The sequence below is a fragment of the Amblyomma americanum genome, chromosome 11 (assembly GCF_052857255.1).
Source record: "Amblyomma americanum isolate KBUSLIRL-KWMA chromosome 11, ASM5285725v1, whole genome shotgun sequence".
Lineage (NCBI taxonomy): Eukaryota > Metazoa > Arthropoda > Arachnida > Ixodida > Ixodidae > Amblyomma > Amblyomma americanum.
This window is the reverse complement of record NC_135507.1, coordinates 87,139,149-87,271,651: the sequence shown is the minus strand read 5'-3', so window position 1 is coordinate 87,271,651 and position 132,503 is coordinate 87,139,149. Positions and strand designations below refer to the sequence as shown.

The 132,503-nt window shown below is 46.6% G+C and overlaps 1 protein-coding gene and 1 pseudogene across 2 annotated transcripts; one reads left to right on the top strand and one right to left on the bottom strand.

The window, feature by feature from the left end:
• Positions 1-40,915: 40,915 nt before the first annotated feature.
• Positions 40,916-130,207, top strand: LOC144110445 (uncharacterized). Of its 2 annotated transcripts, none has more exons than XM_077643341.1 (12): positions 40,916-41,323; positions 52,080-52,197; positions 57,696-57,930; positions 62,370-62,516; positions 78,243-78,476; positions 79,298-79,465; positions 88,211-88,366; positions 94,416-94,571; positions 100,987-101,238; positions 111,922-112,132; positions 122,693-122,859; positions 129,307-130,207. In XM_077643341.1, the coding sequence occupies exons 1-12, from the start codon at positions 41,008-41,010 to the stop codon at positions 129,916-129,918; spliced, it is 2,772 nt and encodes a 923-aa protein (XP_077499467.1). In that variant the 5' UTR covers positions 40,916-41,007; the 3' UTR covers positions 129,919-130,207. The 2 variants fall into 2 exon arrangements, with proteins under 2 accessions (XP_077499467.1, XP_077499468.1); XM_077643342.1 differs by lacking the exon at positions 40,916-41,323 and adding an exon at positions 42,643-42,696.
• Positions 127,390-129,277, bottom strand: LOC144110832 (uncharacterized; annotated as a pseudogene).
• Positions 130,208-132,503: the final 2,296 nt, after the last annotated feature.

Here is a 132,503-nt window from a genome sequence, read left to right as displayed (position 1 = left end):
CTTCTGCCGCCCCCTGCTACGCTTACTTTCTCTTGGAACCCACTCCGTTACCCTTAAAGACCAGCGGTTATCTTGCCTTCGCATTACATGCCCTGCCCAAGCCCATTTCTTTCTCTTGATTTCGACTAGGATGTCATTAACCCGGGTTTGTTCCCTCACCCACTCTGCCCGCTTCCGATCTCTTAACGTTACACCTATCATTTTTCTTTCCATGGCTCGCTGCGTTGTCCTTAATTTAAGCTGAACTCTTTTCGTTAGCCTCCACGTTTCTGCCCCGTAGGTGAGTACCGGCAAGATTATGCTGTTGTACACTTTCCTCTTGAGGGAAATTGGTAAACTGCCACTCATGATCTGCGAGAATTTGCCATATGTGCTCCACCCCATTCTTATCCTTCTAGTTATCTCCCTCTCATGATCCGGATCAGCTGTCACTACCTGCCCTAAGTAGACGTATTCCGGCACAATTTCTAGGCTCTCGCTGCCAATTGTGAACTGTTGTTCCCTTGCTAGGCTGTTGAACATTACCTTGGTTTTCTGCATGTTAATTTTTAGACCCATCGATCTGCTCTGCCTGTCTAACTCATTGATCATGATTTGCAGTTCACCTCCTGAGTGACTCAGCAAGGCAATGTCATCAGCAAATCGCAGATTATTTAGGTATTCTCCATTTATTCTTATTCCCAACTGTTTCCAATTCAGGCCTCGAAATACCTCCTGCAAACATGCGGTGAACAGCATTGGCGAGATCGTGTCTCCTTGCCTGACGCCCTTCCTTATTGGAATTTTATTGCTGACTTTATGGAGGACTATAGTAGCTGTACAGTTGCTTCCAGTATTTTGACATGAGGCTCTTCTACCCCCTGATTATGCAATGCCTGTATGACTGCTGAGGTTTCCACTGAGTCGAATGCTTTCTCGTGCGCAGTAGAAGTAGGCGGTAGGACAGTTTGAAAAGATACCGGGAAGCTATCTCAGGTGACGAAAGATCTGATTAAGAAGCGCCAAAACATGAAGGCATCTAACACTACCGATAGAATAGAACTAACGGAGCTATCACCATACCAACTTCTGACAATGTTTTCTTGGCTTCCATTCAACCGATTTGGACCATGTTTGTGTTGTTTGGAAGCTGACTGTTTGCTGCTTGCAATAAAACCATCAAACGTAAGCTTAGGTAGCTGTGAAGTTTTGGAAAACAGTTAGAATATAGCATTGTTTTCTCAGCTTTCTGTATATGAACTTCAAAGAGCTGTAACTTTCGTTCTAGAAGAGATAAAACAGTAAAACTACTCTTATTGCAAACCTCTATGAGAGTAGAATCTACTGGAATAAGGTTTGGTCAGATGGATGCAGCCAATTTTTTCAAAATGTCAGAAAACTTTGATATATTTTAATTACAAAATAATGGCAGTATTTACAAAAAATGGAGACCATATTTAAAATCAGGACACTGAAATGCATCAGCCCTGAAGTTTTCGTTTGGCTAATATTAATAATAAAAATTATTTTTCTAAGACCATTTTTCCCCTTAAGGGGGGACACGGCTCTTTCGGGCCGAAAATTCGCGAAAAAATTGGGTTTTTCAATTTTGTCATATTTGGATTCACGAGGTCATTTTGCACCTGACATCGAATTTTTAGAAAGAAATAGCCAATATTTGCTTAGTATTAGCCATTTAAATTTCTGAAGGCGCACGATTTGCCTTTTAAATTGAGGTCAAATCATGCCTCGCCGTCACTCGGTACCTACACGCTCCTCCGATGCCGTTTTGATCTCGTTCGAAAGCTCGCGCCTCCAGCTTATTTTTAAAATCGGTAAGCAGCGCTGGGATTTTTCCATTCGCGGACAGAATGACAGCAAAAAACAACGTGCGCGCCACGTTGTCATTGGTTAGAAAAGCCATGTGATCAAAATGGCGCTCTGTGATTGGGTAGGCGTCAATTTAGGCTTGTCTGCTCCAGAAGCGCAGCGCCATTTTGAGAGAGTCTGCCGCGCGGCGCGTGTGGATGAAGTATCACTCGTTTCATCGGTTCGGCGCCCGGAAACGGTGAAAACGCAAAAGGCACAAGGAGCCTGGACTATCGCAGCCTCCGCAGAGCGAGGGTCAAAGTGCGGATGGCGCGCTGCCAACCGCACCGTGAACGACCGTGAAGCGCGTTGCAGACCCGCGCCGTCAACGACGCATCGCTAGTGCTGTTACCGGCTCCGCTCCCGAGCAAAAACGAAGAAAACGCTGTTTGAATTGACACAGCCTCAGCAGGGCGAAGGTGGAAGTGTTGTTGGAGCGCTGCCAAGCGCATCGTGAATGGCCATGAAAGCACGTCACGGACACGCGCCGTCAACAACGATGCATCACCAGTGCCGTCGCTGGCTCCGCTCCCAAGCAAAAACGAAGAAAACGCAATTCGAGTCGACGCTGCAGTTGACCCGCCTCAGCAGGGCGAAGGTCGAAGTGTGGTTGGCACGTTGCCATCTGCGTCGTGAACAACCGCGAAGCGCATCGCGGATCCGCGCCGTGGACGACGGCACACCTCCAGTGCCGTCGCCGGCTCTGCTCCCGGGCAAAAACAATGTGCAGCTCGAGTTACGCCAGCCGTGTATGCATCGATGGTGGAATTATGAAATTATGACCGATAGCGATGTGGTCGAAACTAGTGCCCGTGAACGGTGATACTTCGTTTTGAATTGACGCTAGCGACAACATGAAAGCGAGCATTTCATCGCGTCTGTTTCTGAGGCTCCACCAAGAAGCAAAAGTTATCCATGGGCATCATTATGATGGCAAAAAGGAGGCAGAGAGATGAAATGCATCCTGATTATGCCCCTGGTACATTCCTATGAGTTTGAAGTTGTTCCTGTCGCATGAAGATGGTTGGAAACGTTTTTTGTCGTTTTCTCAAAACAGCAATTTTGACACATTTGCAATAGTGCAGGGATGATATCTCTGGCACAAGGGCAACATTGCTGTTTGCTATCACGACTCATGGCTGTCTAGAGGTCATTTCTCCCACATAGGCATCGGAGCTGCCATGGAGCTTTTTACGGTCTATGTGCTTGATTATGTTGTATTGTCAAAGTACTGTTTGGGCTGTAAAACTGGCCCAAAGCCTGACAGTGCGGGTTATGCTGAATGGAAAAAAAGCCATCAGTGCCTGAAAAACACTGAAAGTAAAGCCGGGCAGATGGAGGTTGAAGCTGGTCTAATTCTTTTTGAGAGGTTGCTTAAAAGCACTACATGCACTACACAACGATGCTGTGTGATGGAGACAGCAGGACATTCAATGCTATACAGGATGTAAAAGTGTATGGCTTTATTGAAGTCGTGAAAGAGGACTGCGTTAACCAAATTCAGAAAAGAATGGGGACTGCGCTCCGCAACTTGCTACAAAAGCACAAAGCAGACGGCAAACGAAGCCTTGGAGGAAAAGGCAAGTTAACTGCAGAACTCATCACCAGACTCAGCATAGGCTCGGCATATATTTAGACGCTATGCAGTGGGCAGTTATGGCGACTTACTACCATATCACCTCAACTGATGGCTGCCCAAACCACAGCCTCTGCCCGACTGGTGAGGGTTCTTGGTGCCGCCAAAATGCTGCCAAGGCAAAGGTGAACCTCTGCCCAAGCATCAATACAACCTACCAAGGCATGTTGCAGAAGCTCATTTGCCTGTTACAAAAGCCTGGCTGAGAAGAGCCTACTTGAGAGGTGCCAACGGTACAAGACACAAAATTCAAATGAGAGCTTGAACACTGTTATTTGGAGCCTGATTTCTAAGGAAAAACATTCATCACTGTTCACAGTGCAAACAGCCATTGCTGAAGCAGTACTCTGCTCCAGCACTGGCAGTGAATATACCACAACTGCAATCTTGAACGAGCTGGACATGAACGCCAGCAGCACTGCCTCCAGGAGAGCAAAAGAGAAAGACTTGCGCTGCAGCTCCAGCTCCACTAAGAAGCAAGAGTCAGCTATGGGCATCAGGAAGATGGCAAAAAGGCGACACAGAGATGCCATGCATCCAGATTATGCCCCTGGTGCATTTGTTTGAATTTTAACTTATTACTTTTACATAAACATAGTTGGAAACGCTTTTTCTTATTTTCTCAAAACTACAATTTTGACACATTTCCAATAGTGCAGGGGTGATATCTCTGGTTCTAGGTGGACTAGCTTCATAATTCTTTTTTTGTTGGAAAAATGAACTCACCGAGAGTGAAATAAGACTAAAACAAGACCAAATACCAATTAGTATAATTTTAAAACAATACAATTTGTCTGAGCCTCATATCAAATTTTCCCTGGTATGAAGTTTAATATGCCATATCTTTTGTTCAGATGGGTCTAAAAACGTTCATATTACCTTATTTCACACAGTGGACATTCTAGAGCATGCCTGTATGCTCAACTTCACTGTGGCCTTTACTGTTACATAATTAAATTACCTGCAAGTTTCAAACAAAGATTACGTAATATTTTGAGAACAACTTGTTTCACAGGAAAACTGAGTGCATATTTGAAATCAGCATACTGAAATGCATAAATCAGGTAAGTTTATGAATATCCATCAAGAAATAAGGAAAATAGTCTTAAGAGGGGTGTCCCCCCTTAACCTTCCGAGATATCCTTCAGTGCCCTCACATTGTTCGAAGAACTACACTAAAGTGTCCAGGCAAGCGTCAGCTGCATCACAGGTCACCAATAGAGATTCAGGCGCAACATCCATGCTGTTGTCAGCAGCAGTTTCTGATGATAGGTCGAGAACCTTTTCAATTAAAGCTTCCAGTGTGTCAGCCCTGCACGTTTGCCCACCTTCATCAATGCTGCCATACGTACTCATGTCATCGGAGACACCTTTACTCCTCAGTGTAGAAACAATGCTTCTCTCCTCTAAGTTCGCAGTGGAGTCCTCACTCATAGTTTCATTCTGCGCTGAGCAGTCACTAGGCGCCACAATCCCCGCATGGCGGAAGGCATTGGCAATGGTCGCTTAATTAACCTGCTTCCAGGCACTTGTCAGTAAGTGGACAGCACTTAGCAGGTTCACTGTGTACTCTTCACTGGTCTCCATGCAAATTAGCATCCTTTGCAACCGAGAGCGCCAATAGTGCCTCTTCAACCTGCTTATCACTCCCTGGTCCATGGGCTGCAGCTTCGCCGTTGTATTTGCTGGTAGAAATTCCAGACGGATGGCAGAAAGCCCAGTGACGTGACCATGTCCGGGACAGTTATCAACAGCAAACAGAACTTTCCTTTTCCGTCTCTGGAAGTGGTGATCCATCTCCTGAAGCCACTGCTCGAAAAGCGCTTGCGTCATCCATGCCTTCGAATTAGCCATGTACGTGACTGTCAGCATTTTTATGTTTTTAAAGCAGCGCGGTGCTTTAGACTTCCCAATCACCAGCAACCTTAGCTTGTCAGTCCCAGACATATTCGCGCCCACGAGGACCATTACCCGAAGCTCGCTGTGCTTTCCCGCCACGCAGTTATCACCAGCAAATGCGAGCGTTTTGTTTGGAAGCAGGTGGTAGAATAGTGCAGTTTCGTCTACACTGCATTTATTTTGAGAGTCATATTCTTCCATGGAGGTCATTCAGCTTGTTCTGCCTCCAATCGCTGTAGGTCATTTCGTCCACTGCACTGGCCTCACCGACAACACAACGAAAGGCCAGTGCATGCCTTCTCCGAAAACGGTCGAGCCAGCCATCGTTGCACGCAAACTCCACATTCAGCCACAGCGTTATTTCTTCTGCTTTTGCTTTCAATATCACTCCATTCACTGGCGAATTCGCACCGCACGCTCTTTTCACCCAAGCAAGCAAAACGTCTTCTAGGTCTTTGTGCATAGCTGTGCGCATTCTCTTCCGCTTTGGTGCAAACTCACCGTCTTGCAAAGCATTAGTAATCTGCTCCTTGTCTTTCACAATACCGCTCACGGTACTTTTCGCGATGCCGAACTTGCGCGCTATTTCGGTCTTTGAAAGCCGGCCAGCGCGAACTTCAGTTAAAACTTCAAATCTTCTCACGAAGCTCAAGCGGCTTTTTCCGAGGTTTTGGCTTACTAGTCATACTAGCAACACGATGAACAGGGCGCGCACTAAAACAAACAGTGGACACCACAATGTGGCGGCATACAGACAGGCGGGAGATTGCGGAACATGGCAAGGTCACAGCGCACACGCATGCCATGAACAATCGATATGCCTACTGCACAGTTTGCACGGCAGCCAGCAAACACGTGAGACACTGCCACATGGCATCGGTAGCACTGGCATGACGACACTGTCATGTGATCATCATTGGGAAACAGCATTGGCTGCTTTTTGTTCTCTCTTTTTTCTCTTTGCCTTTTTTTATTCTCGAGTTTTGCTGGCTTTCCTGGCTTGGCTGCCCGCATGTTCTTTCTCTCTCTCTCTCTCTCTGTGCCGCTTTTCCTCCCTGCCCGAGATTGTAGGAGGAGTCTGCAAGTTGCAAGAACTCTGCCGACACGACGCGAATCTACTGGCGCAATAAAGACAGATTATTGTTGGGAGTTTGCTGCAGGGGGTGGAAGGGGGGGGTGGGGGGGTGCAAGGAGTAGGGAGGGGAGGAGCAGCGGCAGTTCTGCTTTCGCAGAATCGCCTTTTCAACGAAGACGTGGTTAGGTCTCTGCCTCCCCGCATCGCACGGAGGGTTGGCGGCGCAAAAAAGCTTTCATCTTTTTTCACTTTTTCATTCTTTCTTTCCGCTGAAATACTGCTTGAATGGTCGAGTAACGCTGCATGGCTTGGGCGCGGTTGGTTGTGAAAGTTCATCTTAACCGAATAGCGCGTGCGCAGTGTACACCGTAAGCAGATTTTTTTTGCATTGGCTCTATGGGAAACCAAACAAACGACCTCCACTGTTCATCTTAACCGAGGGTTCATCTTAAGCGAGTTCGTCTTAACGGGAGTCTACTGTTTATAGGTTAAACTGATAGAGAGCTGTGCAAAGTAAACTTTATGCTGACTGCCCCGTGCTTAATATTAATTGAACTGAGGCTGCTGGGGTTAATGATTCACTTGGCTGCATAACCATCTGCTAAAGTCAGCAGGTGAGGTTATTACTTCTGGAAGAATTTTCTGAGCCACCGTGACTCCCTTGGTTTCTTATTTTTCTTTATTAAGAGCTTCATGGTAGCATTTTTTTTCTGCTGTGCGTGCTCTGTCGCAAGCCTATGCTAGCACTTTAAAAGTGGTGGTATTGCCATCAGTGGAAGCACTGCACAGTAAAAAACCCCAGGGAGTGTAAACTAATCCGGTGCCCTCCACTGTGGCGTCTCTCATGTGCAGCTGTGAGAGATTCAGCCTCATTAACCGTGCCTTACTCTCTTTTGTGATACCAGCAACGAAGCTGGTTCTCAGAATCAGTCTTTAGGCGATCCAGTTTACAGCAGTTGGTGGTACAGTCAAGCCCGCTTATAACGAACATGAGCATCACGCGGCGCCCGTTCGTTATATCCCAAAGTTTGTAGTCAGTGGACCACAGCTTTAAAGACAGTTGCTTGTCAAAACACAAAATTTCAAAAATTTTTTCTTTGCAAAAAAGTTCGTGATGGACGTCTGTTTTTGCAGCGCAGATCCGATGAGTGAGGTCTCCAGTTTATTTAAAGCAGAAGCGTGCTCTTTGCCGAGGCCCTTGGCACAGTCAAGGTGTCTGAGGCTCTCTGTGTAGCCCATTGCTGCAGGCACGCTTATGGCAGCTGGCCCCAAAGTTTCGTCGTCATCCGATTCCTCCGCGTCACTCTTGTCCCGCACTTCAGAAATGATTCCCACGTCCGTGCTCAGTTCCGCGGTGTCGGCATTGTCGTCAACAGAAATAGAATCATTCCAACCAATGTCGACCCCCCATGCCGGAGTCGACGACGTGCTGCCTCAAATCGCTGCCGGGCTGGTCATCTTCCGAAGCATCGGGCTCAGCATCAGCAGACACTGTGTCAACGAAGCTGGTCTTGTGGAAGCAGTTCCGCACGCAAGTGGCCGCCACCTTCGCCCAGGCCGGTTTCATCATCTCTACCGCTGAATACAATGGAAATGGGCACGGTGTTCCCATCCGCCGTCCCGAATTACAACCAGGGAACGAGATTTGAACGAAGCCAACGAAACGTCCGCACCACAATAAGAGTGACAAAAGCGCGCAGCAGGGTAGACTAGCAACGTGGACAAGCGGCAATCAACCTAAAGATATACAGATGCACAGTGCCAGCGAAGAGACCAATGAGGGGCGTCCGTGAGCGTCAGTGCAGCCACCTCTTGGCTACCACGGCAGGCTTACTTCATGGAGTGTGGCCTCCAAGATTAGCCCAGGCAGCGCGGCTGATTGCGGAGGCCGCGCACGGATTTGCAAGAGAGAGAGGAGAGGGGAGCAGAGTTGCGAGGAGGGGCAGGAGGGCGATCTTGGAAGGCGCGTCGCCGAGGAAAAGGTAGCTCGCTTGAGAGCGGCATGAAACAGGGCCAGCGGGGAGGGCAGTTCGCCTCCGATGAGGCTCTGGAAAACAAGCCATGCGCTGGGCGCAAAACGGGATCGGAGGCAGGTTATCTCGCATCTCGGCACCGGGCTTATGCCATCCGTTTGCTGTAACCGATCAGCAGGGCTTAAGGGCACAGGGTAAGGTAAAATTAGAAAAAAAATCGTTTTTTTTTCTTTTGGAATTTTAGAACTTCAATTCTTTCTACACATGTTCCATGATCGCACTTTCCTCAGAAAGCCATATTTACGGCTGAAAAACTCTTTTTCCGAAACCAAGTAGTGAGCGGCCACGCCCCCTTTCAGGATTAACGTCAATTTTTTCAACCAAAAAGTCCACCACCTGATTTCAAAACTTGTCTAAAATCAGCTACATATAAAAAATTGTCTGGCAACTATTGTACAGCTCCTCTTTTTTAGCCAAGACAATCCTGAGACGCTTTGCACGTTTTTTCCACGTTTCTGCAACCTTCATGCAGCTGCGTCCGAGTGCTATCTCTTTCGATCAGTATTGTAAATTGTGCCGGTGTTGGTTGCTGCTGATAAGTTGAGATGCCTAGGGCAAAGAAGGCCTTCGTCAGGCGTGAATTTCACGGCAACCGCTACGCTCATCGTGAAAAAGCAAAAGGATGTCCACGACCGAATGAGATCCCGAACGCCGAACGCGCCAGCTCCTCGACATCGAAGCTTTCAAGATTTTCTCTGTGCTTCCAGGAAGAGGATGTGCTACAGAGCAGCAGCCAATATGCCTTAATGGACATGGACGGCATTTGTGCCGCAATTACACAGATTTGTGTGTGCAGAGAGTGCGGTGGAAGTGTTGAGCTCATCGAAATTGTGACAAAACGGGTAGGTGTTGCAAGCGTTTACAGTTTGAACTGTGAAGTGTGTAGTGCCGCACAACGATTTGAGACGTCGAAGAAAACTACTTCTGGCCTCTATGAAGCCAACCTCAGGTTAGTGTATGCATTGAGGTCCATTGGTAAGGGAATGGCTGCAGGAAATATACTCTGTGCTATGCTAAACCTTCCTAAGCCGCCGACAAAGTTTGCGAAATACAATCAAGAGCTTCTAGGTCACATCGAAGCTGCTGCTCAGGAGTCGATGAAAAGGGCAGCTGACGAAGCTGTGCAGCTGAATGAGGGGGATAAAGACATCGCAGTTGCTCTTGATGGAAGCTGGCAGAAGCGAGGCCATACTTCCAATAACGGCATAGTCTCTGCGACCAGTGTAGACTCTGGGAAAGTGCTGGATGTGGAGGTTTTGTCTAAACGTTGTCCAAAGTGCAGCATCAAGGGTACAAACAGTGACTCCCTTCATAGAGAGGTGTGCCAAAGCAACTACCAAGGCACCAGCGGTGGAATGGAAGTCGCAGGAGCACTGAAAATTTTCGGCAGGAGTGAGGAGCTTCACGGCGTTCGATACGTCAAATACCTTGGGGATGGTGACAGCAAGGCTTTTATGGCTGTGAAGGGACAAATGCCATATGGTGATTCTGTTGAAATATCCAAGGTTGAGTGCATAGGGCACGTGCAAAAAAGGATGGGCACAAGGTTACGAAGGCTAAAAAAAGGAAACAAAGCAGGAAAACTCTCTGATGGAAAGAGCCTCTCGGGCCGAGGCCGACTGACTGATGCAGTAATAGACAAGCTCCAGACGTACTATGGTTTGGCCATCAGAAGAAATGTAGGAAACCTGGATGAAATGCGAAAGGCCGTTTGGGCAACCTTCTTCCACTTATCGGCCACAGACGATGACCCATGCCATGGACTTTGCCCAAAGGGACCTGATACGTGGTGTGCCTTCAACAGAAGTCAGTCAGAGGGCAAGCCATTTTTCCACAAGGAGAGTTTGCCTGCATCTGTCTTGGAGGCTATCAAACCCATTTATAGGGAGCTATCGAAGGCTGAGCTCCTAGAGAAGTGCCTGCATGGGCGAACTCAAAATGCAAATGAGTTGTTCAACCATGTTGTTTGGGAACGCGCGCCAAGAATGTGTTTGTTAGGCTTCGGACCCTACGGGTGGCAACACTGGATGCTGTTCTTTCATTTAATGATGGTAGCATCGCACGGGCCAGCGTTTTGAAGGCGTGTGGATTGAACCCAGGGAGCAACACCATCAAGTGGCTGAGGGAAGCTGACCATAAGCGCATGTACTTTGCGGACCGAGCAACACGACAGCTTACAAAAGAGGCCCGACAGTCAAAACGACAAGCCGAAAAGCGAAAAAATGACGGCGACAGTGACTACGAATCAGGGGGCTATTAAACCAATTACTATGGAGGCATTTCTGCGAATAAAAAATGGTTTTTCACATCTTTTTTCTCTTTACGCTCTATTATCTCAAAACAGTTTTTTCTTACAAAGGTACCATTATTTCCAATGCCTTTCAAGACAGACGGCTGATTTTTTTTTTGCAATCATCTACATAAGTGTTGCCAACTACTGAACTAGAATTAAGCAATTTCACTGAGCAGTTATTCTGTTATGAATTTTGAAATGCGCAAAGAAAGGCCAGATTTGTGTACTACCGGAAAAACTTTTATTAAAAATCGAATTTTCAACACATTTCAAATATTCTAGTTCAGTAAAAAGAGCACAAAATTTGGCAAACAATGATATATGTATTATTAGGCTACTTTATTAGTTAGTGAGAAACATGTACCTCAACATGGCCTAAAATGCATGGGAAGTATAGGGCTTACCCTGTGCCCTTAATGACGTTTGTTATACGTGTGATTTTGTGCCATTGAAATAATTATATTTTGATGGTCGCGAAAAGTCTCGTTCGTTATAAGCGATAGTTCGTCTTAAGTGGGGCCGTTATATGTGGGCTCGACTGTATGTGCTGTGCCATCCCATTTTCATGAAAATTTTGTGTGCCACTTCACTGGTGCCTTACTTCTCCCCATAACTCCCATCTTTTTTTGTCTCTAGCTTCAGAGTACTCCCTAATTGAAGTCCCCTGAATCTTCCATCATCTCAGTGTACAAATATTCATGTACACAGCAACACTTCTGATACTTTTTCTGCCAAACTTCAGTGACAAGGTTCAGTGCACTTGTGCTGTGCTCATACTATGCATCAGATGGCAAGCTCAACGTCTGCACCAATCTTACCTTATTTACTCGAATCTAGGCTTGCCACGATTCTAAGCTGACACCCAAAAGTTGGAGGCCAAATAAAGCAGAAAACTTTCTTTGAATGCAGGCCTGCCGAAACAGCAATTGAGGACGACTGCAGGGACAGCATGCAAACGGGATTTATTTCCACGAACCTGCTCCCGCTCACTCGTCCTCGTCATTGCTGACCTCCTTATCACTGTCCTCTTCGTACAGAGCACAGTCCTCTGTGCCATCAAGTGCACTGAGAATGCTGTACTTTTGGAACAAGCGCGCAACCAAGCCTTCCGAAATGTCATCCCAGGCTGTAGCAATCCAGCTAGCTAAAACTCCTAGCAACGGCGTATTTGATGCGGCCTGTTGGAGTTTGCTTGAGCCTTTCACTTGTCCCATAGAATGCCTTGCTCTCTTGCCAGCTCTCTCACTTTGGCAACTCTGTGGTCACTGGAAGTGCCGCTGACCTTCACAATTTCACAAACTCTGCCAGTGCTGAATCCACTTGAGAATGGCAGCCTTTCTTTGGGCTCGTGAAGGCCCTTCTCGCTGTGGTGCAAGCAAAAAGCTCATCACGCTGCCCTCTTCCAACAGAAAATGAGGTCGAAATGGCAGGTATTGCACGTGTGTGCGTTTATTGGCATTGGCTATGGATATTAATAGCTACAGTGCCGTCTTCTGTTGGCATCTTGTGGGGGAGCCAGATGCATGCAATTTTTTTAGCAAACATAGAACGGAAGTATCAGTTTGCACACACCAGAAACTTACGGTAAATGAGCCTGAATTGACAGGAATACACGGTATATTTTATTGGAGCCAAAATCTGTAAAACGCACATATGGTGAGATTCTGGTTGGCTTCATAACACACTGTTGACTGTGCATTGCGACAGTGTTCAACAGCTGCCCAAGGTCTTGAGTTTCAGTCCTTGCTACGGTAAATGCATTTCAGTGGAGATTATTGAAAAAAAAAGCACCTGTGTCCTATGTTTGTTCGTGCAAGTTAAAGAATCACAGGAGGTCGCAGTTAATCCAGAGCCCTCCACAGTGGCGTCTCTCAGAGGCCCTTTGCAGCTTCAAAGTGCAGAGCTCCATAAGAGCAGCCCGGGAACTGTTCCGCGGAACAGTTCTCAGGCTGCTCTCATACCCTGGGGTCAGAATGCAGAAATCAGAATGCCGATCATTGATATAATTCGCAGCCCTCCACCGTGGAGCCTTGTACAGTGAAAGCTCGTTAATTTGAACCTTGATAATTCGAATTTTCGAATAATTCTAACTACACTACTTGGTCCGGCCAAGCTGCATAGAGATCTATGTACAAAAAGCCCGTTAATTCGAAAGCGAGTTGGTTCCGCTACGAATAATTCGAACTACACACCGCCGCGTCTGGGCAGCTTGGAACACAGCACGTGGCCAAAAAAAAAAGCACTTCCGCATAGTTAGAGGCTGCACACGTCCTAAACGGGGACTGAACATGGAACCAGATAAAACCGTGTAAGAGTGGGTAAAGCCTAAATGGCACCATCACCGGCGTGGCGCTGGAGGGTAGGGGTTGCCGGCTGTGGCGGCGGCTGCCTACCCTCATTTCCGCACAGCCTCTGAAACTCACAACTAAATACTCGTTAATTCTAGCCCTGTTAACTTGGAAATACAGATCAGTACTGTCGGCGCAGTCTCAGCCAACGACCATGAAAGGCTATGACTTAGGACAGGCGCTACAAATTATGTGCGAAAAACTTTTCTTTGCGAGTGTCGTCCATCTTTACACCCATCAGTCACCAACGCAAGCACGCAGTCAGCCGCGATCATGATGCCGGCTTTTAACATCGCCCGGCCGTGGCCCGGCGGTCAGCCGCTGGCCAGAAGCGGCCAACACGGGCTAACAGCGTGGACCAATCAGGGCGCGAATGCGTCTGACTTCCGCCCGCTTCTACAACATGGCCGTGCCTGCCGAAGCCTCGGGCCCACGACCCAAGCGGTCTCTCGCTTGACCGCGAACTCATCGTTGCCGCTACTGTGCCTCGTGTTCACGGCAAACAAAAGTCGCACGAAGCTTTCGCTTTGTCTGAATATGCTCGCAGCACAAAATTTTTGCTATGAAATGCGCTAGATTTTTAGAATGTTTCCGGTTTTTGAAAGCTGTTAGTGTTATCCACTACGTGTCGGTTGATGTCAGGAAGCGTGGGAGGTTCAAACAGGTTAACTATTTTGGTTCAGAAAGGGGCCACAAAGAATAATTCGTCCTCTTTGTTGTCATTGAATAAATAATAGCTTAACTGTAAATGCACAGCTGTTCTTTTCAGCTTTTTGCTAAGCATATGGTGCCGCTTGTGGTGCTGCATGGCGGCGGTGCGGCGGCGTTCCACCGTGCCGCTCAAAATTCGCAGCGCAAGTTCGCTCCATGTGGGTCACCCCTTAAGGCGAATGTACTGAAAACGAGGCTTGCACAACCGGAGAAGTGCTGGCACTCTGCGAAGTTCTCTTCTCCCCCTTGCTAAAGCTAAGTCAAAAAGTACACACCGTGAGGCTATTACTGCGCAGTATCTTGGCGCACTGTCAAGAAATGCGTTGTGGACCATGACAGTGCAAAACGGAGGGAAGCGTTAGTGACTGACGCTTTTCTTTTTTTCAAATTCTTAGGCATAAATTGGGGGTGGGTGGGTCATTATGTGAGTGGGTTCATTACACGGGTAAATGTGGTACATATATCGTAATGCAAATGGTTCTTGTCAGTTTTTTCGAGGCCATTCGATAATTCGAACATCGGATAATTCAAACTTTTTTCCTTGTTCCTGAAAGTTTGAATTAACGAGCTTTCACTGTATAGCTTTCAGGTCAGCTTTGTTGAATAAAACATCTTGCCATATTTTTTTTACTGCGCTGGTTGTATTAGCCTGGTTCTGCCAGTTTCATGTTATCATCATTGTCCCACCTATTTGGCCCATTCCAGCATGGAAAGACAAATGACGACATTTAGTATGCACAAAGCTGCTTGCTCAGGGTCACAGCCACTCTACCCTGGTCTGCGTCCTGTCAGAGGCCAACTGATACAACTGAATTTGAACCAAGGCTGTAACCCAAACTGTGATGCAGGATGTGCTTGCCCTCAGCCACAAATATGTCGTCATTCGCTCATTGGCTACTGCAGCTATTTGGCTTTAGTTTAGCTATTTGTCTGTGCTATTTGTGTAGTGGAGAATCTCTTGAAAGCTCTTGGTAAAAAGCTAAACATATTACTTAAGTGCTCCGCAGAGATTCGTTGCTCCATCGAGATGAAATGTCGCAACAGTTCACACATGTCAGGATCAGTTTGGCGGCGAGGCCATACTCTCTGTCGGATTTTTGTGTCGTCACGTCCCCATTGCATACTTTGCACTTCACTGACGCCAGTATCTTGTTCACCAAACGCAAGCTGACGATGGAGAAGGTGTCGCTGAGTGGGGCAGTTGCGGAGTCTCTCATTCCACTGAAGAACGCTGCCTTGCACTCTGTTGCTGGCACTGATGCTGTCTGCTGAAGTTTCTCCTGAACTTTCTTGTCCATTTCTTCGATCGCACAAGGTTGCAGCTTTGGGGTATCATGTCGAACACGACCGCTGCCTGTTGAGGCTTCCGCGACCGGCGCCGCAGTTAGGCTTAGCTCGATCGGCACCTCCCGATCCGCCTGCAGAGGCGTATCCACGGCGCTTGCGGTGTCCGTGCTGCTCGAGGTGACCGTGATGCTCTTGTTCAGGTTGGTAATGAGCGATTATTGTCCTCTTTTTCCCGTATCTGTGAGTCATGTTGAACTTTGGCGCCGACGTTGACATCGTCGCGAGGTGCACCAGCTAACACACCTTGGCAAGATGGCTACCGCTTGCTCTCAACGGATGCTTTCAGCAGATGACACAAGGCCTTTCAGCCAATTAGATAGCAGCCTTCGGTCACGTGCACCAACTAGCGAATAGCATCGTGCGTTGCGACTGCTTTTTGGCGGCATTTTCTCCCTCATTCAATAAGCATAACAAAGCAGCAACTGCGCGAAATTCAAAACGAAAAGCAGCTCTTCCAAATGAGACCAAGATGGCTGCGATCGCTGCAGTGAAACGATAATAGCATGTCGCGGAAAAAGCCCTGTTATTGCGCAAAAATCTGTCAAGAGAGAGCTCGGATCCAAGTTGTCTACTCATTTTACAGCTCAAATATTGGCTCTGGAGATTAGAAAATTCACAGGCTCGTAAAGAAACAGCTTCAGATTTTGAAAATTCCATTTTTGAAAAATCAATTTTTTTCACGATTTTTTTGCCTCCAAGAGCCGTCTCCCCTCTTAAAAGATGACAACAGAAAGGCCAAGAACAAAAATAAAAAAAATCAAAAATTAAATAAGAAGTCAGCATGTGATCAGCTAGTGTAGTGCGTAGTGGTGACTGCTCATTCATTCCCAAAGTGTCACCCAAATTGGTGTCATTGAGTTTTTTTGCTGGCCTATATTAAATGTGGCCTCATGTGTGCATACTAGCTGCAGTGTCTACTCAGTGTATGCATAGGTTGTGTGTCTGCACATACGTACATAGTGCTGCTTATAAGTCAATTTTTTTTTTGCAAGAACAATCTTTCAAAATTGACGGGTCGACCTGTATGCAGAGCCAGCCTATATTTAGGGGTTGAAGGTAGTTTCATCCAAGCCAATGGGAATATACACCTCTTGCCCATGCCAGTTCTAAGCAGAAAGCATGGACCTCCATGAGTGAAAAAAAACAGAAATCGTGTGTTCAATGAATATGAATTCTGCTGACAAAAATTTGAATTGCGAGCAATTTACGGGGCTCGCTTGTGCTCTGGGTGTTCTTGGGCGTTCAGTAGACAGTGTGAGAGCAAACTTCCGATATTCTCAGTGGCGTAGTAGAAGCTGCAGATTGTGTGTTGTGGTGGAATCTGAAACCATAGAACCTTTGGCAGTTATGTCTGCCTCTGTCAGCCAGGCAGCAGGCAAGTATGGAAAGCAGGACAGGGAGCCGTTTTATTGTGCTTGGTCGCTGTTTATCTCCGACTGTTTGCCTTGCCATTGTCTTTAGATGTGTGCGTGCTGTGATGCGATGGGATTTCGAAACTACGTAATGAAGTGTGATGTATTCGTCAACATGTATATTTTTGGCCAGCAACATTGCATATTGGGGGCCCGACTTATGCCTGTGCTACACAGGTACGTTGAAATGACATTCGAGTCGAACGGCATTCGAAACTTCGAATGGCATTCAGACTGGACGGACCCGTACGGTGCTACACGACTATTCCAAAAGCATTCAAAAGCTTCAGTATTCTGCCGCCAAGCTACAGGGGTGCTGCTGCCGTCAAGTTTTGTTTTAAACAAATATAGCAGCAACAATTAATTTGTATAGTTACAGTCCGCTATAAAATTGCTACATTTAAAAGTAATATGTCATTTCTAATAAATTTTACTATTTATTCATTACTAAACGCCTCTGTTCTAATAGAGGCCCAAGCCCATAGCCCTGCCATTTTTTGTGTGCAGTCTGTTGGCTACATTGGGCTCTATCTCCTGCGTGTGTCGCAAAAACAAAAAGTGCAATAAACTTCACCGAATAAAAAAAAAAGCTCACTTAAAATGTACACACAGATGCACAGACGCACACGCACACAAAATAAAAAGACAAAACACAGCAAAAGCAACAGCACAAAGTGAAAAAACACACTGGGTCAAAATGGCTGCCTTTCTTTCCTACGATGGGTTCCAGAGTATGCGGTTAATATTTTCTTGCTAACAAAACTTCTGGAAAAGATCCGTGTAGTGTATATAAATAGTATTTATAATTTCATTGTTTAACGAACGTATTTGCTCTTCAAAACCTCTGCTGCCACCTATGACGCGAAGACGCTGCGGTAGAGAGTAATCGCGCTTGTGTTTCGAAGGCATTCCAAAATCTCGAATGTCTCCGCGGAGCTCCGTCGACTCGAATGTCATGTGAACCGATTGCCGTTCAAAAACGTCGTGTAGCAGCGCAGGTTTGGCAGTCGAGTCGAATGACATTCGTTTGGAAGGCATTCGAAACGCCCGTGTAGCACAGGTATTACATTTGAAGTCATTATACGTGGCTATATACAACACTTTTTTCGATACCGTTTTCTGGTTTTATTTAGTTGTTAGTGTTGTATCTATCTTGTGCTGTTCTGTGTCTTATGTACAGTAAAAGCTCGTTAATTCGACACTGACGGGACCGCGAAAAATTGTCGAATTAACCGAATGTCGAAATATCGAATGAACCACAAAAAACATGAAATTTGCCCCAGCATGACATACCTTTATTTGGCAAAGAAGTTTGTTATCGTCGTCTGCTTTTTCGGGCGAATTTGAGCGGCTACAATAGCTCGAACAGCTGCCAGATGCTCCGCGGCACGCGAACCATCCGGAATTTGTTCACAGAAGTCTTCCAGCACGGACAAGGCTTCTGCGGCTTCTTTCACCGTGCGCTTCGGCGTTTGGGGCAGGTGCTCACAACTGTCATCTTCCGACGAATCGTCGTTGTCGGCGCCTGTCACTTCTTGTATGATTTCGTCCTCGGTCAGCTGACCGGCAATGGCGACACCATCATCGATGGACACGTAATCCACGAGCCGCACGGCAGGAGGCAAAACGCTGTCGAAACAGCTGTCGTCTTCTGTGGTTGCGTCAGCTGCTTCTGTCGGCAGTTCCCCCACACCGCAGTTCGGTTGCACAAAACCGCTGTGCCGAAAGCAGTTCGCAGTAACTGCTGTAGGCGTGTTACCCCATTCGTGCGCCAGAATGTTCAAAGCGCTGAGGAGCGTAAGGTCGTACTTCTTCCCAGCTTCCATACAGAGGAGCATGCGCTGCTTTACATGCTTTCTGTACTTGCATTTTATATGCTGGATTATGCCCTGGTCCATGGGCTGAAGGGCTGCGGTTGTATTCGGCAGGAGGAACACAAGCTTAATCCATTCCAGGCCCGACACCTTGCAGTGAGCACTGCAATTGTTCACAACCATGAGGACCTTCCGTTTCTCAGCTCGAAAACACCGATCCATTTGATGAAGCCAGGACTGAAATATGCTGGACGTCATCCAAGCCTTCCTGTTGGCTTGGTATTCAACCGGAAGGCGCCGCGCGTTCTTGAAGCACCTCGGCTTCTGAGCCTTTCCGATCACTAGGAGAGGCAGACGCTCTGTTCCCGTCATGTTGGCGGCAAGTAGCACAGTGACCCTTTTTTTGCTTCTTTTCCCAGCTGTGCAGGGGTCACCTTTAAAGGTGATCGTCTTATCCGGGAGTGCTTTAAAGAAAAGCGCTGTTTCGTCAGCGTTAAATATATTCGGAGCGTCGTACGCAGCTAGGTGTTCACGAAGCCCGGTGATCCGCCACTCCTCGATCCTGTCTTCGTCCGCGGATGCTCTTTCGCCACACACACTCTTAAAAGTCAGATTGTGACGGCTTCTGAAGCGAGCAAGCCAACCTTCAGAAGCTTTGAACTCTTCAAGGTTCATTTTTGTGGCGAACCTTTCAGCCTGGGCACAAATTAATGGCCCACTCACAGGGAGGTAGGCCTCACGTGCGTTTCTAATCCATCGCATTACGGCTTCTTCGAGTTCCGGGTGGGCCGCAGTCCGCAGTCGTTTCCTTTTGTCACCGTAGGCTTCACTGTCAAACGCCTCCATAATGCTGTTTTCATTCTTCACGTAAGTGGCCAAGGTGGTTCTTTTAACATCATACTTGACCATCACGTCAGAGCGCGAAACACCATCCTTCAGCACCTTCAATATTTCCACTTTCGTGGTTAGGTCCTTCGCCTGGTTGTACTTCGGCCGCTTTGCCGGTGTCGCCATCGGAGCAGGACGCGATGGCGAGGCACGCAGGCACGGCGCGCTACGCACTTGAAAACAGCACAGTAAACACGCTGGCAAAGCACGCAATATCCAGAAAAGGCGTGTTAGGGTTCAATAACCGCAATCGTAGCAGCAAGAAACATGGGGCAATGACGACACACACCAAAACGAGACTTGCTGAAGATAGGGTCTTTTTTTCCAACTTTACAGTAGCGCCGCTCTTGGCGGGCCGTGGAACTAGGTCGAATTAACCGATGGGCGGTAAAATTTGTCCGAATTAACGAGAGTTTTGCCCCAAGACTCCTATATATAATTGTAGGGACCATGCGTGCAGGTCGAATTATCCGATTGTCCGAATTAACGGGGGTCGAATTAACGAGCTTTCACTGTATTTCACTTTGTAGCAGTTGTTTTTAAGCTATATTTTTGGTGTGTGAGCATTACAACTCTTGTGTCAGAAAATTAATATGTCTGACCATACCATATCTACTCGAGCCTAGGCCGGCCTCAATTCTAGGCTGACCCCCGAAATTCATAAAGTGAGAAAATAAAAGGTTACTTGAATGTAAGCCGTATGAAAAAAGGCATTGACTAGGACTGGAACATGTATTTTATTAAGCTTGCGATGCTTGTCGTAGCACATCGAATGCTCACTCATCATCTTTGTCAACATCGCTGACATCGCTGTCCTCTTTGTAACTGGCTTCCTCCCACAGCGCACTGTCTTCACTTCCATCCAGCGTGTTCGAGACGCTACACTTGCAGAAGGGCCGTACAGTCAGTTCGGCTGGAATTTCCTCCCATGCCGCGGCAACCCAGTTCGCCACTTGGCTAAGCGAAGCACGCTTGATGCGCCCGGTCGGTGTGAGCTGGTGGTCGTGAAGCGTCAGCCAGTTGTTGTAGTGCTCCCGCAGCCTATCCTTAAAGGGCTTGTTGATTGCAACGTCGAGTTGTTGTAGCTGGCTCGTCATTCCTGCGGGTATCACCCCAGTGTCCATACCGCCTTTCGAAAGCACTGACTTTAAGGCATCTGTCAAGTGGCCCCGATAGGAGTCGAGAATTAAGAGTGACTCTTTGAACAACAGGGCCCCGGCACGACATTGCCAAATGGTCTTCACCCAATCTTCGACTAGGGCACCACTCATACATCCATTTTCGTGTGTGTGCACGGCGTTTTTAGGGAAAACCTCTCTGGATGGAAGCGTTTTCCGCTTAAAAATGAGGTACGGCGGCATTTTTCGCCCATCGGCCATGCAACATAACATCACGGTAAGACGTTGCTTTTCATACCCAGCAGTTCTTACTTTCACCTGTTTTGTGCCCTTCTCATCAACTGTGTATGGCACAGGCATGTCGAAATATAGTGGGGTCTAATCGGTGTCACCGATTTGGCCCAGACTGTACTGCTTCTCCAGCCGCTTCTTGATCACAAAGCGCTGAAATTCCACCAGCTTCTCCTCAAAATCAGGCGCTAGGTTTTGGCATACGGAAGTTCGCTGTTGCAGGCAGAACCCGAAATGCTTCATGAAACGAGTGACCCAGTCCCTGCTGGCTTTAAATTGGGTCTGTAGGACGCCTCTAAAGTTAGCGACCTCCCTTGCCTTTGGTTGTATTATCTCCATCGTCACGGGCACTGCACCTTCCCTTTGCTTCCTGATAAAGTTGGCGACATTCTTTTCCATCTCGTGGTGTCGCCCGCTCTTGGGTCCAATGAAGGCCATTCGCTTTGCAGCGCAGCTGATTAGCTCGTTCCACAGCTTCTGCCACCGGCGCATGTTCTTCTCATCCACGGTGAAGTCGCGCCGGGTTTGTAGGTTTGAAGTGCTTTCCGCTTAAAAGCCGCGACATAATGGCATCGCTTGGGAGGCCCATTGCGCCGCAAACACAGGCGTTTCTCGAAGTCACGTGGCGGCGAACACAAGCAAGTACGGGACGGCGAGTCATTTGTTCACAACGTTCAAAAAGCCTGTTCCAACAAGCAAAATGAAGCCTGCAAGCAGCTGCATGCAAGCTATGGCCGCGAGATGGCATTACATGTTTAGCAGTTGCAGGCAAACCGCATCCTAAGCCGAGCCCCGACTTTCGTAAACGATTTAAAAACAAAAAGTCTCAGCCTAGATTCGAGTAAATACGGTATTTCTGAAGCTTCTTTTAACAAGTGTCCAAGTGGAGAGTGTGAAATCCTCCTCTTCAAGCGACGTCAGCTAAGGATAGCTACCGGAAGGCTACAACCAACCACGTCCCTGGCTCTGGGGCACTGTCGAAGGCCGAGAGGTGCAAAATGGTGCTCATTGCCTGGCTACCAAATGTTAACATTGCTATATCTTCCGTGGTGCTGTCAGCAAGTGCAAGATAAAGTGTTAACCGCGGCATCGATGCTTGCCGCACCATGGCTAGTCACTTGTGTAATGAGGCAAAGCCAGCTGCCTGCCTGCCAAGCAACCTCAGCTTCGTGCTCGGCGGTTCGATATATCTCTTTTATGGCATTCCTCTTTCGATATGTCGACTAAGAATTGCTTGTATTTTTAAAAATATTTACAAACAGTTCAGTATAACCAGTAATCTTTTATATCCGTGTTCGTTATACCGAGGTTTGACTGTATTTTAAAATTTTACTGTTGTCTTGCAGAAACGTCCTGGCAAGGCAAGGCGGCAGAATATGAAGAACAAGCAGAGGAGAAAATGACGCTGTCCTGCTTGTTGTGTGCACTGGACCAAGATATGAGTGGCTGCTGTGAGTTGACTGAGAAAAGAATAAACTGTACATGTTTCTTGTTTGGCATTGTTGTCAGTCTGGCATATATAGCAAGGCAGTAGCTGGTTTGCGTTCTGGAATTCTCAACTTCGGACTCAGCCCCTGTGGTCACTTGCGGCATGTTTCATCAAGCGTGAAATTTTGAAATGTCAGCATCTTTGCATTTTAAATGTGTGGAATGTTTTGGATGATCCACAAAATGGTAACAGAGATGCTTTGTACGTCCAAGAGAAGAGAGCGTTGCACACCACACGATGCACACCATTTACAATCTACCTGTTACAGTTTGCAGAGTTGTTATAGCACCACAAATGGCTGGGTACTAGCTGCAGATATGTGTTGCCTTTAGTCGAGATGCCCTCCGCACCTGTGCGCCTCTTGTTGGCAACTAACAGATGTCATTCTATCATACCTTCGCAACCAGGGATATTTTCTGGCATTTACGTTTAACAGCGGGATGCTTTGAAGGACGATAAGAAATCACACAAACCCAGTGCTTATGTGGAACTGAAATGTAATACACAAAATGCATAATACTTGACAGGCTACCAAGGGATTAAAAGTTGATATGTAGCTGCAGGATGTAGAGGCACTTTAGCAGCAGACAATTGAAGATAACTGCAATCGATTTTTGTCTGAAAGCAGCACTTATTTATGCAGTCGCAGCTAGAACACTGCTCGGGTTTATTTCTGGAGGCCCAGCCCTGCTTTTGCCGACCAGGAGATTCCAATGAGCTGTGTTGGGCTGGAAAAGGCATTTGATGCCATTAGCGTGTATGGTCCTCCACTTTGCAGCTTAAGGATGATCAGTATACGGAAGCTTGTAAGAGTTATCTTACAGTGGACACTAAAACATTGTAAAAGCGGCTCTAAGAATAAATCAACAAGTGCACATATAGTAGCTTGCCTACAGACCTTGCGTCCCACAAACAAAAAAGGTATACAGGTGTCTACCCTCACAATTTTCGAATCTAACGCATGACTGAAAATTACATTGAGTTAAATTCCTCGTGTGCTTTAAGAAATAACATGGCACTGCTCTGAACTGGTCATTGGAAGTGTCAAGAAAGCTGCTTTAAACCTAATGTGTCCTGAGAAGTAAGGGTCAAAAGGAAAGGCTTATTAGAAATCGTTTAGGAAACCTAACGAAGGTTGCAGGCTCACAGGTTGTAAATGCGATGCACGAAAATATCTCGGATAAGCTGTGTGCGATGATTATGCAATCGAACCTTGGTATAGAGAGCAGGTAAAAAATCGTAAAAGTTTGATATTGCTGAAAATCGTAATATAAAATTTAGTAAAAAAATGCATGCGTGAGCAGCGCAATTTAATCGGTGATGGGACAGAAACTAGGGCACAGAGTTGTACGTAACGTGTTACAAGTATAATTGGATACATGTGATCAGTTACATTTTCTTTTAATTTTGTAACTAATAGATTACTTTTCAAACAATAATGTTCCGGGTAATTAATGCACTTTTTTCTGCAGTTGGTTACTGGTATACAGTTTTTTTTTCCAAAAAGTTGTAACCGACAGTGCAGCATTGAGAACCTCAACCTGATGACAAACACTGGTGCTAATAGGAATGTTTCCTTCATGACAGAGCGACAACAGACCACCTGTCAAAAACCATGACATGCGATCATGTCCGGCCCACAACCGGATCACTGCTATCCTCTATGGCAGTTCTCGTCGTGAGAAACATCATGGGACCACTGTGTAGAGACCGTGGTAGGGACCCTGTCTTGTCAGATGGTGCCACAACTTGCTTCCCACTACTCTGAACTCACAGGCATGCACACACAGCATGGAGCAACAACAAAACGCGACGCTGCATAGAGGACTTGGACACTAAAGCCCTTTGCTCCAGCACATACATTGAGAGAGTGTTCAGTGTAGCTGCTGTTCTCTTCACGAGGAAATGTGGGAAAATTATTGAATAAAACTGAGAGGTAGCTTCTTTGAAAATTAACGTCTAACAATCTATCAAACAAGCTATAGTAGTTCATATGTAGTTTGGGTATATTTGTGTTAAAGCAATAAAAGTTGGAAGGAGAGTTACACAACAGTAACGAGTTACTTTTTTAGTGCTCTAATTGAATGATTGCTGCAATCAGTCGCATTTCAGATAAAGTAATTGTAATCGGTAATGCAATGTGTACAAGACTGCTCCGGCCATCCGTAATGGAGAAAATAGGAGACCTTTTCCGATATTTGAACGCCGTATCGATCCCGGAGTCCACGGAAAACCGTGCCCGCCAGTCAGGTTGGTTTCCCCGCACAGCACCGCTAACGCAGCGGTAGCAGGCTAAGCACCAGCTACGGTTTCTTCCGCGCAGCACTAGTGTCTAGTGAAAATGGTACGTCAGAATGAAGGCTATCGCCGTTTCGACCTCCTCGGGAGCATTTGACATGAACGCAGCTGTGATGGCTGCTGCTAGGCTACAGCCGTCTGCCTCTGCTAAGGGGGCGCTGTCGGCGAGAGGCGCGAAAGCATGTTAGCACTGTTGGCGAGTGCGAGCTTAAAAAAAAATAGCTGTGGTTCAACCCGGCTGAACCTAGTAAGACCATCGAAAGCTCTGGTCTTCAAGTTTTCCTACCATGACGCCTTTCCATATCGTAAAAATCATCAGATTCCCCCTGACGTCGACGATACATCGTCGAAGCACTAGTTGCGGCACTGTGCTCATGCATGGCTTTGTGTGAATGAAGATAAGCACACGCCACAAGCTTTTATATAGCGAACGGCGCGTCACGCGATTTCCGCCAGTTGCGAGAGTGCCGTCTGCTCCCTATACGCAGCTGCGGTGAGTCACGTGGCATGACGTCAGAGCCAAGACTCTGCTCCTCCCGGTTTGAACGTCAAATTTCATAGCCATATGACCTTCAGCTTTGCACGGGAGTAGTAGAGCGTTCGCTCTAAAGCACTATTGCGAGACAAATGCGCGAACACTTGTCGCACCAGCACCATTTACTTGTGTTGTGCGGCGAAGTCTGCCGCCTGCCATCTGAGTGGGCGCTGCTGAATTGGCGCAGGGGGATCCATGTATCTATGTCCAACTTCGTTACGTATATAAAGTACGAATTCCACAGGTTTGTTAAAAATATTTAGGAAGATTTCGATACATCCAATAATTCGTAACATCCGTGTTATATCGAGTTTTGACAGGTCCGAGCTTTCGGTGTAGGCCTGAGCCCGTGCAGAGCTTGACTGATGCAGTCGCTCTTATGTCCATTCGGTGAAGACTTGTCCCAACTCCCGTGAACAGCTACGGGCAGCGGACGTAGTCGGCCATAACCCCTGTCTTCGGTCAGCAGTCCAAATCTCTTTTTCCGTTAACTGATTTGTCGCTCCGCCCCCTTAAAGCTTAAGGAGTGTCTTCTTTCACTCCCTCCTTTATCCCTTCCCTTACGGTGCGGTTCAGGTGTCCAACGATATATGAGACAGATACTGCGCCATTTCCTTTCCCTCTAAAACCAACCAATTAAGGAGTGTGCGTCGCTCGGTCGGCCCGATTAGTTATGGCAGTGTATATTGTACCGGCAGCCGGGAGACTTTCGGCACTTGCTTCTGAATGGCTACATAGGGCGTCGCGAGAAGGATTTTTCTGCACTTTTCACAGCCCCGATTCTCCTGGCACAGTTAATTTTTGCCGTTGCCGGAAGTATCCACTACAACATGAGCACAGTCTATGAGTAATCATTAATGCGTTAGCATTAGAACGATCTATATGCACGCGGAAATGGCGAAAGCAGTCTGTAATTAACCATGTGGCAGGCGGAAACCTGCCCAGCGGGCTACGAACGTAGTGTGTGTGTGTATATATATATATATATATATATATATATATACACACACACTGACATGGTATACAACCTTGGATATAATGAACCTTAGTATATGCCACCTCGAATATAATGAACTTTGTATTAACCCGAGGTTAATACCTGAGGTGTTAACCTACGGTATGCAGAAATGTGTCTGGACCTATGATGTGACCAAATAAGTGTGTTTACCTCGGATATAACGAACTTTAGGGCGTCAATCTCGGATAGAACGTGTATACGTTTCGGCTGCGAACGCATTCAAAGGATACACTGAGAATTGCCTAAGAATTTTTTTTCCGGCCATTATTGGCTACTGAAAACTTCGGAGTGCTAAGCAAGATCCATATGCGGCTCGACTTAGCCGAGACCGGTCGCAGTGAATATTTCGCGTCTGTAGTTCCGGCACATGTCTGCACCAAGGAAAAAATAACTATTTGGTAAAAGTGCTGATCGTGAGGGTGAGCGTTGGTCGACAAAGGAGGGCCAAGGAATTTTCGGAAGTGAAGGCGAGGGTGAAGAAAAATTTAATTGAAGATTGTTTTTTTGGGGAAAGGAAATGGCTTAATATCTGTCTCACATATCGGCTGACACCTGAACTACGCCGTAAGGGATAAAAGAGGGATCCGTGAAGAAGAAAGCAATAAAGAGGTGCCGTAGTGAAGGGCTCCGGAATAATTTGATCACGTGGGGATCTTTAACCACCCGCCGCGGGGGCTCAGTGGTTAGGGCGCTCGGCTACTGATCCGGAGTTCCCGGGTTCGAAGCCGACCGCGGCGGCTGCATTTTATGGAGGCAAAACGCTAAGGTGCCCGTGTGATGTGTGATGTCAGTGCACGTTAAAGATCCACAGGTGGTCGAAATTGTTCCGGAGCCCTCCACTACGGCACCTCTTTCTTCCTTTCTTCTTTCACTCCCTCTTTTATCCCTTCCCTTATGGCACAGTTCAGGTGTCCAACGATATCTGAGACATACTGCGCCATTTCCTTTCCCCAAAAACCAATTATTACACTATTAATATTATTATTACCTTTAGCCTGCATTGACATCACACAGCACACGGGCGCCTTTGCGCCTCGCCTCCATCGAAATGCTGCTGCCGCGGTCGGGTTGCAGGATGAGGTAGTAGTAGGTGATTTTATTAAAATAATAATGAAACGGATGTAAAAGATTTTTGCTAGCCCCGGCACCTGAGCTGGTGAAGCGGAAATAAAGGATAGCAGGCAGAATGAGAACTGAAATGAGAGGTGAGGGGCAGGAAGAGAGGATAGGGGGAGAATCAGGAAATTTAAAAAAAATTAGGGTGGGGTTGATAGAGGGCCAAGGATTCAATGGTGAGGTAGATGGAGGAAAGGCAAGAATGAGAGCATTTGCCCACTTCTACAAAAAAGAAAGAAAAAGGAGGGGACACTTAAGATACGCTCGGCCTGAAGGGTACGACGAGATAGCTTTATGGGTTAATTCCCATATATATACAGAATTGGTCATTATTTATATTTGCATAAGACTCTCAGAGTCCGCGCACCACTCCTGGCGCAGTGGTGCAGCGGTTAAACGTTACGCCACTGCCCTGCGATGGCAGATGCTGTCACAGGTATGGCTTGCGCGACCCATGGCTGGTTGCTCTTCCCGAGCGACCACTCATTAACTTACGGTTTAGGGTATAAGAGGGTTTAACGTCCCAAAGCGACTCAGGCTATGAGGGACACCGTAGTGAAGGGCTCCGGAAGTTTCGACCACCTGGGGTTCTTTAATGTGCACTTACATCGCACATACTCGGGCCTCTAGAATTCCGCCTCCATGGAAATACGACCGCTGCGGCCGGTATCGAACCCGCGTCTTTCGGGTCAGCAGCCAAGCGCCATAACCACTGAGCCACCGCAGCGGCTCATTACTCAACTGCCATGGCTGCCACGGTAGCCAGGTTATGACGACGCGGTTCGGTCACGTGACCTGGGTGACCCACTTGCCTCCTAGGTCGTTTCTCAGGATTTTTCATAAATTTTTCGAAAGCTCGCGGTCAACGACGCCGGATTTTATGCGACACGAGTTTCTTAAAGCTCTCGCGTTAAAACGGACCTTTTAATATGAAGCAACCAAATTTATACACGCTGAGACTGGCATGCGCGCGTGTTTTAGGATAAACCTGAAAAAGAAAGGTAGCAAAAGCTATCCGCGCACGTCCGCCAAGGAAGCCGTCGTCACATTCCAAGAGCGAGATGTCTTCGGTTCAATAGTTCAATATATGCATGCTGCATATCATATTTCGAATAGGGTTCATCTTCGCCAGCTCTCGCTTTTGGAATCTGATGAGAAGGATGGCGGAGAGGCCCAGATAGCAAGATAAAAGGCTTGGAATTTCGATTTCTTTTGTAGCGAGATCTGCACTGGGCTACCAGTCGAGCGTTTGACGGTGCATGAGAGAGGCCAGCTGTGCACATGCGCCGTTACTATGGCAACCAGACAGAAGAAAGGTGCGGCGTGCGCTTGCCCATCGCCGCTCCCGCTCCACTTTCGGAGCCGAGCGTGACGTCACGCAGGTGGGCAGTTGTGCACATGCGCCTATACCATGGTAACCAGAAACCCCACAGATACGTCGCGTTCTTCGTCGCCGCCTCGCCGCTATATCAGCCGAACTGCGCGTCGCATGCGCAGCATTGCGTATAAAAGGCGGAGATGCAATGGGCGTCTGTATCACAACGTTTGACATGCATGCAGAGAAGGGGAGTCAAGCCGCTGCTAAACGGCGGTATAGACAAGAGAAGATTAACTCTTCCGATCCTGATGATGTTGCCTGGCACTTGGCTATTCAACAAAGAGAGAATGAGCGTCAGAAGGCGAAAAGAGCAGCGGAGACGGCCAAACAGAGAGAGGCACACCTTGCCAAACGGAGATGCCTGACTGCCGAGTGTAATAGACGGCGCATAGCCGCCGAAATGGAGCCCAATGTCTCTCATTGCTAAACATACAGTGACCGCAACAAGCTCAGCCAGGGATACGTACCTGGCATAGCCTAGCTAAGGCACTGAATTTTTTTTTTTTTGCAATAGAGCTTTGCTGCCACAGTCTGGAGGCTTCGGCAACTTCACGTGTTATCTGATCGCGATGCCCGTGCAAGCCCAGACAACGCCAAACATCCTGAGGACGCCCTCAAATTGTCAGAAAGTCCTCATCCCGAATACGATATTACTCGTACAGCCGATCATTTACCCATCGGCCAGTTTGGTCGACCTAAAATTGTCCACAAGATAGCGGCAACTTTGAGGCGGCACTAACCCTGGAATTTATAAATATGCTGTTGTGATTTGCTGGTATACTTGCAATCATTCTATTTAATTCGCCGGGAGGGACGCCCCCTTAGAAGACGCAATTAAAGGTGCATCGTGCACACCGGTCATCCCGAGTCGATGGCGCCGAACTAGGATCGGCTGCCACAGTTGCATTGCTGACTGCAAAGTCGATTTACGGCACCTCATCCAGACTTGCCCCGGCACGGCGAGCCTCCTGACCGCTACACTTCTGCCCTCCACGTATACGAAAACTGGACGGACCCCATGGACGACGCCAAGCAGTACTGCGTTTCAACGTCCGGTGTCCTCACCTAAACCTCCCATTTTCTTCTTAAGCTTGAGAGATAGAGCGAGGGAAATAGAAACTTGATTGCAACGAAGGAATTCAGCGAATTCAGGCCCCTGTGTATCCGTACGCCCTACTGCACTAAACTGTTTATGCTCCTAGGATCCGTAACACTGGCGGCCCGGCCGATGGCGATGGTCTACGGCCGGGTCCTCCGAGCGCAGCATGGCCTCCCAGTCCTCCCAGGTCTTGAAGCACGCAGGTGCTCTATGCCCCGCGTCGGAGGGTCCGCCGGGCAGAGGGAGAGAATGTGGAGGGAAGAGGCGAATGGTTCTGGGCAAGGGGTGCAGAGAGTAGCGGGGAAGGAGGGATGATAGTGGGATAGGGTAATGGGTCAGATCATCCTTGTCCATACAGATATATGCCGTGGTGACTTAGTGGTTAAGGCGCTCGTATACTGAGCCAGAGTACCTGCCTTCGACCCGACCGAAGCACCCGCCGCGGTGGCTCAGTGGTTAGGGCGCTCGGCTACCGATCCGGTGTTCCCGGGTTCGAACCCGATTGCGGCGGCTGCGTTTTTATGGAGGCAAAACGCTAAGGCGCCCGTGTGCTATGCGATGTCAGTGCACGTTAAAGATCCCCAGGTGATCGATATTATTCCGGAGCCCTCCACTACGGCACCTTTTCCTTCAGTTCTTCTTTCCCTCCTTTATCCCTTCCCTTACGCCGCGCTTCAGGTGTCCAGCGATATATGAGACATACTGCGCCATTTCCTTTCCCCCCAAAACCAATTATTATTATTATTATGACTGGGTCAGCCACTGATCTCCACTAGGTGATAATAATAATAATAATAATTGGTTTTGGGGGGAAAGGAAATGGCGCAGTATCTGTCTCATATATCGTTGGACACCTGAACCGCGCCGTAAGGGAAGGGTAAAGGAGGGAGTGAAAGGAAAGGAAGAGAGAGGTGCCGTAGTGGAGGGCTCCAGAATAATTTCGACCACCTGGGGATCTTTAACGTGCACTGACATCGCACAGCACACGGGCGCCTTAGCGTTTTTCCTCCATAAAAACGCAGCCGCCGCGGTCTGGTTCGAACCCGGGAACACCGGATCGGTAGCCGAGCGCCCTAACCACTGAAGTGAAGCCACCGGAAGTTCGGTTGCATGTCTTGGAAGTTCGGTGTCTGCTGAGTACCTCAATGCAATAAGTCGCCTCTTTCGCCTTTCCGTTCTCAGTTTTTCGCGTTGTTTTCGTGTAACGTCTACTGTAATATCAAAGGAATAAGCAAGCTCAACGTGAGAAACGTGTGCATTGTTTGGGGAACCCTGTAATTTCAGAGAAACCGAGGTATACAGGCATGCAGGTCTCACCATGCCATGGCAATGGGGTATACATGCATTAAACGCTATTTTCTGATCTGGTTCTTGTCTTCCGGGCGTAATTAAGGGAAGTAGTGGAATGGCGCGGAGTCTAGGTCATCTTAAAAACAAATTTTAGTGTTGCAAAGAAAAGGAAATGGCACGGAAATCCTGAAACTCGATCTGCCGCTGTTTCAGTTTCCGGTTGGTGGCGGGCGATGTCGCTTCTCATCAATGACAGGTGATGTTTATTGCTTTAGTGTGTCATTTACCTTCCAGACGTGCTTTCAATCTAACTTTATAGCACAGCCACGTTTCATCTACACAGCACGAGAGAAACGACTGATGAGAAAGACGAATGCAGCAGTGCATGTGACAAGCGCTGTTAGAAGTCAACTGCACCAGGCATCACCTATAAAAGCCCATTCAGGCATAATTTGCTACAGTACGAAACAGTACTTGATACGCTCCGTCGAAACAGCAGCACCATATAGCTTTTGGACTCGTTAATGTGAACTAGCAGAGCACCGTCGGCACCTCACCAGATTGCGGCCCTCGCGCCGGTTCGGTCTAAGCATAATTCGGTAAAATGGTCATTGCAAAGTCGGCTGCCTAATGAAGGTTTGCACCTATTCTTTGTTAAATTTATCCTCCATTGACGGTATAACTTGGCCTTAGAGCGCGACGACGTGCATCACAACAAAGAGCAGAGCTGGCGACGCTAGCGCAACGGGACGACACAGAGCTGAGCAGACGAGGCTCCGTACGTACTGTGTGTAGCGACGTTCTGTCGTCTGCTAGTGTCTTCCCATAGCGATGCAATGGACCCTTACTTTTCAAACGTCTTTCCCGAGGACTTTGCTGCTCTCCTCATGCAGTTGACGGCGCAACAGGTAGGCATTGTCATGAAAAAAGACGAGAACGTCGAAAAGACTAGATGCTAAGTGGAAAACGAAAACTAAAACAGAAGGTCCCCTCGATTTGTCTGCACTTTCTGCACTAGTTCACAAAAGTGCCGTGCCAGTGCAGCGCCAGTTCTTGCGGCGCGAGTGTAGCCTTACACTAGTGCTGTCGGTGCAGTGGCCAAATCAAGTGCAAAAGAGCAGAAACTTTCGTCTGCTGAGGCTATGTGTAGTTGTTTGTTGCGTCGTTTGACATATGCGCGAGATTGTGCTAGCTGCATTGAACGCTGTGCATTTCCTCGAAGTGGCACATCTCGTGGAGCGGCTATGAAATTTGGTAATTCCGAAAGTGGTGAAGAATTTGACACCGTTCTTTCCGTTGTGTTGTGCAATGTAGCGCAGGCCGGTCGACCGTCACTGATTTGACGGATATTTTGAAGAGGCAACAAACATTGAATTCGAGAGGTTATTCAGACTACCGCTCGAGACGATCTTTTACAGTTCATACGCGTGATTTGGGCTGCTTCCGTTCTATCGAAAAATGACTGCGCATGTCCGCCAACAGTTGCCTCATCTATATTTAAACTCAACTGGATCGCGTTCACTTTCGGCGGATGGTGACGTGACTGTCAGAGGCTAACTGGCAGGCGAAGGTGCGGACAGACGGCGAGCTCAAGCCCAGTCGCTGTCTTAAGCTGAGGTACTGATGTCGCAGCGAGTCACAAACGTTGCAATCGCGCACGTATTATAAAACATCTCACCATCTGCCTCTTATGGAAGCGCCCCACCGTGCTGCGTTTATAATAATAATTGCACACAAAAGAGAAATGGTGTAAGCGATGTGCGAGGCTGGACAGAAAGATGAGAACCAGCCAGTCGCTTACGCGCGTACACAGACACACGCGCACATGCACACACGTACGCGCACTGGCATTTCAGCTGTTTGGTGAGGGCATGGCGCCGATGCCGTGGCCGTCTCAACCATGGTCTCAACGCCGCTCACCAAAACAAGCAAGGCCGCGGAGCCGTCTGCTACGAAGCGCGCCAAGCACCTTGCACTCCTCCATAAAAACGCAGCCGCCGCGGTCGGCTGCGTTTTTATGGAGGAAAAACGCTAAGGCGCCCGTGTGCTGTGCGATGTCAGTGCACGTTAAAGATCCCCAGGTGGTCGAAATTATTCCGGAGCCCTCCACTACGGACCTATTTGTTCCTCTCTTCTTTCACTCCCTCCTTTATCCCTCGCCTCCGCTTTCAGGGTGAGGACACCTTTTGTAGCACCCCGCGCCGCCGTTTCCCCCGCGCAGTGGCATGTTGTGTCACACGTGCCGGTCGCGTATACTGCGCGCTATGCATGTGGCGTCGTTTTTGTGCATTTGCGTGGCGACTCAATGATGCGAATAAACTGGATATTGACGCTACATGCTTGTTTCGCTCGTGGCAGCAATGTTCTGCCAGTTTTGAATGTTTTTTACATGATGCACTCGCTGCGAATGCACGCCGATCGCAAAGTTATTACTGGCCGCCGCGTTCCCCACTCACTGGCTACACTGAAAAAGAGCCTGCGGTTATTGGCGCCTCCTTCGCAGTCATAATTTACAGTATCAGGGTCACCGAATGCTGTTGGATTATGCTACATTTGCTGTTCTAACGTAAAAACTGTTTACTAGATCCCAAGTTTCTCGGGTATGCCAGCAGCGCGGAGGATGATTTGCCGAACATAACTATTTGTTGCGTGGTTATCACCCGCTCATCCAACATTTACTGGGATGACTTTGTCTTATTATTCCGCCATACGTATAGGATTCCAAGCAGTAATAAGAAATTTCTTTTCCAAACGATCCGTCACCACACTCTTCTGGGGCGGATAGTTGAGGACATGTCTGAAACAATACGTTCATATTTTCTCGTTTGCTAAAGACTTGTTCCGCAAAAAATTATGCATATGGTCAGAGTTTCCCTCTGAATAGTGTTGAATAGACGTTGATTGATAGTACGATGCGACACCTTGCTGATTATTCAGCAAGACATCTGTCTTTTTATTGGTTTTTCTTGGAAAGAATTAAAAATAAACGGTTCAATGAAATTTTTAATTGAATAAGGCAGCATAGCAACAACAAATTTCAGTACACTATACAAAAACGTTAATTTTTCATTCTGTTCAAAGCATGAAGGAAAAAAAATAAAAGCGACCTATTCACAAATAAACCTGAAAAATTAAACTCTAGATTACGGCTTCATTTCAATGCCACTATTCACGCCAAACTCAACTAAGGGGAGTCGGAGCAACACAGGCCGCCTTTCTCACTTCAGCGGAATTGTCTGCTCCAGTTGCCAAAATACGCTGGCTTGCCGCCTTACTCCATAGTCGCTGGCCAAGGCAGTAGACCTCTCATTTGGTACTGGTCCGGGCTAGTTGTAGTTAGTGGTTTTATTAAAATAATAAAAAAGGAAGGAAAAGATTTCTGCTAGCCCCGGCATCTGCCATCGATACGGAAGCACCTGAGCTGGGGCAGCAGAAATAAAGGATAGCAGACAGGATGGAGAAATGAAATGAAAGAGGTGAAGGGACAGGAGAAGAGGATTCGACTCATGTTGAGCAGAAAGACGCGCGGCAGGCAAGCTCTCATCCCCGCTGCTGTCATCAAGAAAAAAAAGTAAGCTCCAGGCCATGCCTGCCCAGAAGCACGCGTGACGAATTTTACTTATCTCGTGGCTATACGTGACGTAACCAAAGTAGCATATTTTCCCCAGTAGGGATTTACTGAAAAGCGATACCAAAAATAAGGCACCTCTTCTTGACGACAGTGTAATTCGTCACGCATGCTCTCTTGCTTACTGACGCGCTTAAGGTAGGTACGGCGCCGGGATATTCGGGGTGAACTGGCGCCAAGAAGTAGATGGGGCGAGAGGGGGGTCCCGAAAAAGTGAGTTCCGAAAAAGTGGGGTAGAAGGTGCATTTTGTACCGAGGCGTCTCTAATCGGGAGGATAAAGGCGGCGGGGAATGCTGCAAACATGCTAAGCCAAGGCGGTAGTGAAAAATTTTGCGCGTCATGTCGCGCCCCTTTGGCGCCACGTTATTTGCAATTGGGAGACGTCTATTTAAGAGCCAGCCGATGGGGTCTTGCTCTGTTCGTGGCACTACCGATCCGGCTGTTGAAGTGAGCTCGTGTTGTGTGTGTGATGAAGCAGTCTCATATCAAGCTATGACGGGCTGTTGTGTTCCCGGTTCTGCCAGCACTAGAAAAGGACAGCGGCTATTTCGCTTTCCTCGATACAGTGCGCGCAGAAAAAAGTGGGAAACGCAGGTCAAACGAGACGGCTGGAAGCCAATAGACAACTCAAAAGTATGCGAGGTAAGGCATGCGAAGCTCTTTCATTTCAGAATATTTGCTGGGGCGGAAGCATTATGCACAACTGAAAAGTTGCACCTTCATAATTACTTAAATTAGCAGTCGTCAAAGGCGACTTGTCGGTCTTCATTTCTTGGCGAATGAAGCAAAGAACAGGGGATGAAGTCCTCGTAAATAAATAAATAAATAAATTATATATATATATATATATATATATATATATATATATATATATATATATATATATATATATATATATATATATATATATATATATAATTTTGCAAGCATGTCAAGGTGGGGCATATATCTGTGTTCATAGTGAACGTACTGTTTATGAATTTACTATTGCATGCCTTCTGGCACGATACCCTAAGATTATTTATATTTATCACAACTGCTGTTGGGTATCACTGCTTTTTGTCGAGCTGATGACGCCACGAGCTTTACATCTGACTGATGAAAGGCTCCAGTTCCTCGTATTATCATGCATTACTTTATTTCACCTTCATTTTGACCAAGACCAATTTGAAGCCAATCGGCAGGATGGACGGCGCCTTCTTAAATCCACAACTGTGCCGACGATTTTTGAATTCAGGCGTAAGGAAATATATATACTTTCTCCAACGTAAACATTTCGACTCAGAAACGTCGGGTCACTAACCTCTACTTATGCTGATGCTATTTAAATACTCTCCAAGCAGTGTCTTTATGTACTGCGAGAGGATTCTATTACGAATGCTGGTGGCATAAAAAGTCGGAAGAAATAATAGTGACATTTATTCGCTGATATGCCCCATAGTTCCTTCAGTTCAGATGGCGGAATTAAGCATGTCGGGTCCTGATCACGGGTCTGTGTTTGCTAGCTTATGCATGTCGTTCGAAATCCGATGAAGGGAACCATTTAAAAGCATATGCGAAATTCAATACAAGTTCACTGCTTCGTGTCCTCAATGTTACTTGTTTGTGTGTTTTTAACATTTTCAGCTTGACCTAAATACAAAAAGCCGCCTCGTCAACGAACGTCCCAGCTACCATTGTCAGTGATAGTGACCAGAGCTCATCAGCCGCAGAAGAATGCTGTTCTGAGAGCGCTGACAATTATGTGAGCGAAGAGCATCAAGATGCAAGGGAGAGTGGAGCACGAACAGCAGATTTGTTTTCTATGTCCGCAACTGAGCTCGTGAAACAAGTACAGGACCTTCAGAATAAGAACTCGATTTTGAGGAAACGATGCTCCCTGACTAAAAAAAAAAGCCGGAAAGAAAAATTAGAACTACAAAACGCCTTCAGAAAGAGATGTCTACTTTGACCTCAAATCTCAGCTTCCTGAAAGAAGATCAAAAAGTCGCCCTGCAGAAGCACAACAGAAAGGGCTGTCCATGGAGCCCAGCGACAGTAAAGAAGGCTTTGTAGCTGATGTTTGCTTGTGGCCCTACAGGATATGATGTTCTGCTTGAGCAAGGCAATCCGCTGCCGTCAAGGAGAACACTCAGCAGAAGGCTACAACATCTTCCATTTCAACCAGGCGTGCTCACTCAAATATTTGAAATAATGAAGACCAAGGTATCCATGATGGCCGGTATTGAAAAAGACTGCATATTGTTTCTGGACGAAATGGAGATCAGAAAAGGGCTAGAGTTAGATCGCAGTTCTGATGTTTTTCTTGGAACGACGACTCTGCCGGAGTCTGATCAACCAGCTAATCATGCTTTGTGTTCATGGTTGGAGGCAAGGCATGAACAGCTGTTGGAAGCAAGTGATAGCTTATCATTTTACAGGTGCTTACGTTGGTGACACGTTGAGAGATTTTGTGTTTCATCTCATATGACTCTGCTCGGAGATATCTCTCCGCATGGTCTGTGTGACCTGTGACATGGGTGCCTCGAACCGAGCCATGTGGAGGTCTTTAAGTCTGTCGAGAGTCTGTCGAGCTCACTTAACTCGGTGACTGTGTGCAGTGCTCCCCACCCTTGTGATGCAAGAGAGCTTTAGTTTATGCCAGACCCTGCTCATGTACTTAAGAATATTAGAGGACATCTTGTGAGGAAGTTTGTCATGCATCTTAGTGAAAAGATTGTGTGAAGGTTTAATTTGCCGAGCACTGAAATATTGAAAGGGCATGTTGAGAATTTGATTGAGCATCAGCACGATGAACAGCTCACCTCGGTGAAATTCATTTTTCAGATGGTCACTTCACAAAAATGAAGGTTGGAATCTCTGTTCAGCTATTCAGAGAAGTCCCTGCAGGAATTAGGTACCTTGTAGATCAAGGAGCGTTACCATCGGAAGCTGAAACCACTGCTTGGTTTTTTGAACTTTTATTCAAGTGGTACACGATAATGACAGCTTGCCATCCGTTGGTCGCCTTAAGCATGATTGACAAAGAAAAGTATGAGCGAGCAGTTTCAGTTTTGAACCTTGCGTCAGAAGCTGTCTCGGTACTCAGCATTGGCGTGCGAAAAATCTGGAAGCCCTGCCAGTCAGGCGTAGTCATGTCGTGAAAGACTGCGGGTACAAATTTGTCCTGACTGGCAGGCATGTTCAAGACTGCTTGGAGAATTTATTTTCCGTAATCCGAATGCCGGCGCCTGTGCCCAGCTCATATGATCTAAAAAATGCCCTTAAAATTGTGTCAGTGAGCCAGTTTCTAAAAGTTCCAAAAAAATCTGGCAACGAAATTGACGACAGTGATTATCTAGTTGATTTTCTCTCTCCAGAAATACAGCATGCGAGGCAGTGCGAATCTGACGAAAATAAAGAAGTCATTGATGTCGATCTGCACCCAGTGTCTTCTAACGAGGGCGTACATACTTTCTCATTTAGCAGGATTCTTAGGCCAATTTTGTCTACTGTGGAACATCGCTTGGTCTGCATGCGCATGCTGACCGCGGGAGAGCCCGGAGAACAGCACAAACTCGTTCAGCTGAAAGAGTTTGTACAAGGTGGGAAAAATTTAACTTACGCGCGAAGTTCTGAAAATTTCTGAGCAGCGCGAAAAGACATTTGAAATTTTTTTTTGAAACAAAGGATATTAGTCGTGTCAAAAACCCAATGAAGACACTAAGACAATGATTATCAGTAGTGTGGCCCTCCCATAAGTTTCGTGCACACAGCACTCAGAAATTTTTCAGAAACTTGTTAACCGTCTTGTGTCCCTTAGGCTTCGTACTTTCGCATGATGGCTGAGCATACCTGAACTTCCTGATCGATCCTATGGAAGCAAAACAGTAGCAGGCGCAGGTCTTCAGTGAGTACAAGTTGCCTTTTGTTTTAGAACGCAGAGCGGAATGTGTACATTCAATATCATGTATATTGTAAATAAATGGATTATTCTTTGCTGTTCTGATATTTACGTGCTGTGTTTCACTCAGCAACACCGACTCCTATGGTCAGTGCATTTGATGTCCGCCGTTTTCCGATGGCGAAAAGTGCGGAGGCTTGGAGTAGCGACACACAAAATATATCTTTTAATTTGGTTTTGTTGAAGTGAACAGGCTGGTCATTACGAGCTGGCATAGCCTTCAACCTTTCCAAAACTGAAGTAAAAATTTCACGGCGAATAAGCAGTGGTTATGGCTATCACGCTCTTGTGCAAAGTGTATCGTACACATGCACAAGTTAATTGTAGACTATGAAAGAAAACCACGCAGTAGCAGATTCAACAAATGTGACTGTTTCACACATTTCTTGAAAGCAAGACAAATTATAAAGTAATGTGAGTCAATTTTGTGCTACCATTAAACAGTGAGACTCCTACACAGTTCACTGGTCTGTTTCAACAACACCCCAAACACGAGGTGAGCAGTGTATGTTAAAATCTTCTGACAGTTGTTACGCTTTAATATATTTATCTCTTATATACTGCCACTGCTTTGTCGAAGTAGCAACAGAAGAGCAAGTTAATGCCAAACATCCTCGAAACTGTCGTTGACAGGAAAGCTTGATATTCTCGTTAGAACTGCCCGAGTGGCAGTGTTTGAGGATTATGAAACTCCAGCTCTAAATAAGCAATTCTGACTGTTGAAAAAGCAATGGAGATGTAGAGTATCCGGGTGTACAGATAGCGCTGGAAATGTTACAACCGCTGTGAGAACGTTACGAATGCTCGCAAGGCGCCGAATTTCTCAGCAGATCAGTTGCGAAACATGACATATTTTAGCTTAGCTAACTCCGATTAACTGTTTGAAACATCTCTGGTACCACCCTTTCTTGTTAGAACACCAGGTTTGCGGATTTTCACGCGGTAGTGGCAGTTTTGTCTTCCGAACGACCCGTCGCCGCATTGCGCTCTATGCAGCCGACGGGAGAGTGGGACCCAACATGTTGCCGTCGTGGGCAGTGTCCTCACCCTGAAAGCGAAGAGTGTCGAGACACCCTTAAGAATATTTTCTTACCAGCGCCGCCAGGGTGGAGACAACTTCAGCGGCGCCGCCATATTGAATCACACGGGATCAGCGGCGCTAGCGTTTGTAGCGGCGCCGTTCATGCTCTCGGCGCGCTTCAAAGTGGGCCTCTTCGATTATACACCTCTGGCAGCCCGCAGGCAGCCCGCGGGCTACCAGAGCGCGCCGCCAGGCGCTCGATTTTCTCGGGCTGCTCCGCCCACTTCCGGTGGCTACCCAGAACGCGTTCGATTTTCTCTGGCTGGGCGGTTTCGGGCTGCCAGCTGGCAGCCAGACTCGCCAGGAACGGCCTTTTGCAGCGAGAGCTACACTGGGCTAGCAGTCGAGCATTTCGCGGTACATGGGAGAGGCCATTGTGATTCAATATGGCGGCGTCGCTGAAGTTGTCTCCACCCGGCGCTGGCATCGAGATGCCCTAGCGATGGATGGATGGATGGAAGGTAGAAACGTCCCCTTTGAAACAGGGCAGTGGTTGTTGCCACTATGCTTAGTTTTTTTCCTTCATTTTTCTTTAACTCTGCTGTAAGTTGTTAATAAAATTCGCCATTTTCTTTAAAAAACGTCTTCCTACACTTCAAAACTTATGTCACCTCTGCTTTTGTGCCACCAATCCTCCAATCGCTTTTTGCTAATTTCCACCGCAGATTTATTTACATGACTATTGTTATCTCTAAACCCTAAGGCCTCAGGAAGAGTGACTGTGCCTGCATCGACATCGGGATGGATACCATCACATTTTAGGATGAGGTGTTCTATTGTTTCTACAGATTTACCACGCACAGCACGTGCCATCTTCTTCGTTAAATTTCTTTTTGTAGCTGCGCGTTCTGACACCCTGACCTAACTTCAAAGAGGAGGGCACTGCCTCTTGAGTTATCATAAAACGTTCCTGATCTGCCTTTTCCAGCATCGATATTGCTCTACACTATGCTTATTTTCCATTGAATCTATCCAATTTTTACCTACGACGTTTTTAATCTGTCGTTTAATGCTCCTTCTTCTTCCTCGTCTCTGGCAAACTTACTGGCCAGCTTTCTAGTTCGTTTCCGCCACTGTGTGCCAACGCTAAGGTGGCTAGACCAGTCTAGCCACCCTACCAACGCTCTTTCTGTACAGGTATTTAAATACCTTAGCTGCCCACCTGCGGCAGCTTACCTTAGCGCCCGATAAAGCCCCTTGAGAAAGGGGCTTTAGCGCCCGATGCGGCATCCTGCTCCCTAGTGGAGATCAGTGGGACCAGCGAATCTGTTTCGGTGGCGGCGCCTGGCGGCTAAACGTTCAACTGGCTGCTCTGACGACGCAGCCAGCGCAGCCGCGCAGCTGCGACGCGGAGCGACGCTTGCCCGCTTGGCTCGGCAGTAGGCGAACGCCACTGTGTGAAACGTTTCGAGAGCGCGATGGAGGAGGATTCCTTGGAAATGGACCCCGGTCCGAGCAGTGAACTGCAGCTTGACTTGGGTCCGATATCGTTTACCGTGGACGACTATGAAACAGAAGAGTCTGACGTCGACGAGTCCGAGTTGTATGGATTCCAGGATAATGCCGATCAAGGGGCGCCCGCGGACTCCTACAGCCAATTTGAGGAGAGTGCCGATGAGAAACTTCTTCCTGGTGTGTCCGAGACGTATGCATTCCAGGATAAAGCCGTTCATGGGGCGCCTGCGGACTCCTACAGCCACTTTGAAGAAAATGTCTGTGAGAAACCTCTTCCCGGTGCGTATGCATTGTACGCTGTCGTAACTAGCCGCGCGTTCGGCGTTCCGGCCGCCTAGCACTGTGCGCATGTGAGCTGCAGGGCCATTTCTAAGAAAATTTAGCAAGCATGAAGGATATCTCGGGCGCTGGCCTTTCTCGGTTTGAGTGATGGCGTAACGGCACGTCTTTGTGTGCATTGTGTCAATGTCGCATCTCGGTCGCTTTCTGCCGCGGCTGTGCTGAGGTGCGGGCTTATAATGAAGCGGGGTGCGAACTCGTTTTGGGCTGTCATTGAACATGGCCACAGGGACTGAAGTTTAAAAGTGTTTATGCAGCAACTTACCCGATCAGACGGAGTGAAATAAGAGAGAGAAAGGTGCTCTAGTGGAAGGCTTCGGAATAATTTCGACCACATGGGGTCAATAACGTGCACTGACACGCACAGAAACCAGACGCGCGTCTTGTGTTCCGCCTCCATCTAAACGAGGTCGCCGCGGCGTTCCAACTCGGGGGAATGAAAGAAGAAAGAGAGAAAGGTGCTCTATAGTGGAGGGCTCCGGAATAAGTTCGACCACTTGGGATCATTAACGTGCACTGACACGCGCAGAAACCAGACGCGCGTCTTGTGTTTCGCCTCCATCGAAACGCGGTCGCCGCGGCCACGTTCGAACTCGGGGGAGTGAAAGGAGAGAGAGAAAGGTGCTCTAGTGGAAGGCTCTTGGGATGAACAACGTGCAGAAAACAGACGCGCGTCTGGTGTTTCGCCTCCATCGAAACACGGTCGCCGCGGCCGCGTTCCAACTCGGGTACTCCGGCGCAGTAGCCAGGCATCGTGCGCTGAGCCCGCGCGACGGGTCGGCCCGATGAACGTGCATAGGGAGGAGACCATGTAGAGATAGAATGTATAAGCACATGTACATACGTACGCGCCTACCTTTGTGTAACAAATTGTAGAGTGGCAAGTGTGACTTACCCTTAATGTATGTGCTTTTGAGAGTCGAAGAAGTCACTATATGCTTTTCCTTACACGGCACAGCCACAGTCTGGACGCTGGAAAGGGTGCGTGCAATATTGACTGCCGAGTTTTGGACGTGAAAGTTTCGCTTTTGCTGTCGCAGCAGCACTGCTGTCACTCGCGTTACGTAAGAGCAGTTTTAGCCTTGCGGAACTGCTATTGCGGCCTCTTTCGGGGCAAGAACGCAGCTAAGATTTTGGAGCGTAGCTGTACTCGCCGGCAACCTGCGGGTACAACTTTGAAAATGGTTTAAGAATGCAGCGCGCTAAAAGACAAGGACAAAGGAAGAAATGGACAGGACTGGGACCATGATCACTGACCAGCAAGCCCAAACAGCCAAGTCGATTTCGCTGTCCAGCTGCGTCTAAGATTTAAGGTAAAAGCTGGGCTGATTGCTGTTTAGATAGAGAGGACATAGTTGTAGCGCTAAATAACTGGGCTAAATAGCCGTGCAAGGAACAGACTAGCGCTTGTTTTCTCTCCTTTTGTCACTGTTATTTAATGCTACTATACTCTTTGTCTAAGCTTATATATAGTACATGTCACGTGATCAACCATATGAGTTTGCACTATTGGTCTATCATGCAGTTACGTTGACTAATTACTGGACCGAACTAATTAGCGTTGATTATTAGTTAATTGGAGTTAAAACAAAACTTTCCTCTACTGCGTCGAGTCATATACCGTTAGAAAATTTAGGTACGTGATCAACCATGAGTGTGGACAATTGGTGAATCATGCAGGTATGTCTACTAATTACTGGAAGGAAATAATTAGCATTGATTAGTTAATTGCATTTAAAACAAAAGTTTGTGCTATGGTGTCGAGTCATATACTATTGCAAAGACTAGGTCAAGTGTAAATTCACTGTGCTAGTTGCCGACGAGACTTAGTGATAATTAGTTAGTTACAATTAAAACCAAACTGTGCTATAGCATCGAGTTGTATACCATTGGAAAGCATAGGCTGAGTGCAAATGCGCTGTTCATGTTAGCGACCCGCATTAAGTAGCGTTAATGAGTTAATTGCAATTGAAGCTAAACTGCACTACAGCCTAGAATGAGTTCAAATTTGTTGTGCTAGTTAGTGACCTGAATTAATTAACTTCAGTTATTTAGTTAATTGCACTTAAAACAATCATCATCATTATCAGCCTGACTACACCCACTGCAGGGCAAAGGTTCTCCCATGTCTCTCCAATTAAACCTGTCCTTTGCCAGCTGCGCCCGCCCTATGCTTGCGAACTTCTTAATCTCATCCGCCAACCTAACCATCTGCCGCCCCCTGCTATGCTTGCCTTCTCTTGGATACCACTCTGTTAGCCTTAAATACCAGCGGTTGTCTTGCCTCCACATCACATGCCCTGCCCAAGCCCATTTCTTCCTTTTGATTTCGACTAGGATGTCAACGCGCGTTTCTTTCCTCAACCACTCCGCCCGCTTCCTGTCTTTTAACGTTACATCTATTGTTTTCCTTCCCATGGCTTGCTGCATTGTCCTTAACTTAAGCTGAACCCTTTTCATCAGCCTCCACGTTTCTTCTCTATAGGTGAGTACCGGCAAGATACAGATGTTGTACACTTTTCTCTTGAGGGATATTTGTAAACTGCTATTCATGATCTTAGAGAACCTGCCATATGCGCTCCACCGCATTCTTATCCTTCTAGTTATTTCCCTCTCATGATCTGTATCAGCTGTGACTACCTGCCCTAAGTAGACGTATTGCTTTACCACTTTCAGCACCTCTTTTCCAATTGTGAACTGCTGTTCCCTTGCTAGGCTGTTGAACATTACCCAACTGCCCTATAGCACCGAGTCATATACCTTTGGAAAGCTGAGGTCAAGTTTAAATGCACTGCTCTAGTTAGTGACCCAAATTAATTAGTGTTAGTTAGTTGCAATTAAAACCAAGACCAATCATAACCACAGGGCACTCTACTAACTAGGGGTAGCAGTTTAATTGTTACCAATTAAAAAAAGAAGCATAGCTGCACTCAGCCATGTTTGTACTAGATTTCCAAAAAAGATGGTAAATTTCAGTGGGGTACAAAAAAATAGTATGCAACATGATTACAATGCTCGGTTATACATTATTAAAGCACAATTGTAAGGTGGTTTCTATGATTGAATTAAGACGTGCCTTGTTATTTGTGTATTTTTATGTTAATGAAGCGGCCTTCACAGCCTAATCTTGCCGACGTCAGCACTGGGCCTCTGGTTCGGCTGCTTTCACAGCTGCATCGTGGCGACGCCTGTACTTTGCGTTTGTGTGGGTGGCGCCTATATGATACAATTACCGAGAATCATAGTCGTCATCATTATCAGCAGCCAACAACATCCACTGTAGCATAAGAAGCCTGCCCATATCTGCTGAATTAATCTCGACCTGTGTCAGCCACGGCCACCTTATCTATGCAAACGTCCTAATGTTATCTGCAAACCTAACCCTCTAACACTCCCTGCTAAGCTTGCTTTTTCTTGGAATCCCTTCCATTACCTTAAAGGGACACTTGGGAGAAAAATTTAAGTTGGCTTGTATCGATAAAATACCAGCTTCTAAACACAAAAGCACCACTCCTTCTGAAAACAAAGCTCTTGTAAGGTAGAAAAGAGCAAGAACTAAAATTCAGGTATCGCCGCCAGTGGCCAATCTCGCAAGCACAATTGTGAAGATGAAATAGGAGAAAAGAAACCACAGATCTTTGAGGCTGCCAAGCATGCATGAAGGTTACGTGCTTTATTGATATTGAAGTATATAAGTTTTTTTTTAAACCACCAGTGCACTTTTTTCACACAAGGAGAATGAAAAAAAGACAACCTGAATGTTGGAAGTCAAAGAAAACCTGCTATTGGCGGCGCAGCAGGCGGCCAGCTGAGTTTCGATATGTTTTGGGGTGCTTCGCGGCTATGCGTTTTGTGTTCCCGGATGGTTTCTGCATGGTTTCGGTTTACAAAGCAGAGCATTAGCGGACCTCCACATGCCTCTCTAAGTTCTCCTTGGATGAAGTTCATGCAACGGCATGCAAATGCAACAAGGAAAAAGCTGCGTAAGCCAATGTTCGATGCGCCTCCACGTTAGCAAACGCACCACTCAGCGTGTTCGCATCGTCAACGCTCCAAGATGCTAGGCTGCATAACCAGCCCTACCAGGTCTAAAATTACAGAATTTAAATACACCCGCACCTACCGGTTGCTACACATCAGTCACGACGGTGGCACGGCGATAGCAGCGACGCTGCCGACTCATCGATGCTTGGATTTTCTTGCCAGACCCGCTGCCTCAGCCCTCAAAAGCATGGCCCGGTGTGTGGGGTTGAGGTCACTGAATGAAGGTTGCAGTTTTTTGCGAGAACTTTGTTGTCGGAATCAGGAACAGAATATATTGTAATGTTGGTGAAAATGTAAACGAAGCGGTGACGGCTGATGGAGCCTTCAAATTCTGGCCGGCAGTATTCACTTTTGTTGCTACTAGACGGGAGTGCCATGCTCGCTGCCTGCAATCACGGAGTCCTCCTTTCCGTTTCACTGCTTTACGTCACTCTTCTCCTATTTCCTCATCGGAGTCCCAAATTTGAATCGTAGCGGCGGGAAAAAGTTTTTCAACTTCGAATCCGAATCTCTCGGCAGTAAATGCACCTTGTGTTGCTGGACAAGTGGCAACAAAGCGACGAAATGCCGAACTAACAGAAAAAATTTCATAGCATTGTCCTCAGTGTCTGTTTACTGGACCATCGGTCATCTTGCCTTCGCATGACATGCTTTGCCTATGTGCATTCCTTCTTCCAGATTTCAACTTTGATATTATTGACTTGTGCTTTTTCCCTCATCATTTCAGCTCTCTTCCTGTCTCTTAATGTTGCACCTGTCATTTTTCTTTCCATAGCTCGCTGAGCTATCCTCAGTTTCAAGACTTTTCGTTAACCCACAAGTTTCTGTCACATAGGTGAGGCCTGGCAACATTCAAATATACGCTTTCTTCTCGATGTATACTGTTAAGGTGCTATTCGTGACTGGAGAGTGCCTGCCAAATTCTCTCCACCCCATACTTAATTGCCTAGTTACTTCACCTTCGTGGTTCGGGTCAGCGGCTGCTAGCCATCCTTAGTAGACGTATTCCCTGAAATCTTCGAGGGCTTCATTGCATATCGTAAGCTTTCATTCACACAGTGGGAAGACAAACACAGATAAGAGGGGAGACACCACCCCTCTGGTGCCTCCCGTCTTGTCCGTGTTCGTCTTCGAGCTGTGTCTAATGAAAGCATGAAATACCAACTCACCCAGCAACTGACTTTGATATCGTAAGCTGTTGTGTACTTAGATTACTTTAGATTAACTCTGATGGTTTTTAGGACAACTTCGCTTTCGTAGTTTTTCGATAACGATTTGCAATTTTTGCCCTGAGTTACGTAGCAAAGCAACGTCATCAGCAAATCGGAGATTACTAAGGTATTCAGAGATTGTATACCCAAGCTCTGCTCACTCCAATTCTCTGCGAAGAACCTCACGTAAACTCGCGGTGAATAGCGTTTGAGAGATCGTGTCTGTCTGGCTGATGCCTTTACTGATTAGGTTTTTGTCACTGGACTGTGGTGGCTGTGCAACCCTGATAGATATTTTCCACTATCTTTACATATGCCTCTTCTTCACCTTGGTTCCTCATCTTCAGTGCCGCAAGACTGCTGAGTTGTGGACTGAGTCAAATGCTTTCTCGTAATCTATGAAAGCTCTAAATGGGTTGGTCATAGATGTAGAAGTGGAGACTATTTGGGCACAATAGTTAGGCATGTAGGACGTCGATGGTCCGCTGCACTAGCAGGCGCCGTTCTTCCTCACCCTCAGCTCCAAGCCAGTCCAGCCAGGTCCCAACAGTGTGGGAGGAGGTGGGAAAAAAACCTGATTGCGTAGCATTCTGGGCAGGAGAATAGCCGACGGAAGATGCTGGCATAAGGGGCGGGGCATTTGGGACATGAAGAATTGCAGCGGAGTTTGTGCACGTGTGACAAGAGTGTTGAGCTGAATCTGTCAAAGGATGTGAGCCTCCTGCATGGAATGACCACGATGGGATTCAGGGTACAGTTTGCGATAAAAACGGAGAGCACTGTAGTTTACTCTTTGATAGCTGCGCGATGGGGCAGTCTCAATCTGTCCTCCGAAGGTCTGGACCAAGGGATCAACGGTGCCCTGATAAGAATTTCACAGGCCAACTGGTTAACCAGCTCATTGCCATTGGTCCTCGACTTTCCAGGAGCCTTGACTGAGGAAGACAGTCAAGGCTGCTGCAACGAAGTGCAACCTCGAGCTCTGTGGATGGATGAGTGGGAGGTGTTTTATATTGCATGTCACGGATGGCCGCCTGGGAGGTAGTGTAAATAGCATTACGAGGCACAGGTGGGAGAGGATGAAAAAAAATTGGAGGGGACACATACGCTCGGCCGTAAGGGTATGACGCGATAGCTAATCACTTAATGCCCATATATGCAGAATTGGTCTTCCTCTACTTAACATTCAAAGATCCCTGGGATTCCTCATACCACTGATGGTGCAGGGGTGCAGCAGTTAAGCGATGCTCCACTGCACTGAGATGGCATGCCACCGGTGGGACAACCTCGCATGATCACTCATTAATTTTACCGCCACCTGCCATATTTCCACAGGTTGTGACGGTGCCACAAGATTGCATGATATAGGTGGGCCAGCAGCCTCCTAGGTTGCTTTTCTGGCGATTTTTTGTTGATTTTTAACTCACGGTTAATGATGCCGAATTTTCCGCACCACAAGCTCGTTAACGTTGCTGCATTAAAATATTGAGTGGCATGAACCTAATCATAGAAGGGACCTCATTTATGTGTGTCCAGGGGAAGGGGTGGGGGTGTTGGAATGGGCCGCTAGTGCGAGTGACTCTGGCAGAGAGAAGACGATCAGAGAGGACCTGGCTACTGGCGCCATGGGGAACTGCGTAAGAGGCATACATGTAGGCGACTCCAGAGGTGGAAGGCAGGACTATAATGACAGGCAGTAGCATGTCGGTGGCCAGGATGCATTTCCGGCGACATATTGGAGGGAAAATGAAGTATACTGTAGTTAGAAGCTTCTGGTAGGGAGGAAGTAGAAAAGAAGCCGCCTTGATGGGGAGACTAGTAGCATGGTCGAGAAGTCAGCGGCCATGTACTGTACCGGAGAGGCAAGCCACTTGTCAGTCGCGATGAAGAGAGAGTGTGAATAGGATGGATGAGACCAGTGGAATAAAGTTTGTCAGTGGAGGTGGTTTGGGTTGACAGAGAGCAGCCTTATAGAGGCTGTGGAGAGCTGTGGCAAGAACTTACAGCTGGGTTTGGGTGAATGAGACGTATGGCCTGGAGTGCAGGAATTTGTTAAAAGCCAGCATGTGAGGAAGTCGACAGGTGTGCGCTTCCCGTAGGCCAGGGGCATACAGAGAAATCAGAGCCCCATATTTGTTCAAATATACCCCCTTTGCCAAAGGTAACTGGGCAAGAGGTTTTTACTTCTCAATGGAGCAGTTTTACAGCATGCCTAAACATCGAAACGTGTCAGAATGTGAGGAAAAGGGTTTACCTTACTTTACACAGATGCATAGCTTTAGAGTTGCCATAAGTGCTTCTCTACGCAGCTAAGAAACAAACCACCTATGCCCGGTCACCTTTTTCAAAGACGCTTACCTGTGTGAGTTGCCCTACCATGACTGCTACGAAGTGCTCAAAAACTGCTTTATTGCCTGACGAAATGCATCTGCATCAGCTTGCATTTTTTTTTACTGCCACTGTAAGGCGATACGTTCCAAATGAGTGAACAAAATGTGGACATGCAAGAGCCGCACTGGTGAGACAAACTAAAATAGACTTCATACTATGCACTCAACGTGGCATTGTGCAGGATGTGGAGGTCCTTGGAAAGGTGCATTGTAGCGACCACAGAATGGTAAGGTCTCTTATTAGCTTAGACTTGAAGAGGGAATGGAAGAAACAAATGAAGCGAAGCCCCATAATTAGTTCGTGGTAAAAGGTGAAGTAGAGGAATTCAGGATATCGCTCTAGAACAGATATTTGGCTTTATCTAAGGGAGAGGGCAGAGTGGGTCAGGGAACAAGTGCAGGTTAATGACGTCCTAGTTGGAATCAAGAAGAAGAAATTGGCTGGGGCAGAGCATGTAATGCGAAGGCAGGATAACCGATGATCCTTGAGAATAATGGAATGGACTCCAAGAGAAGGTAAGTCTAGCAGGGAGCAGCAGAAAGTTAGGTGGGTGGGTGAGAATAAGAAGTTTGTGGGGATATGGTGGTCGCAGCTGACACAGGACAGGGTTAATTCGAGAGATATGGGAGGGGTCTTTGCCTTGCAGTAGGTGTAGTCGGGCTGGTGATGATTGATGACTGCTATAGCATTAAAAAGAAATGCTTATGTTGGCTAAAACCTTCAGATACAAGATCTTTTGGCAAGACTACTTCACGCAGTCTACCGGCTCTCGAGTTTGCGTGAGGCCTAGCTATGAGGGTTACCTTGGGCAAACCATACATAAATAATTTCATGACTGGGATTCAAATCCGCGGCGGTGCAAAGAGATCAGCTTTGCTGGCCACTGCGTGAGAGCACTATACTATCACTGCAGCCGATCACGCCTTGTTTCAAACCAGCTGCAACGTATTCTTGCTAATATACACACTCTCGTGCTGTGTGCATTGCACATTTTTGTCTTCATGAACTAAAACTTCAGTGGAATTAATATTGTCGCCAGATGTGCCGATGACCAAGCTAAGCAAAACCGTCAGCCAACCGGGCTAAACACAAGGTTTTTCACCGCTGCTCAGTTCAGCTATGTTTAAAACCCTGCCACTTTTTTTCTTACTGTGAAATTCAGGTGTCCACCAACAAAGTGGGCCAGTTATGTGCCTTTCCTTTCCTCACAAAGAGTTGCATTAGGCTGTGAATGAGTTTAGACTAGGGGAGAAAGGGAGAAGCTGCTTGTGCGTGATATTAAACAATACCTTCAGATGTGGAGGAAGATGACAACGCTACTGCTCTCATGTGCCTTGATGTGCCTTGCTCCTCTTTGCCGATGCAAAACAATGGACAAACCTTGCCGCAATAACCTTACTAACGCCCTCGAGTCGGGTCAGAACCACACAACACAATTTATTTTGTGCAATTATTCCTACGATTCCAGCATCTCGGCACTATATACTGAAATCTACTTACCCTGTCTAGCCTAACGTCGTAGAATAGCACGTCTTAGCCCGTTTTATAAATTTTTCCACTCTTTACCTTCTGATAACCAGAACGTAAAAAGAGCCCACCGCATCGCCTGCTCCATCCACCGTGATGCAGTGTATCCCCCACAAGCCCCCACCAGAACTTTTCAGAAGTCATTCTTCTTGCGCACAGCATAAAACTGGAATAGCCTTCCCACCAAAGTTGCCACCAGCATCGACCCACTAGCGTCCTGGCGGCTCATCGAGAACATTTCATCTTGATTCTTACTGAATTTTTTTTTGCCTTGTAACACCCACTCCCTTATGTAATGTCTCAACATGAGACCCTTGAGGAGTCAGATAAGCAAATAAACACTGATTGCTCTTAACCACAGATAAATACTTGACGTCCGATTGAGATGTAGAAGATCGACACTGGTTAAAGCAGAGGAAAACAGTTCACAGGACGATTTCGATACTATGTATCGCACAGCTACATACATACCGCACAGCTGGTTTGCACAAAACATATACACACTGAAAAGGACTGCTTATATATGTGAATGCGAAAGCATTTTGAGTGCTGACTCATGCTACTTTGCAGAATTGGTACAAGTCATGACTACGCATACTTTGTACCAACTTTATACACCTTACATCAGGTTACTTGTATAGTGCTGGGTCATGATATGTTGCTGATTGACTATGAGTCATGAGTCATTTCATGTCATTATGTTGCATTTCATCTGTCATGAGTACATGTTTGCTTACATGTGTAGTGACATTGTACACCGACATCTGATGTGAGTGGATGAGGTTAAGAAGTTTGCGGGGGTACGGTGGCCACAGTTGGCAAAGGACAGGTTAATTAGAGAGACATGGGAGAGGCCTTTGCCCTGCAGTGGGCATAGTCAGGCTGCTGATGATGATGACATATAATGCTTTTGCATTATTGAAGCATGAAAAGTAAAAAGGTATGAGAAATTGTATGTATGTGTTTGAGATTTGTGAATGTATGGCTAGACTGCTGTGACCCTCTTGAAAGCATTCATTGCTTCTGCTGGCAAGGAAGAAAGATGTTAAATTAAGTGCAAAAAAAAAAATCCACATTAACATTACAAAATGTCATGGCAGTGAGGGGGCAGGCAGGTAGTTTCTTAACACACAGAAAGGGAACAATGGAGGGTAAAGACTCGGGATGCTTGCCAAAACTGATTTTGCTTACTTGTCGAATAATACAAGATGCCGTGATCTATGGCCATTGTTATGAACTATTGATTTTAAAAGTTGTTTCCTAGCTACTACAGGACAGACGGCGCTGTAATAACTATGCAGATCCTGCAAATTGATGGCCGACCACATTGCGTCTTTTGGCGACTGAAGACTGTGACACTAAGTGCAATATGCGCCTTGAGCCTGGCTCAGGAGGATTGAGGTTTGGGTCCCGTGTGATGTGTGAAGGGAGCTGGAAACAGTTATGTGTGAGGGTTTCTACATTGGCTTCATTTTGTTTTTGTGGACTTAAAAAGAAATGTATGCATTTTCTTCTTTGTTCAGGCTCGAGTAGTGCAGAAGCTCCATCTCGCCAGCAGGAGTGCTTGAAGGCCAAGCCTTCTTATCAAGAACTTGTACATATCAATATTCAGGAGCTCACGGAAGCCCTTGAAAGGAACAGGTAAGGCCTTATTAGGTGTCCATAGGAGTTTTGTGTTGAATATGCTCACCGGTTGGTGGGTGTCTGTCTCCTTTTGGCAGTGTAACACTCGAGGTGCCATTTTTAGGGTGATTAGTAATGTATTTACTCAAATCTAGGCCATGCCTCTATTCTAAGCCAACACCTGAAAGTTGAAGGCCAAGAAAAAAACAGAGCTTTCCTTGAATGTAAGCCAGGCAATAAAAAATGAGGATGACAGTAAGGACAGCATGCAAACGCCATTTATTACCACGAACCTGTTCCCGCTGACTCATCCTCGACATTGCTGGTCTCCTTAATACTGTCTTGTTCGCACAGGTGCATTGAAACCGTCAAGTGCATTGGGAATGCTGCACTTTCAGAACGAGCGCGCAACCAAGGTTTCCGGGATGTCATCACACGCTGCAGTGACTCAGCTAGCTACAACTCCTAGTGACGTGCGCTTGATGCGGCCTGCTGGAATTAGCTCGCTTGTTTCACTGGTCCCACGGAACGCCTCTCTCTTGCATCGCTCTCTTGCATCGCTTTCTTGCCATCTCTCTTGCTTTGGCCTCTAGCACCTCTGTGGTGCGAAGGTGGGTAAGAAGCAGGCTGGCGATCAGGTGGTAGGCAACTATGGGGTAGGTTCTAAGAATAGCAGGGGAGAGCTATTAGTAGAGTTCGTAGACAAAAATAATTTACGGATCATGAATACCTTCTTCTGCAAATGAGAGAACAGGAAGTGGACCTGGAAGAGCCTCAATGGTGAGATTAAAAATGAAATCGACTTAATACTATGCACTCAATCTGGCATCATTCAGGATGTGGGTGTCCTCGGAAAGGTACGTTGTAGCAACCACAGAATGGTAAGGTCTAGAATTAGCTTGTACTTGAAGAGGGAACGGAAGAAGCTAGTGAAGAGGCAGTTCTTTAACGAGCTAGCAGTAAGAGGGAAAAATAGAGGAATTCAGGTTATCGCTGCAGAACAGGTATTCAGCATTAACTGAGGAAGACGATCTTAATGTTCATGCAATGAACGACAATCTGACAGCTATCATTACGGAGTGCGCAGTAGAAATAGGCAGTAGGACGGTGCGACAGGATGCCGGCAAGCTTTCTCAGGAGACGAAAGATTTGATTAAGAAATGTCAAAGCATGAGGGCGTCTAACCCTACAGACAGAATAGAACTAGCACAGCTATCGAAGTTAACAAATAAGCACAGGGTGGCCGACATAAGGAAGTTTAATATGGAGAGAATCGAGCATGCTCTAAAGAACGGAGGTAGCCTAAAAGCAGTGAAGAGGAAACTAGGCATAGGTAAAAACCTGATGTATGCATTAAGAGACAAGGAGAACAATGTCTTTAGCATTATGGATAAGATTGTTAAAGCAGCCGAAGAGTTCTACACAAATCTATACAGTGGCCAGTGTAATCAGAACGTTAATGATCGAGACAGTAGCGCACAGCAATGAATCATCCAACCAGTAATGAAAGAGTAAGTAAAGAAAGCCTTAGGAGCAGTGCAGAGGGGAAAAGCAGCTGCTGAGGGTCAGGTAAAAGTTGTGTTGAAGGACGGAGCAAAGATTGTGCTAGAAAAACTAGCCACTCTGTATACGCAATGCCTTATGACCTCAGCCTTACCAGAAGCTTGGAAAAAGGCAAACATAATCCTAAATCATTAGAAAGGAGATGCTAAAGACTTGAAAAATTACAGACCGATCAGCTTACTGTCCACTGCCTACAAGATATTTACTAAAGTAATTGCTAATAGAGTCAAGGCAACCTTAGACTTTAATTAACCAAATGATCAGGCAGGCTTTCGTAAAGGATATTCCACAATAGATCACATTCACACTCTCAATCAGGTGATAGGGAAATGTGCAGAATATTGTTACTAAGACGAAGAAGAGGGCAGTGGTGTGGAACGAAGCGGCGCTCTAGCTAAGCCCTGAGCCATTAAATCATATTTTCATCTGTCATCAAGTTGTCCCATCCCTTTGCTTGCCACCTCGTAACATTTAGTGTGAGGTGCCGGTTTCCTATCGTTATCCTGGTCCTTGGAGCATCGCCGCCTTCTGCTCACCTGCGTCGTCGGCTGATGGGACCTGGTCTCTGCCACCCGGTTCAACCCCAGCTCGACCTGACCAGAACCGACCAGCTCTCCCCGGCCCCGTCCCCAGCCCCGACAATAAGACACGACGACCAGGACCAGACATACTATGACCCAACGACGACCCGAACCAAGATGCCACCCCCGCCCAAGCTGTCCGACAATTCCTTAACCCTTCACCTTCGAATGTGGGCGATCGACTGCTGGATTTGAAGCTCCAGGGGCAACCGTTCGTCATATCATCTCCTTTATTTTGGTGGCAAGCCTTTCATCTTCTTCTATCCTTCCTGGCCATGCTCATCGTCACTTAAACTTTCAGAATTGAAGCAATCGATCGGGAGGATTGCTCAGAGGGCCCGGGTAATGTTACGAAGATGAAGAAGAGGGCAGTGGTGTGGGACGGAGCGCTCACGTTAGGCCCGCAGCCATTAAATGATATTTTCATCTGTCATCGATTCGTCCCGTTCTTCGCTTGCCCCCTCATAACAATATAACCAACCCCTATATACAGCCTTCATTGATTACGAGAAAGCATTTGACACAGTGGAAACCTCAGCAGTCATACAGGCATTGAGGAATCAGGGTGTAGATGAGCCTTATGTCAAATTACTGGAAGATATATATAGGAACTGCATAGCTACCATAGTCCTCCTTAAAGTCGGCAATAAAATTCCAATGGAAGGGCTTCAGGTAAGGAGATGCGATCTTGCCAATGCTATACACCGCCTGTTTGCAGGAGGTATTCCGGGGCCTGAGTTGGGAAAAGTTTGGGATAAGAGTTAATGGAGAATACCTAAATTATTAATCTGCGATTCGCTGATGACATTACCTTGCTGACTCACTCGGGAGATGAACTGCAAATCATGATCAATGAGTTAGACAAACTAGGCAGAACGGTGGGTCTAAAAATTAACATGCAGAAAAACAAAGCAATGTTCAACAGTCTAGCAAGCGAACAGCAGTTCACAATTGGCAGCGAGGTGCTGGGAGTGGTAAAGGAATAAGTCTACTTTGGGCAGGCAGTGACAGCTTATCTGGATATTGAGAGGGAAATAACTAGAAGGGTGAGAACGGGGTGGAGCGCATATGGCAGGTTCCCTCAGATCATGAATAGCAGGTTACCAATATCCCTCAAGAGAAACGTGTGCAACAGCGGTATCTTACCGGTACTCGCCTATGGGGCAGAAACGTGGAGGCTGATGAAAAGGGTTCAGCTTAAGTTAAGGACAATGCGGCAAGCCATGGAAAGAATAAAATAGATGTAACGTTAAAACACCGGAAGCGGGCAGAGTGATTGAGAAAAGAAACGCGCGTTTTTGATATCCTAGTCGAAATCATGAGCAAGAAATGGGCTTGGGCAGGACATGTAATGCGAAGGCAAGATAACCGCTGGTCCTTAAGGGTAACGGAGTGGATTCCAAGAGAAGGCAAGTGTAGCAGGGGACGGCAGAAGTTTGTGTGGGCGGATGAGATTGGGAATTTTGCAGGCATATTGTGGGCGCAGCTGGCAAAAGACAGGTTTAACAGGTTTAATTGGAGAGACATGGGAGAGGCCTTTGCCCTGTAGTGAGTGTAGTCAGGCTGATGATGATGATGATGACCTCGCTGGTCACTGGAAGTGCAGCTGAACCTCACGATTTCACAAACTCTGCCAGTGCTGATTCTGTTTTGTGATGGTGCCCTTTCTTCGGGCCCATGAAAGCCCTCCTCATTGTGGTGTACGCAAAATGTACATCATGCTGCCCTCTCCAACCGGGATCATTCTTTTCGTCCACGCCAAAGTCCCGACCAGCTTGCAGGTTTCAGAACTGCTCTGTAGCAAGCACAACTTTTCGCTTGAAGGAGGCACTATAATGACACTGTCTGCTTGGTGCAATGAAGTCTGTGAAAAACTTGCACTGTTGTGGAACATGCCCATGCCACCACAAAAAACGTGGTCAAAATGGTAACCAGTGCTTGTGTGCATCTTGTATGCTTTTATAGACATTGGCTATGTATAGTAATGGTCATAGTGCCGTGTTCTGTTGGCGTTTCGCGGGGCCGCCACTGGCATGTTGCATTTTTGTTATTATGCATTTATGCATTGTCGTCATATTTTATGAATACAACGGATTTTAAAAATCGTGTTTTAAAAAAGATGTCAGCCTAGATTCTAATAAATACAGTACTGTTGTCACGAACATTCTCCTAGTCTTTATGACACTAATGAGCGACTTGCCTAACTGCTATCATTGGTGGTTGAAAAATGGCATTGTACGCATACTTTCAGCATTGTAAGTTTTTTTATGGCATCACAAACAGCGATTGTTGAAACCCTTTGAGCACTGGTGTTATTTGGAGCTGAACAGAGTTTTGATTTTGTGGGTCTTGTGTTAGCAAGTGTCCTTCCCAAGACTGAAAGGTGTTCAGCAGCCACTGCTTCAGTTTTGCAAAGCCGCTCATTTGATAGGGGTTGGCTTTGTTGCACGTAGTCATGTCTGTCGACAGCGTTTATTGCAGCGACACAAGTGCATGCTGCAAAGCACACGTGTTTAGACCGTGGCATGGGGAATTTTCCTGTCCAAAAGTGGTGGTCTTAGCTTTAAAGGGACACCGAGAACAACCCATCAAGTTTTTATTGTGCGAGTCTTTTACTCTTTGGCTATGCATGTTGATGTTTGTCTGGGAACAAAACATGCATTTATGGATAAGAAAATGGCATTTAAAAATGGAATGCTTTTAGGAACCTGTGATCGCATTTGGGAAGTGAATGCTGGTGTAGCCTAACCTTGGTTATCTAGGCGTAAAAGAAAAAGGTATCTTTATGTCTTTGCAGTTCCCTACCGAAAACGGCCTGTGGTGACAATTGTATTTCACTTTGCGGCCTTTTGTTGCTCTTGAAAGCCACATATTAAAAGAAAATTTCGCCTAATTGTCATTAAACCGTGGTAATCTGTTAATGCAAGCCAACTTCAATATGCTTTCAGTGTCCAGATTCTGTCCAGCCTGATAGAATGATGAGATCTGTGCTTTCTCTTCCGAGGAGGTTGCAGTTGCAGTTCCTATTACAGTTCTCATTTCTTGGAGTAATTACTTATTAGCATCTACCAGAGTGCAACCTTTGGGCTAGAAAGGAAAATGAAACTTTTTAAAAACTTTGCCGTTGATCAAAAATTCGCCCTGATCTAGGACTAGAGCTTGGGACCGCGACCAGTATGGAGTACTCGCGCCACCAACTTGGTTAACTAGGACGGCAAGGGAGTGTTGGTGCGAGATTGTATTGATCAACAACTAGTGCTGGGAAAGTATGTAGTCTGCTGTGTTTATTAGACAGTGTGTGTACTGTACCAGTTCCCAGTTTTGTTGAGACTGGCCTGAGCACATGGCAACGTGTGGTGCTACTCTGCGCAGGAAGCTGCAGAAAGACCTGCCCATGCTGCTGACGCACCTGGCAGTGCGCCGCAAAAAGCCCAAGGTGCGCAAGAACTGGTACCATTCCATGGTCTTCCACTACCCATATTTTCGGGACGTGAACGGCATGCCAGCACCCCCCAATGAGGATGAGCTCACCAAGCGGGCCAACAAGGAGCTGGACCCGTACATGTCACCAGTCGTGCCGTGGTCCGCCGACGAGGACCGTTCCTTGGTATGACACCCGTGCCAGCTTTGAGTGCTCTCAGCTTTGCACGGGAGCTTCCAGTTGGCTCAAGTCACCGGATTTTTCCATGATACGGTGCAACCTTTTGGTTTTAATGCAGAGTAAGGGTGAAGGAAGGCCAGTTCTATGCATTCATGAGACTTTCCGCTTCAAGATGAAGTGCGGCTTATGTGTTTGATCATCTGTAAGTATATGGTATATTCAGGTTGGCTCGAGACCTGAACTGCCATACCTTACTTATGCATGGCACGAAAATTGCTCTGCACATTGTAAGACGATGTAGATCATCATTTGGATTTTGTCAGATTTGAAGAGATGCTCAGGAAAACTTTATAAAATTTTTGTTGTCAGCGAAATTCGATAGTTCGGCGTTTTGTGGCTTGGTTGACACTTCTGTGGTAGTGAAAGATGGATTTATTACTGCGAGGTTAGGGTTTGAAGTTGGAAAAGTTTCTCCTTCTGCTCAGTGTCAAACTTGGGCCTCTCTGATGATGTAATCACCGAAAAATGACATAAACGCAGACTCTGTGCATGGTGGCGATGAGTGGGGAGTATAGCAACACACGAAATGAAAGCTACCACCGGCTGGGCATAGCAGGCAGTTTTTATCAGGCATTGGTTTGCTTGCACCTGCCTTGTTAGGGATCCTATTCCCGATCCTGACAACTTCGGCCTTCACTTCAGGAACCTCACCCCCACAGAGTGTGCGATGCAGGTTCATGAGAATCTGCTGTGTCCATTGACTGGAAAGGGGCCCTTTGATGATGAAAAGCCGCTTTTTTCTTGACTTGTATCAGAGTGAGTGTCTACTGGTACAGCTATATGTGGGACTTTCTCTCGAGTCAGTAGCATCATTTTTGTACATCGTTACCGAAAACTGTTGCATTCTTGGGTTGGGTAAGGAGGACACTGTTAAGGTGAGCTTGGGCCTTTGCACTGGGGTAAGCTGTGAAGCAAGCACTGTGGAAAATACGTTATCTGTGGTGGTCACATGTTATCCAGTTAGCGTCAGCAGTGGTGTTGTGGTTTGCCATGTGGCACAACTTTTGCATCTGCTGCTTTGCCTAGGAAGGTAGTATGAAATATCTGGGGAATCTTTTAGTATCACTGATGCTGCCGTGAATGGGCTGCAGTGCTATCACTGCTTTTGTTTTGAAGTTCTTGCTCACGTGTCATGACTATGGAGGTTGCCAAGGAAAATAACAGCAAATATGCCTGTGAGACTCCTGGTGAGAGCTTGTACCAGCTCACAGTGCACATTTAGCTGAGTTGATGGTACTGCCCAGAGAAAGAACAAAACTTGGTAGCGATCTTGCACTCGAGCCGCGCTTGCTGTTTCTAGAAGATGCTGCATGCTTGTCTTATCGGCTTAACACCAACTGCGTCAGCTTCTACCATAGAAGTTTCATCCTCTAACGTTCAAGGCTGGTCAGACGGATCATGCCACTGACACAAAAATAGTCAAGCGCTCTTGCAACATCAACGGCGCCGTGCACTAGACTATAGTTCTCCTCGGGCAGTGGAATTTCAGATGTGTAAAATGTCCGGTCTTGCTTTAACCCCATGTCAGCCTGGCACACAGCTGCGCTGAGCTATAGCTACTGAGGCGACTGCTGTTGAAGCGTTTGCCGCATCAATTCAATGGTCGCCCGTAAGCTTTCTTTCGTAACATCCCTTTCTTCTAGTGGTGCGTGTGACTAAGTTTGATTGCCCAACAGCACTTTTTCCTCTCCTCATAATCTTGGTGAATGTGGGCATTGAATGCATTTCTTCGTTAATATAGTAGTCCATGTGTAATGGAATGGGATGTCTTATAGAAGCCCATGCATTTTGTTAATAGTATCCTCTTTGTTGACACTGTTAGCAAAATTGAGCCCAAATGGAACTAAATGACTTCTTATCTAGTGCATGTCCATATGGGGTTTTTATTTATAGCATACTGCCAGCCTGAAAGTGAGGCTTTAGGCAGGCGTGGGGGGTACAGAGCAATACAGTTTACAAGAATACAATGTACATTCAGTCTTGCGAAGGACGACAATGAAAAGAACATGTATAGCATGTACAAAGGAAAAAAAAAGTGTAAACGTACACTATGATACGACAGTATGAAACACCGCTATCTATTACGGAATGCACTCAAGAAAGAAGATAGCGTCGAACACTCAACCAAATTTGCAGGTAGGTGGTTCCAAGTATAGATATATAGTTGTAGGAAAAAAATGAGGCTGTGAACACATTTGTTCTGCACAAAAAAAATTGCTCACCTCCTTTGAATGAAAAGAATGGGTTTGTCACTGGGTAACTAAATGAAAATGTGCATTTCTGTTTATTCCAAGTTGGTTACGGGTAGACCTAATAGAACAGTTTTAATCTTCCTTGGCATCGTCTTGCCTGCAGGGTTTCTAAATTAGCTGTTTGCGAAAGGTATGTTGGGGATGTTTTCCAGCTATAACAATTGTATATGAACCTGCCACATTTGTGCTGGACATTCTTAAGTCTGGTGATATTGATTTTGGTGTGCGGATCCCAAACAACTGCCGCATATTCTAAAACTGGTCTAATGAAAGATTTGTATGCAAGTAGTTTGATTTCTGTTGAGGATTTAAAAAGGGTTCTCTTTAAATATCCAAGTTCCTTCATAGCTTTATTTACCGTATATAACTCCTATGTATTTCTTTATAAACACATCTATGTTGAGTATTCCATTTACTCTCCTTAAAAATGGAGTTCTTTAGGTGAAAGGGAGTAACGCCATGTTTGTGCTGCATTTCTGTGGAGAGGGAAATGTTTGCTCCCTCTTTATGTGTCCTCATGTGTCCTCTTTATGTGTCCTCCTCAGAGACAGAAATGGACAGGAAGCAGCACAAGCCCTTGGCGTCTCGTTTCTTATGAACTAAGATAATGTTAGCGTTCTTCTAAGCTTCTGGTACGCTCAAGGTCATAAGGCGTTGTCTATACAGGGTGGCTAGTTTTTCTAGCACAATCTCCCCTCCATTCTTCAACAGATCTGCTGTTACCTTATCCTCACCAGCTGGTTTCCCCCTATATTCTTTTGCATGGGGGAGTGGTGATAACAAGCAGCCTGACTTGAGAATGGTGGTTCTGAAGAGGACAATCGTGTGCTTTACTCAATGATTGGGTCAAGGAAGCAAAGTGGAGCATTTTCCTTTTTACTCAATAAAGATTTAATTGAAGGATTCAGGACGTGGAGTTTAAATGGCGACGTCAGCCATTTTCAACTCTCATTAGTGTTGATGCTCATTGGTGTCCTTCTGTAAGGTGCGCCTTGATCTGGGAAACTGTTGGGCTCAAACTGTGAATGTGACAGACGTCGGGGTTAGTTATTAGGGGCATTAAATGCGTACATTTCTGCATTAAAGATAGTGCTTGAGAAGATGCCATGCATGCGGCCTGAATTGCTGTGGAATTCGCTCTCAGAATGAGTGCCGATGCAACCTGAAGTGGAGGGTAGAGAGAGGGCAGGTAGACAGATTTCCAGACAACACGAAGTGAACAAGGGAGAGGGGAGCCTCAGGGGGTTTTGGCAACGTTTAGGCAAGAGGACTCGTCTTCACCCAGACAAAGACAAGTCCTCTTGTCAAACCATTGTCTAAGCACCCCATCTTCTCTCTACTTAAAAGTTGTTTAAAAAATGGCTGACTGAACCTGGTTGTAGGGAGTGAAAGCTCGGTTGAGCATGGTTAGACACAGTTCTCGGCACCGAGAATCTGCCAGGTAGTGCAACTCTACCTGTCGTCGTCGATACAGTCGCACGGCTGGGAACCCCCCCCCCCCCCTTCGTTTTTTCATGGCTCTGTGAAACACCAAGCAGTGCCCGCACTTATATTTAGACAAATGTGAGTCACGTGGTTAGGCTCGGCTGTGAGGTGAAGTGAGTGCGCACCTATGAACCACTGACGAGTCACGTGATTAGGCGCACCTGCCGAGTAAGCCAGTGCGTCGCAGGCGCGGTAGCAAAGCCCGGCGAGTCACTTGGTACGACGCATATCAACCAGCTGTGCTTCTTTGAAGGTCATTTTTTCAATGCGGCATGAACTCCAGCTTTGCATGCAAAAAGTGGAGCTCTCACTCCAGAAGAACCATTTGTGCAATTGGATGCCATACTCTAAATGTCATACATCAGTAACTTGAAGCAATCTTACGAGCTATAAAAACTGTGAATAACTGCCTGTCGTTGCCATAGCAGCAAAACTGGAACTGTGATGAGTTCCACTCCTCTGGTCTGGTGAACCTGTTTGCTTCAAAAGGGTAAAGTAGACTACTTGCTCTGGTGCAAAAAAAAAAAAAAAACGGAGAGCATTTGCACTTCCATGCTGTTCAAAATTGCCGAGTTCGACTCCCGCATATTCGCACGTCCCTCATAGTTACAGAGCAGTTGCTGCTGTTTGCCATGTGTCTGTGTCCAGGTGGATGCAGTCCAGAGCAACCTGCTGCAGCAAAACATGGAGGCCGTGCAGAATCGCTCGGAGGTGCTGGCTGAACGACTGCTGACAACCAAAGATCCGAAGCAGCACGCTGAGCTGAGCGAGCGCAAGGCCCAGCTGGACAAGGAGGTGCGTCTGGCCACGCTTGGGCGCTGTTTGCCCGTGGGAGGAAAGTCTCCGACCACTTGGGCCACACGTGGGGAGAGTGGGAAAGCCTGCGGTGTGGCGATGACTAGAGCTCTTCGACGAGAAAGCGGTTCTGTGAAGGAAGGCAGACGCGTATTCACGGAGACCAGATGACCATTTGGGCAGCCTCTGTGCTCTGTTGAATGTTCCTGTTCCTACAGTAAAACCTCGTTAATTCGAACTCGAGGGGGACCGGAAAATTGTTCGAATTAAGCGGAGTTTGAATTAACGAACGGGCGCTAAAAAAAGCGGCCATCACGCCCGGCAGCACGGGCCGAAGCTAAAACAGGCATATCTGAGATCGTTATCTCTTACTACGCACTACTACACATTTGCGGCGGGCAATTGCGCGAATTAAAATCATAAAGCCCGAATGTCGAAGGAAATAAAGTTAATTTGTTTATGCGGTTGGAGCTAACATCAAAATGCATTCGCGTAAGCAGCAAGCTTAATGATTAAATATGACACTATGCTTCAAAAACATGTTTATTAACAGCAGATTGGCAAAGCATATCAAAGAGAAAAATAATCGGTGATGCGCATCTGTTTTCGTTTTCTTTGCCGTGACTCGACAAGCATCGTCTGCAACTTGCCCAACAGCTCCAACGCAGCGTCCGAATTATCATCGGCGGAGAAGTAGCGCGCAGCCAGATCGAGTGCTGACGCTGTTTCACATGCACTCGGGGGTGGCAATGGATCGTCGCCTCCGTCGGACTCGTCGTCGCTGTCAGCTGTGCTCGCCGTGCTGGAGTTGTGCGGCATCTGGTCACCGCAGGCCGCTTCAATAATCTCGGCATCGCTTAACGGCCCCGATGTCTCCACGCCGCTGTAAACGTCTACGAAGCTCTGGAATTCAACACCCTCCGATAAAGCAGCGTAGGCAGGGTGCAGCGCGACGGAGTCATCACACTGAGCATCCAGCTCTGCCGTGCTGCAGGCTTCTGGGCCTTCAATGAAGCCGCACTTTCGATAACAGTTCGCGACTGTGTCCGCCTTGACAGCATTCCACGATGTTGTCAGCATGTGGCAGGCTCCGAGGAGATTGACGTCGTACGATTTGCCGCTGTCCATACACACAAGAATCCGCTCTAGGAGGTGGCGCCTGTACAGTGTTTTGAGGTTTTTAATAACCCCAAGGTCCATAGGCTGCAGCACAGCCGTAGTGTTTTTCGGCAGAAATGCCAGACGGATCGCCTTCAGTTCGCTGATGTCGCAATGGGCTGAACAGTTGTCGACAAACAACAGAACATTCCTGTTCTGTGCCGCGAACTTCCTGTCGAGTGTGCGCAGCCAATCCGTGAAAATTGCTCGCGTCATACACGACTCTCTGTTGAAAGTATAATCAACAGGGAGAGTTTTTAGCCCTTTAAAGCAGCGAGGCTTCGCTGCTTTGCCTATAACTAACTAGCAAGCGGCACCGTTCCGTGCCAGTCGCGTTTGCGCACACCAACACCGTCACTCTTTCCTTGCTTCTCTTCCCGCCTGAACACGTGTCGCCTTTGTAACTGACAGTCTTGTTCGGCAGCAACTTAAAATAAAGCGCGGTTTCATCTGCATTGAACACATCGCTGAGCGAGTAATCGGCAAGGTAGTCCTTTAGTCGACCTGCTGCAACGGCTTGCGCCGGAGCCACCGTGGCCGGAGCATAGGCGGCGCCCGCGGTAGGGTGGCTACCCGCGTGACCGCGCGTCAGCCAAAAATAGACAAGCCAATGCTTCGACGCTCCGGCAGCGAAAACCTGCTACGGCATGCACCGGAGGGTTGGTTCGGGCAACGAAATTCACGTCTCACCTCGTGCGTGCTGACATGCGTGCTGGCTTATTTTTTTTCTCATCATTCTGCATTTTTTAAAATTTTCAGCGCATTGTATTTGCTACGAGGTGACTTCTATATGCGAGGAGCAATGCCAGCCATCGGCGCCTAGTTCGAATTAACCGACGTGGATACCGGCATATTCGAATTATCGGGCGTTTTGACCCATTGAAATACAAAGGGCTTTGCCGGGACCCGGCCGTCAGTTCGAATTAACCGGAAGTTCGAATTAAGCGATTTCGAATTAACGAGGTTTTACTGCATACTTTCATTGCACGCGCAATATTAGCTTCATCATCTGCCTGGCTACGCCCACTGCAGGGCAAAGGCCTCTCCCATGTCTCTCAAATTAACCCTGTCCTTTGCCAACTGTGACTACGGTGTCCCCGTAAACTTGGGTGACCACGTAAATTCCTTCTTCCGCCTGCTACGCTTGCCTCCTCTTGGAATCTACTCCATTACCCTTAAGGACCGTCGGTTATCTTGCCTTTGCATTAGACGCTCTGCCCAAGTCCATATCTTTTTCTTGATTTCGACTAGGATGTCATTAACACGTGTGTGTTCCCTCACCCACTCTGCCTGCTTCTGGTCTCTTAACATTACACCTATCAGTTTTCTTTCCATAGCTCGCTGCAGTGTTTTCAACTTGAGCAGAATGCTTTTCGTTAGCCTCCACATTTCTGCTCCATAGGTGAGTACTGGTAATATACAGCTGTTGTATACTTTTCTTTTGAGAAATATTGGTAAACTGCCATACATGATCTGAGAGAACCTGCCGTATGTGCTCCACCCAATTCTTATTCTTCTAGTTATTTCTCTCTCATGATCCGGATCAGTGGTCACTACCTGCCCTAAATAGGTGTATTGGTTTATCACTTCCAGCACCTCGCTGCCAATTGTGAACTGCTGTTCCCTTGCTTGGCTGTTGAACATTATTTTGGTTCTCTGCATGTTAAATTTTAGACCCACTGTTCTGCTCCTTGATCGTGCTTTGCAGTTCATCTCCTGAGTGACTCAGCAAGGCAATGACATCAGCAAATCGCAAATTACTTAAGTATTCTTTTGTTAACTCTTATCCCCCAACTGTTCCCAATCCAGGCCTTGTAACACCTCCTGTAAGCAGGTGGTGAATAGCGTTGGCGAGATTGTGCCTGACTTTATGGAGGACTATGGTAGCTGTGCAGTCCTTATAGATACTATCTTTCAGTATTTTCATGTAAGACTCTTCTACACGGATTCTACAATGCCTGCATGACTGCTGAGGTTTCCACTGAGTCAAATGCTTTCTCGTAATCAATGAAGGCTATATATAGAGGTTGGTTATATTCTGTGCATTTCTGTATCACCTGATTCATGGTGTGAATATATGGTCTAGTGTGAAATATCCTTTACTAAAGCCTCATTGATCATTTAGTTGATTGAATTCTAAGGTTATCGTTATCCTGTTTTTATCAGTGATTACCTTAGTAAATACCTTGTAGGCAACGGACAGTAAGCTGATCGGTCAATTCTTCTTGAAGTCCTTGATGTTTCCTTTCTTATGAATTGTAGATTATGTTTGCATTTTTCAAAGCTTCTGGTACGGTTGAGGTCATAAGGCATTGCGTATACAGGGTGGCTAGTTTGTCTAGCACACTCTCCCCTCCATCCTTCAACAGATCTGCTGTTTCCTGATCCTTGCCAGCTGCTTTTCCCCTTTGCATTGCTCCGAAGGCTTTCTTTACTTTCTATTTCATTACTGGCAGGATTGCCCATTGCTCAGTGCTATTGCCTGTCTCATTAGCATACTAATCTCATTAGCTACTGTGTAGATTTGTTTACAACTCTTTGGTTACTCTGCTTTTATTATACACATTGCTAATGAAATTGCCCTCTTTGTTTCATCACCTTTAGGCCACCTCCATTCCTTAGAGCATGCTCAATTCTCTCCATTTTAAACTTCCTTATGTTGGTTACCTTGCACATAAACTTTTTCAGTTCTACCAGTTCTATTCTGTCTGTAGGCTTAGACGCTTTTATGCTTTGGCGGTTCTTAATCAGATCTGTAGTCTCCTGCGATAGCTTGCCAGTATCACGTGGCCTATATCTACTGCACACTCTGTGATGATAGCTTTGAGATTATCATTCGTGGTTTGAACATTAAGATCGTCCTCCTCAGTTAAAGCTGAATATCTGTTCTGCAGCGATATCCTGAATTCCTTTACTTTACCATTTATTACTAACTAGTTAAGGGGCTTCCACATCATTAATTTCTTTCATTCCCTCTTCAAGTCTAAGCTAATACGAGACCTTACCATTTTGTGTTCGCTACAATGCACCTATCCGAAGACCTCCACATCCTGCATGATGCAAGGATAAGCGCCTAGTATGAAATCTATATCATATTTAGCGTCACCATTGGGGTTTTTTCATGTCTGCTTCCTGTCCTCTCGTTAAGGCATTCATGATCTGTAATTGATTTTTTTCTGCGAACTCTACTAATAACTCCCCCCTGCTATGCCTGGTGCCTATGCCATAGTCGCCTACTGCTTCGTTTCCAACCTGCTTCTTGCCTACCTTCAAATTGAAGTCGCTCTTCACTACAATGTACTGTGATTTTACTTTGCTAATTGCTGATTCCATGTCTTCATAGAACCTTTCAACGATCTGGTCACCTTGGCTGGAAGTAGGTGCATAGGCCTGCACAACCTTTAGCTGGTTCCTCTTATTAAGCCTAATTACAATAGCTTGCCACCCCTCTTTAATACTGTAGAACTGTAAGTTGCCGGCTATGTCTTGATTGATGAGGAATCCCACACCTAGTTCTCATCTGTCCGCTGATCCACGATAGCACAGTATATATGCTCGCCCCTTGGTACTGTATACGCCTCATCTGTCCTTCTAACCTCACTAAGCCCAGTGGAATCTTAATAATACCCGCTAGTTCCTCGAACAGAGCTGCTAGGCTAGCCTCACTGGATAAGGTTCTAGCTTTAAATGTTGCCAGGTTCAGTTTTCAGTCACTCTGTCACAAATTTTGATTTTCTTCTGATGTTCCTTGCATACGCAGTCAGTGCCCAATGCATTGACTGATTTTTAAGGTGGGAGGATCATGCGATGGTTGCTCTACAATTGGATATAACTCAAGAACAATGCGGTAAATGCTCCTGAAAGAAGGCCCTTCAGCCATTGACGTTGACCGATTCTCACAACGTCGGGGTTAACTTGGGGTCGGTTCCAAATTGCACCAATTGAATCCCCTGTCATGCTAGCTCAGCAGGGGATATAGCTATGAATTAACCGGGAGGTCGTGATAATCAATAGCTGCCATTGGCTGGAGGGCCTGTTTTGAGATGCATTCCAGATTCGTTCTTGAGGTGGTTTTACAACAGCAAGTGCCTCAAAGAGCATCGTTATAGTGTGTATATCTTCAGGCGCTGTGTTCACATATGTGGATGCAACCTTAGAATTCTGCGCCCTTACCATTTTGACTCCCTGGCAACTTTGTGGCGCCATCTGTTGCAGCTACCATAAAATGTGTTTGTACATAACACGAACAGTTGGACACCACGACGTTCTTTGGCTTGGCGAGTAGATTGCTTTTATTTTGGCATCCTATCATTTCAAATGGTTATGAATGATGCAGTTTACCATTAGAATGCATCAATAGGGTAATGCATAAACTGCATGCCAGTTTTAATTTTCGCAGACCAAGAAAAATTGCTGCGGTGGGAGTTCAGAGCGGCAGATCCACGAACGTGGACATGATGGCTAGAAAATATCAAAGCGGCGTTTTCTGTCCACTATGCGGCGTTTTTTTGCGCAAGTGTGGTACGAAATCGGCTTACTTACAGGTGTTGAAAATTACGCTTCTATAGGGGAATGGTGGATGACTCGGCCGCTGCAGCATTGTTCATGAAAATAGCCAATGGAGAAGCACCTCCAAAGAAACGCGGCCGAACGAGCAATGAAGACCCACAGGTGGTCGCAAAGGACCGCCACTACGCTGAGCCACTGCTGACGAACACAGTGCGCTATGATCAGTGCCTAACGTCATGGGTGTCTCAGATGGTCTGAGACCCCCACCAGTATTGAAACGGGGTCCGGGATCTCCCATGCTAGAATGTAGGCTGCTGAATCCGAAGCAAGAAACCATTTTTTTATGCTTTCATTTGTGATGGTCACAACATTTTTTCTGTATTGTTTTGAAAATTTTGCTGGGGTTTTTAGCAGGAGTCATTACAATGTTTTACAAAGCCTAAGATGGAGTGGCAGCTTTACACAAAAAGGATGAAGAAGGGAAGCCTATGCCCGCATGCCATGAGTCAGTTCAGAGCTGGCCGCTCAGCTTTGAGGCAGCGAAACAATCAGCACACTGGTAGAGCGTGGGGATAGTTTGCTTGAAGTCCCTGACATAAATTGAGTGAACAACAACCTTTAAAAATGATTTCCCCTTTTTGTAAAAATGGTGGGTAAAACAGGCTGCAAGGTGCTTTCTCTCTCTTTTTCTCCACCTGCGCTCAGATCACTCAAGACCCGTTCGACTGAGCCAGACTTTAAGCACTGGCTATGATGGAAGCAATCATTGGTCCCAACTTCTGAACATATTAATTACACAACGTTGTGAATGTGAAGGCTACACATCTAAAAGCCGCTCTCGGTGCCGGAAATGTTGAATTTTCTTCTGCCTGTCATCACAGAATGACTCTTCTTAGCTGTTTTTTAGGTCATGAACTAAAAACTAATTCTCTGAAGCTTTTATTCCCACAGCAAAACATTTATCATATGTTACAATCAGTTAAAAAAGCCAAGCAAATATTGCAGTTTTTATATTTGAGCAGAAAATATGCTCAAATGTGAAAATTATTGCACAATTTTTTTGCACTTCATTTCTTTTTGGTCATGATTTATACAAAAAAAAAAGATGTTTCCTTTCAGCAGAATTAATTGGCACCTGAAGGGGATATAGGCATATACCACGTGTCCCATCTCAGTGTAACGAAGGTTTTAGCAAAGACGGGAGTGCCCTAGGCAAGTGTAAACAACACAGTGCTGTTGACGGTCGTGTCGACTAGTCTGCAGCATTTGTAGTTCCGCAATGCTATAGTAGGATACAACTAAAAAAAACAGCAGTTGTTAACATTATGCCTTGGTCCGCGGCGTACTGTATTACTCCGCTAGCAAGTCACAAAAGTAAATAAAATCATTATTTTATTGTTTGACTGAAACAAGCCAGGTAAAAAAATTCTAGCGCTTATGACAGTTTTCTCATGACTAGCTCAGTGTTTAGGTGACAAGAGAAGTTTTAACAACAGCCTATGTTTTTGTCATGAAGGAATTCTGTGCATCGGTCCTAAATATGGGCAGAGCTTCACTGCAGACTTAAGTTGTATCCGACTATAGTTCATTGGTTTGAACTTGCAAAGTTTTTAAATATTTGCTTTTAAAAAAAAGTGAGTTTGAAAGCCAGCCAAAATGGTAGTAGCGAGGTACTGTTTATGAAGCTTTTTATATCGGCCCTAAAAATAACTCGCGGGATCCAAAACTAGCCACTTTACAGTGGTTCTGCTTGAGCGCCCCAGACGCGATCTTAAAGAAGAAAGTCCACTTATCTGATATCTCGTGCCCAGTGCAAACACAAAGGCTGCTGGGGCCAGTGTTCCGAAAATAAATGGAATTTTGTGTCTCGCAGATTTCTTGGGGCGCTCACGGGTTGGGGAGTCAGCAGGCAGCGTCATATGTGGCCACCCTCTTGTATCCTATCTGCCTCCTTTTCATTCTTGCTTCTTTCATTCTTTTACTTTTTATTTTCCTTATGTTATTTTTCACTTTCTAGGTGGCTACCCACCTACAATCTTGTACTGTTGCACTCTCTCCGATTTGAATATTTACAGCTTAGCTGTTAAGTGCCTGTTCCTGTGTTTCACATTGTCGTAGCAGTAGCAGTTATAGCAGTTGGCGTAACTGGTGGGTGTGTTGCCACCGGAATCATCCGGAGAACAATTACTGTGGAAAGCTGAGGGTATCGTAAGAGTGGAGGAATCCCCAATTGGACGGTGGTTACTGTGGAAGAAAGAGTATGTGGCGAGATTGATAAAAGGTGCAACTGGAGGCCGTAGCCACATGAGCCATGCGGAGGGTAGTTACCTTGGAAAGAAGAGGGTTAGCATGGAAGGAAGAAGTATGGCTAGCTCGTAGGAAAGCGTAACGGGAGGTTGGTTGTCACAGGAACGATCTGGAGGCTGGTAACAGTGGAAGGAGGACGGACAGTATGGCGTGAGCAGAGGAATATAGCACAGTCCATTATGGCAGCTGCTTTGAAACGTGCTGCCCGAGGAGAGGGTCATTGGTGGTGCTGCGCGCCTAGAGTGGCGGACTTTAGACGGGCTGGGCTCAGTGCAACCTTTGTGCTGTTTTGGTTGCTTTTGGGCTTCCCGAGCAGAGAATCCACACCTGGCTCAAACCCTATCTTAGCTTTAACCACTTTATTTTGGCATCAATTATACTGTAGGTGCTTGCAGCACAGTATACAGCCAGTCATTATTACCTGACTTTCAGATGTTTTTGTGCAGAGGGAAGGGGTTGAGGAGAGCTGTGTGTCATGCGTTCTCCTTTTTGCAAGAGGGGTGAGCGCTTCCTGAGGCTAAAATATTGAGAACCCCTAGATTAAACGATTTGGTGCAGTGCCGAAGTTCACGCTTAAGATGGGTGTGCCTAATTTAAGATGGGAGGAGATCTGTAGGCCTGCCAGAAACATACAAGAAGGATGCAAAAAAAAACATTGAAGCTTCAAGCCCTGGATAACATAGTTAGGAATGTTCTTCAGGCAACATATCAGAAGAGTATTTTTGATGCATTGTTATTTAATTTCATGAGGATGAAAACGAATAACAAAACAGGCATGCATACTGCTGAGCATGCTGCAAGGATGAGAGGCTCACTTTGCGAACCTAGCTCGGTTTGTATGAAATCGGTGAAGTGCTTCATGAGCCACTGAAGTTAAATCTGCTCCTAGCTAGATTACGTCTTAGGTTGCCAAAATTGTCAAAAGCAGAAGTCTATGCTCATGAATTCTTTCCTTTTTGCAGGAAGCAGAGGTTGGCTGAAGTGAAATATTCAGAATAAAATTGTCGAATTGAGCTGCTTAACACCTGCAAGAGCCGTATCCAATTATTTACATTAAGTTACTGCAAAAATGCCCTCGTAATGTTTGCTTTGTGAGGTGGTAGTTCACTGCACAGTCGAACCTAGTATAACGAAACTGTTTATAACAATTAAGACAATGGATATAATGAAGGTATGATGGAATTACCCTTGGAGCTCTTTCTACACACGCTATAATGAAGATATACGGCTATAATGAATGTAATTGCCAGACTTCTCGACTTCGTTATAACAAGGTTCAGCTGTATATATTTCAGTAACATATTGCAAAATACAGTAGAATCTCAATTGGTGATACGAGCACGGTTGATGCAAATTTCGCGATGATACGAATTCGTAAAATTCCCCGGCCTGAGTTAATTGTGTATAATGTGCACAACTCTTTCCTTCGCCTCTAAGGATGATACAAATGCGCGAGCGGTGACCGCACGCTCGAGCACAAATTACGCTGATCGCTGACGTCGCGATCGCTAATCGCGCAGCACGCATCGCAAGCAGTGATCAGCAGTCCACGTGGTCTGCACATCTCCGACGTCGCGATCCCGAATCACTCAGCATGCACCGCAAGGAGTGATCGTTGGTCCGCGCAGCCTGCACATCACCGACGTTGCTGTCGCAAATCGCGCAGCATGCACCGTATGCAGTGAGCGGAGGTCTGCGGCCTGCACATCACCGACATAGCTGTCGTTGATCGCGCACCACGCACCGCAGGCAGTGATCGATCGGCGGTCTGCGCGGCCCGCCCATTGCCGACATCACGAACGTCATGCGGTACTCACTGGGAGTAGCGAGCTGTGGCCATACAGCGGTGAATAAATTCCATAAGCCATAAACATCTGTGTGAAAGCATTTTTCATGCTTCTGCATAAGAATTTTATCGCGACCCCGTGAGATTCGTATCTCCGCGATTCGTATCCTCTGAATTTTTAACCAGTGTGTGTATGTACAAGACTTGCTAGTTTCTCGATTTATTTTGACGTGGATATGGCTTCATGATAAAAAATTCACAGGGACACTTAAGTGAACTATGTGTTGGCAGTGTGATAACATTCGCAGTTGCTGATGCATTTACCGGAGCTGGCATCTTGCCTCCAGCTTCCATTTGCCAATGGGAATGCTTTGGCCTGGTGACATCCCCTCTTTCCAGACAGTCAGCAAATTTTCTGCTTATGGCACAGTTTCTTTCCAATGAGGCTTGTAATACTATCACATTAGAAAGTCATATAATTTACCGATTACAGTAAAACGTTAATTCGAACTCGAGGCGGACCGGAAAATTGTTCGAATTAAGCGGAGTTTGAATTAACGAGCGGGTGCTAAAAAAAGCGGCCATCACGCCCGGCAGCACGGGCCGAAGCTAAAACAGGCATATCTGAGATCGTTATCTCTTACTACGCGCTACTACACATTTGCGGCGGGCGATTGCGTGAATTAAAATCATAGAGCCCGAATGTCGAAGGAAATAAAGTTAATTTGTTTATGCGGTTGGAGCTAACATCAAAATGCATTCGCGTAAGCAGCAAGCTTAATGATTAAATATGACACTATGCTTCAAAAACATGTTTATTAACAGCAGATTGGCAAAGCATATCAAAGAGAAAAATAATCGGTGATGCGCATTTGTTTTCGTTTTCGTTTTCTTTGCCGTGACTCGACAAGCATCGTCTGCAAGTTGCCCAACAGCTCCAACGCAGCGTCCGAATTATCATCGGCGGAGAAGTAGCGCGCAGCCAGATCGAGTGCTGACGCTGTTTCACATGCACTCGGGGGTGGCAATGGATCGTCGCCTCCGTCGGACTCGTCGTCGCTGTCAGATGTGCTCACCGCACCCGAGTTGTGCGGCATCTGGTCACTGCAGGCCGCTTCAATAATCTCGGCATCGCTTAACGGCCCCGATGTCTCCACGCCGCTGTCAACGTCTACGAAGCTCTGGAAGTCAACACCCTCCGATAAAGCAGCGTAGGCAGGGTGCAGCGCGACGGAGTCATCACACTGAGCATCCAGCTCTGCCGTGCTGCAGGCTTCTGGGCCTTCAATGAAGCCGCACTTTTGGTAACAGTTCGCGACTGTGTCCGCCTTGACAGCATTCCACGATGTTGCCAGCATGTGGCAGGCTCCGAGGAGATTGACGTCGTACAATTTGCCGCTGTCCATACACACAAGAATCCGCTCTAGGAGGTGGCGCCTGTACAGTGTTTTGAGGTTTTTAATAACCCAAAGGTCCATAGGCTGCAGCACAGCCGTAGTGTTTTTCGGCAGAAATGCCAGACGGATCGCCTTCAGTCCGCTGATGTCGCAATGGGCTGAACAGTTGTCGACGAACAACAGAACATTCCTGTTCTGTGCCGCGAACTTCCTGTCGAGCGTGCGCAGCCAATCCGTGAAAATTGCTCGCGTCATCCACGACTTTCTGTTGAAAGTATAATCAACAGGGAGAGTTTTTAGCCCTTTAAAGCAGCGAGGCTTCGCTGCTTTGCCTATAACTAGCAAGCGGCACCGTTCCGTGCCAGTCGCGTTTGCGCACACCAACACCGTCACTCTTTCCTTGCTTCTCTTCCCGCCTGAACACGTGTTGCCTTTGTAACTGACAGTCTTGTTCGGCAGCAACTTAAAATAAAGCTCGGTTTCATCTGCATTGAACACATCGCTGAGCGAGTAATCGGCAAGGTAGTCCTTTAGTTGACCTGAGATCCAATTTTGACACGTTTCTTCATCGACTGCGGCTGCCTCTCCACAAACGCTTTTAAACGTAAGTCCGTGACGGGCCTTGAAACGCGACAACCAGCGTTCCGATGCGCTGAAGTCACTTATGCCCATCTGGCTTGGCGAAGTCCACTGCCTTTGCGGCAATTATTGGTCCACTTAGCGGAATGTTCCTGCTGCGAACGTCCTTAATCCATGCCATTACAGCATCCTCCATCTCTGGATGAGCCGATGTTCTTAGTCGTTTCCGCGAGGGCTCCATCTCCTTTTGATACGCATTGAAGATGGAGTCGTTGTTCTTGAGGTATGTGGACAGCGTGCTTTTCTTGACTGCAAACTTCTCTGCGATCGCTGTCTTTGTTAGGAGACCACGTTCGACCTCCTGTAATATCTCCACCTTCGTCTTCAAATCCTTTGCGGAGTACTTTCCTCGGTTTGCCATGATTGCCACAGTCGATGAGACGTCACCAGCGAGATACCAAACAAACGAGGAATATCACGCAACACAAACTTCGCTAGACACCGCGGCAACAAAGACTAGGCGCAAGAGGGGCCGGGTGCTGCGTGCAGGATGAAGGAAAGGAAAGAGTCTTCGCTTCCCGAGCTGCACAATAAAAGGGTACCGGAAGTCACGCGTTCTCGCAAGGGCTACTGGGAGAGTTTAGCCGACGGCGCAGCCAATAGAACGCTGGGCGCAGCGGCGTCGTCTGCTGCATGGGCAGGCACGCTGGGACGGCGCCCAAGTAGAGGGAAGCGGGGGAACGGGGAGGGGAGGCCCGCTTGATTGAAACGTTTATTTCCATCAGAAAAAAAGCGCAGCTTCAAAAAAATGTGACGTAACCGCCTCTCCCGAGTACTTCTATCCTCCATGGTCGCGTGCGTCTCCAATGGTCAGGACCGCCTCGGCGCAGCGGAAACCTGCAACGGCTTGCGCCGGAGCCACCTTGGCCGGAGCATAGGCGGCGCCCGCGGTAGGGTGGCTACCCGCTTGACCGCGCGTCAGCCAAAAATAGACAAGCCAATGCTTCGACGCTCCGGCAGCGAAAACCTGCTACGGCATGCACCGGAGGGTTGGTTCGGGCAACGAAATTCACGTCTCACCTCGTGCGTGCTGGCTTTTTTTTTTCTCATCATTCTGCATTTTTTAAAAATTTTCAGCGCATTGTATTTGCTACGAGGTGACTTCTATATGCGAGGAGCAATGCCAGCCATCGGCGCCTAGTTCGAATTAACCGACGTGGATACCGGCATATTCGAATTATCGGGAGTTTTGACCCATTGAAATACCCAGGGCTTTGCCGGGACCCGGCCGTCAGTTTGAATTAACCGGAAGTTCGAATTAAGCGATTTCGAATTAGCGAGGTTTTACTGTACAATGTGAGAGGCTAAGGACCTGCAATGCTCCTGTAGGCCATCATTTCTTTGCTCCCTCAATATCTGGGTGTTCAAGCTGTTACTTTTAGTGCCTTCATCATCATCAGCAACTGTGTCTACTGCAGGACAAAGGCCTCTCCCACTAACCTCCAATTCATCGTAATCAGCAACAGCAACCTGACTATGCCCACTCCAAGGCAAAGGCCTCCCCATATCTCTCCATTTAATGTGTTTCTATATCCTAATCACATATCTGCCCACCAGACTGTCACCCTTACTACACTTACCTTCCATGGCGACAACTTTGTTACCTTGAGGGGCAAACAAATATATGTCCTCTGTATTATATGTCCTTTCCATGCCCATTTCATCTTCTTGATTTCAACTAGGATTTCACTAACCCACATTTGTTCCCTCCCACTCTGCTCTGTTCCTGTCTCTTTAGCATTACGGCTATCATTATCGTTTTCATGATTTGCCGCATTGTCCTGAAATTACTCTAAGCAGACTTCAGCAGCACATGTGGTGTGTGAAACGGATGGCAAGTGGTTCTTTAGTGATGGGACACAGCTAGATGAAGGAATGGAAAAAGTAGAACAAATTCAGGGGCATAGAATCTGATGGAGCAATGTGGCTGGGAACTTTTGCTAAGTTTAACCAGCCGTGGCTGCAGCTGGTGCAAGGCATGAATAGCTGCAGTGCAAAAGGGCCCCTTACCTTTTGTCTCAGTCATGTGGGCAACTGCTTCCGCGATGTCCTGAACCAGCAGATCGAAGCAGTTGTAAAGATCTGTTGTGCCTGCACTAACTCAGAGGTGTGCTGCTTATGGAATAGTCCCTCATTATTTTTAACGAGTGAAGGAAACTGCATAATGCCACAAATGAATTGGAGCTGCACTGAGTAGCAATCACCTCAAAGGCATTTATTTTCACCAGTGATCGGGAGTATATTTCCAGGGGTAGTAGTTGTTGTGATGGCAGTGCCCCTCCTGGTCCCCCCTGCAGCTGTAAACGAACACAGAGGGCAAAATTAATTTTGCCTCTATCGTTACGGTTCAGTGTCTCAGTGACAAAGAGGAGCTTTGGTAACATAGAAAAGGACAAAGCCGAGACACAGGTTTCAAGCTGCTGGTTGTTTTCGCCAATAAGCTGCAGTGACGTCAGGTCATGCCGTGCATCTCAGAGGCTAAGGTACATCGCCGTTCACTTCCAAATAGTGATCACAGAGTGTTTTCTTTTTATTGGGGGGGGGGGGGGGGGGGGGGCGCTCTTTGCCTCCTGGGTTTGCGGGAAGCGTGTGGTTTGCAACGGTGAGAGGGGGACAGGCAAGTTAATGATGCTCCTCGTGTTCGCTCAGACTGTATGGTGTGGCCACTACTGTTTGTCTTATCTGAGATGCAGTGTCATTGCCCTAATGAATATTCCGGCAGCAGCAGCACACTCGTATAACTGCGACCATTATAGGTGGGTTCGACTGTATTTGAATAACAGGCAGCGTTTCCACTTGCTCTTGCTGACTGTTGCCACTTGTGTAGGATAAAACAAGCGTATAATCTGTTTTTGTTGGGCTCGAAGAACATGGAGGAATCGCTAAAGAAACCCGACCATGGTCGCGGCGGGCCGTTTGCACTCGAGATTCTTGGAAGCAGGGACCGCACCACTGGTCTACATATCATAGACTTGTTTAGATTCAGACACATGAAACCTTTTTAACTTGTATAATCATATGTCCCTTGTTTCATTCAAATCAAATCAAATCAGATTTTTATTTTTATGTATGCACAGGTACATGAAAGGGCTGCAGGAAAAAAGCTGCCCTTTGGCAGCTTGACTGGCCACTAACCCAGTCGTTTTAACAGCAGCGGATATATAATATGAAGGAAGATTACATATTACAGCACACATTGCAGGAATTGCGTACAAACTAGTGGAAACACAAAGGAGAAAGAAAAGCAAAAAAATTTACAGAACATGAGCAGAAGCGAGATTACGCAGCTATGTGTCGCACATCGAACAATATAGACATTGAATTTCGTTATAAGAGGGAGCATATGTATTTATGTCATTCGTTAGGTAATTACTTAACACTGAAGTTAGCATACAGCACAGCTGTTGTTTGCCAGAACTGAGACAAATCGTAGGCTTAACCCATTCCTCTGGAGATCGTGTTGGATAATGCGTTGTTTTACTGTGCAGTAGTGCGAGAGCTTAATTTGAAGATTAGATTGTTTTTTCTGTACCTCAGATTTAAATTTCGCTTTGAGACTATTTATATTGATAAATCATTTTTATTATGTGAGATATACAGGAAAGATTCCTGGTAGCAGATTCAGTTGGTTTATTGTAGATGTGTGGGATGTACTACTTCTGCAGGAAGTGAATGTGCTGCACGTTTGAGAAACACGCTGTTGTCAAAACTAAATGACAATAATTAACGTTTAAGCAGAGAAGTCTGTTGTATAACATAATTTTTATATGTATTGACAAGAGATATCTAATCCTACCTGTATTATTCATACATCAATTTCCTTGCTATGACCTGAGGCAATGAACACTGCAGAAAAAAAAAGTTTCTAAATTTACGTGATCCTGCTCCTGCCAAGCCCGAGTGTATTTGTGCTTGGCGCGACGAGTGCAGGTGTGTGACATGCCTGACCTGAGCCTGGTGGAGCTGCTGGAGAGTTCGACACGGCCCGTGGACTGGCTGCGCATTGAGGCTAAGGACATGCGTTCAAACCGAACTGCGCTTGACTGCGAAATGCACTGGCATCACCTCTTGGACGTACGCCTCAACCAGGACCCCTGGACTCCAACTGAGGATAGTCGGCTCTGTGAATTGGCTGCCAAGTATGACGAGCACTGCTGGGATGAGGTGTGTACAGGTGTGCATCTGCCACTGGCGAGGTCAGGGAGGGGGAGATGAAGTATCATGATCTTGCCAGCTATCTTTGGAAGTCGTTTAGAGGCAATTGCTTGAGTCACTGCTGGCAACATGATGGCTCAGAGGATGTGGTGTTTTGGATGTTGTCGGCATAAGTTTCGCAGGTTCAATTCCTTGTGCTCGCTTTGTTACTGTGTGGGTGAACCTTCTTGTGGGCCCTCTATTGTGCAGTGTGCCTTGTGGCCAGCTAATAATTTGTACTGAATACAAGTGGTGGGTGCTGATTACTGTCTTTTCACAACTGTATAACGAAAAAGTATGTGTCCTCTCAGCCGTTTAAAAAAATTCCAATTAAATTTTAGTCAATTTTTGGCAAACTACATCCTATGTTAAAGCGTGCATTTTCATTGTCCCTTTTTCTTGCGCTGCACAACAGGGTTGAAACCTCAAGGCAAGTTCAGCAGATTGTCATTGGCTCTAAACAACACACCAAAGACGTGGGCTTGATGCCGGCCGTGGCGATCGAATTTCGTTGTAGGCAAAATTCTAGAGGCCCATGTACTGTGCGATATCAGTGCACGTAAAGAACCCCAGGTGGTCGAAATTTTCGGAGCCCTTCACTACGGTGTGTCTGATAGCCTGAGTCGATTATGGACATTAAACCCCTATAAACAAAACAATGCATGCAGCAACTGAATTAGCTCTCAGTGTTTCTTATTGCACCCCAGTGCATTGGGTTGGGGTGTAGAGCTTTCTCCTCACTCTCACAGAGTGTGGACTGTGAAAGCTCTTTGTGTGTGTGTGTCTCGCAGGTGGCAGAAGAGTTGAATACTGGGCGCAGTGCATACCAGTGTGCGGTGCACTACTTCAGGCACCACGCAGTGCGCATCAACTCCGGCCCCTTCTCCGCTGAGGAGGATGAACAGCTGAAGACGCTGGTCAGCCGCTACAGAAATGGGAAAAGCGTTAACTGGTTTGAGGCATGTACTGGTTTCTGTTGTGGTGCAACTACATAATCAGTGTGGCAACTCTTGGTGTTTCGCAGTTCAGGGTCACATGATGCCAATGCCTTCTTGAATTAGGTGGCCGCCAGAGAAGCTGGTTTTGCCAGATCATACCTTCTTCTTAGGCACCCCCATTCGCTAGCCTCTTTTTTTTAAAATCAAAGGCGCAGTAACTGTCTGCCTTCCCTGTGGACACCTCGACCGCACTGTGAGGGAAGGGAAGGAGGGGGTGAAAGAAGAAAGAGGTGCTGTAGGGAAGGACCCCAGATTACCTTAGACCTTTAATGTGCAGTGCAGTGCACTGCATACGGGCGCCTTCTGCGTTTCGCCTCCATCAAAACGCAGCCGCTGCGGCCAGGTTCAAACCGTAATTTGGCTCAGCTGTTAGCCGAGCACCCGAGCTACTGAGCAAACTTTGCTACACCGCATCAGTTCTATGCATTAGTGGTGCCACGATGCTGCGAGTAAACGAAAGCAGATGTACAAAGGGTGCCACTGCAATGCTATGACGATGTGGCTGGCATTGAAACAGAGGAGGTGTTGGCGAGGCTAGGCAGTACGGCGGCACAAACTCCCAGCTTTCATTCCTTCTTAGTGCCAGATCTTCAGCCTTCTCAGCAGACACTTTTGGCTTTGGGCTGTTTCTACGCAAGTACTGAGGCAGCTGTCTCAGTACTGGCTGCACTGCGAGCTGGAGTGACTGGGTATCTTTTAGCCGAAAAGGGCGCCTGTGAATCTTTTCTCGTGCGCACTAACTTATGATCCTGGCAGTTGTTACACTTACTGACAACTTTTTCTGGGAATGGAGCAGAAGCTACAGATCACAAACACACACCGTCTCCTTCCACGCAGCCGAATATAGTCCGTATTAGAAGTTACTAGTAGTTTTCTCTTAGAACCCAATATATGGCCTATATTTGTTGTTTGAGGCATATTCCTAATACCAGCTACTGCCAGCTTTCAGCTTTAGAAAGTCAAGGAAATTATTATTACAACAAATTTGCTAGGCTTGTCTAGTTACAAGAACCTGCTACAGATGGCACCAGCTCTATCAGCACTGGAATGAAGCTACCGTGGAAAAAGCAATGCGCCAGGCTGCCAAGTGCACCACCATGGATCTTAACTGTTTGGTAGAATGGCAGTTATGGTCGCTGTCGCTGAGTGCACATTTCTTTTTTCCTCTGCAGTAGAATTTCGGTGATGCAGTGAAAGCTCGTTAATTTGAACCTCGATAATTTGCATTTTCGGATAATTCGAACTACACTACTTGCTCCGGCCAAGCTCCATAGAGATCTGTGGATAAAAAGCCCGTTAATTCGAAAGCGAGTCAATTCCGCTACTGATAATTCGAACTACGCTCCGCCACGTCTGGGCGGCTTGGCATACAGCACGTGGCCAAAAAGAAAACACCTCTGCAGAGTTAGAGGCTGCGCACGACCTAATTGGGGACAGAAGATGGAACTAGATAAAACCGTGGAAGAGTGGGCAAAGCCTAAATGGCGCCATCACCGGCGCGGTGGCCGGCGGTGTCGGAGGGTAAGGGTTGGCGGCCGCGGTGGCGGCTGCCTCACGAAACTCGCAACTAAATACTCGTTAATTCGAGCCCTGTTAATTCAGAAATGCGGATAAGTGCTGTCGGCGCGGTCCCACCCAACGCCCATGAAAGGCTATGACTTCGGACGGGCGCTACAAATTACATGCGAAAAACTTTTTTTTTTGCGAGTGCCTTCCATCATTTCCATCTATCAGTCGCCAATGGAAGCACGTGGTCAGCCGTGATCATGACGCCGGCTTTTAGCATCGCCTGGTAGTCAGCCACTGCCCGGAAGCGGCCAACGTCGGCTGTCAGCGCGGACCAACCGGGGTGCGACCGCGTCTGATTTCGCCCGCTTCTACAACATGGCCGCGCCTGCCAATGCGGCCTCTTGCTACAGTGAACTAGAATAGGGGTAGTGTGCTTTCTGGCCGGGCTGGAGTAAAGCCGCTGTTGCAAAATGACGGCGGCGCTGTGGCGGCACTGCTGTCATGTTCATTGTAGGAAGGCAGAAAAAGCGATCCAGGCGTATACGGGATAAAATGCCGTGTTACTGCCAAAAGATCGTGCCTGTGCAAACTAAACTAGTTTGCATCATGTGTGTCGTTCAACATTAGCGGATGAAGGTTTAATAATATTCTCATTCGCTCGAAGGCAGGGCAGAGTCAAGCGCATGGAGCGCAGGTACACAGCGGCCGCTACTTTGCAATTCCAAGAGCACATCATCTGAAATTGCGGACTCGACGCCCCGCATCGTCCGACCAACGCGAGCATATGCTTTGAGCACACCAGTTCAGCTACGGCGTGTCGCTTTATTCCCAATTTTAAAGTAGACAAAGATCGCTTCTGATCAATGCTAATTTTTGGCTGTGAAAGCTCACGCATGCTCGCTGATTAACGTTGGCGTTCCACTACCATGCAGTTCATTTCGGGACTCGCTCGCTCTTTTTGATTGCCTGTACCCACCCATCACATTGAACTTGCATGCTGTAACTCCTTTGCCATAGCATCAGCGTAAACGTGTTCAGAAGATTTAAAATTATAGTTTATGGGGGTTTAACATCCCAAAGCAACTCGGGCTGTGAGGGATGCCTTGGTGAAGGGCTACGAAAATTTCGACCACCTGTGATTCTTTAAGGTGCAGTGACATCGCACATACCCGGGCCTCTAGAATTCCGCCTTCGACCGCCGCAGCCTGTATCGAGCCTGCGTTTTTTGAAAATTTGGAATTAAACAGTGCACGAAACCCTTCATCTTCACATGGGGCAAAGACAAATTTATTTGTATTGTTTGAGATAAGTGCGCAGAGAAAGCAAGTGTCGCAATGGTTCAGCTACGGCTCAACTTCAGGTGCTTGGCCCGTTCACGTATGCCGGGCCGCTCAGTGTTCACTCCTTTCACAAAAAAGCGAAGCCTGACTGCGATGTAAAATTTTAAAATTAACTTGGAAAGAATATCTGCGTGAAGATGGCAACTGACCTCTTTACACAGCCTTGCCCTGACCACATCCAGCACATCAAAGATGCTTTCTGAATGGAGTTGGCTTTGCCTGCAGCATTCTGTGAAAAGGTTCTCAAGCTACAGCTCAGAATCAGAGCTGTGCGGAAGGGTAGATGAATCCTACCTTGTAGCAATATTTTGCGTACCTTGCAAGTCGAAAACTGTCATCAGTGGCTGATATAGTTAGGAGGCCAATGCCTATTTCACACTTTGCCTTTACGACATATTTTCGTGCTACATAGCTTGCAGTGTGAAAGACTAGTTGTGAGTCACTCTTGGCTACATGCTGACTACGACCACGACACACTCCAGCCTGATCAACCAGCAACTTCATTATCATTCCGGCTGGCATGCGGAGTTCAGATATTTCAGCAGCGTCTTTATCTTCCGAATCAAGCAAGGAGGCCAATATAGATAGAATCTTCGCAGTTTCCCTGAGAAATGCATTTCACCAAACCAAAAATGAAAGACAGTTTACTATGATTAAAAACTGTGATTATGATTATTTACACTGTAATTAAAAACTCCGCACGCTGAAGAGGGCTACCTTCGGGCCATCTTTCCTGTAGGCATAGCCAGTATCGAAACCCAGCGCGAAGCAATGGTTCTGCAGGCGACCAGGCATTTTTTTATCTTTGCGGAACACTCTCTCAATCTGTCCAGGATGCTACATCCTTGCATTGCAGGTTCGTGGGAGACGAAATAATGATCTAAGCACGCCGCTGAATCCTCAAAAGCAACCACAAACTGAGCAAAACATGCAGCAACGACTGAAAAATGACTCCCAAGTGTGTTACTACGCCTACTTGTGCAGTGGTGACTACAGTGTTCGGAACGGCGGCGGCACCTAGCGGACAAGCGGGAAACTAAAAAATGTCGGCATCGGCGGCTTCACCTCGGTTAATGGAACCGCGGTGCAGTGAGCACACTACCCAGTATTCTAGTTCACTGCACTCTCGCTTCACCACGAACCCGTCATTGCCGCTACACTGTGACTCATGTTCGCGGCAAACAAAAGTCGCACGAAGCTTTTGCTTTGTCTGAATATGCCCGCAGCACAAAATTTTAGCGATGAAACGCGCCAGATTTTTAGAATGCTTCTAGATTCTCAAAGCTACTAGGCTTAGCCACTACGCGTCGGTTGACGTCAGTAAGCACAGGAGGTTCAAACAGGTTAACTATTTTGGTTCAGAAAGGGGTCGCAAAGGATAATTCGTCCTCTTTATGGTCATTGAGTAAATAAGAGTTTAATTGTAAATGCACAGCTGTTCATTTCAGCATTTTACTAAGCGTATGGAACCACGCCGTTTCTCAATCCTGGCAGCAGTGGACTGGTGGCAGCTGCACGTTTTGCGTCGCGCTGCTGAAAATTCGCAGTGCAAGTTCGCTTCATGTGGGTCGCCCTTGAGGCGAACGTACTGAGAACGAGGCTGGCACAACCGGACAAGCACTGGCACTCTGCAAAGTTCACTCCTCCCCCCTTGCTAGAGCTAACATCAGAAGGTAAACACGCCGTGATGTTATCGCTGCGCAACATCTTGGCTCACTGCCAAGAAGTGCGTTGTAGACTGTGTGACGGTGCCAAACGGAGGGAAGCGTTAACGACTGCCGCTTTTTTTTCTTTAAAATTCTTAGGCGAAAATCGGGGATGGGTCGGTTAATTATGCGAGTGGGTTCGTTACACGAATAAATATGCTACATATACAGTAATGCATATGGTTCTTGTCAGTTTTTTCGAGGCCGTTTGATAATTCGAACATCGGATAATTAAAACTTTTTTCCCGGTCCCGTGAAGTTTGAAATAACGAGCTTTTACTGTACTATCATGAATAGTATGAATTTCGGTAGATACGAATTCATGAGGTTTGCTGGCTGAAGTCTATTGGGCACAATGTACAAAACATTGGGTGCTTTGAACACTCTGCGCCCTTGGCGGGGTGACTGCACTTGCAAGCAGCACCATTGCCTATGCACTGCCAATGTTGCAGTTGCCAATCACACATTACGGACAAATAGATTTGCTGTATGCATTTCCAGTGATTCAGCATCCGGATTTTTTTTTTCTCCTATCAATCGAAATATGAATGGTACTCGTGATCCCGTGAGGTATTTAGGTTCCGCTGTGTATTTCTGGTCTGCTCCTGCTAGAATATTGCACGGAAATTTCTTCTTGCATTTTTTGGGCTACTTTGAGCGCAAAATGGAGTCCACAAAAAAAATTAACAATGCATTACTGACCAAGCTTCGGCGAAATCTTTGTGTCAGTCCGTATTTACTGCAGTGCACGTCATTCAACAGAAATAACAATGAATGTTTGGGGCGCCTACTCTGTGAACAAACAAGCCTCACATGAGCGCGCCTTGAGCATATGAGCTAATCTGCATCAGTCACACGTTCTGTTACGTTGCCACAAAACCACTGTTCTACAGCATTTTTGATTTACTCAACAGAGCCAGTTCCTTCCTGAGTGCTGTTCGAGGGGATGTTTTTCAATCTTTTTGTGCAATATCTGGAGCGTAACTTGCATGCGTTATGTCCCAGTCTTGCACCTCTTTCTCTCTTGTTGCGTGGCATTCCGTTTGAAGTACTTTTTCACTCACAAAAACAGCCTGATAAGCTACCGCCATTCTGACTTTTGAAGAAGCAGATATTTAGCTGATATATCAGAAATATTTGGGCCAGGAAGGATAATGCCACAGTGTGCGCATACCGACAGCAGTTAGTACAGACGTGTGAGGTGACACACTAGCATAATAGCGCGATAGCATTAAGGGGCCTATTTCGCAGAAAAGCAGGCATTGGTGTCGGCGTTCGTTGTCGGTGTCAGTGTCTTTCATCGTGAGTAAAAAATGCATGAAAAATCCGTAGAGAAGCAACCGAGGTGGGCCACGTGACTTTGTGGCGTCATCACAACCTGCCTACTGTGGTGAGTGGCAGTTAACAATTAGCGGCGAGAGCTTGCTCGGGAAGAGCAAACTGGGTTCCACAAGTCCCACAGGTGGCAGTACTTGCCATTGCAGGGCCTGCAGTGGTGCATTGCTTAACTGTGGCACCACTGTGCAAAAAAATGGTATGAAGTCTCCTTTGGATCTATGAATGTAAAGTAGGAAATGACCAATTCCGCATACATGGCCATTAAACCCATTAAACCTATCAGGTCATATCCTCAAGGCAGACCTTGAATGTCCCCTCCAGTTTTTGCTTCCTGAATATTTGCAAGAGGTGAAGAGCTTAGCTCTGCTTTTTTGCAGTGATAAATTCGCATTTTTGGAGGGCATATAACACATGAACAGCTACTCTTAGCTTTAATATAAGGTTGAAAACAAGTTTTCTTATGGCTGTTGTGTGGCATGAGAGTTGCTCGGCACACTAGATGGCTGAGCAGTGTCGTATAGTCTTGGAAAGTGGGCATCAGCTAGTGTTGGACGGTGGATTTAACTTTTAGTCGGGATGCTTTAAGAAAATACTCTTTAGTCAGATGCAGCTTAAGTCTGTAGTGAAACTCTGCGCACATTCAGGACTGCCGCACAGAAGCTGCATTCGATTCACTTGTGGTTCACTGCACCGCCTGCATTGGTTCATGGTGCACTGCTCCAAAGCCCTCGATTCATTGCGCTCTCTGAACCACCGTCCGCGATTGCTTCGGGTGCAGCCTTGGTGCCGCTTTGGTGCAAGGAACCACGGCGCCAGCCGCCATGCGAAGAAGTTGTGCGTGTGCTGACAACTTTCAGCGGACGACGCATGTTAGCTCGTAAATATTGAACGTGAATTGAGTGATGTTCTCGCTGTCATCGACGGATTCGATGTCATTGTGCGAGAAAATTGCGCTGAAACCTATGCCACAGCAGGCAACCTTCTGTGTTTTGTGCTGTAGCTGCTTTGTTAATTGTGACAGGCCGTCCGTGCGTGTGCGAGTGCACGAGAAACTTACGGCGCAACAACGGTGTGTTGGCTGTTGGCAAACTGCGGGCAGGGAGAATCCAAGCGTGTTTTGCTACAACCGGCACCAGTACCTGTGCCTGCTGTGCTAAGCATGCAGGCTGCAGATGCTGATTCGCTGCTGTCTGGCCATTCTGCTGCGGCTACAGGCACGCCGGGGCACGTGCGAAGCAGCGAGGAAGCCCTCTGGTGCTGCCAAGCTGTTTTTTTTTCACTGTTTATGAAGCTCTAAATGAGCGAGGCAGGTTCTCGGCGGTGATTTCCGGGTGCCCTCCCCTAGGCGTCGGAAAATATGCAGGGGCCTTGAAGAGCGCTCAAAGTTCTACGAACGTCTCTAAGTGTCTGAAGAGCCTCATGAATTCATAATTGAAGTAGCTTGCAACCACGTTTTTATAGCACTTCGGAATTCGACTGCCGTCGGTGCAAGTGAGTTGCGGCAAAAGACAGCACGAAGTCTGTTTCCTCATGTGCACTTTGGGAAGGGCAGAACTACTCCGTAAGAAGAAACTCTGCGATGTCGTCTTCGACCTTGGCCAAATCCATGGCCGACTCAAATGTCGTTGGGCACGAAAGCGACCGCACACAAAAAACACATGAGAGAACTGAACACCTCCACGGCGAGCAGACGACAAAACTTGCCTGCACTTGATCGATTGAAAATTGTCGTATCTATGAGGTGTGGCGCTGCTGACGCACTGCACCTGCACCACTGAACTGGTTCTGCACTGCACTGGCATCAGTGGCACTTATTCAGAATTGGTGCCGTGAACCAGCACTGAATCGAATGCGGCTAGAATTCCTCCACATCAAAAAAAGTAGTCCGTTTAAGCTTCTTTTAATTGTTACCTAAAAAAGAAGTTAATCACAAGAAAGAAAATTATAAGCTCAAGAATGTTGATACCTGGCATGTTGAATGAAGTTAAACATTAAGCAGCTGATTTACCGTTGTGATTGGCTAGCGAAGTATTACAGGACACCGCCGAACGTGGTTCTGCTGCATTTTTAAGTTTTATCTTACTACAGACACTGTCATAATAAATTGCATAAACGGAGGCTCTGACTGAAATGCAGAGCTGAACCTTTATGAGTAGAATGTACAATCAGCCAGTAAAATTAAAATACTGACTAGAAGCTTGACTAAGCCCATGAAAATCAGCTGGAATAAAAAAAAATTGGGCAAATATGCTCAAAACTGCACTTCCTCTGAACTCTTGTATGAGTCTTCCTGTAAACTCCTTCTGCTATATCCATTGTGCATGTCTTTCAGTATTACAGCAATTGGCTGACAGTATGTTTCATTGTAATTCAAAAATGAGCAGCATTTTTCACTGTTCAAACAGCAGGGGCTTGCAATTAACATTGGGCGATGGTATCTTGTCGTTTGAAGTGGCAAAAAGAACGACTCACATTAATCCCGGAAATTTTATTGGAGCAGCTAAGGATTGAGAGCTTGGATTGTTGGCGAATGCGAAAACTGCATAGGTGTTCCAAAGGTGCTTCAAACTATTGAGTGGATTGTTGTGCAAAGATTCATGTAATAAATTCCTTCCATTTCTCAAGTGTGCAGCCTGTTGTGCCATGACGATTTTCGTTGAATATAATGGTTTGCGGCAGCTTTTGTAGTCTTTGTATCTGGTCGTCATGTGCACTGCATTTAAATGTCTGACTATTGTGTGTAGTCACTGAACCTTGGCCACGGAGATACTCTTTCTTCGCTCCAATTGATTCGTGCTGCTGACTTTCTGCAGGTGGCGCACATCATGAATTGGCGGTCCAAGAAGCAGCTGATGAACCGCTACCAGCGGTCTCTGGACCCGCAGGTGCTGCGCGGCCACTGGACGGCGGAAGAAGACATGATGCTCCTTGTGGCCGTCAAGCTGTATGGATGTGATAACTGGAGCAAGGCAGGACTTATTTGTTGCGCTTTTGTTAACGCGAGAGCATTAGAGTTGTCATCCAACCTAAACCCCACCAACGTCCGGTGTCACAGAATTCGCTGATCGGTCAAGCGAGGTGATGTGCCCTTGCGACGCCAGCACAGTCTGCCCTTATTGGTTGAGAGATGCCATGATAGCTTGCGACGTCATCGCAGCCTTCCCACTGTGGCAGGGGGAAATTAAATTTATGGTTGGTTGAGAGAGGTCATGCGACCTTGTGACGTCGTCACAATCTGATTACTGGGTTGTGAGAAACCTGGCTTCTAGACAGTAACCAAAATACAGAATCGAAATCAAAAAAACAGTGTGATCTATGCAAATGTTGGCACTGTCACAGCATAGTGGATATCTGCTTCTGCAGCTAGCTGTCCAAGTATGGTGTTTGATGTGCCGACAGCTGCAAAGAAACTGACGCAAAGGTGCACACAAATTGCAACAGAAGCTGCAACAGATGTGAAATCTGACGCTGTTGCATTGCGCTTGTAAAGGGACTGACTACTGACCGAAACATGTTATGAGATCATGGTGGAAATGAAAAAATTGTGCTTCGTATTGTAAGAATTGAGCACTGCAATATCAAAGTATATATATTTTAAAAGTATATATAATTTTAATTTGGTCATTTAAAATCAATAAAAAGCCATCTTGCTGTGAAACCCACCACTATCAGTGTATTCTACAATGTGGCCACATCTCGATAAAATATTAATTACAGTCGACGACCGAAAATTCGGACACCTGATTATTCGGTCATCCTTGATTATTCGGACTTTTTCGCGGCACCGCGACATGGCCCATAGAGCCAATGTATAAGAGCGCTTGAAATTTTGGACACACCGGAACTGACTGCTTGATATCTTGTTCGCACTCGCTGCCAATACCCAAGCTGCCATATACCGTATTTACTCGCGTATTGAACCCACATTTCTTCCAGAAAAGTTAAAATCAGTTTGGGAGGAGGGTTCATTACGCAGGAAAAAAACTTTTAACAGATTTTTTTCGAAGGGTCGATATGTCATATCGTACCTCCGTCGGTCGGTCCCTCCGTCCGTCCTTCCACCATCAACAAATGCGTGCGGTCAGACGGGTTTGTGTTCGTGCCGCTGCTATTAAGCATCGTTCACTTTGACGCGATCCGGCAATTTAGTGGTAGCCCACGGCACCGGCCATTCGCGTCATCGAGATAACGTGAACATGCCGAACACCGGTCCTGAAGGTCAGGCACGCGTTTTTTGAGCGAGGTTAAAGAAAAAACACAGGATGGTGACGAGTGCATAATACGAATGACTCTGCCTTGGCGCTCTGCCAAGTTCGCTGAGCGTGCCGCGCTCTCCCCCTCCCCTCTGCCACCCCTCTGACAGTAGCTCTCCTCAAAAAATAAACAAGTGGTGGTGTTGTCGGCGGCGGGCAGCATTGAAAAGATAAACAAGTGATATTATCAGCGGCCAGGAGCATTTTGGTGCGCTGCCAAGGTCTGCGCTGCGGACCGCGCGAAAACTGAGGAACCAGCTACGAAAAGCTAAAGACTGAAAAAAAAAAAAAGTCAATTCTGACCGACAAAAGTGGGGCGGTTCAATATGCGAATGGACTCACACCGCGAGTAAATATGGTAATGCGTACAGTGGAACCTCATTAATTCAAACTGGAGGAGAGATCGAAAACTTGATCAAACAAAACTAAATTCAAGCTTAAAGGAAGCTTTTAACATCAGATGCGGAAATTCTGCGCGAGTTTGTACATTGCGCCCGCATGGTTTTGAATTCGTACTGTTCTTGATTGTAGTCAGAGTTTGCGGGACTCATCTGTGCCGAGTCTTTTGTCCTGGATACGGAAAGAGGTAGCAGCGAAGCGCCTGGGAGACGTACGGCTCCACGGAAACGGCGAGCGCAGGAGGAAATGGTGGTGCATCTCAAAGCAAGGTCAGCGTACCCGCAGCAAAACGCACCGCAACCCTGACTTTTCTATCGTAAAACCGTAAACAACTGCTGTTTCGACGACAGGCAAGACGCCACCGCAGAGCGCATATCGCCGGATACGATGCCAATTTCGGCTCTACTCGCTAGGGCTAATGACGAAGGCCAACGCCGATGGAGCGCTAGCTTCGGCTGTTTCTCGGTTCTTATTGTTTTGCCCTCTTTGCGTTCTCGTTCCAGGTTCATCGTACTGCAGGTGCAAGGCAGTTCCCGCAGTCGCGTGTTTGCTTCCCAATTTAGACTTTATCCCAACCCCTGCAATCTTCGGCGACATGCCGCGGGCAGCACAGCCAGGCCGCGCTCATGAAAGCGGTCGCTGTCCTCGTCCGTACACATGTCGCGGGGCGAAATTTAGTCATAAGGAGGTTTAGAATATGAGCAATACAACTGACGCCTTCCTTCGGCATATTGGTAATAAGTCCGCGATTTTTTCAGTGAAATTTGATTTTCTGGACTGCCTGACTTTTCGGTCATTTTCGCGGTCCCTAGAGAGTCCGAAAAATCGGTCGTTGACTGTATTGGTTTTAAGTGCACACTGTTTTCAAAAATTTCAGGAGTGTTTGTCATGTCATGTTATAGCTAACACTCTCTCCAGTGTGACCTTCAATGGAAAACAATGATGGCATTGCATTGTCTACCATGCGCTTTAGCTGTTGTAACTAGATGGCACCGCAGTGTTTTGAATTTCTTTGATGGAGCAGCAAACATGGTCAACTAAAACTTTCTTGGACAAGCCATACATGACAGTGCCATAACAGCTTTGGGTGTGGAAACTAAAATGGACATTATACTAAAAAGTTGGCAAGGTTTTAACTTAGTTAAATTGAGTAGGTGTGTGAAAGCACGTGTTTAGCTTGGTTGTCTTTGTGCTTTGCTTGGTTGTTTGCACACTGGGCGACGATATTAGAATCAGGTTAAGCTGCTCTGATCTGTATGGGCTGCAGATAGAAGTTAAGGAAGACAATGCCATACGCAATACACAGCTTGAGAGTGTGTTGCAGTTCAACACAAAGCATGATTAGCTGCGGCAATATCATGGTGCCCTCGCTCAGTGGCCAGCAAAGCTGCTCTGTTCACGCGATGGTGGCTTAAAACCCATTCGTGGCAATATTTGTTTTATTTCTGCATGGGCTGTTGCTATGCTATATTTGGCCAAGGTCCCCCTCAAGCTTACCCAAGTTACTTCCAAGGCTTCATATAAGATTCTTGGTTGAGACTGTGTTAAGTAGTGTTTTCGCTATTACTATGTGGTGAGTGAGATTTATAGTAGTTTTAGCTCAGAAAGGGAGCCAAAGCCACAGTTGAGAAGCCGTTGAAAGCCTTTGCTCATACCACTAACATCGTGCCTTCTCAGAATACAATGATTGCCACTACTGCTACTGAGCTGTTTCCCACGCGTATATTTTTTTTTATTAAAAGAGCCGCAATAAACGTTTCTGGGTAAGACCCACACGACTGTGGCACTGAGCCTCACATTGCCGTTGCCTTACCTATGGTGCGTTCGCACTATTGGTCCTCCGTTGTTAGATAAAAACTGCTTTTAATGTACGACATTGATGTTACTGATGATGTTGAGGCTTTCTGCCGAGCATTATTAGAATTAGAAAAAACAATAAAGAAGGCGTGGTTCCATCCTGCACCTTCTCTCGTGCTCTCCTATGATCGTGTCTTTCGTTTGTCTTTGGGCTCAGGGTGTCTCCGGGGACGCTTTCCTCATTGCATGCTGCTGTGCAGCAATGAGCCATACTCTGTGCCAGCCAGCTTATTTGCATGTTGGCGGCTTGAACTTCCGTTAGCCAACTTACATACGAAACTTCACCCCCAACTCTATGTTTTTCTAGTTTTTCCAGAAGGTTAATTGTCGATACATGCAACAGATATGCTAATTTCGGTGCAGTTGCAGTAGTCACGTTGAGCTGGTGGTTGCCTAGGTATAAAAGTCACGTACGAGATGCAAGTTTATTTACTATGTGCTTTTTTTTCTTGTTTCCATCAAAAAATACGTTCTCATTGAATGTAAGTTTTATTCTGGTTTTCTTTTGATCCCGCTTTTCATTTGACCTTTCATTATATGCGTTCTACTTTCTCATCAGATTCTGCCCTGCCTTTTCCTTTAACACGTACAGCCTCGGGCAATGATGGTGGCTAACTTATCTCTTGGGTGGCTCTTGCATGAAGTACACAGCTGAGAAAACACAAGAAAATAACTCGCTTGCAACGAGCAATGTTTTACAAATTCCTGCTCTTTAAATTAAAAGCGACGAACAGCAGGAATTGTTGGAAAGAATTTTATAAGATATTTCGGGCATAAATGTGGGGATTTTTCGGACTGGCAGTCTGCATGGAATGATGAAATCAACAACAAACTGCAGCTGGTGAATCCGATCCTTGGTGAATGGAAGTCGTGCCAACACCAAGAACACCTTATTGGAGTTATCTTGTGTCCCTTCGCATTGGACATAGGCATCTAACACATATCTTCATACTAATTAAACAAGGAAATCCCCTTTCTGGATGTGGCGAAGTGGTCACAGTAAACCATACTTTGTTTTCATTGCAGGAAACTTATAAAATATGAAAAAAGCATTTCTCAATATTTTACTATAAACACGTCCCTTTCCACCCCAGCTTGCTTTTAGGAGAGAATGCAATAGTAAACTTATCACGAGTAGTTAGATTTGTAAAAGAGGGATATTTCCTCATCAGCAAATTGTAATTTTTTTATGAACTAGTTGTCCGCCTGCCCAACAGTGAGATCCTACTAACCCTGTGTTTGGTGCATGATAGCCAGAGCTGCTTATGCACCATAAAACACACACAATACACACTCTCTCTCCTGCAGGAAAAAATTGCTCCAAGTTGGGAAGTTTAGATTTATGTAAGGAAATTTTTGGTTACGGCATGCAACGTCCCCGGATGCGACACCCTGCAAATAAAATTTGGGCTCCTATCCAACTGTTTACAGGGAACGAAGCTCAATTTCAATAACCACTCAGTTTTTCTTTTTTTTTTTTGCGCAACAGTAAACTTGCTGTCTGCGGTTTGGTTTCATTTGGTTCCCTCTTGCTCCCCTGTACTCTGAAAATGAGAGGGGATTTCCCTCTCTCCAGCTTGCCACATTCCAACTGAGGCTTGAGACAGACGAATGGACAGATTTTTTGACTGGGGCTTCTGCTTTGGTCGCAATAAGAAATACTACGCATGTAATAAAAATCAGTGATAGTTTACCAAAATGTGGTCATGTGTTGGGATATGCTAATGACGAAATTTCACAGCTGGATATGGTGCCACAAGTTGTTTTATTTAATTTGTAGTGCAAAATAAAATTATAAATCCTTGTTTCTTCAACACTGCAGCACCCATTGTTACAATATGAGGCAAGATCTCATTTCTGCCATAATCTCGTAGCACGTTTTGGTCAGCTTTGCATCCCGATAAGCCTAAAGTAAGGTAGCAAGTGCACTCCGCACGTACTAGATGCCTTTTCGTTTGGCAGAGGCAACACGCAGCAATCGACGCGTGCATCAAGCCGAGATCTTGCATGTTGCTGCCCCACACATCCCCACAGAAGAAAATGCCCCACTATACATGAACATATCACCGCAACAGAGCATCCCCGTGCCTTTGAGTGTTTTTGCGGGCAAGCTATTTCATTTTTTTTTAATCAATTCTTGCTTTGAGAATGCCTTGCAGGTGCTCCGCTAGTGCCGTTTCATTTTTAGTCGCTGCGTTAGTTTGTTTTAACCAAACAATATGCGAAGATTTGGCCATAAGAGAATTTTTTTTTTTACACTGAGCCCATGAGAAACCAACCTAATGTTCTTAGGTTTTATATCTGGAACTTGGTCTTAACTGAGTTTGTTTTAATGGGAGTCGACTGTGTTTTTACACTCCCCCTCTCCTTTCCTCGCCTTACGTTGTAGTTGGAAAAATAGTTAGGCTACATTACGTGACCCCAGGATGATGGGGAGGTGGAAGTTTGTACTACCATCGCAGTGGACAGAACTGTCTGTGCCATCTTGGTGTTGTAATTCTGTCCCTAGGTGGCCACCCTCCTGCCGAGCCGGACAAACAATCAGTGCCGGGAGCACTTCCTCAACTTCTTTGAATACCAAGTCGTCTCGGGCCCATACACTCCCTGCGAGGACCAGACCCTGGTGGAGCTGGTGGAGAAGCACGGACAGGGATGCTGGTCTGCGGTGAGTGATGCTGGGGCAGGGGCATGATACTGCAGGTGCACAGTAGAGCCAGAAAAGCCACTGGAGCAGCAAGGATTATTCAACCTTGCTCGTGAATCCTAACTGCAAGTCAGGAACGGTCTGCCCTCTAAAAAACGGAGTGTCTAAATCTGGTGGAGAACACTTGCCCCGAATGTGTGTTTCATTCACTTGTGCTGTGTGCTCCGGCCGTGCCATGGAGTGAGGTAGACTGGAACACCGACCCTGACACGTGGCAGTGCATGCACTCAGCAGGAGCGATTTTGCTACACAAACGCCCAGCACGTGACCGGGGCTCAACTTTGCGCTGTACTCTCTTTCCACTCCCCTTTGCTTATCAGCGTGGCTTTGTGCATGCCTTCCTGTGCTCACTATCGTCCTTGTAGAAATAGCTAGAGTTACTCCTAAAATTTCCAGAGTATCGTGCTCGTATGCCTCGTGCCACCAGGGCTTGGAAGGTTGGCTACTACAGCCCATGGAGTGTTGCCAGAAAGAGTGAAACGAACCATAGCAGGTCAATTGCATGGAGCAGCACCCTTCCAACAGCTCTGGACTGTCCTCTGGAGCCTGCATAAGTGTACCAGTTGCAGCAATTCTCGTTTCCTGTTCCTTAATTGTAAGTGTTGGTTCATGATATCGCCAGTTTGAGCTGTGACAACTGGACAGCATTTTAAATTATCACTGGAAATGATTACATTTAAGAGGGCACATAAACTTAGCACCACAAAGATGACTTTTGTACTGGATACACTAGGCAGCGGCTGCCACATATACCCTTCTGATCAGGAGGCATGGAGAGGAAGAGTGCGGTACTCTAGCAAAGCTTCTGGTGGCTCTAGAAATAGCTAGTGTTCCTGTCTATGCTCCCATATATAGTAGCAGTAGCTTGTGCTAGCCGGGAAATGCACAGGGGGAATCAGGCATATCGTTGTGCATACACAACCGATTTTGCATTGATGGATCTGCTGATGTATCATCAGTGTCAAATAGAATGCGAGCAAAACAGTTGAAACACAAACACTAAAATGAGATGATCTTAGCAGTGAGAAGCTCAGTACTATTGCAGGCTAATTCTGCTTGGAAGGTCCAAAGAATGTTGCTTAGAAGTGTTAATCAAACTCGCTTCCGTTTCCCCTCGAGGAGCTTACATGGTTTTATGTGTCTGTATATTACCATATTTACACGATTGTAAGTTGACCTATTTTTTTTTTTTAATTGGAAATCTTTAGTGGGGGGTCGACTTACAGTCGAAATGAAAACACTGCACTATAAGTAAAGGTGAGACAAACGAGATGTCACGCATGCTAGAGCGTGGTTGCATTTTTGCTGCGTGGCTGCATCGCATCGCTCTTGATGGTGGCCTTGAGCAGCTGCTATGCCAATGCACAGAACTGTCATCCCCTCCCCGGGCCTGCGGGCAGCAGCCAATGACGGCTATCGATAAGCAGCAAACTGGCACCTCACACGTGGCTGCTGACTGCGGTTGCTGATAAACGGTGGCGGCCCGATAATGCGATCGCGTTCTAAGGGAAGCTCAAGCACCCAAAACAAGTTTTCTTATGTGCGCTCGGCTTTCGAGGGAGCGTTGATAGTTGATGGAAGGGCCGCTGTTCCAATCGAGGCCGACACCCCTACTCGGAATGGCAGCAGCGCCAGGGAGTGTCAGAAGTCAACTGGAAGACCCGACGCCATTCACACGTAGTTTCTTTTTGGCTCTGATGCATTTGACTACAGCTGGCCGCGTTTCACAAGTTTTTGATGTAGGGCTTCGTCAGTCATCATTTGTGTTATAGGTCCGGCAAGCGACCGGCGCTCATTCATGGCTACATTCAAGATGGCTGCCATTTTTTACACCGAAGAAACGAACAGCCGCACGCCAGGCCACAAGTTCGACGTTCGCAATGGATGTAGAGGTGTGGCAGCCGCAGCGAGGAAAATTTTCAGCTGTTCCACGCGATGTCAGGATGTGGCTGTTTGCGAAGTGCGGGATTTCACTCCACGACAACATCAGAACGACGTGCTGTGGGACCACAGCAGCGATCACAACGGCAGTGCTAGTGAGGACAATGGCGCAAGTGTGGATGAGTAGTCCAGTGACTAATACATTTTCGTTTTGGAATGTGCCCACGGGCACACCCGCGTGCAGCAGCCGATTGCGGCTGGCGATAAACAACGGCCGCTGGATAATGCTATCGCATTCAACTATTCAAGGCCAAGCTTAAACAACCCCGGAAGTTTTTTTATTTTTCGGAAATGTGATTTGGGGAGGTTGACTTACATTCGAGTTGACTTACAATCGTGTAAATATGGTAGTTCTCTTATTTGAGTTTCATCTCTTGATGATGTTACGTAAATTGGAGCCCCCTCTTCAATATGCATGTTCAATGAAGGAAGAAGCAGGCTCATCTCACATGATGCCAGGTTGTCTGAGCACTGCCCTTGTAATTTTGGGACTGTCATCTGGGTGTACTGGGCCTGTGAACATAGCTCGAGGGGCACGCAGACGACAGACCTACAAGAGGGCCGGTACACAGACGGCGCGACAAATGTGAGAAGCGCTTACTGTGCAGCATTATATGAATACTGGTGCTGCGTACATAGAGAGTAGACAATGAACTGTTTCGTCGTTGGCTGTACCAGGATATGAAGAAGGAAAGTTGTTCGCATGGCAGTGAAGAGCCGCTTTGACGCCGGTGCTGCTGCTTCTAAGTTGAGTTGCATAAAGTTCCTAAAAATGCACATTATGTGAGTCCTGTGCGATGTCAACCAGCTAAAAACCAGCAGATTCTCAGTTGGGATCAACTGAAACCAGCAAGTGTTGCTGTTGGGACCAGCAGGCCCAGCACAAAACCAGCAAGGTTTCTATTGGGACCAACTAAAATGAACACAAACCAGCAGATTCCCAAAAGGAAATTTTCACCTATGAATGCACATTACAGTACTCCAGGGGCTGAAATTATTCTGAAGGCTTCCAGTGCGCTCTCTCCGTTAGCCCATGTGCAGATATCGGCCATTAAATCTGGCATATACCTTGCCATTTTCATGATGCAGTACTAATACTCACTACAAGGTTGTCATTGGAACGCAAGAGAAAAGACTGAAAAAACAGGCGCGAAACACTTCTGCATGAAGAGCGTGCGCATGTAGGATCCAGCGCAATGTGACAGGTGAGCTACATGAAGCAAGCAGGAGCAGATGACAAATGCGGTGACGCATCATTAGCAGTGTTTACATGAATTCCACAACTGGCACATCGCATCGCATAAAGTTTCTACGCATCGCATTCATCTAAACAACGATAATACACTAGGAAAGCGCGCCACATCATTTTGCCAGACGGGTGGATTGAGACGAGTAAGTCGACTTTTGCACCGCTTGCAAACAAGATTGCAGCGCATTAGGAATTGTCAGAAGAGAATTTGTTACGAGTCTGGTGTGCTCGCCGAGTTCCGGGAGAGAAAACGGTGATAAAATGGTGCGTTCGATGGTGGCACCGGATCCCTCCACAAGATGCGCTACACAGGTGTATTTTTCTCCAAGAGCACGCTTAGCCAGCGAAGACTTTGGGCGTTTTAAAATGCATTTTCTTCGTCGGTCTGTGAGTGCTAGTTGTATGTTCTCACCTTGTATAACAGCCCAGTTTATTATGGTCGAACTTGCCGCTACTACTGTTGCATGCAGACATTCTTAGCAGTAAGCTAACCTTATCTGGTGGTGACGCCACGTATGCTGCATGCAAGCTATAGTGAAAAGAGGGACGTGAAACTTCGTCAGCACCGACAAAGCAGCACAACGTATGCATGCAGTGTTGCATTTAAGGACATGACAGAATCGGGAGTTCAACGCCACAGCAGCTGACAAGGCAGGCAGGAAGTGTCAAAAAGAAGTGGAAACCAGCTTCACCGGCAGCACTGCTTTGCCTTCGACATGCGACACTGTGTGCTGCCACCATCGCGCCAGAGATAATGCGCTTCATGTAAACGCTGGTGCATCGCATTGCCCGTGATGCGCTACTGTCGCATTTTGTCACATTCATGTAAGCACAGCTATTGCAGCGACATGAAGCAGACAACTGCAATGAATCTTACGCTGCATGCGCATGCTTGTTAAATAAAGGGAACGAAGTGTCTCTACCATGGATCCTGGAACCACCGTAGCGGTGGCTCGGCGGTAGTTCTGTACAGCTCCAGTATGAAAATTTTCAGAGCATCATGTACCTTTTCCCCACATGGCCGGACTTAGGAGGAACATGGCCACTGTGGCTAAATGTTGCCAGAAGGCTGAATACGAAAACTTGCAGGTAATCGTATAGAATGGCGGCTTTTCAGCCTGATTTCACCTTTGGGGCCTGCAAACATGCGTGAAGTGCTGCTTAAACGAGTGACAAAGATTATTTTTTGCAATTTCCTGTGAGCATTTGTTCCTGATGTCATTGAAGCTGGCTCTACCAACTACGCAGAAGTTTGTCATTTATAATAACGACACATCAGAGGCAGATACACAGGGCACCACGTACGTGACTGTCATGCTAGGAGCATCAGGCAGCGACATCCATATACCCTCCAAGTCTGAATGTGGGGAGAGGTGGATTGTGCTACCCTGAAAATTTTTCCCCTGAGTGCAGAGCCCAAGTCCCAGCACCATCTCACAGTTTCCCCACCAAGCTTTCTGAGATGTAGCAAAAGTGACCTCCTCTTAACTGAGGAGTCGGCACTCCTGCCTATCTTGCTCTGTGGATCGGGCTAAGCCAGCGGGTCTCATGCTCATCTTGCGTGAAATGTCATATTTGGTTTATGGAGACTAGCGTCCCAAAGTGACTAAGACAATGAGGGACATCGTAGTGGATGGCTCTACATAATTCTGACCACCTGTGGTTCTTCAACGTGCCCTGACATCACAGGACACAGGCCTCTAGCATTCTTCTTCCTTCATCAAAGTGCGCCGCCGCGGCTGGAAGCCTAGAAGTTGTGATGGAATACGTCTACTTAGGGCAGGTAGTGACAGCTGATCCGGATCATGAGAGGGAGATAACTAGAAGGATAAGAATGGGGTGGAGCGCATATGGCAAATTCTCACAGATCATGAGTGGTAGTTTACCAATTTTTCTCAAGAGGAAAGTGTATAACAGCTCAATCTTACCGGTACTCACCTACGGGGCAGAACCGTGGAGGCTAACGAAAAGAGTTCAGCTTAAGTTAAGGACAACGCAGCGAGCCATGGAAAGAAAAATGATAGGTGTAACGTTAAGAGACCGGAAGCGGGCAGAGTGGGTGAGGGAACAAACACGGGTTAATGACATCCTAGTCGAAATCAAGAGAAAGAAATGGACTTGGGCAGGGCATGTAATGCGAAGGCAAGATAACCGCTGGTCCTTAAGGGTAACGGAGTGGGTTCCAAGAGAAAGTAAGCGTAGCAGGGGGCGGCAGAAGGTTAGATGGGCGGATGAGATTAAGAAGTTTGCAGGCAAAGGGTGGATGCAGCTGGCAAAGGATAGGGTTAATTGGAGAGACATGGGAGAGGCCTTTGCCCTGCAGTGGGTGTAGTAAGGCTTGATGATGATGATGATGATGCACGAAGCAGTTCAGGTGGCAGCTATTTTGGAGAACTTCTCCCATCTTGTTCTGCCTACAGGGGCGAATTTATGGGTGACTCTTGGATTGGCAGTCTTACTTGCTCAGTGCATATATGGGCCAATGTGTGAAAAAGTAAGCGGGGTTCACATGATTTTCCCGTTGTTTGGTCGTGGTGCGTTGCCGTCTCTTCTGTCATAAAATTGCAGGCCTGTGTTTGGGCGGACGAAGTGCAGCTAGCGTTTTCCCATGTGTAAACATTGCGCCTATTCCTTGCTTGCCACAAGGTTGCTTCCATCTGCAGGCAAGCCATACGTTGCCATCGAAGTAGGCTACGGTGGCGTTGTGCACAAGTGGCAGGGCTTGTTGGCATCTGTCTGTTATGCTGCCGACGTTTTTGACAAGTTTATCAAGTTGAAATTGTCCCCCGATGAGGTTTTGATTCTTCGGTTGAACTTTCAATGCTCCTCCATCTTCCACAAGTTTGTGGTTCCTGTCTGCTTGCTAGAACCAAGTCCCATGTCTACAAGTGTTCGCTATTATTGATGCTCGGTAACATAGCCCATATGTGGATCGTAATGGTCACATTAGTTTCACTTGTACTATGGAAGCATTTGTTTTAAGTGGGGCTGTTAGATTTGGGCTTGCCTACACGTACGTGGTCAAGTTTTTTCTTGCATAAGCTAAAATAATCACTATTTGATTACTAACTACCAAGGTGCCGGCCTGTTGTCTTGCTATGCCGTCCTTGCGCCATTAAAATCTATGCATAGTTGGCATGTTGCGCTGCTGCAGTGGGCCAGTTGGCGTGATACATGTATGTTCAGGTCTCCAAAGATATGCCCTGGCGGACACCCGGCTCAGTGTTGTCGCGCTACAAGCGGCTCAAGCAGCTGATGGAGAAGGATGAAGTCACAGTGGCTGACTTGCAAAAGTACTACGCGACATCCGGTGACAAGGTGGCGAGGGACCGCCGTGGCATGACTTCGGCGATGGACCGGCGGTATGATGTGTTTCGGCGTATCTGCCGTATGATCACCACGTCAACGCAGAGGGAGGTTGCGCTGAAGCTGTGCAAGGTTTGTCCTGTTTGTTCCTTGCATGGAGCTGTTTTTTGTTTTGCACAAAGTGCTTTGTCAAGGTTTCAAGAGAGTGACGGTATTTGTAAATGAAGCGGAGATGGTAAGTGTGAGTACAAGAAAAAGGTCACATTGAACCATTCAACAATGATGACTGCAGGGACTTATTTGGATTGAATTGTTGTAATTTGTCACTCTGTGGGGAAGATGAAAGAACGTGAAAAGTTTTTAGTGCGATCATGATATATGGTTGGGCAGTTGGCGTGGTGAAGTCTCACAGTGTTTTACAAAATGATGGTGTGAGATTAAGGGGGCACACTGCAAGTTTGTAACGAGGACAGCCTGGCATAGAGTTGCTCTGTGTGCATTGCTAGCAAAGAAATATCTAGTGAGTTTTGTTCGTTGTAGAAGGAGAGTGAGACCTTAGGAATTAAGTGGGCCAAGCTACTTCCTTTACCACGTACAAGGTGAGCTCTGAGTTGTGCTGAATTGTTAATTGGCACTTTGTGTGGTGTCATATTTCACACCTAGTTATCTCGCATATCAGAGTTTTTACTGAATGCTTAGAATGTGCACATGACGTTAGAAATTCCGCAGTAAAAAAATTACATTAGTGCTGCTGGCAAAATATGTCTGTGAGAAAATGGCGGAGGACGTGCTACCATGCTCACTGGTTTGGTAGATTAATTCAGTGCTTATAATCAGGGGGCTCTCGAGGGTCCTCAGACCTCCCCATCAGTACTGACAAGGGATCGGAGACCCCCTGTGCTACAATATAAGGACTGGATGAATCCGTAGCAGGCAACCATTTTTTTATTCCTGTTGTCAGTGGTGGTCGGAACTTTTATTCTCTGCAATAATAATTAATAATGTGTTTTTTAAAAACTAAGATATAGAAAAATAAAAAGTCGCGAGCATTACACAAAGACTTGAAGAAAAAATTGGATTGGAAAAGACACTTATGCTCCGCATCGACGCAAAAGCGTAGTGGGGTAGGCTTTCCATTTGGAGCAGTTTGACATCTTTGAATGTAATTTTCTTTTTCTTTTTCAATTCTTTAATGAAATAATTGAGCAATTACACTCTAAATTTTCTTAATTAGCATCGTCAAGCATTGGCTTTTAATTCTTAGCATTTTTACACCTTTGAACAATTTTTCCATTTTTTATTTCTTTAGTTAATCAGTTAGAACGATTTAATTAACACTTCATCGCCTATCACACAGCAATCACTCGTCAGCCTCTAGAACCACAAATTACCATGATACGATATTTTTACGTAGCCCCCGATTATTTCCGACACGCGGTGCCGACTACTACTACACTGATGGCTTTCCAACCAAATGAGCTGTATACACTATCGCGTAAAAAGGAACTGAATGCCCTCATGCCACGAGTTAGTCCAGAGCTGGCCACTGCCAAAGCTACACAACACACAACAGCAACGAGGCCACTCGCAGAGTGGGGAGATCGCTTGTTTGGCCCATCTAGTCTTGTTACAGTGCACTTCGCTGTTGTTCCACACCTAACATAAATTTGTGGGAGGCACTTAATAATCTCTTAACTGCAGGAAGGTGAAAGCTGTTTGTGACTCATCGCACTGATTTGCAATTTTGACCCAAATTATAGATTACGTGACCTTAAGATCATGTGACATCACAAGGTCACATGACATAGGTGGTGATGTAACAGACGGACGGTCACCGCGAGTGTGAGCCATTAAAGGCTATCGCCTTAAAACGTGTCATCATCGTCATTTTCGCTTCAACCTGCTAGCCCATAAGACTGCTTTGCATGTGAGCAAGGGCATTTCATAACTTCAGAGCAAGTGCAAAAAACAAAAATTGGCTGGATTTTTCTTTTACACGCCATTAACTGGGAACAGTTGATGCAAAGGATTGCATTCCTTTCTGACCAGAGCAGTAGAACGAAATTCAGAATGTCTGGCACAAAGGAACAAGTCTGCACTATTGAAGCCATCTTTTCCAGGGTGTGCAGCTATTTGCAGGCTCTTTTATACAGGGACAGAAGACTGATTGCAGCACATAGGCAATGTAGTGCTATTAAACCTGGATGTATAGTTGACCCTCCTTGTAGGGAATCTCGATATTGCGAAGCTTCTCGAATATCGAACACGGCTTTCATGGAAGTTTGTGTACATGTTACAGAAGCGCTGCGGCAGTTGACCTTAATGTAGCAAACGCACCCTGCCAAACATTTATAGCTAATGCAGTGTTGCTAGAAATTTGACCAAACCATAATGATAATAACATAATAACAAAAATAATGATACGACTTGAATGGCCATAAGAAAAACATCTACTTACGATCTCATTGAGCCATGTAGAAACACAATATGCTGTGTTCGTGTGCCACAAGCACTACCTTGTGGCGAATGTAGCAGTCTCCACAGCTTTTGCTTCTGTAGTGACACATCAAGAGGTGTTCCAACAGTCTGGGTACAAGGGTGGCGCAAAACAACAAGGCATAGCCTTCACACAGTGCTAGCAGTATGGGTTATTTGCGAAATTATGGCGCCAGCATACTACGATTGCCGGGAGTGCGGACGCGAAGCGAGGAGCGAGTTCGTTTCAGAGTCGACGGATGGGAGGGTGCATACAGGAGAGAGGTGGCATTCTCCGACTTCTCCGCCTCCTCTTCCTGCCTGGTACTCCAACCCCACGGTTAGCAGCATCGTTCGAACAGTGGCAGACATATTGGCCACTGCTGCTGTAGTCAAATTTACGCATGCTCCTTTCTCTCGGCAGTGTTGCTTACCTTGCTGTGTTCAGTGCTGCACTGATTTTTGTTCGAGTTGTTTAGTGGAATGCACTTGATGAAAATGAAGCCTGCTGATAAAAGCCTTGAAGGCTGGCAGTAGACTGAACATATTGCGGTATCAGGCAGTTGGGACGACGCTTACAGCAACATGGCCCGAGCAAGAATGGAATGCATGTTTATTGAGGGCACAACATGTGAAAGCACGAGCTAGCGCGCTGTACATACTGCGCATCACTGATGCAAATCTCCGCTGATACAATCACTACATGTGTCCGATACATCCTCCCTCGGGAACGAACAAAATTAAACACATAGATAAATATAACTATCAATCATAGCTAAGGCACTTAATTGGTACTTGTGTTTGTCATAACTTAACTCTGTGGGGGCTGGTTGCTACGAGTTGACCTTCTCACAGGGGGCTGCGATGGGATGCTCGGTGGAGGATCGCGGCCACTTACTGGTAGCATCAATCCCTCGCTGTTTCATGAAGTTACTCGACAGGCTTGCGCAGTTAGTTCCGTTGGTGTCGTACACTGTTGTGTGTGGGAGTGGGAACCCCTTGAGACTCTCCTCGTCATTGTCATCGCTGTCACTGCTATATCGCTCCTCCATCCTAGGTAGGTGCCGGCAGTTTCACCGCAGCACACGATGATCTTGGGTTTGTACCAAGTAGATAGGGGAGCGCTTTCAGCTATGATCGTCGCATTCCGTGACCAACCCGCAGCATTGTGAAGCCGCACCTTTTTGCCTCTGTATAGTACTGCCGAAGGCTTTCCAGCCCTGGCTTGGTGGTGTTTCCTCACTTTGGTCCCGGACACCCTTCCAAAGCCGGGAAGGTGAGAACGAAGTCGCCTCCTCTGAAGAAGCTCACCCGGAGAGTGCCCATCTTCAAGAGGTGTAGAGATATGCTAGAAGACCAAGCCAGAAATCCTCCCGTGCCTCGAGGGTATTTTTCAGGGTCTGCAGTTCGAGTGTCGATAACGGGTGCTCAAGGCTTTATGATAGAAGCTGTACGTTTTGGCAAAGGTGGCAAATTCGTGGCTCGACAACTGGGTTCGTTATCTGTGCAGACTTCCACTGATACACCATACCTGGCAAACATGGCGCTAAGGGCTGCAATCGTGGTTTCCACAGTTGTGTCTTCCAGGTTGTCGACCTCGGGAAAATTAGAAAAGGCACCACAGCCAAACACATATGATTTTGCCGCATAAGAAAGATAACCACTCCAACCCTGTACCAAGCACATTTGGGAACTGGTCGCATTAGAAGTGGCTCCTGTGCTTGTCTGCATGCGTATTTTCTGCACGTTGCGCAGCTTTCGACCCGGGCAGTATCAAATATCAGCAAGTATCAGTGGGCAAGTATCAGGCATGTGGGACCATGCTTACAGCAACATAGTCTGTGCAAAAATGAAATGTATGTTTATTGAGGGCACAACTTATTAAGGTACGAGCTAGCACGCTGTACATACTGCGCATCACTGATACGCATCTGCGCTGATACAATCGCTACACGTGTCCAATACAATCGCTACACGTGTCCGATACAATTGCTACACATGTCCAATACAATTGGTACTTTGCCCATCTTCAATCTGCACTTATCTGGGAATATTTCTATGTGTTACAGCAATAGCTGTTAAGCACTGATTTTTGGGTTTCACATTGTAGTAGTAGCAGTATTATGTTATAATCGTTGGCATGACTGGTGGGTGCATTACCATGGAAACCTCACAGAAGGTGCCTATCATGCAAGGAGGAAAATGACATCAGCAGCGAAATTGTTAACTGGTGGGTGGTTACGGCAGGAACCATCTGGAGGGTTATTACCGTGGTAGGCGGAGGGTATCGGGAGAGCAGAAAAATTCCCAACCAGAGGATGATAGCCATTTCAGGAGGTGGGTATGGCGAGAGAGTTACAAGGCGCAACCTGGTGCCACAGGAACTAGCTGAAGAGTAGTTACCCTAGAAGGAGTAGGAGGGCACGATGAGTGAAGAAGGATATATAGAGAATGTAGGAAGGCCTGCTACAGTAACCATCCGGAACATGGTTACCACGGAAAGAGGATGAGTGTAAGGCGAGAGCAGAGGAATGTAGCACGATCCACCTGCAGCAGCTGCTGCGAAACATGCTGCCCGAAGGAAGGATCATCGGCGGTGCTGTGCTTCTAGAGCAGCGGACTGGAGAGGAGACCTGGACGAAAAACGACTGTGTGAAAAACTAAAAAGAGTGCCCTATAGCCAGGCATATGTGAAGTCACTCTCATATTCTCTACCGCAGTATATCATAAAGTATAAATACCTTAATAGCTGTCAATGAATTTTAATCCTGTCAATACTTTTAGGGCCCCAAAAAATATGGAGGCTTTCCATGAAGGTTTGCTGGATTTCACCTGAGTTGGCTTCTGATTATGATTTTTACCAGGGCTGGGCACGACACTTCACAAAACTATACACGATACCGATACCCAGTACCCTGAAAAATTGCATTTCTAATAGTGATACAAGATACATAACCGAAATTGATTTCCGATATAGATAATTGATACTGTGTCTTCAGTACTTCGATACATCACTGTATTCACTAGTATTAATAATGCTGGCAATATGATTAGGTAAGTGGAGAACTTTCTTAAAGGGGCTGCGAAACACCGCTTGAACAGATGCCAGTTGTGCTTCAGATGGATTCTTAATGTCACACGGATGCTGACTCAAAAAGAATTACTAGAATCGATGCATAGGAATGGGAGTTATTCAATGAAGAAATTTCGAAATACAAGCAAACAGTGCTGCCCTCTACTCGATTATCGCGAAGCTTCCCATTCCCATTTCACTCTCCCATTCATTCATGCCAAGGCTGGCAGCGCCGCTTGCATGGTTACAACAACCACGTGAACGCCCAGCTGACCCAGTGATGCTTCACCGTCACGTTGACGGCGCAGAAGTGAACACTGATCAGTGATGTTCCCTTACTTATGGATCCGAACTCGAGCGCAAGATACTGCAATGGTGTGACAGCCTGCGCAAAATATCAGACACATTTAGCATAGTGCGTACCACTAGTGCTTACCGCCAACCATCGCTCATCGCTCCTAGCGCGCTGGTTGGTCACGGCGAGCAACCAGCGCGCGCTGTTGATGGGAACGTGGCGCCATCTGGTGCCGCCAGCTAGTGATCCTCCACAAGCTGACGATGCGCACTGCCTGCTAAATGTGAAACGAATGCATCCTTCCTTCGAACCGAAACGAACGCTTTTAAAGTGCAATGGCTTAATTGGATCGATTCTGCAAAGCCGCCCTCGGATACATAGAGAGTAGCGATAAGTATTGAGTGCTAGGCCGTAGGATGTTTACAGAGAGGCGCAAAGTTCTTCGATGCAAAAAGTAGCCAGAGCGTTTGGTGGTGTATTTTTTTTTGCTTTATTTACAGTGCTTTTATCTAGGGCAAACAAGTTGGTTTTATTAATGTAATATAAAACACAAAAAATTGACAAAACGTACCTCTAGTTATTAACACATTTTGCACTATATTTACTCTTTATCCAATCATCAAGCTCCCACTAAGTGATGTCATATCCACTGCTAAAAACCGCCACTGTATGGTGACACTGTCAGCGCCAAGAATTTGTTTTTGCAAGCTAATTAAAATATTTAAAACTGCAGTATACGCTGTACGACCAGTGCTAATACCATCACTATAACACATTCTATGCAACCAACAGGCAAAAGAATGCACTGAAAATGTGTTTCGGGGCCCCTTTAAGGTCTATGATTTCTGGAATCTTTGGTCTATTCAACATAGCACACTGTTTTCTGAAAGTTTTACACCTTACAGTTTGTGGTGGTTTAACGAGATGTCGTAGTGAAGGACTCTGGAAGTTCTGACCACCTGGGGTTCTTTAATGTGCACAGACATAGCACAGTACATAGGCCTCTAAAATTTCACCTCCATCGAAATTCGACTGCCACAGGCGGAATCGAACTCTCATCTTTTGGGTCAGCAGCTGACCACCATAACCACTGAGCCACCGCGTTGGCTGATATGAAACTTTATTCCCACATCAATATCATATTGCATAACAGAGCATAATTATGATACAGTCGAGACCGCTTATAACGAACATGAGCGTCACGCGGAGTCCGTTCGTTATATCCCGAAGTTCGTAGTAAGTGGACCACAGCTTTAAAAACAGTTGCTTGTCAAAACAAAAATTTTTTTTCTTTGCGAAGAAGTCCGTGATGAACGTCTATTTCGGCAGCGCAGATCCAATGAGTGAGGTTTCCAGTTTATTTAAAGCAGAAGCGTGCTATAGCCGAGGCCCTTGGCATAGACAAGTTGTCTGAGGCTCTCTATGTAGCTCACTGCTACAGGAACGCTTATGGGTGCTGGCTCTGAAGTTTCAACTTCATCTGACACTTCAGAAACGATGCCCTCGTCCATGCACGGTTCCGCGGTGTTGGCATCGTCATCGACAGAAATAAAATCATTCCAACCAAAGTCATGACCCCCCCATGTCAGAGTCGACGACGCGCTGCCACAAATTGCCGCCAGGTTGTTCATCTTGCGAAGCATCAGGCTCGGCATCAGACACTGCGTCGACGATGCCGGCCTTGCGGAAGCAGCTCCGCTCGCCAGTGGCCGTCACCTCCGTCCAGGCCACTTTCATGATCTCTACCGATGAATACAATGGAAATGGGCACCGTGTTCCCGTCCGCCATCCTGAATTACAACCAGGGCCCGAGATTTGAACGAAGCCAACGAAATGTCCGCACCGCAACAAAGGTGACAAAAGCGCCTGATAGGGTAGACGTGCAACGTACGCAGGCGGCAATCAAGCCAGCCAAGCTAAAGATGCAGAAGCACAGCGCCAGCGGAGAGACCAGTGAGGGGCGTCCATGAGCGCCAGTGCGGCCACCTCTTGGCTCCCACGGAAGGCCTCCTTCGGTTGATCGCAGAGGCCACGTGCGGATTTGCGAGAGTGAGGAAAGGGAAGCGGAGTTGCGAGGAGGGGGCCGGGAGGGCGATGTTGGAAGTCGCATCGGCGGGGAAGGGTAGCTTGCTCAAGAGCAGCGCGAAACGGGGCGGGCAGTTGGCCTGCGATGAGGCTTGGGAAACATGCCGCGTGCCGGGTGCGCAAGGCGGTCAGAGGCAGGTTATCTCGCATCGAGGCGCCGGGTTTGTGCCGTCCGTTCGCTATAACCGATCAGCACTGCTTAATGACATTCGTTATGCATGTGATTTTGTGCCATTGAAACAATCTATATTTTGACAATCATGCAGGTCTCATTCGTTTTAAGCGAAAATTTGTCTTAAGTGGGGCCGTTATATGTGGGCTCGACTGTTATGCAAAACATTGACCACGTAGTGCTAGTGCATCTAATTTACATCTGGCATAACTATGGAAATCGACTATCATTGTTTTTGTTTCTTACTGCAGTATTTACTGAGTTGCCTCTGCCTTTGCCCTGTGCTAAAAGGTGCGGAGAACCAAAGTTATTTCCCCAGCACTCTGTTCAACAGACTTCTGAAGCTGAACACCCTTGGTTGAAATGTGGAAGGAAAGGGACAAAAATAAATGGATTGAAAGTTTCTATTAGGCACAATAGGTCTTGCTAATCTTGTTATTTAGGTGCTATTTTTACATAACAGTTTTAAGTAACAGCATTTTCTCGCACCGCCGGTTCGAGAAAGCCCCATGATGCGGCCATGCAGCAAAAATGAAAAGATCCTCTCTGCAGAAATAGACAAGCTCGTTGCCATGTTGTTCTTTATGAAGGTGCTTTCTATCAAAGAATGAGAGTGACGCAAATAGCCAGGTCGACTTGATGGTTGTGGCTAAGAAACTCAAGTTTCGCTCGTGCCTCTTGAGAACTATGGCTTGTTGTAGCACCTTCTTCTTCAAAAGAAAGGAATGCTCCAGCTGATCCATTTGACGCTGCCAGCGCCGATGACCCCACTGACCCATCTGTGCACTTTTATTGTGCTGACAAAGTTAACAACAAATCTTCTGTAAACTCCTGACCATGGTGGCACAAGTTGTCTGTTTTTGTTGGCAACAACTGCAACCTGAAATAAGAATGAAGGGCTGCTGTTTCTGCCACAACACAGAGCATGTTTCCTAGTCCCTCTGTCACCGAGTGTGCAGAGGCGTATGGTATATCTCATCTGCCTGCCATACAACAAATGTAGGACGAAATAAGACTGGCTTGGTTGACGGCATTGGCATTCTGTCTCTCTAATTGCACTTCATTCCTTTTCTCAGTATGCTACCACCTGAGTGAGCACCGCTGGCCCAGTGTCCAACTTGGTGATTTCAAAATCTGCGGCACATTTTATTTTTGAGTATCTAGTATGGCTAAAATACATGATACACTGAAAATTTATTTTTGATGCTAATACTGCAATGCTTTCGCTTTTTTCAAGCAATACCTAATAACGGTACACGAAATGTATCGAAAAATGTACCTTCTGTACGGTCCATGCCTGATTTTTACAGCGCTAGCTGTTATAGCAAGTTTCCTGGCTGAAACATATTAGTTGCCGTGTTTATCCATTGTCCATGAATCCTAGCTTGACTGGAAGGCAGATGTGGGGTGCTCTTCTGCGGAGGCACGATAACGTGTCCAGTCTCTGTGGACAGCTCATGCCTAGCACCTTGCGCAAATACTCCCACAAGGGAATGCAATCTTTACAAATTCACGCATGGCAGATGCAGCAGTTGTAAAAGCACAAAAAGAACAGCTAGTGCTCATCGTATTGCAACGGGTATAATCGCTAATAGCCTCGGGTCTTGATGCAAAGACTGCATGTAATGAAGAACTGCGTGCAATGAGAAAATGCTTGCTTTTGTAAAATCAGTATATTGGGGCAAAGAAGAAGGCAGAACGCCGACCAAAATAAAAATGAAAAATGAGCTTTTAAATGACATTTCGGCTCTTTTTGAGACGTTTGGAGCCGAAATGTCATTTAAAAGTTCATTTTTTATTTTGGTCTATGTTCTGCCTTCTTCTTCATGTACACCTCCGACCAGACGCATTTACGTCCAACCCTCGGCTTCAATATATTGGGGCTTAAAATAATTCCGATGATCACCTTTTGAAAAATAAGAGCATATCTTTGTTTCGAGAAAATAAATATATGTGTTTGTTCTTTGTGACTGTCAGGTTTGTTCGGCAGCAAAATACAGATTTATTGCTGTCAAAAGCGCATTGCATAATAGAATTATTGGTTTTCATGCCAGTCATTAGAAGCTACTGATGCCAGCATTAAATAGGATTTTAGTGGTCACCTTTTTAGTAGTGAATGATCGTGTATCCTTGGCTTATCGCTACGCCTGTAAAAGCTACCTTTACTTCTCCACAAACTGCTCTTCAAGAAAGCCTGCAGCGGCGACACCTGTACATTATATTTCTGTATGACAGCATTAGATGGCATAACGACACGAAAATCCAGCGTCACCCAAAAAGTTACGTTATAAAACTCACGGTTGGTCGAAATGGTGTCACATCATCAAAGGTGGGAAAATACGAAATGTTAGCCAGTACAGAACTAGAACTGCCCCAAAGGAATAGCAAGTAATTGGAATAGATTTAGAATGTAATTGGAATAGAGTTTGATTAGAATTGGAATGCTTTTGCATTACTCCCATGCAAGTTCCGTAAGTGCCCTTCTTAATTTTGTTCTTTTCTAGCCTAAGAGCATTCTGTTTTTAGCGAAAATGGCCTCTTGCTCACGAGAACTAGGTAATACGTATTTTTGTACTGTCAAACTTCAATTCATCCTGAGTATCGTTCTGTCTGTAATGTACTGGGGCCACCATATGATCCAAAGTGTGCCTGAAATGCAAGGCACACTGAGGCCAGGAGTGGTGCCAGGTGTTATATTGTGAAAATACGCTGCAGGGCGAGGGCCAGAACCTGGACAGAGAAGCCTGCCTGCGGTTGTACCAGCGGATGCGCTACCTGTTCCTGAATGGCCGCCCCCCCAACTATGAGCTTGCCCAGGCCAAGGCCCTGAACAAGGAGATTGCCCAATATGCGCAGCCAGGGCAGCGGACCTTTGCGCCCAACCTGGGCGCCTACGAGCGCCAGGAGTGGCAGGCCGTGAAAAATGGTGCGTGCGTCCACGCGCTGAGCAGCTTGCCCGCTGGACGGCTTGATACTATGGTGGGGCTATTAAAAAATACCGAGAAAATTGTGTCCTGGCCTGTGCCACTAATTGTTACGAACTTAATCTAATTAGCAGTCCAAAAATAACAGGTACAGAATTACTTTGCATTGTAGAAAATAAAATAAGATAAACAGTGATACTATAGTGCTACGGCCATTGGAAGGGCTGTTAAAAAGAAGAATTACTACATGAGAAAGGTAAACACAATAGACTCTCGTTAATTCAAACTTCAACAAACTAGCGTTTTTTTTTCAGTTATCAGTAAGTTTGAATTATCATAAGTGCACCTCAGTATGATGCAAGACTGATTGTAATTCACGGTATCAATATCTATGTATACAAATAGTATTTTGAATGTTTGTCTATGCAAATGTAGCTAAATGCTTTAGCACAACATAAAATATGAGTAGAAAGCAGTGATAAGTTGGTTTACTGAAGTGTGATCAAAAGTAAGTTGTCAATAATGGTTTGGTTTCACGTTAGAGAAAAAATAAAAACTTCATGGGACAAAAAAAAAAAGGTCCGAATCATCGGAAGGTGGAAAAGTTGATTGGCTAGAAAAAAAAAATTCCTGAAACTGTTTCGCACTTTAAGTGAAAAAGTGCGCAGCAGTGCAATGGTGGTTTTTCGCCAATACTGTCATTTTGTAGTGCATGCCCACTGTTGAAAATATCAAAGCACAACTGCTCCAAAACAGTTTGGCTTTCCGCAGTCTTCTTCACAGGAGCGATGCAGTAGGAATGGAACTTCCTCACATGTATCGGTGTCCATGTAAAGAGGCTTCACCACACAACGAGCAGCTCATAACAAGCGTGAATTATCGACGCACAGGACCACGCGGACGGATGCGAGGGAAATGCACATTTGTGCTGGAACAGCGAGGTGCCTTCCAGAAGAAAGAAGAAAAAAAGACTTGGAGGACGCTTAAGCTTCGTTTTTAATAGCAGAACACGACAGTGTTATCGGGCCGCCGCCGCTTATCAGCAGCCGCCCTTGGAGAGTGGGATGCCGGTTCTGCGCATTGCTGGAGCGATGTGACGGAGCCGCGGCAGGCGGGCAGCCGGCTTTTCTGCCTCACGAGCTCAAAAATGGAAACTGTGTAGCTAAGGGGCACCTCCGACCTACTCAACCCTCCTTCGTGTCAGAGCCAACCGGTTGGAGGGGCCGGATTTTCAGTTCACACACGCCTCAAACCTGACTCATCCTACCTCAGTCGCTGCCATTTCGCACACCGAGAGCACCGTCAGCAACACTAAGTTTGAATGGGTTCGATCCCGGCCGCTGCAGTCGACTTTCGATGGAGGCAGAATTCTAGAGGCCCATGTATTGTGTGATGTCAGTGCATGTTAAAGAACCCCAGGTGGTCGAAAGTTTCGGAGCTCTCCAATGTGGCATCCCTCATAGCCCGAGTCGCTTTGGGACGTTAAACCCCAATAAACCATAAACCTTAAAAAAGTTTGAATTAACCGAATTGAAGAGAAATCGCGGTATGAATTAAGTGCCTTTAAAATGCATTGAATATATAGCCAGCCAAACAAAATTCTAAAATTTGTTTGGATTAACAGAGTTTGAATTATCACGAGTCTACTAGTAATTACTCGCGTGTTTTCTTGCTGGGCAAGCATTGCTAATGAAGAGAAAGAGCTGTAATAATAAGGTTTATGAGAGGCCTGGACTATGGACTTTTTATTCCTGCTGGGCCGATGAGGAGGAATTTTATAGGGATGGAGGCAGAGCGGTGGCAGATAATCTTGATTGTTGATTCCATCTGTTGCCATATTGGGGGGTGATTGGGGTTCAAAAAGAAATTGGCAGTGGTTTAGCTGTGATTAAACCTAGAGTGACGTTATATCTACAGCTGGCCGGGTGGAACTTGTTTATAATTTAAGTCAGTGTTTCACTGGTCCATTTCGCTGGGTGTTCCTTCATCTTCGTCCCACTTGACACGGCGCACGCTCACCGCTGGTGCAGCTCGGTTTCGCCGGCGCGCTGTGCCGCCACCAGCAGCAGCTGCTCCGCACCACACGGCTGGTGACATCACCAACCATGTGACAAACCACGTGATCAGCCACGGCACTGCGCCGCCAACAGCTGCTCCGCACCATGTGACCAACCACGTGACAGCATGGCAGCACAACCACAGGGTGGCGGTGCAGCCACAGGGTGGCGGAACCGCCACGCTGAAGGCTCGAAATGCTGCCGTTATGTAGCTATCGCTACAAAAAGTCTTGAGATACTGAGTGACCCCCCTTTGTGTAATGGTGAGTGATATGAAAATCTGGGGGCCCTTTTTAACCACATTCTTAAAAAAGCAAATGGGATAGAATTTTAAAGTTGGTCCACCCCTGATAATGGATTAGGGTGGATTAATGGGTGGATGAAAGTGATAAGCAGGGATTAATGAGTGATTTGTGGGTTAATGGAGATTTATGGGTGCAATAATGGGAATGAATGAGATTAGCAAGCAGTCTCGGTTGCAGAGTGTTATCGTAATCCCACTGGTATGAGTTTCTGGCAACTTATTTCATTTTGATTTTATTTGGTCCTATGCCATATAGGTCATGGCTGATGACGTTGGCCATGAGGGTTGATGTCACATTGGTCTTGGCAGGAACAGTCCCATGGTGCCACTTACTTGAATGAATCGTCTAATGCCCATGCTGCCACATGGCAAACTGGTGTCAACGTTGCCAATTTATGGAGCATGGCTTGCTTGACGTGCCTGACAAGCTCTGTCGTTGCTAATCCTGTTTCGGAAAAGACACGTTGTGGTGGTTATTCGAGGAATCGGTATGACCGGATTGAATGCAATGGCACTAGAGCGGCAAGCGGAGGTGCTCTGACCACAAGGCCTGTGCCTCCAAGGTCAACGTCGTGCGTGTCGGTTCGCCCGGACTTCAACCCCCTCCACCATTCACCTTTACAAGCCCAGGAGAGTGGCCAACATGGGTAGCGACATACGAAGACTACGCCTTCGCCACTGGTCTGCATACAGCCACCGACGACGTGCAGGTGCGCACGCTTCTGTATTGTATGGGGCCTCGAGCACGCAGCGTCTTGTCGTCTTTCGGAGATTCAACTCCGGAAACCCTCTCGTTTTCGGTTGTCAAGGATAAGCTTGCCTTGCATTTCGTGCACCCCATCAACGAGATTTACGAAAGCCGTCAGTTCCATCGCCAAACACAGCAGCAGGGTGAGTCAGTCGATGACCTCTTCATGGCGCTTCGCAATCTCATAAAACGTTGCAGATACAAAAGCCCCGAAGTGGAAGACCGCCTAGTGTGGGACAAGTTTGTCATGGGATTGCGGGATGAAAAGCTATCTGACCAGTTGTGCTGCTGCACAAAACTCATGGCAGAAGAAGCACTGTGTCAAGCACGTCTGCGTGAGGACGCTGAAAAAGAGCGTCTCTCCCGCGCAAGCTCACGTGACAGCACTGCTTTCGATAGTCTGAACGTCGACGTGGTGCGACGCAATAACGACGGCATGCGCATCGTCACGCAGTGGCAAGCCAGTGCTGCTAAATGGGTCAGCTTGCAGTTATTGCGGCCGTAGTATTCACCCGCGAAACGAATGCCTCGCACGCAAGGCTACGTGCCATTTCTGCAGAAAGCAGGGTCATTTTGTAGAAGTTTGCTAGGCAAAGCAACGAAAAGAGCTGCTCGGTTCTATGAAACTTGATGCGCTCAGTACGCATCGGGCAAGGTACACCGACCTACGCGTGAATGGCCACCTTGCAAAGTTCAAAATAGACTCGTGAGCAGAGGTAACGGTAGTTTCGCTTTCTTTCCCGGGATTGCCTCATGTGCTGAATGAAGCAGAAGCCGAGGTATCTGGTCACGGAATTACCGGTTGGGCGTGCTGGGAACTTTCCCTGCTACCCTGGAGTGGCGCAACAGAGTGACTGTGACCAGACATTGTATGTCATCAAGAATCAGACTACCCACCTTCTTGGACTACCGGCAATCGAAGACTCAGGCATCGTTCAGTTTGTGCACTGAGTCGAGAGCTCAATATCTTTCGTAGGCTGGGGGAAGCACAAGAGAAATACCACATCCACCTCTGTCCTGATGCTTGTTCCTTTTCACTGGGCGTCCAAAGCCGAATACCCCTTCCTCTGCTCGAGAGCATGAAGAAAGAACTGGACAACATGAAAACCCAAGGGGCCATCCGGAAAGTGGATACGCCAACTGCATGGTGTTCGGCCCTTGTCATTGTGCCGAAGCCGTCTGGGGGGTACCGGCTCTGTGTCGACCTAACGAAGCTTAACAAGGTCATCCAGCGGAGGAGTGCTACGTCTTGCCAACAGTGGAAGACATCTTAGGCCAACTTAATGGGGCACAAGTCCTTTCCAAGCTCGACGCAAGGTCCAGCTTCCACCAAATCAAATTTAGTTGTGAGAGTGAAGAACTGACGACGTTTATCACTCCCTTTGGCCGCTACTTTTACAGGCGTCTTCCATTTGGCCTCGTGACGGCGCCTGAATACTTCCAGCACTTCATGTCAAGACTGTTAGAATGCACTTCCGAAGTTGACAATATGATCGACGATATACTAGCGCATTTGTTACCAGTATGATCAACCAACTAGCCCCTGTAATAGCTTTGCTGGCCTCTATTTCAAGTACAACGGGCTTCTATGTTCCACACCTGCAACCATTACATCGTGTTTACTACCTCGTGAACTGCATTGCGGAGGAAAGGACCAGGACCCGAACTCTCACGTATGCCCTGAACCACGGCCTGACGAGTGCTGCAATCAAGACTGTGTTGGGAGCTATGGCGCCCAGAGAGAGGACGGCTCGAAGAATATGCAAAATCGTCCGAGCAGAAAGCTGGAGGCAGATTGGGTTATACCGTCTCCACATCGAATCGACCTGCGCTCAAACGCTCGACAAAGAAGGAACTAGGGTGATGGTGAGATACTTCCTTGAGTTGGCAGGGTCAATTGGAGAAGAGAAGTCGAAGAGGACTTTCGCTTCATTACCAAAGAAGCAGCGTCGGCCAAGTGAGAGAAAAGGTCACATCGACTTGTCTGGGAGCCATCTACCAAGCAAGGTACAGTCCATGTTAGACAGAGGTCCCAAGTATGCCGTTCCTGTCAAAGCCACTGCAGTACAGCTGTTAAGAATGGTACACACCATTGCCAGTAGGGCCCCTGGGCTGGAGAAAGCTGCCTGCGTTGCTGGAGGTGTAAATTGCGTCAAAAAACTGCCACAACCAAGAAAGGAGCGTTTTTCAATCAAAAAGACTGTTGAATTTTTAATCGACCACGCACTTACGCTTCAAATTTCGGACAAAACCGGTCAATTCGTGGTTATGAAAAGAGATGAACATGAGAGAAAAGCTATTGATGCCATTCAAAAGAATTTCGATGAATTGAATGTGGAGGAAAAAGATCTGAAGAAAATGAGATTGGAAGCGGCCAAATCATGTGCCCGGCTTGGTTTGGAAAAGCTCTCGAACGCGGTCAAAGGAAGCAAGGGGCTCACACTGCGGCCATTCTTTTCGGTCAAAACCCACAAAGAAGGCAACCCCTTCAGGATGATCGTTGAGGACAAGAACACATGGCAAAGTCATGTTGCTAGATACTTGCAGGTCCAACTGTCTAAACTGACTTGTGATGACCCATACATGGTGAAAGGATCAGAGCAGGTCATCTGCTTCTTGAAGAACGGGACACCGGTGACTTGCTTGTCTGTGGACGTTAAAGACATGCGTTATTCAATCCCTCAAGACGGTGCGATTTCTGCAGTAGAGGAAAGTATTGACAGCTATGGAGCGACGAAGTTTTCAGAATGAATGTGGGACGAGCGTCAGTGGGTTCCTTGAACTACTTTGGGTATATTTAAGATCCCTTTACGTGCAGTATGAAGGAAAAGTGTACGCACAGAGAGGCAGCATAAGCATTGGTTCGTGTCTGGCCCCTGTGCTTTCGAACCTGTACATGGCAAAGGGTGATTGCACCCTCAAACCAGAGCTCGAAGGCAGGAACGTGTTGGCATGCTTTCGGTATGTAGACGATTTCTTGCTCTGTTTTAGTGCGGAAAAAGCAGGCGCGGTTGACGCGTAGGCGATGGTCACGCTTTATAAACGCATATTTGATGGCCCTGACTTCACGTATGAACTCCCGGAAAAAGGGATGATAAGATTCCTTGATCTACAAATACAGGAAACCCCTGTCCATACGTGGTAGCATACAAAAAGTGAAAAAAAGCATCATGCGATATGATTCCAGCAAGTCTAAGCTTGTCAAAAGGAGTGTTGCCCAATCGTGTATGATGCAGAGCCTGACGAAGTCCTGCGAGCACAAAATGACTGAGAGCATCAGCATGCAAATAAGTCGGCTGACCGATAGTGGGTTCCCTGACAACATGATCGTGTCAGTGGGCGAAAAAGTGCTGAAATCTCTGACGAGGAAAGAAAAAAAGAAGTCAAAAGAACAGAGTAATAGAGAAGGAATGGTTGTTATACCGTATATACATAAGGTATCGCACGGATTGAAGAAGGTGGCGAACAAACACCAAGTGAAAGTTGTATTCAGCGCACCAAAAAAGTTGATAAGCCTGTGCAACAAGGTAAACGCAAAAGGAAAGAGTGACAAGCGCAAGGAATGTGACATTGCCCACAGGGAAAGGTTCGTACCATGCCAGAAGAACATCATATATAGAATACCAATATCATGCGGAAAACAATACATTGGACAATCGGGAAGATGTGTCAACACGCGACTTTTGGAGCATCACAATGACTGCGACAAAATTAACCACCCGGGAAATCTAGCGCAACATTGCTGCAGGTGTAAGAAGAAGTGCACACCAATTTTCCACAGGACCACAATTGGAGGAAAACAGAAAGAAAGGATTGAAAGAGAGATAGTCGAAGCATTTTTAATGAAAAAGGTGGAAAATGGAAATTGTGTAAGCACTCCTTCTATTGCACTTACAAAAACTGAGATTGACTTGATAAGTGCAGATGCTGTGTCGTGGTGATGGTCATGTGTTTGATGATGGGATAGTTGCTTCTTTCAAAAACTGACGCTGCGTATATAAACGCACCTTCCGTATGGAATAAACAGTTGTTAGTTTGCGCTTGTGTGTATGTGTGTATGTGTGTATGTGTGTGTGTGTATGTGTCCTTTTGTGTCGCTTGTAGCGCATTTGTTCTCAGTATGATCAGCCATCTAGCCCCTGTAATAGCTTTGCTTCATTCCAAACCTGTCTGATATCACGACACCCATTCGTTCTCTCTTGAACAAGAACAGCACCTGGATTTGGGGAAGCTTTCACTCGCAACAAGTTGTCGCTCAGCTCGGAAACGTGTATGGCAAAGTACCACCCGCATTGCCAGACTGTAGTATCAGCTGATGCACGCTCTCACGGTCTGGGGGCCATCTTGGTCCAAGATCAGCCTTCAGGACTTCAATGTGTTGTGGCCTACGCTTCTAGATCCCTCACTCCTACAGAGGGATGCTACAGTTAGACGGAAAAAGAATCTCTGGCAGTCACATGCGCCGTGGCTAGGTTTGACCAGTATTTTCGCGGTCTAAGCTCTGAGGTCGAGATGGATCATCTTCCTCTCGTATCCCTCTTTGCGAGCAAGGATCTTGAAATCTTGCCACTTCGAGTACAGCGAATGTGGATAAAGCTGATGCGCTATCAGTACACTGTCAAATATGTACCGGGGAAACTCGTAGCTACGGCCGACACTCTATCACGAGCACCCTGTGGCTCGCCAACCTCGAAAGCCGTTAACAGCCTGGAAATCTTCATCGGTGAGGTCTTGAAGGATCTACCTCCTTGAGTGCAAAGTTGGCTAGATGATGTTCACCGACAGCAAGCTCAAGATGGGGAGTGTTCCTCAGTCATGACTTACTCTGAGAGAGGCTGGCCTTCCAAGAACAGAGTACCAACCCACATAGCACCATACTGGAAGGAGAGAGACAGACTGAGTGTGTACGAGGGTCTGCTTCTGTTGGATCGCTGTATCGTCATTCTGTCGTTTCGACATTCTCGCACTGCTGCACGAAGGGCATCAAAGGATACGCCGCTGTCAAGAACGCGCCCGAGAGTGCGTTTGGTGGCCAAATTGCAACCTGCATGTTGAACACCTTGTGGCCCAGTGTCCGAAATGTGTCGAGACTCGAGTCGTACGTTCAGAGCCACTGATGTCAACTCCCACACCGGAGAGGCCATGGCAACACCTCGGTATCGACCTGTTCTAGTTTAAAGGATGTGACTATGTTCTGATTGTCGATTACTACTCTAGTTCCCTGAAGTGATCACACTGTGGACTATAACTGCTATGGCGTTTATTGCTGCTGTGAAGAGTTGCTTTGCTCACTTCGGGATTCCCGACGTCGTGCGGACAGACAATGGTCCTCGGTTCGTATCCAATGATATCGTCAAGTTTGCCCAATCTTAAGGATTCCGTCTTGAGACAAGCAGCCCTCGTTACCCCCAGAGTAACGGAGAGGCTGAGCGTATGGTGCGGACAGTGAAGGACCTGCTTGAGAAAAGCTCCGATCCGTACCTGGCCCTTCTCACTTTCCGAGATACCTGGTGTTTTGGGCGCATCTCCAGCACAATCACTCGTCTCTCCACTCGGTGGAAGTTGAACAACATCTAGCAGGATATGCCCAAAATGTGTGCTCTTGCTTGTGGTGATGCTGTGATTTTCTTTCTCATTTCAGGCAACTGGCCTACAGTTGTTTAATTGCTCAGTGCATGGATATTGCCTTTTGCAGTGAAATCTGGTTTACTGGGTTAAGCCAAATTACTAGATTTATTGGAGCCGACGATTTGTGCTGTAGTAGTTATGTTGCCATAACAAAAAAAATTTGTTAATTCAAACAACATGTACATGTGTGTGGCACTTGGTCTGGTCTGAGAACCTTTGTCAAAAAGCCGTACAGTGTGGTTTGCTGTCTATGGCGGCCTGATGTAAGTCATAATGTTGTGTTGAGACTTCGTAGCTTGAGATACGTAGTTCTTGTGTTGAAGTTGAGGTCGTACATGGGCGTCTGTCCAGTTTTCTTTGCACGCACCTTTCGAGGAAGGAACCTTGCGAACTGGGGTGGCTGTGGGGAAGAGGCAGCTGAGTGGCTCGGGCAGGGTCATGACGAGTGAAGGCCACTGCAGATTCATCAGCTATCCTCAGTGTTGAGTGGTCAAATATACTCGAATAGGTTACAGAAAGAGCAGATGCTTCTCTGGAGCAGGTGCTCACACAATGCATATCATCATTCTGTCATTTTATTGGGCCATCTTTGGATTGAATTATGCTTACATTTGAAAAAAATAATCTGATCCTTTTCGAGCCTGCATAATTGAGATTTGACTAATATTGTTTAGTCACTTCAATGATGCTTGCAGATCCATGTTGCACTCTGGTGTATTTTGCTATGTTCGCCAAAAATGCTAGTGGTTGCTTGGAACTGGCATATTTGCTGCTTTGAAAGTCATTCCAAACTTGCGCACACTTGCGCTAGCGTTGAAGTTTCATTGGAAGCGAGGAAAATAAGCCCCTGAGTAGGTTTCCAGCTCGCATGCCTTGCACCTCTTCTGCTGCCTGACATGATTCTGAGCATTTCCATGAACACGAATGGAAAGCCCCTTGCTAAGGCGCCATGCTGAGGGACAATGCTGCAGTGTACTGAGCACCCCGAATCGTTCTTGGGAACTGATAACATCTGTACTGGTGCTCATTTTCATTGCTTTATGCTGATCAGCAGCAGATGCTGCTGAAGCTGATGTCAGGTAGCTACAGAGGTAGCTTCGATGTTCCGCAAGCTGGAGGCAGTCAGCGCAGGTCTGCTGTGTGAGCAAGGCGAGAGCTGTGTCATATTCGCGGGTTGTGCCCACATATGGTGCAGCAGCCATCGAGTAGGTGTTGCACCGAGAGAATGTAAAGGGCAGTTCCGGTGCACATAGCCTTATGCTATCATTTTGTCTCTGGCTCCCATGTTGAGGTGTGCAATCCTGAGGCAACATACAAATACCTCTCTTGAACCCCTCTGCCTTGGTTGCCAAAAGGCGGCTGGCAGTGTTGTCCAGCTAAGTAAATGAGCACATAAACAGATAAATATGTGAATAGATATGCATACAGGGATCGATAAACGGATGAGTGAAGCAGTGAATGCATTAGTGAATCACTCAGGGAGTTAAGTGGCAGGTGTGTGGGATGTTCTTAATGGCGACCTGGTTGGCTCATGAAAGGGGGCTAGAGTTGAGATTTAATACTCTCTTGTGGTTCTGGCATTCTTGCATAATCGCGGCTGCTGGGCTCTCATTATGTGGCGAGCATCGTGCTGCCAATTGCACCAGCTCATCACCATCCGCTTATCGTACTGCACACTTTCGTCTGTACTCGCAGGCGTGTGTCAAAGATTCAGCGACTCTGGCACGTGAATGTTGTCACAGAAGCAGATTGTGTGCTAGTTTATCGATATATGTGCCATACATGGGTGCATCTGAATCGAAATTTACTCCTCTCTCTCTTGCAGTTCTTCACGACATATACGGCCTGGAGAGACCACCGGGAGACCCTGAGGTTGAGGAAGTGGGCACCCTTCCTGCGTTCGAGGAATTCTTCTGCATGAGCGTGCTGGTCGTGCCCGCAGACTACCACGTGGGGAGTAGCCACCTGGCTCCCTTGCTTTCGCCAAATGAGGTGGATACTGCCGCTTTGCTCTAACATATATGCCTCAGCCTGCTGCCTTGTGCGGGGTGGTGAGAACGTCAGTAACTGGTATTAATGGTGAGAGAGAGAGCAGAGGAGGAGCAGCAAGGAGGTTAGCCAAGGGTAGGCACCAGCCTTGCACTGCAGCAAATGGAAGCAGGGATAAAAAGATGGCGCACAGATACAGTTGGCTACTTGTGCAGAGCTTGAGGCTGTCTTCGTTTGACAACATGCACAGCAACACGGTTGCACGAATCGAGCTCAGCCGTAGGGCATTTCAATAACTCAGCAATTGTGGAAGTGAGGAGGGAGAAACAAATGGAGACAAACAGAACCGGCTTGGAATTGCATCGTGGCTATTTCCTTTGTGAAGGCTGTTCGTCTCTCCACACCGCATTTCCCCCAGCTTTCTGTCTCTTTATGCTCCGTGACAACTCTTCTTGACAGTGAAGATAATGCTGCAGGGCCGGAGCATCTACAACTGTTTCAGCTGCGTGGTTGCTTTCTTTCGTTGCTGGTAAAACTCGTGCCATCTATGGAAGCATCTCTTAACCTCAGGATCCTAAGAAAATTTGCTGTGATCAAAAAAGTTGTTTCTGTTGTGACTCTGTAATGCTGAAACTGCAGTTATGTCAGAAATATGTCTGAAATCATCGGTATTTTCACTATGCACTCTATTTGAACTGCAAAGTATTAGCTGCAACCTAAAACTGTATTTCGCTGTGTAGGAAGAGAGGGTGTGTTTCGGCCCTGGGTGCTTTAATCTGTTGCCAAGGATAGTTGTTGCGTATTGTAGGCCTGTGCAAATTCATAACAAGAGAGGTGCAGTATTATGGTGGCAAATGCTTTTTTGGAGAGTGCCCTAGTGAGGTATCATGGTTACATAAATGTAATGCTCTTGAAAATGACTGCTGTGGAGGCGGGTTTAGTGTTCCCGTGGACCAGGAGTGGGTCGATTGTCTAGATTGAGTGGCACGCAGATGATGCGAGCTTGTTCGTTAAGTTGCCATGTTTTTATTGACCTTAGTTGCCAACACAATATTAACATTCGGCTAAATGCCAATTAAAAACACTACACTACCCTCCTTGGGGAATGTTGACTGAATGTGCACAAGGTGTAAAAACAGTTCACTGCAGAAAGATCGTGAATGTCTCCTGGCAACTAACAGTCACAAAGTCATGTTGTGAAGTCTGACAGATGACGAGGAGGCTTTCTGTTTCCCTTTGGGTAGCACTGCATTAGAGAACTCTGGTGCAATACAGGTGGTGCAGTACCTGGCACTGAAGTAGGTGGTGGATATACGATATCACAGTCGAGTGGTGTGGCTGGTGCTTCTCAAAGGCCAGAGGCATCTTTGAAAAAGCTTGAATTGCACGTTATCACTCTATTTCCTCTCGATTCCTTGATTTGTGATCCATGAACGCTGACAATGGTATAATGGTCTGGATCATAGTACGGAGTGAACTTGTCGTATCTGTCCTGCTTACACAAGACTCTTTGACCAACACAGAAGCGATGTGGTTGAGCATGCCTTCGTGTGTCAGCGTGATGTTTGTTGTAAGTGTTTTTCTTGAGCACAGTTACTTTCAACTTCAAGTCTTCAGTTTCCAAAGGAGCTTCAGTGTAGCAAGGCAGAAGATGTCTCATCGGTCGGCCGGACAGCAGTTCATATGGTAATCTTCCTGTTGTGAGGTGTTTCGAAGACCTGTATGTTAAGAGGAAAGAGTCGAGTTCTACTTTCCAATCTGTGTTCTCAAGCTGAATGTGTGAACATGCTCATAAATCATTCAACTTCACCATTAGCCAGAGGCCACAAAGGTGTGGACTCGATGCTGTCGAAATCCCAGCTCCTTTGAGAAGGCAGCAAACATTATTCCTTGGAATGGTGGTCCATTGTCGCTTTTCACCTGTGCTGGGATTCTGAACTGGCAGAACACTTGTCGCAGGGCAGGAAATACGTTGTTTGCACTTGTGGAGTGTATGACTTGCAGTACTGGATATCATGAAAAGTCATCTATTACCACCATGGCATATTTTCCATCTGGGAAAGGACCACAAAAGTCAACCGACACTTCCTTCCTGGGACCATTGGGTGGTTCAGTGATGGCAAGTGGTTCTATCTTTGCTCGGGGAACAGCTGCTTGACATGGTAGGCAGCTTTTACTCAAAGTGCGCGCGAGCTTGTCCATATCTGGAAATCAGGCCTTTTCCCTCAACAGTTGTTTTGTTTTGACGATCCCTTGATGGCCTTTGTGGGCCAGCAGCACTGCTTGTTTCTGCAGGCTATTGGGAAGAACTAGGCGTGTTCCTCGAAGAATGATGCTTTCAGGTGTTGTTGTTAGCTCTGCCTTTACAGGTGCAAATGGCTTCAGTTCGTTTGAGACCCAGCTGTTGAGTGTGGGGTGCTGGATAGCACTGGTAAGCAACTGTAGCTGTTGGCTTTAGTTTCTTCAGCGACTTAAGCCGAGAAGGAATTTGGGATGCTGTGGCGCTGGATAATGTTAACACACTCATTGGGCACCTTGCTGATGAGGGCACACATCTGCATCTCAGAAACCGGATGCCTGGAAAGATAATCGGAAGGGTTGCTGCTTCCAGCAGTGTGTTGCACATCGAACTTGTACTGTTGAATACATAAAGCGAGGCGCTCAATGCGGGCAGATGGTGATGATCGTGGATTTCCTTATATGTTCACTAAAGGCTTGTGATCAGTCAGCAAAAGGAAGTGAACTCCACAAAGATAAAGGCGGAAGTGTTCCATGGCCCATACAGCTGCGAGCATCTCACGTTCTATTTGGGAGTAACGGCTTTCAACTTGTGTAAGTGCTCTGCTTGCTAAAGCAGTCACTGCAGCGTGTTCCGTGACACGCTGTGCGAGGATTGAACCTAGTCCATGTGGAGTTGCGTCTACTACCAGTTGTGTCGGTTTGGATGGGTCAAAGTAAGCAAGGTGGTTGGAGGCATTGGACATGGCTTACTTCATGCTCTCAAGGGCGTTCTGACATTGTTCTGTCCACTCCCATGAAACATTCTTCATTGTCAGTTCACGTAAGGGCTGTGTGAGGTTGGCTAGATTTCTTAGAAATTTTCCTGAGTAGTTGACCATTCCTAGCAGGCTGTTCAGTTCTTGAGGTGACTCCGGTGTTTTGGTTTGCAGAAAGGCTGCTACTTTCTTGGGATCAGGACGTGCACCATCAGTTGAAAAAATAAGTACAAAGAAGTTCAGTTCTCGTTGATGAAAGTGACACTTCTTTCATTGAGTGTCAATCCAGCTTCTTGGAGTCGATGCAGAACGGCTTCTAAAGAGGCGTCGTGCTGCTGTTTTGTTTGTCCAAAGACAAGAATGTCATCACTAAAATTTAGGACTTTGGGGATGCCATTCAGCACGTGGCGGATGGTGTTCTGAAAGATTTCAGCTGCACTGCTGATGCCAAAGTTTAGGCGTTTGTAGCGAAACAAGCCAACATGTGTTGAGAATGTTGTGAGCTGCCTTGAAGATGTGTCAAGTTCCAACTGATGATACCCATTCTTGAGATCAAGGTTGGAGAATACTGTTGATCCATTCAAGGCAACAATGGTGTCATCCACTGTTGGAGACAAATGTCGTTCACATTGATTGCCAGTGTTCACAACACGCACGTCAATGCAGATTCGAATTTCATCAGGCTGATGTGGTTTAGGCACAATTAGGCACAAAGCCCACAGGGGACACCCAGGGTGTAGGTCCAATGGCTGGCTCAATGATGTCTTCTGACTTGAGGTGTTCACGTTCTTTTTCTGTGGCATCAGGTAAGGCAAATGGAATATGCCTATGAGTGTCGTCCATGAAAAGGTGGATCTGTTGGTTTTTGAGTTTTCCAACTCCACTAAACAACTTGGGGAATGCTTCCACGATCGACTTGTCACCTGGTTGCTCGTGAACTTGGTACGTGGTCTTGACAAGACCCTGGTTGGATGCTGCTGTGAAGGTTAAGAGTGGCGCACAGTTTCCTGGAATGACCAAGATGTCTTCTTCATTGCACTTACCTTTGTACCTTATTGTGACAGAGACTTTGCCTAGAAGATCAAGGGGATATGTTGCTTTGTGTGGGAACACTCTGGTGGATGTTTCCTGGAGATTCACATTGAGGCGATAGCTCTTGAAGTCATTTTGAGCAACAGTTAACACTGTTGCACTTGTGTCAGTTACACTGTTGCACCTGTGTCAATTACGAAAGTGACCGGTACATTGTTGACAGTGCTAATAGCTTTTGGAGACGGGCTTGCGTGAAGGGAAGTCGTAGCAGCAAAAACATATTCGTCGCTGCTTAATTGGTGTCACAGGTGGCTGCATGCTCTTTAGTACTTGAATTCTTCCTACTGCAGGCTGCCTGCCAGTTTCTGTTTGGACCACTGTCATAGTCCACTGCTTGTACCATTCTCGTCGTTGAACGGCAGAATCATGCAAAGTGACCAATCTTGTTACATGCCTTGCATGTCTTGCCCCATGCGGGCCAGCTTAATCGTCCGCCTTGTTGAGGTCACTTGCCGCCACAGTTGTGACAACTTGCTAATGAAACACGAGGCCGTTGCGGTGCGAAGGTCTGTCGTGGCATCTGCTGATCCTTTCTTTGGTGTTGACCATGGTGTTGTTCTTCCTTGTGCATTGCAAATACCGCCGCATTGCTTTCGACGTTCTTTTCGATTTCGGACACATCCCGTTCGACATCCTCGAACATTCTTCCTTGGCTAAGTAAGTCCGGTAAAGTGAGGGAATGGAGCATTGCATATTTATGGAGGTGAGACAATGTTGTGGCTAGGATGATTTGGTTCTGCACTTCAGCGGGGACATTTTCGTAGTTACAGTGGCGAGAAAGCTGACGGAGGCGCGCGTAGAAGGCGTCCAGTGACTCACCAGCGTTCTGCTGAGCTTGACAGAATTTGTAAATTGCAAATGTTGAGTTCACTCGTGGAGCAAAATAGGAGTTCAGTTTCGCTCGTGCGGCATCGTATTCTGGCGCCGATGTGCTCTGCGTGGCCTGGGTCGTGCTTATTGCCGTTGCAGCTTGTTTAGCGCTGTCAGGGAGTGAGCAAAATATGTCGAAGACTTCTTCACAGACATACTGCAGGAGGAACACTTTCTTTCACGCATCTGTCGTGATATCACACGCTAAAAGAAAGTTCTCAATTTTTGCTATCCACTTCGTTGACTCGTGACCTATGTTTTTGGCGTCGGTCGCACGAGGGTCGAAACTTGGGAAGGGTGGGAGCACATGCGCCATGGCTGTGACTACTGGTTGCTGCTTGCTTCTGGGGGATGCTACGACGGAATGGCTGTCGATTTGATGTTCACACGAGGTTAAAGAACACTTCTGACACCATTTTAGTGTTCCTATAGACCAGGAGTGGGTCTGATTGTCTAGACTGAGCAGGACGCAGATGATGCGAGCTTGTTCGTTAAGCTGCCATGTTTTTATTGACCTTAGTTGCCATCTTAATATTGACATTCAGCTTAATGCCAATTACAAACACTACAGCTGCGATGATGAATCTATTCATCTGTACCATGTGACTAAAGAAAAGAAACCGTATGCCGCTGTATACCTAATAATGCAGATGATTCGAATTGTGCGCAGTTCAGATTGCAACCTGTCACCAATGGGTACATGCGCACCTTGTGTGGTGTGTTCCAGTTTTGTGCAGAAAGAAGCGTAAGGTTTCCTTGGGGTAGAGGGTTTTAGAGAATGATATTTTCTGTTTTACAAAGCGATATGGCTTATCATATCTGCGGCTGCAAAGATGACAAACTGACCTCGAAGCTGGAGTAATTAAAGTGTTGTTAAAATTTAGCTGCTTAGCTTTCAGTTAAGCATGATTTTCGAAGTCACTAATGTTCGTCACAGCTTAGATTTTTCCTGAAAACATTGTTTTTCCAAGCACCCTAACTTTAAACTTCAGAAAGTGGCTACCAAAACACTCAAGATATAAGAGGCTACTTCTGTGTATTTGGATGCAAACGTGCCTTGTTGCTTAAATGTTACCATGAGAATATTGTAAGTGATTTGAAATATGCTAGTCAAAACTAACAAGGTTTAGCAGCGCACTCTGATGCTGCGTATGTCGGCACGTTGCATCACAATGAAGTAAGCCTACCTTGTAGGTAATGTTGAAGTGAAAAGCTTGTTAATAGCAGGAAAGAAAAATGTGTGGTTGGTTCATAGGCAACATTGGCCTACCAAAGAAATAAATGCATATGTATTGATTAACTTTTGCGCAAGTTTTACTTCTCTGCTACAGTGAGTGGACTGTCACTTCTGTCGGCAGCAAGTAGGCACTGAGTGGTTTCCTGTTTCTTTGCGTGGCTTTGTTGTCTTGTTTGATTTTAACCTCTTTATCATTAAGTTTGTGAGCTTTATGTCAGAATGTAAATGTTTGGTGCCACCCTTGTTTTTTTGCAGACAACCATGGCTACGTTTGGACGTCTCGTGGATCGTTTTGCAGACGGAGAGCACACAGACTCTTGGCTTTACCTATGTGACGGCTCTGCCTTTCCGGAACTCTGCGAGGCCCTTGACGCAGTAAACATTGACAGCATTCGCTGCACTTATTGCCACTCGAGAGCTCTTTCAGAGGATGAGCTCTGCTCCTTTGCCAGCCGAGAGTGGGCACCGGACTTGTACCAGCATGCCTGCCGTCGGTGTGAACAGCTACGAGACACTCGAAAAAAATACGATCTGTTGTGCGGTCGCTTTCTCTCATTCTTTCTTTGGCCACTGTTGGTGGATGAACAGAATGTTATCGACACTGTGGCACTTCCTCCATGCACTCATCCCAAACGTGCCAAGTCTTACTACACCCCGAAGAAAGTGAAGAAGCCATGGGTAAAGGCGGCATGGGCAAAGCGCAAGCGGCTAGCTGCAGAAGCAGCAGCTGCCATGTCTGGCAACGGGTCCCAAGAAGGAGGGCAGGAGGAGCGCGATGGCGACACGGCCATTGCTGAAAGCAGTGCAGATGGAGCCGTGCCAAGCACATCCTGGGGCGAGAGCTCTTTGACCAATGGCATGACTTGAGTATCTACCTCTGAGATGCTGTCCTGCTTAGAGGCTTTCGAATTAAGTCAGGGCATTTGGTCCGCAAGCAGGATTTATCCGCAGTGTTCTCCATCATAGATGGAAAGAAAATTATAGTATAATATTATAGTATAATATTATTGTTTGCGCATAAAGCATTAGCACCCATAGCTTTACTCTTTATACTACCATGAAATATTTATTTTTACCAGCCATTGCCATAGGTCTTTTGGCGTAATAGTTTTGTATGTTCTGTGCAAGTATGGGAAAATAAAAAATGTTGTTTCAAGACTGGTGTTGGAAACTGCTGTCATAAGGGCACACATCCCCTATATAGATATCAGTGATGATGTGGCATCACTACACAGGGGATTTTCATTTTTATTACCTTAAAGACCATCGTTTCAGCGTATTACATAAGTGATGCAGGGCACAAATACAAAACAAGTAAAGATAATTCTTAAGCAAGTTATACAAAGTAAAGATTTTCTTTGTGCAACTACATGTGCACTCCAGACAAGAAACATAGATGGGCAGGTGATAGCAGCAAGTTCTCAGGGAACGCCATTCCAGTTGCTGGCCGTCTGGTGGAAGAATGACGTAGAGAATGTAGTTGTGTGGGCTTGAGGTTGTGATACCTACTGCTCATGACAGGTGCAGAGGGAGACGCGTGGTGAGGGTGCGCAGATGTAAAGTTCCGGTTGTAGCTTAAGAAGCAAACACACTAGCATTGTGGCGACGACTAGCAAGGGCAGGTAGGTCGGACTGCGAGAGCCCAATACTGCACTACCCCAGGTAGGTTCGAACCCGGCTGTGACAGCCAGGTTTCGATGGACACGAAACTCAAAAAGAAGCCATGTGCTGTGTGGTGTCAGCGCACATTAAAGGTCCCCAGGTGGTAGAAATTATACAGAAATCCATCACTACTGCACCTCATTCTTTTTCACTCCCACTTTTGCTCACAGAGTGATCGAGGTGTCCACCCAGAAATGAGAAAGTTCTTCAAAACCAATTCGGCATAAATGGGGAGTAAAGGTAGACGGAAAAGGTAGCATAGCGGAAGGCTATGGATAAATTTCCATCACTTCGGGTTCTTTGAAAGCTTATCGCAAGAAAATATATAACTGATTAGAACGCTGTGCTTTGCATGTCGTAAAACTACGTTGCAAAACTCCAAGCTTGTTGGAGAACCACAGCTCTTGTTACAATTAAGCGTTTGAATGAAAAAGTTTGTGGGCAGAGTTTATAGGTTGGAAACTGAACATATTGACAGATTTGCCTGTCTTTTTGGTTTTGAAGGCGTATAATAAACTGCAAATCTCCAACCTTTGGAACCTTCGGTTGGAGATGTGCAGAGTTACTAACATAGTTTGTAAGGCTCTATGGCCCCCTTTTAAGCCATTTAAAATGTGTGCGCTCTCTTCCAGTCATCTAGGTGCGCGCGGACACTATATAATCAGCACAACTGAGCTTGACCGAACAGTTCCGCGTCGAAGCATTTTTATTTTTACTTTTTCTTGGTCTGTCCACCATATAAGGAATGTTTCGCGACATAACAAGCGCGGTCGTACATGTGCATGTCACCGCGACAAAGTAAAGTTGTACATAGCAGAAGATTTTGAATGGTGTCTTAGCTGCTTGTGTCATAATTCTTGGTTTTTTTCTGATGCACCATTCATCTGCATCAGATCTTGGTGATATAACTTATTCCAGGCGTGCTCTTTTCTCTCCGCTACCCCATTTAGTTCAACCTGCTCAGGTGCTGCTTGTGCCGCTTGTTTTTGATAAGATCTTTTATTTATCATTATAAATAGCGTCGTTTTGATATTTTTCTCTTCATTTATGCGTAATAGCGGCTGTTCACACCAGCATCACGCTTGCAGCATGTGCAGCAGGGCTGTGCTGTGCACAGTGCAAGCTTGATGTAGACCCGCAGTTCGCTAGCTCCCCTTTTGCTGGAGAAAATGCACAAGTTTTGCGGGAACAAATTAAATGGGGGCAAACAAATCGTATTGCAAACATCTTATAAACTGCTTACATTCGTCTGGGAAATGTCTTCATGTTGCTCATTTCTAGATGTTCTATTACAACGTTTAAAACTGGTATTCGATAGACCACTTTAATAAGTTTCTTGACTTGGCTAGAAGACGGATTTTGAAATGTCTTTTGACCCTGAGCTATATGACTAATTTAGACCTTAACCAGCTGAAAACAAATTTTCCATGCATGTTCTCTTGCCGTTTGTTTTGCCTCGGGTAGTGGCTTTGAAGATGTCTTATATCTCAGTTTGTGCTACATGAGGTGCATCACTCGTCAAGTGAGACCATGGCTCTTGGACCCTGTTCACTGGAAATCGAGGCCTTGAAGCTTAACCATCATCATCAGCCTGACTGCACCCACTGCAGGGCAAAGGCTTCTCCCATGTAGCTCCAATTAACCGTATCCTTTGCCAGCTGCGCACACCCTATGCCTGCAAACTTCTTAATCTCATCTACCCACCTAACCTTCTGCCGCCCCCTGCTACGCTTGCCTTCTCCTGGATTCCACTCAGTCACCCTTAAGGACCAGTGGTTATCTTGCCTTCG

Bases quoted from the DNA above. Each gene is read 5' to 3' on its own strand.
- LOC144110445 (XM_077643341.1), top strand. From the start codon at position 41,008: ATGGAGGAGGATTCCTTGGAAATGGACCCCGGTCCGAGCAGTGAACTG. The intron at 62,517-78,242 runs GTGCGTCTGGCC...CGACGAGTGCAG, and splicing joins AGGCCCAGCTGGACAAGGAG to GTGTGTGACATGCCTGACCT. The intron at 78,477-79,297 runs GTGTGTACAGGT...TGTGTCTCGCAG, and splicing joins ACGAGCACTGCTGGGATGAG to GTGGCAGAAGAGTTGAATAC.